At 38.7% G+C, this 144179-nt stretch overlaps 1 protein-coding gene across 1 annotated transcript; it reads left to right on the top strand.

The window, feature by feature from the left end:
* The first annotated feature begins 30923 nt into the window (after positions 1-30923).
* LOC136866941 (uncharacterized) lies at positions 30924-97697 on the top strand. Its single transcript, XM_068226776.1, has 6 exons — positions 30924-30996; positions 47469-47598; positions 61168-61290; positions 72750-72826; positions 96508-96577; positions 97680-97697. Exons 2-6 carry the CDS (start codon positions 47533-47535, stop codon positions 97695-97697), a joined length of 354 nt encoding a protein of 117 aa, XP_068082877.1. The 5' UTR covers positions 30924-30996; positions 47469-47532.
* Positions 97698-144179: the final 46482 nt, after the last annotated feature.

Below are 144179 nucleotides of genomic sequence, written 5' to 3'. Positions count from 1 at the left end.
TCGGTAGAGTCACTAACAGGGTGATGGACAGAATTTCTAAGCCATATTCTCAGCAGATCTTCTGGTAGAGATGACTCAACTAACGGAAACAAGAATGCTGCGTACTTGTCAGCAGTCATGCCCAGAGATTCAAGGGATCGAAGGTGGGATTCTAAGCGATCATAGAGCTTTAGGAGAGTTAGTCTTTGTGTTGAAGAAATATTTTGAATCACAAGTCCAAGTAGTTCACGAACATAAAATTCTACGAGTAATTCTTCTTTTCCAAATCTACTTTTAAGGCACTGAACTGCACTATCATAATTTTTAGCTGTTGGAGGGAAACTAGTTACCACCTCCCTAGCTCTACTTCCTTCAACAGTACATTGGATCAAATATTGAAATTTATCTTCCTTTTCTATGTCTGAGTCGTCATGAATTCGACGAAACTGACTCCAAAACACTAACCAGTCCCTAACCTCTCCGGAAAATTTTCGAAGTTCGATTTTCGGCAGTTTGAGCTTTTCTGTGAGAAACCTACGAAACCATCACTCGATATTTGATTTCCTTCATTTGTACGTTGTGTTAATACAACACACTCCATTCTCTGACGAGCTTCATCTACTTTATCACGATATTCATTCACTTTGTCGTATTCATTTGTCACTGCCGTCGAGAAGCACTTCTAATATTTTCTCATCGGCATCCTTGAGTTCATTTTCTAGTCGTTCTAGTTTAGTAAAATGCAATCTTAACTTGTTGGGATCTGTTTCCGCCATCACCGCATCGTATGTTTTTGCGAACATCGCACGTATTGATTTTCACGATTTAGTCAACTTATCCATTTCAAATTACTGCTTTGTTCACGTCCAGTCACGGTCGCCACTAATGTTACGTCGAACCCGAAAATCTACCCGATAAAACGGAATTCGTCTGATAGTCACACAGGTGATGACTTTTATTATTTTCCACAAACTTAAAACTTTATTTACATCGTTATTTCTCGTACAAAAACAAAAAACTGTTCTCAAAACCAAAGAGTACAAAATCTGGTGGGTGCATTCCATTTAGTCTCTGGATGTAACAGGCATGGAGCCGCACACAAACATCAGTACTACTATTACACATTTCCTGTTACTTTTCTTGCTTGTTTTGAAAGAAAATTCTCTTTCTTTGGGAGATTTTCTATTATAAGTCAAAGACTTGGGTGGATTAGGGACGTTGAAAATTGCTGGGATGGAATAACACTTGAGTAGTTTTCGTCCATCTGCCGTCTTTAGTTCAAATTGCGATTCTTCAAAATGATGCTAGAAGAAAATACATAATGAGACCTATAAATATAAAACATCGTTCAAATAAACATATTATTATTCAGGAATAATACGAATGTATAACTTCATTAACCGCGCACAAGACGGAATTATCTGTAGCTTGCCATTTATCACGCCTACAGCTTTGTACCCACTGATCTTTTCTCTGCTTATTTCTCGGGAAACGAAACACTCCAATTCCATCAGTTGTCTTATTTTGACAATTTGGTGCGGCACAGTATCGCATTTTCCTTCTAAAATACAAGTAATAACTCACATCATTACATCGGGCACGCCCACATAACGATATTTAAGACCCAATATGGCCGCCACCGCAAAGGATTGTGGTAGCGTGACCAGACCTTCCTAGACAGACCTTGGACAGCTGGAGCGACACTAGCACCTCTAGTGGCGATGTAAAGGCAACTTGCTAGCTGACAACAGGGAACGAATTACCACTACAGTCTAAAATGTCATAACTTCTGAACCATCCATGCAAATAATGAAGTGACAGACCGACCGACATCGAATCTGCCAAGTTGGGCCAAGAAGGCCAGCGCTCTACCGTGGTCGGTCACTTGCTTTCTTGGCTTACGCTGCCTGAACTGTCAACGATAGACCCCAAGTATAAGTGTAGGAATTGTAGAGCATAAAAACCTCTACAAAAATGTCCGCGATGGTATATACCTATTTCGAACCAGCTACCCACTAGAAGCGATTTTATGTTATAGTCCGCGGTAAAAAATAACTCCTTAAGATTAAATACATATTTCGATATTATCCTCTAACTTCTCATCGAAATAAATTGTTTCACCTCCTCCACTATTTCATAAGGATTACAATAACCTTGTCAGGACATTATTTGCATGGATGGTTCAGAAGTTTTGACCTTTTGAGACTCTAGTGGTAATTCGTTCCCTGTTGTCAGCTAGCAAGTTGCCTCTACCTCGCCGCTTGGAGCGCTGTAGTCGCCTCGGATGAAAAAAATCATCAGAGCTTCGCGACTATATATATTAGACTGTGGTGTAGTGTTGCGTGCGAGTGAATGAATGGGACTTCGCAACACAGCTGTAAGGAGACATGCTTGAATCCGTGACCAGGCTGTGACCAATAAAAAGTGAGTAAGGTTGGACGTTATTTTTAACTGTTACTTCTCACAGTTCATTTATTTTAGCAGTGTCAGGTGTAGCAATTACACAAAAATAACCGTTTGTCACAGCTCTACCCTGCAGTATCTTATGGATTAGAACTCATCTGGGAACGTCTTAAGCTTAGTACCTTTGAAAAATAGAAGGTGTCAATGCACGCTTCTTTAAGAATGCACTGAGAGTGGGTAAATCAGCGCCAACGAGAATGATTTATGTACTAACCAAGGAGACCTCCTATGTTGAGGACAGTACCTGCTATCTACTTCTTCTTCTTCTTCTTGGTTAGTTTTTGGACATCGTCGTAAGACGCTACGTCCAGTCACTGGTTTGCGGGATAATTAATGTCTGGGAGAGGTACCAACATTAGAAGAAATTAGTACACTACGAGATAGTAGGGTTAGCTATGTAATGAAGCTAATTACAGCCGGTAATAATGAAACTGAGGAAAATACCAAGAATATGGATGCTAAACTATCAAGGCATAACACAAAAACACTGGGACACAGGGTTCTAATGCTTCACGTCTGTGTGGTCTGCCACGACGTCTTACTGCAAACAAACTAGACCGGACCACAAATAGGGGTTGGGATGCGAAAGTTCGTACCTATAGGGAAGGAAAAGGTTACAATTGGATGTTACAGGTAACTAAAAAAGTAAGTATTAAGTCTACAACGCGAAAAGTCGGTTGAAACACTAAACACGAAACATTTAACGGCAGTTGGTAACCCGCATGAAGAAGCTTAGCTATGAATTCGCGACGTTGAGGTTCATATGTCTGACACTGAAAAAAGATATGATTGACAGTACCTACTGCCCGACCGCATGGACATAAGTTACATTCGAGAAGATTAAGGCGATAGAGATGAGCAGGCGTACACACATGATTTAAGCGGAGCCGTATGATTGTAGCAATATGACGCCGAGTGTAGTTACCAAAGGCGAACCACGGTTTATTAGGAATATCATGCATAAGCGTGAATAAGTGCTTACCTTTCAACTGGGAAGTTCGGCGCCATTCTGCACACCACTGATCGTGGATGAAGTGACGACAGTGTTCCCATAAGTCTGTGTGTGGAACTGCGATATAGTAGTCCTATCCAGTACCCTGGGCGGCCTCTTTAGGTAGGATATCTGCTGTGACGTTACCGTGTATTCCAGAATGGCCCAGAATCCATGCGAATAATACTTTAACATTACGGAGGGACAAGTCATAACTTAATTTGCGTAAATTTTGAATGTACCAATTATTGGTATGTTCGGGATTGTCTAAAGCCATCAAGGTGCTTAAGGAGTCAGTACAAATGAGAGCTTTTAATATTCCAGAATATTTTATGTACAATAAAGCCTGGCGTATGGCGAAAATTTCGGCCGTGAAAGAAGAAGCGAGGTGTGGGAGAGTGAATTATTTGTTCACATCCAGTTGGGGGGAGTAAAATGCAGCACCTACACCAGGTGGGGATAGATTCTTTGAACCATCAGTGTAAAAAGTAATATATTGCTCTTGGTTATGCCTACTGAACGCAAATTGAAATAGACTGTTCGTGACATGACTATTTGTTCGTAGTATTGGAGGACGAGTTTCGAAGATAATGTGAAGAATGTCGGGCTTAAATGTACTAGCTCGAAAAGTTATAGAGTATTTCGGGTGGTTTAATGTTTGTACCATGCTAGTACGAAAGTGACCGAATTGGTTAAATGCCCATAATAGAGCCGGTTGATGTTCTTCATTAACATTCCGGTTTTGATAATATTCGTGTAACAGCTGTAGTTTCGGGAGGATTGGGTGGCGATATTTATTTAATTTGTTAAGAAGATATTTGCTAGCGAGTAGTCGTCGTCGAAATTTTAATGGCGGTTCCGATGCTTCAGCTAAAAGTGCGTTCGTTGGGGAGGAGGACATAGCCCCCATGATTAAGCGGAGTATTTTAAACTGAAAGGTATCAAGTTTGCGTAGTTGGCTATGAGATGCTATATCAAGAAAATGACAGCCATATTCGAATACTGACCGGATGATATTTTTATATACCGTAAGAAGGACATATGGATCCGATCCCCAGGTGCGTTTAGTGAGAGATTTAATGATAAGGTATTTAGTTTCTAATTTGGAAAGAATATATTCGATATGTTCTTTCCAGAGTAATTTGTTATCAATTTTAATGCCTAAATATTTGATCGAAGTTTTGATACGAATCTCATAGGAACCAAAGGTAATTGGCGTACGATCATAATTCTGTTTCTTCGTAAAGATCATTGCAGAGGATTTTTGAAATTCGATTTCTAAATTATGCTGTAGGAGCCATCTATGGAGGATCGTTAGTGTACGTTCAATGGTAGTACGGGATTCAAGTGCCGATTCGTTAATGGAATAAATAACTATATCGTCAGCATATTGTAGGATTCTAGCCTGTTGAGAAATCACCCGCTCTAAGTCAAAGGTATATAACAGATATAAGATAGGGCTCAAAATATCACCTTGTGGGAGACCTTTGGAAGTGTATCTAGAATCGAGCCTCTGGCCATTGGTCTTTAGAAAAATGTGACGATTGGTGAATAATTGCCGTATGATATTAATAAACGGAAGAGGAAATTGCCACTGATATAATTTGGCAAGAAGTACTCCAATGTCCACATTATCATATGCTCCTTTTATATCGAGAAATATAGCCGTCAAAACGTCACCTCGACTGCGAGCGAGTAATAAATCTGTAAAAAATATATTAAGAGCGTCTGCCGTACTTCGGCCTTTCAAAAACCCAAACTGATACACTGGAAGTATATTATAATATTCTAAACACCAGAGAAGACGGTGCAAGAGGATTCGTTGAAAAGTTTTACGAAGGCAGGAACCCAAAGCGATCCCTCTATACCCGTTTGGGTCTTGAGGATGTTTACCTTGTTTTAATAGGGGTATAATTTGAAAATCGTTCCAATCTACAGGAATGGCATGGCTGTCGAGTATGGCGTTAAATGTATGTAGCAGCGTTTGCTTAGCGTGGAACGGTAGATATTTCAACATTTTATAGGTGATAGAATCTCTGCCCGGACTAGTATCTTTTCGATGTTCGAGTGCCATATCTAGCTCATGGAGGGAGATATTCTGTAATAGACTAGAAAATTTGTCGGAGGAAGGTATTAAACTATATTCATAAGAAGGTTCCACGTAATCTGGTGTTAGTTGGTGGTAAAATTGGGCAATTCCGTGAGGGTGCGATTGAGAAACAGAATTTGTATGAGTATTACTTAAATGTTGGATGGCTGCCCATATATCTTTGAGGGGGTTTTGTCGATTGAGAGATGTGACAAATACTTTCCACGCTGTTCGTCGTTTTTATTTAAAAATAGTCTGTATAGAAGCGACTATTTTTTTATATTGGACATAGTGATCATAGGAGCCAGATGTTCTATAAGCTTTTAAGGCAGCTTGTCTGCGACGAACTAAAGACGCACATTCGGAATCCCACCAACGAATAGCATTTCTCTGCATTTTAAAAAACCGCTTGTGTTCAAGAGGATGATAAGTATCTAAATAAGAATGAATAAAGGATAATAGTAGATCATAGTCAAGAATATGGGGAGCGGGAAGTGTAGAGCGGATTTTATCTGCAAGAAAGGTCGTGAATAGCGTAGAATCAAAAGAGCGGAGATTACGGGATGCAGTAAAGTGAGAGACATTCCTGATAACCTGTGGGCCTATATCTATTAGAATGAGAAAATGGTCGCTTTGATGGGTATCATAAATTACCTTCCAATTTGTTTTATGTGCCAAATCTACTGTGCAAATTGTGAGATCTACTGCACTTTTATTAATGTTAGGAGCTGTTAACCGAGTAGGAGAACCGTCCTTGAGGATAACCAGTTCCTGTTTTACGGTGATTCGTCCAATATTCCGCCCTTTGCGGCAACTAGATATGCTCCCCCAAAGAGGATTGTGGGCATTAAAATCACCACCGATTAGGGTGTTGATTTGTGAGAATTGTGAAAAAAATTTGTCCCATTGGACATAGTTACCTTTTATCCACGGCGGGCAGTATATTGAAACCACGGTCCAATCTTGAATTTTTACTACAAGGGCTTGAGTGCCCGGTATGATATAGTTTAATGGAGCTTCCTGAAAGTAGATGTCTTGTTTGAGTAAAATGCATGTACCTCCAGAGATGGGTGCATCATGCCGTATGACCGTAAAACCTTTCATACGAAAATGAAAATGAGATTTCAACCAAGTTTCGCTCAAGAAAATTACCGCAGGATCAAAAGAATGTATCAAACTCACTAATTCATGTTTCTTATTTAATATGCTCCGACAATTCCATTGCAGTATCCGCATGTTTTACTTGGCAGTAGGGGAAGGTCCCACGTATAGAAGAATCTCATCATATACCGATTTTAACTTATGCTTCCATGGGTCGTTTGGGCCCATGTCTGCGAGTATATCTGCAAATTTGTTAAAGGTGTTTCGACATTGTTCATGAGAATTAACGTGTGATTTACAATGTAAAGCCATGACAGAGGGAGATGCCGATATTGGCGCGTGGGGATCCGAAGGTTGCCCTTGAGGACTTGGCTTCCGTGATGTAGATGCAGTCTCGGTAGGAGTAGCAGGTATCAAACGCACTATTGGAGTGCCAGAATGTTCTGGAAACGTTTTCGGATTACTTATTAAATTCAGATATGATGCCCTGTAATAACCTGGTGTGACAGGTGGGCGGGGGGGTTACTAACTACCATAGTAAACTTACGCTTTCGAGGGAGAGTTTCTTCCGATTGGGAAGATCTAGTGGGTAAAGGAGGGAAATGTTGGGACATCATAAGGGGGTTAGATATGGACTCTAATGGGGCAAAATAGTTTTTTACTTCGAAATATGATTTGTTTTCAACACTCATAATGCGTTTAATTTCTTTCTGTTGTTTGTGGATTTCACAACGTTCAGCCCCCGCAGGGTGATTTTCTGCACAATTAGCGCATTTAACTAGTTGGTGAGTGCAATCTTCGGTAGAGTGATTTAGTGAACATTTTCCACATCTCGGCTCCCTGGAACGACAATTAGTGGCGGTATGTCCATACCGCTGACATCGTTTGCATAATAAAGGAGAAAATATAAAGGCCTGAACCTCTAAAATAACCTTAAAAATGGACACACTTTTCGGAAGGTGTTGACTTTCAAATATAACCTTTACAGTACCTGTAGGAATATATTCAGTTTTTCCCTCTTTGGAGGATCGACGGTTTAGACGTTGTACTTTCACGGCAGGATATGGTGAGTCTAAATAGGTGAGAATGTCGGATTCGGAAAGAGTAGTATCTACTCCCCGTACTACTCCTACGCGATGAATATTCGATGACGGAATAAAAGCTTTCAATTTCTTTTCTTTCAGAATGGGATGAAAAAGAAAGGCGTTTGCAGCCTTGCTAGACATGAAAGTAATTTGGATCCTATTGCGTCCCTTCCTATGAATGGCCTTGACTTCCCCAATTTGCTTTTCATAGAAAATCCGACCCAGAGTCATAGGATGAAGATGTCCGATTTTATTTTGAGATTCGGTCGATTCCACATAAACTATGTAGGGGCCAATATGAGTGTTAGAATATTTAGATACAGGAACGGGCTGGCGCTGATCCATGTCACGTATGGTATCTTGAGAACTATCTCGTTGGGTATCCGTGTTACTAGCGTCCATGTGTAAATCCTCACTTATGGCATCCTTGCCATTATCAGGAGGTCTGCCTAAAGGGCCACCGCCACTATCTACAGACATAGTACCCCAAAAGATGAGTACACTATACAAGCACCTATACAACTACAAGGGAAGAAATACTAGGATACAAAACACAAAGCACTCTACTTATCTACAGACGTGAAACGCCGCTGCACCAGTGACCGGAGAGAGACGTGTGCACTGCACAACAGCCGAACACCGAATGAAGTACCTGCTATCTACTGAACAATATGCAAAACATGTGGAGAGAAGAGTGGCTAAGAGGAAAGAGATAGACATAGACTTCTACGCCACAAGCGCCATGTTAGAGAGAAATTGGATGAAGGAAAACCAACAACACAGATACGTTGTAACGCGATACGCCATCCACGGCTTTCTTCACAAAATATGCGCGACCAAACCGTATCACAATCCCAGCAAAAATTGTATATGTGAGCTGTGTAATGAAGAATGTGACAGATATCAGTTAACAATATGCACAAACAGAACAATGTCATTAACACATTATAGTAAGATGAAATAAGTGTTATGTAGATTCGGCTGCAATTCATTCTTATATACTCACGGCAGATTTATACCTAACGCAGTGTTATTCGTCTGCATAAGTATATCCCCGATATAATTTTCTCACTTGAAGCTGTCCGCTGCAGTCGTCGGTGGCTCGGATTTTGTTCGCAGTATTGCCAGGAATTTGAAACTGGCTGGATGGCTGATACGTGGTTAAAAGTGGTACTGTACATACAGTTCACCTCGATTAGTAATGTGCTTGGAATGAGGAGAGGAGCATTATTTTTAAAATATTATTCTCTCCAGCTAAGTCCGTGCTTCAGAGTAAGTCCAAAATCTCGAACAATTTCGCACAACAAAGAGAGAGGTAATAAAAGTTCCAAGTAGCAATCAATCACTAGTGATCTGCATTTAGGGCAGTCACCCAGGTGGCAGATTCCACAATTGTTGTTTTCCTAGCCTTTTCTTAAAGGATTGCAAAAAAATTTGAAATTTATTGAACATCTACATCTTCCTTGCTAAGTTACTCCAATCCCTAACTCCCATTAGAATAAACAAAAATTTGCCCCAATTTGTCCTCTTGAACTCCAGCTGTACCTTCATATTGTGATCTTTCCTACTTTTAAAGACACCACTCAAATTTATACGTCTACTAATGCCATTCCACGCCGCCTCTCCACTAAAAGTTCGGAACATGCTGCTTAGCCTAGAAGCTCGTTACTTTTCTACCAAGTCTTCCCAACCCAAACTTTGCAACATTTTTGTAACGTTACACTTTTGTCGGAAATCACCCAGAAAAAATCAAGTTGCTTTTCTTTGGATTTTTCCAGTTCTCGAATCAAGTAATCCTGGTGAGGGTCCCATGCATTGGAACCATACTCTAGCTGGGCTCTTACCAGAGACTTACATGCACTCTCTTTTACAACCTTACTACAATCCCTAAACACCCTCATAACAATGTGCAGAGATCTGTACCCTTTGTCTACAATCCCATTTATGTGATTACCCCAATGAAGATCTTTCCTTATATCAAGAAATAGGTACCATACTTACAATCATTCCCATAAGGAACGTTCACTCCATTAACACAGTAATTAAAGCTGAGAGGAATTTTCCTACTTGTGAAACCCGGAATCTGACTTTTAACCCCGTTTATCATCATACCATTGCGTACTATCCACCTCGTAACATTATTGAAGTCATTTTGCAGTTGCTCACAATCTTGCACCTTATTCATTACTCTATACAGAATAACATTCTCCGCAAAAAGCCTCATCACTGATTCCACCTTTTACTCTTATCATTTATATATATAAATATATATAATAAAGGTCCACTAACACTGCCATGAGGAATTCCCCTCTTAATTATTACTGGGTCAGATAAAGCTTCGCCTACTCTAATTCTCTGAGATCTATTTTCTGGAAATATAGCTACCAATTCACTCACTCTTTTGTCAAGTCCTATTGAACTCATTTTTGCCAGTAGTCCCCCACGATCCACCCTATCAATCACTAGTGATGTGCATTTAGGTCAATCACGATACAATTCATTTGATTTCCTGAATCCAAGATATCTGCTATATCTAGCTGGAATCCTACAAGTGAGCTTCAGTGGAAAAACCTTTCCTAAACCCAAACTGCCTTCTGTCGAACCAGTTATTAATTTCACAAACATGTCTAATATAATCAGAAAGAATGCCTTCCCAAAGCTTACATACAATGCATGTCAAACTTACTGGCCTGTAATTTTCAGCTTTATGTCTATCACCCTTTCCTTTATACACAGGGGCAACTATAGCAACTCTCAATTCATTTGGTATAGCTCCTTCATGCAAGCAATAATCAAGTATGTACTTCAGATATGGTACTACATCCCAACCGATTATCTTTAGTATATCCCCCGAAATCTTGTACGCTCCAGCCTCTTTTCTAGTTTTCAAAGTTTGTATCTTACTGTAAATGTCGTTTTTATCATAGATAAATTTTAAAACTTATTTAGCATTAGCCACCTCCTCTCACTGGACATTTGTTTAATCTCCAAAGTGCTGTGAACCCTATTTTACCATAAGTTATGTTAGGGTTGCAGATTATACAAAATATACAATATCTATGACAAACGTCAATACATAAACTGTAAAATACACATGAACAGAAATGGAAAGATAAAAGTATGATACGTACGATCCTAATCCTACAGTACTAATATTTAAAACACCAGATCATAATATATACAATACGAATGTTAAACAGCTAACAAATAGACAATATCACATTGTATGTGTTTAAATACTTAACCAATAAGTGCTAAAATTGAAAAGAGCAGCATTTTTTATAAAATATGAAATTAAGTTCTTTTTCGAAATAGCAACTGCAAGTTAACAAATGCATCTTAGGTTCAAAACGTGCTCTCTCAAATGCAGGACAGTTGAACAGAATGTCTTCTACAGTTTGAATGGCTTCATTGCAGAAGCACTTTGAGCCATTTTGTATTGGAAGTTTGAATCACTCGAAGTAAGCATTGAATTTCCACGATCTGATAGCACTTGAGTTAAATGAAAGTTGCACATTTGTAAAAACAAGTCTTTGGTTACTAAGTCATTTATGCTTGCTAACCACAGTTCATTCCAACGAGAGAACATTTCATCCTTTATGGTTCTTGTGACAAAAGAAATTGGGCATTTAGTATAATTCTCTGACATGTTAGAATTACAAGCTTCTTTGGTCAGTTCTTTCGTTCCCTTTTATGCGGGAATCACCTCGCACCCAACCGAAACATATATGATTATTATACTTTGAAATATTCTCTCTCACATGAATTGCCAAATCGGGGAAATTATATTTATCCTTTATGGAGTTCAGAGCCGCTTGTGAGTATTCAGTATAATCGCACACGTATTTTTGTTTATGCACCCATCGACTGCTTTCAATAATGCAAACAGCTCGGCTTGAAACACAGAACGGCATTCCTTTAGTTCTGTTTTCTCAGAATGAACTTCGTCTTCACCCTCATATGCCACAAAGGCGCAGCCCACTAGTGTTTCGCTGCTGGTAATGCGAGAACCATCTGTGTATACTGAAAGGCTGTGATCCCTGGTACATGGGTGGTAAAATGCAGAGCTCATATAATTTGCTGGATGTCGGGCGGCAGTTCAAGTTCCACTCCTTCAAAATGCTGGGGATGTATTCTGTTCTTCTATATATATATAAAGTTGACTGAAGTTGACATGCTGAGTCCTGTGAGATGCAGAGGTTCTATACCAGAAATAATCAGGGCAGCGTCAGTCGATATTGTACGTTAAGCGAGCGTGATGCGCAATACGAAACCCCTTTGAATTTGAAATATTTCCTGTTGCGCCAATCTTTTATGCAGAACATGTTCGAAAGCAGTGACACAATAAAGCACCATTGGTTCAACAGCTCCACGATATATAAACTTCAAAATTTCCGAGTCTAGTTCACAGGTGTGTCGTGCAGCCATTGTCAGGCTCCTACACAATTTTGTTCCTTTGGCTTCCAAATGTTGAAAGTGCGATCTAAATAAAAGTTTGCCGCCTAAAATTATTCCTAGATATGTCATGCTGTCTACAATATCTAATTCTTGGCCACCTACTTTAACCAGCGGTGTCTCAAATTTCCTTTTCTTGGTGACTAGCACAGCAACAGTGTTAGACAGGTAGAATTTCAATTTGTTCTTCTGTCCCCACCTTAGCAGTATGTCAAGTGCTTCATTCGCTGCAGCTGTTAATGTATTTGTTGTTCTACCCCTAACTAGTACTAATGCATCATCTGCATAAGTAATTAGCGTACAAATGCCGGGAGACTGCTGTAAAAGAAAGTCATCATAGAATACGAATGTTCCAGAGACCCGGGCTACAAGCAGAGCCTTGTGGGAATCCTCGATCTACGTTTCTTGTCACAGTTGTGCCACAAATGATCAGGTGTACTCTTAGCACGGGTGGAGTATAAGGAAGCGGAGATTGTTATCAGTGGAATGCTGTGTAGGCGGGATACTGACTGGAGGGGGATTGGGGATTTAAATGAGACTATGGAGTGGATATGTGGTAAGTTGGGAGTGAAATTTCTAGAGCCTATTGGGTGGGTAGGAGATAGGGATCTGCGCTCAGATGGCCTTCACTTAAACCGCAGTGGTACGTATAATTTAGGAAATGTCTTTGGAAGGGTAATAGGGAGGTACATTCAGGGAAATGGGGTTATCTAGGGAACGGTGATAAGGGTACAGAGATTTGGAAGTCAAGTAGGGATGACATAAAAATGATAGTGTTGAACTCTAGGAGTGTTGTAAGGAAAGGAATAGAATTAAGTAATTTAATCGATATATATTTACCAGATATTGTAACAGGAGTTGAATCATGGCTGAGAAACGAAATACTTGATGCAGAAATTTTCTCACGGAACTGGAGAGTATATCGTAGAGATAGAATAGGAATGGTAGGAGGGGGAGTATTCATTATGATGAAAGAAGAATTTGTAAGCTACGAAAAAGTTAAAGATGAGAAACATAAAATTCTAGGTGTAAGGTTCATTTCTACAGATAATAGGCAACTTGATATCTTTGGAGTGTACAGACCGGGAAAGGGTAGTTCTGAAACGGATTCAGAATTATTTTCTAAGATATTCAGCTATGTGGGAAACGACATGGAAAGGAGTATTATAGTAGCGGGGATCTGAATTTACCAAATGTCAATTGGGGAGGTAATGCGAAGGACAGGAGGCACGATCAAAGAATGGCAAATAAGTAAATATGGGAAGGACAGCTTATTCAGAAAGTGATGGAACCAACTAGAGGGAAAAATGTCCTGGATGTGGTGCTGGTGAAACCAGATGAGCTCTATAGAGAAACCGATGTAATAGATGCAATGAAGCTGTTTTTGTCGTAGTTAAAAAAATGTGATAGAAAGGGAGGTCTTAAAAGTACAACTATTAGGCAGTACCATATATCTGATAAAGCAGGTATGAGGCAGTTTCTAATAAGTAACTATGATCGGTGGAAAACGATAAATAAAAATCTAAACAGACTCTGGGATGAGTTTAACGCAATTGTTGAGGAGTGTGAAAACAGGCTTGCACCTTTAAAGGTGGTAAAGAATGGTAAAGGCCCACCTTATTATAATAGAGAAATAAAGCGACTAAGAAGGAGGTGCAGATTGGAAAGAAATGGAGTTAGAAATGGCTGTGGAAGTAAGGATAAATTAAAGGAACTTACCAGGAAATTGAACCTAGCAAAGAAGGCAGCTAAAGATAGCATGATGGCAAGCATAATTGGCAGTCATACAAATATTAGCGAAAAATGAATGGGTATGTATAGGTATTTTAAGGCAGAAACAGGTTCCAAGAAGGACATTCCAGGAATAATTATAGAACAAGGGGGTATGTATTTGAGGATGTTCAAAAGGCAGAAGTATTCATTCAGCAGTATGTAAACATTGTTGGTTACGAGAATAATGTCCAGATAGAGGAGGAGATTAATGCTAAAGAAGTATTAATATTTACATATGATAACAATGGCATTTACAATAAGGTACACAAGTTGAAAACTAGAAACGCGGCTGGAAATAAGATTTTTGGGGATATACTAAAGACAATGGGTTCGGATATAGTACCATATCTGAAGTACTGATTTGATTATTGTTTGGTTGAAGGAGCTATATCAAATGAATGGAGAGTTGCTATAGTAGCTCCCATGTGCTAAGGAAAGGGTGATAGACATAAAGCTAAAAATTACAGGCCAGTCAGTTTGACATGCATTGCATGTAAGTTTTAGGAAAACATTATTTCTGATTATATTAGACATGTTTGCAAAATTAATAAGTGGTTCGACAGAAGGCAGTGTGGGTTTAGAAAAAGTTTTTCCACTGAAGATCATCGTGTAGGATTCCAGCAAGATATAGCAGGTACCTTGGATTCAGGAGGTCAAATGGACTGTATCGCGATTGACCTGTCTAAAGCATTTGGACCATGGGATATTACTGGCAAAATGAGTTGACCTGTCTAAAGCATTTGATAGGGTGGATCATGGGAGATTACTGGCAAAAATTAGTGCAATTGGACTAGACAAAAGAGTGACTGAATGGGTTGCTATATTTTTAGAAAATTGATCTCAGAGAATTAGAGTAGGCGAAGTTTTATCTGACCCTGTAATAATTAAGAGGGGAATCCCTCAATGCAATATTATTGGAACATTATTTTTCTCATAAATATAAATGAAATGAGAAAATGAGTAATAAATAAGTTACAAGATTGTATGCAACTGTAACGTGACCTCGATAATGTTGTGAGATGGACAGCAGGCAATTGTATGTTGATAAACGGGGTTAAAAGTCAGGTTGTGAGTTTCACAAATAGTCCTCTCAGTTTTGATAAGTGCGTTAATGGGGTGAAAGTTCCTTTTGGGGATTATTGTAAGTATCTAGGTGTTAATATAAGGAAATATCTTCATGAGGGTAATCACATAAATGGGATTGTAAATAAGGGGTACAGGTCTAGGCACGTGGTTATGTGGATGTTTAGGGGTTGTAGTAAGGATGTAAAGGAGAGGGCATATAAGTCTCTCGTAAGACCCCAACTAGATATGGTTCCAGTGTATGGGACCCTCACCAGGATTACCTGATTCAAGAACTGGAAAATATCCAAAGAATAGCAGCTGGATTTGTTCTCTCTGATTCCGACAAAGGAGTAGCGTTACAAAAATGTCGCAAAGTTTGGGCTGGGAAGAATTGGGAGAAAGGAGACGAGCTGCTCGACTAAGTGGTATGTTCCGTGCTGTCAGCGGTGGTATGGCGTGGAATGACATTAGTAGATGAATAAGTTTGGGTGGCTTCTTTAAAAGTAGGAATGATTACAATATGAAGATAAAGTTGGAATTCAAGAGGACAAATTGGGACAAATATTCATTTATAGGAAGTGGAGTTAGGGATTGGAATAACTTACCAAGGGAGATGTTCAATTAATTTCCAATTTCTTTGAAATCATTTAAGAAAAGGCTAGGAAAACAACAGATAGGTAATCTGCCAACTGGGCGACTGCCCTAAATGCAGATCAGTATTGATTGATTGATTGATTGATTGAATCTATTTGAGAAGTAATTTTGCATTAGTTTCTAAATATTTTTGGACAACCCTTCACTTCCAACTGATGAAACGCTTTTGGCCAGCATGGAAAGTTGAATGCACTGGAGATATCTAATGATTCAAGTAGTCCGAATTCTTTGCAATGGTGATAGGTTTCATCCATTGTCACCTTATGTACTGCAGCTTTTGTGATTTTGATGGCATAAACCCAAATTGCTTCTCATGTAATCTGTTCTTGATCGCGAAGTTAAACATCACTCTATTAATTATACATTTCTCTAAGACTTTTCGTAACACGGGGAGTAAGCTTATTGGGTATAAACAATTGGCTGTATATTTATTTTGTTTTCCGTGTTTAGAGATCACTTTTATCGTGGCCTCTTTGCAACAGTCTGGAAAAGCACAGAGTTCTAAACAATTATTGAACAGTTTCATGAACAACTTAGGATAGGCATTATGAATATACTTCACAATATTTGCTGATATGGCGTCAATTCCTGGGGCTCTCTTATCATCTAACTTCGAGATCACATGATTAACTTATTTCATGCTAAAAGGCTTTTCATCTTCTGTTTCTGGTGCAAGCGTTGTTTCCTTTCGAAGGGCAGTCTGCCTTTCATTATCAGCTTCGTCTCTAAGAAATAAATTATCTACTGGAGTATTTGCAGTTTCTAATGGTGTTGTTGTGAATACAATGCCAGCGTCAATAGTTTGCAGAGCAGTGTTGAGGTTATCTGGCTTTCGGCATAATTTATAAATTTTCCCTCAGAGATTTCTGGTTGATTCTGAGGAGCAGAGCTTTCTCCAGCTACTTAATTTAGTTTGCATAATTGTCTTTCTATATAGTTCTCTGTTACGTTTATACGATGCTTTATATGCGAGCTTGAGAGTATCACATGTACATCTTTTTCATCTTCTTTGAGCTGCTAAAAAGCGATTTCGGAGTGCTGTAAGTTGAGGTGTCCACCAGTAGTTCTTTGGGTGATTGTGTGACGTCTTGCGTAAAGTTGTTCAACTCTTGTTCAACTTAAAATCAAATATAAACAAACATTAAACAGGCTCAATTGTTCAAATACCAGACGCCATCGAGATTCAATTGCATCGAAGACTAGAAATATATTACCGGTATGTTACCTTAGAAGCATGTTGCAAAAAAAAAAAAAAAAAAAAAAGAAACCACCGCGCACACAAAACAAACTGGGTGCTGAAAGAGCTACGCCTTAACATCTACGCCTTGAAGCTTATAAATATAATAGCCCGTGAAGGTTACATGGCAGATTAGAAACACCATCTTGCTGGTCGGTCACATAACAACACTCGTCCAAATAATACAAAAATCACGCCGGGAAAATAAAATATATCGCCAATTTGGAAATTTGTACCCTCTGTTACTATCTACCGGATGATATGCAAATTAGTTGAACGGAACAAGAGAATGGAGTGCAGGTGAGAAATTAACATGACATTAAGCTGTTTGAGTCCAAGACATTTAGAAATAGTAAAACGCAGGGTGTAGATTGCCTCAATATTAAGAAGGTTTGTGCAGGGTTCTGCTATTAGCCAGCAGCAAATATGAAAAAGTGATGAAAGTGCTGTACAGGGAAATAAATAAACGTAAGGCTAAATTAACAGTACAAAAAATTAAGAATACTGGAGGAAAATACAACCTGGAAACCTTCTTGATGTTTCAGGGGTGACGGTGCTTGGTGAAGTTGGTGGAGTGTCCGATGTGGTTTCTTGAGATTTGTTTACTATGTGTGTAGATGAACGCAAGCGGTTTTTAACCTGTCGATGCCGGCTGTACCTTAACCAAAGCAACGGTGGCTTCCTTCCCGCACCTTGCCCTTGCCTATCCCACAAGACATATCTCTGTCGGTGTGACGCAAAGCAAATGGCAATTAAACAGGCTATCTGAAAATACTCGCAGTGAAGGTTGCTTACAACCCATTTATATTCCTGCAAGTAAAAGCCCGGTCCTCAGCTTCATGCGGGTTCAATATCGGGGAGGGCTGAGGTACCCTAAAACATAATTTGTGGCGTTCCAACAGCAAGTTATGCAATTCATATCCCGAGCCTCAGAGCATCTGCCTCAGAAGAACTTGCTCACAAACTCTAAAACTGTATTAAAAGACAAGTTCTTTCAAACAATGAAGTGTGATAAATGCAGCAACACTGAACTTCTGATTATGCCTCTGCAAATTAAAGAAACCACATTTTCTTTTGCGAAAATCAAATGATCATTAATATGTCTCCCGGTCATCCATTAATTTCAGATGGCAACCAGCTGTGGTTACACTTCCATCACACATTTTGTAGCATCACGTTACACAAATACTCTCATGACCCCCGCCATAAGACATCATGTCAAAATAAAAAGACGGGCTCAACGGAAACATTATTCCCGGAGATGCGGAGGGCGAATTCAACAACAGCGGAAGAATCTGATACATCTACATTCTTAACCAGTGTTCTAAGTACTCGAACTAACCTTCCTTCGACTATAATAATCTGAGTGTTTATTGTGATATCCATAAAATAGGGTACTGCTTCACTTAATTTATTTTTTAATACAACATGCAAACACAAGGCAAAGAATGCAAAGAAAAGAATTTAATATACAGAAACATTTAAGGATTGTTTTAGCTACAAGCTAATACAAAAATATCACTGGTATCCATCAACCATACCATCTGCAGTAACGTCCATGTACTTTCGAGGGAAGCTGACACATCCACCTCATCTACTAAGTTAATTCAATCTGTCTTTACTTCCACAACAATTCTCGACTGTAATTTCTTTGTAGCCTGCAACCTTGATCTTAATTCCTTATTCCTCTGTTAATATAGTGGGTCTTTGTTATTCCTTACTGCTTCCAAATGTACAAACCTACTTTCACACTCCCCAAGAATCGCTTTAAACACATCCGATAGGTTGTTCACAGTTTTAATGACCATTTTCCACCGATCAAAATTATATTCTTAAAATTTTTCATGGCTGCCTAGCATACCAATTTTTACAACCTTGAACTTCTGAACTATTATGTACAAAGTCCCATGATCACTTATACCACCAATCAGTTCACTTTCTCTACAGATCTCATCTGGTTTTATCTGGATGACATGTAGAGAGTCATGCTCTCTGTCATTCGCATTACCTTCCCATTTCACATTTAGTAGATTGAGGTCATCTGCTACAACTGTGTTCATTTCTGCGTTGTACTACGCATATCAGATCATCTTATCAATAATTCCCTGTCGGGGTCAACTCTTCCAGGTCTGCATACCCCAAACACACCAAGATGTCTATTATCTTTAGAGATGAGTGTAACACCTAGAATTTCATGTTAAATCAAGTCAGAATTATAAAGAGGGAGAGGAACATGGGGAAGACTCATAAGAGTATAAAGACAATGGAAGTTCTGTGTAAGAAGAAGAAGAGCAAGGACAAATGTGAAAAAATAACAAGGATCATCTCCATGCCCTCACAAACCACCATCCCTTATCTCTTCTTTCTCTTGTTCTCTCTTCTTACACCGAGATGTCGTCGTGTTTATTCTATAATTTGTTTTTTCCTGTTCCCCTCTTGTTATCTATGAGTTGATTATTTTCACTTCTTTGTTTCTTTACATTGCTTGTGTTTCCAGAGGACAAATTGCACAGTAGCACTCATCCAGAACAAGCTTTCAAGGTGGATCGCTTGCTTACAATTTGTATGTTCAGTCTGCAATGGTTAGTTATCGGGATTTTCTTTGACTCTAGAGCTCTTCAAGACTCTATGAATTTGACTGAGGAAGTACACATTATTTTTATTTAAATTCTAAAGGACTCTGTCCATATGACGTCAGCAGATCTGCGTGCAGTAACTTGATGAAATGGATCAACCATCTTAAGTATGAGCACATCAACAGATAATGACGTGTATTGTTCAGATTTATGACACGGTATCTCGTGGCTTGAAGAAGGAGATAAACTTGTGTTGGAACGTTGCAACATAACATCCATGGTGCAGGGAAGGTAGGACCGGGAAGGTAGCTGCTGTGGCCTTATCAAGGTACAACCCTAACAATTACTCATGTGAAAACTGTAAACAATGGAAAACAATATTCAAGGCTGCCAATGGCTGGATTCAATCTCACCATCTCCCAACTGTGAGTTCACAACTACTAGGTCTGGAGGGAAATTTTATGTTTCAGGAAAACTTTGCTCTGCTTCCTGAAAAGTGAGCCAAGGCTATACTTAAAAATGTGAATGTTTTGAATGTAATTAAATGTCACGTATTTCATTTCATGAGCAAAGGCCGGGTGAATTCATCAACTTAGATCTCACGAAGGAAAGCTGAAGAAACGCAACTTTTTGTATATTTTGATGCTAATGCATAAATATGTAAGGAAATACAGTACAAGTCAGAAAACAAGCCGTACTAAAATTATTTATTATCTCCTCTCAACGTTTTAGAAGCTAAAATTACGTATTTAATGTACCGGTACATAATTGTTTATGCCTTTGCTGGCAAGACCTAGTGTTTACACTGCACTATGTCTTCTGGTATGGAGAAGACTGTTACTTTCACTGACCTGACAGTGACTGAGGTATGAGCGATGCTCGTAATGCCATTCCTTATGCAGCTAGTCTCTGTGATGAATAGTGTGAAAACGTCGCTCATAGGGTTGGCAGACTGATATGTAATGGTGACTTCCGGCACAGTGAGGAAAACAACGGAAAACTACCTCCCTCCTCATTTTCCCAGTTAGCCTATTCAGCAATGTGTGGGTCATCGATGACAGCTGATGGCGAAGCTGTTTAGGATTCAACCAGCGTTCGGGCTGAATACTCAATATTCATAATAGTTTGACATATTGTAAATTCAGAGAGCCTCCATGGCTCAGGCGGCAGCGCTCCGACCTCTCACCACTGGGTTCTGTGGTTCAAATCCCGGTCATTCCATTTGAGATTTGTGCTGGACGAAGCGGAGGCAGGGCAGGTTTTTCTCCTGGTACTCCGATTTTCCCTCCCATCTTTCAATCCAGCACACTCTCCAGTATCATTTCATTTCATCCGTCATTCTTTAACCATTGGCCAGAAGAGTGCGACAGGCTTCGGCAGCCGGTATAATTCCTATCCTCATCGCTAGATGGGGCTTTCGTTCATTCCATTCATGACCCGGTCGAATGACTGGATACAGGCTGTGGATTTTCATTGTAAATTCAGTATTGTGTTTATTTCTGCAATTAATGTTCTCACAAAAGGTTAGGTGTTTCTAATGTAGTGGGGCATTCTTCACGTTCGAGATCAGCATGAGGAGGCAACACATAACAGAACAAGGTCAGCTGTTGTTTGTAAAATTCCATCGGCGCCTAAGAAACCTCACCAATAATGAGAATCAGGTGCAACTTCTCCAGCAGCTGTTACAGTTCCCCACTGTGGGGGACTCACTTACCCTTCCGGTGCGAAACTTTGGAGATCACCTAGTTTATCATACCTGTCCTGCTCCCTGGACCTGAAGGCGCCAGATGTCTACATATGCGTTATGTTGAGAGAATCAGTTCGCAAGACAGATGACATACCTACAAATAGTACTGAATTATACTTGAGGACATCATTTATTGTGGCCTAACAGCAACCTTTCTTCATCGACATATTCAGTAACCCTCAGATACGTTATGAAAAACAAAATTTTCCACAAATAGGTACCCAGCTATCCCTATAATTTGTTTGGTATTTTCCAAAATATTCACACTCTGCTCGAGAGTAAAGTGAGTAACCCACAGATTTGACAGTAGGTACTGATGAATTCATAGGCTAAGATATTTCTAAACAAGAACAGCATGCACAATCAATGACTCCACATGCTTGCCTTAATGACAAAATACAGTTCATGACACACAAGCTTACCACTAAAACAAGAAAAACTTGAAACACACCAACTAAAAACTGGCACGATAATTAACTTATGAATTAATGAAATCCAGTACATGGCATACACATCAATGTAGAAGTTCTTACCAATTATTGACAGTTGCATACAGCATTAACAGACACATATCAAATAATTTAAATTCACAACCTACTTGTCTGCTTTTAAGTTTAGTAACAGTTCTTACACTAAAATCAGTCTGCACTCCATTTAAAAAATGATTGCCATAATCTGCATTAAACACTACAATTCACTGCATTAGTTTTCTTCTTTTACGCTGGGCAAGAGTTTTAGATTTGTATCATCATTGAAGTCCTTTACAAAATTATTAATCAATATATTGCTATCTGTATGAAGAATGTTCCGTTCAATGAGATCTGTCGTAAGACTGGCGCACTTGTGGCCCATAAAAATGTCAGAGGGTGAACATTTCACTGTTACTTGTAACAACACATTCAACTGACTGGAATGATGTAAAAACTGTGTTTTCAAATCCTTTTGTAACAGCTTATTCATAATTATGAAACAGTGTGATGTGCAAAGTACAGTATCCCTGTGTGGATGACACAATCCTCCCCTGTCATTTGTATTTACTAAGTTTGAATGGGCAGCAGCAATTTTACCTGTTTCAATGCAGATAAAAACTTCACAGTAATCACAGCTGTATTGTTTCATTTTACCATAAGAACAGTATCCACTGATGTAATGTAATAGAGGCCAATAATCTTCTTCAATCCCATCCGCATCATTTTCATCTGCTGTAGGTACATTCCACAAATACACCAACATCACACTCCTAGTCTTCTGCACAATGAGCAATAGATGGATCCAGTTCCATAACAGACTGAAGTCGCAATTTATTTTCAACTTCATATATTTGCATGAGAGATATATTGTACTGACTACCAGAAAGTTATCAATATTTACCAAACCGAGCTTCCATGTTATCTGTCTGCACTCTTCCAGGCAAGAAAAAGCTGTGACCTTTATCAATCGGAAAATAATTTGCCATTTCTGATAAAGCCTCTGTAGAGAGGGACAATGAAGTATGTGTCTCTTTACTGAGTCTTCCATAAGAATCACTAGACTTCCAATTATCTAACCATTGCAGTAACTTCTCCATGTACTCAATATGACATGAGATTAAGTTTATAGGCTCCTGGAAAGGATTCCTGAGAAGTTTACCTTTTCATACTGTTTTGACATTTACTATGTCCCACCACGTACAGATTATTTCTATATTATTTGCTGTACATTCTCTGCATTCTACATTGTTCTTAGGTTCTATTTCATTCAGGGCAATAGCTAGTGAATGATTAAAAATGTTCATTCTCATTCATTCTATTTTCTTCATTAGTTTTCTTCATTCTCTCAGGAATAATTCCTCACCCACTCCTTACGTAGCCACAGTAATTGCTCTTTTAAGAAATTCAACATATTTTTCTTCTCAGGAAGCCTATTGTCTAAGTGTTGCAATAAACACAAGAAATATGAGGATTAGGTTCCTCTTTCATTAAAATCAAATATATACCTGATTCTTTCTTGAGCAAGTCCCATTCAGTATTAAATGCATTGTCATTCACTGTCAGCTTAATTCCTGGAAGTCTTTAATGTTATTGCCTCAGAATGTTCACTATATGTACATAAACTGCCAGTAATAGCATTTTCTAAACACTGATTTTCCCCTCTACGACACCTGTTTTTCTAGATCTTCATGGGAGAAAGTAGTGGGTTGAGATAGATATTGAGGGCAGTTTGGAAACTGTGATGGAAATCTATCTAAAATGCTTAAAATTAGTTGTTACAAAGTTGCACTGAAATTGGCATTCTATTGAGAAACAAAGAATAGACCTTTAACATCATTGTGCTCGGTCTAGGAATGATGAACTAACTTTTCACCAACCTGGGCTTTGACAAAGGAATATGAGTAACCTCCCATTCTTCTCATCTAACATGCTCATGTATTATTCAGTCTCATCATCTTTAAAATGAAGATTGCATAACTAAAGGACAATGAATGACATTGAAAAGTAAATGCACATGTTCATAATTTCTTTAAGTGATTTTCATGCCAAAGGATTTTGTAAATCAAAACTATACATACTCCAGAGTGTTTCATAGGAATAAAATCCTCCCGAAGAATACCTCTTATCCATTTTAAACTCAGTTCTTCATTAGCAGGGAGTCCATTTAAATAATTGCCTTTAAAGTTTGGCACACTGCACTTATGAGCATTAGGCCCTATGCCTTTCGCTGTGATAGGTAGACCTACCACTAGACGCGCAAAACTATCGATAGTTATCAATAGCGACCACTATCGTCTGACATCGATAGTCAGTTGCCTTCTATCGATAGTCAGTTGCCCACTATCGATAGTCAACGATAGTTTTTTTTCGTTTTTTCCTAAATGATTTCAAAGAAATTGGAAATTTATTGAACATCTCCCTTGGTAAGTTATTCCAATCCATAACTCCCCTTCCTATAAATGAATATTTGCCCCAGTTCGTCCTCTTGAATTCCAACTTTATATTGTGATCTTTCCTACTTTTATAAACGCCACTCAAACTTATTCGTCTCCTAATGTCATTCCACGCAATCTCTCCGCTGACAGCTCGGAACATACCACTTAGTCGAGAAGCTCTTCTTCTTTCTCTCGATTCTTCTCAGCCCAAACTTTGCAACATTTTTGTAACGCTACTCTTTTGTCGGAAATAACCCAGAAAAAATTCGAGCTGCTATTCTTTGGAATATTTCCAGTTCTTGAATCAGGTAATCCTGGTGAGGGTCCCATACACTGGAACCATACTCTAGTTGGGGTCTTAGCAGAGACTTATATACCCTCTCCTGTACATCCTTACTACAACCTCTAAACACCCTCATAACCATGTGCAGAAATCTGTACCCTTTATTTACAATCCCACTTATGTGATTACCCCAATGAAGATCTTTCCTTATATTAACCCCTAGATACCTACAATGATCCCCAAAAGGAACTTTCACCCCATCAATGCAGTAATTAAAACTGAGAGGACTTTCCCTATTTGTGAAACTCACAACCTGACTTTTAACCCCGTTTATCAACATACCATTGCCTGCTGTCCATCTCACAACATTTTCGAGGTCACGTTGCAGTTGCTCACTGTCTTGTAACTTATTTATTACTCTATACAGAATAACATCATCCGCAAAAAGCCTTACCTCTGATTCCACTCCTTTACTCATATCATTTATATATATATATATATGAAAAGATAAAGGCCTTGAGGAATTCCCATCTTAATTATTACAGGGTCAGATAAAGCTTCACCTCTCGTCGCCATAAGACCTATCTGTGTCGGTGCGACGTAAAGCCCCTAGCAAAAAAAAAAAAGCTTCACCTACGCTAATTCTCTGAGATCTATTTTCTAGAAATATAGCAACCCATTCAGTCACTCTTTTGTATAGTCTAATTGCACTCATTTTTGCCAGTAGTCTCCTATGATCCACCCTATCAAATGCTTTGGACAGGTCAATCGCGATACAGACCATGTGACCTGAATCCAAGATATCTGCTATATCTGCCAGCTGTTAACTTTTCGGATAGAACGTAGCAGTACGACGACACACGAGGATCGTATTTGTATTGCTAGGCCTTCTCTATAGGTGGTGTTGACCAGACTAAGATATATCGAAGAGATCATGCAAATGGTCATACAAATAACCCATACTGGTTCTTGTACACTTCAGATGAAATCACTGTTAGTGGCCGCAGAGGTCCCTTGAATATCAGCTATTAAAAGGAAGCGGCACATCATTATTGCCATTGAAAATCAATTTAGTTTTATGTAACCCAGAAATTCAAATATGGAATTTGAGACATCTACAAACCACATCAATATTAATGACTAGAGAGCGAACGTCGTCAGCATTTAATCCAGTATCAGCCCATACTTATTATAATTAGGAATGAAAAGGAAGACTCATCTAAGGACACTGAATAAAGTGACCCTTAGGGGGAATATGTCACAGACAACCACTAAAATAAGAATATTGCAGGTGTAGAAATTCAGTAACTAACTTAAAAAGAAAACTCAAACATGACTACTACTCAAACCTTTTCAAATCTCATATCAATCAATCAATACTGATCTGCATTTAGGGCAGTCGCCCAGGTGGCAGATTCCCTATCTGTTGCTTTCCTAGCATTTTCCTAAATGATTTCAAAGAAATTGGAAATTTATTGAACATCTCCCTTGGTAATTTATTCCAATCCCTAACTCCCCTTCCTATAAATGAATATTTGCCCCAGTTTGTCCTCTTGAATTCCAACTTTATCTTCATATTGTGATCTTTCCTACTTTTGTAAACGCCATTCAAACTTATTCGTCTACTCTTTTGTCGGAAATCACCCAGAACAAATCGAGCTGCTTTTCTTTGGATTTTTTTTCAGTTCTTGAATCAGGTAATCCTGGTGAGGGTCCCATACATTGGAACCATACTCTAGTTTGGATCTTACCAGAGACTTATATGCCCTCTCCTTTACATCCTTACTACAACCCCTAAACACCCTCATAACCATGTGCAGAGATCGGTACCCTTTATTTACAATCCCATTTATGTGATTACCCCAATGAAGATCTTTCCTTATATTAACACCTAGATACTTACAGTGATCCCCAAAAGGAACTTTCACCCCATCAACGCAGTAATTAAAACTGAGAGGACTTTTCCTATTTGTGAAACTCACAACCTGACTTTTAACCCCGCTTATCAACATAACATTCCCTGCTGTCCATCTCACAACATTTTCGAGGTCACGTTGCAGTTGCTCACAATCTTGTAACTTATTTATCACTCTATAGAGAATAACATCATCCGCAAAAAGCCTTACCTCCGATTCCACTCCTTTACTCATATCATTTATATATATAAGAAAACATAAAGGTCCGATAATACTGCCTTGAGGAACGTACAATCCAAAACAGACATGGAAATTAATGAACGAAATAATTCATAATAAAAAAGTAACGAATGTCTCGTGTACCACACTTGAAATTGAAGGCAAAGTAATCACTGATAAACAGGTTCTGTGTGACACATTCAACTCCTTTTTTTATAGACACTGCCAAAAACCTAGCTCTAAGTATTTCTGAACATAATACTGTGGCTTTCAGTGAATTTACTAGTCTTGAATAACTTCACATATACCCAACGGATGTAGCAGAAGTAAAGTCAATCATATCTAACCTTAAAAGTATGAATAGTTGCGGGATAGATGACATTACTACCTCACTATTAAAAAAAAGCAAAGGACCCTATAATAGGATTACTCGTAGAGATCATTAACAAGTCCCTGACTACCGGTATAATACCCAATAAACTAAAGATAGCTAAAGTGATCCCTGTATTTAAGGGAGGGAATAGACTAAGTCCAATCTTGATTTTATCAACTGTTTCCAAAATTATGGAAACTGTTGTGAAGAAAATACTTTTGGCTTTTCTAAACAAAAGAATTTCTTCTATAAGGGGCAATATGGGTTCAGGGAGAGGTCTAGTACCGAAGTAGCTATTGTTGATCTTATTACAATGTTACAATCCACCGTAGATAACAACAACATTGCAGCAGGCTTATTTATTGATCTTACCAAAGCTTTTGATACTGTTGATCATAGTATTCTTTTAAGAAAATTAGAAAAGGCTGGAATTCGTGGCCTTGCGCTGAATTGGTTTCGAAATTACTTAACAGGACGAAAGCAACTTGTTACCGTGAATAATTACTCGAGCTCTGCCAAGTATGTAACCTATGGTGTCCCACAAGGTTCCATACCAGGTCCTATTGTATTTCTCATTTATATAAATGATATTTCTTCATGTAATCTAAATGGCTATATCACATTATACGCTGATGACACCAATATCTTCTATACGGGCAAAAGTAAGGAAACAGTTTTGGAAAACATGCAGCAGGACACACTCACTCCCTTACACTGGTACCGGTGTAACAAATTGACAGTGAATCTGCAGAAAACTAAATACATACTTATTTCAAAACTAAAAGTCCTTCACTGGAATAGTGATAAATTACTCATAAATGATACGAAAATAGAAAAAGTAAATAAAGTGAAATATCTTGGATTAATTATTGATGAGAACCTGACCTGGAATGACCATGTTGAATACATAACTAAGAAAATCGTCCCAGTTGCTGGGTTACTAAAAAGACTTAGATATTTAATCCCTAAACACCTCTTCCTACAAATTTATTATGCACTAGTACATAGCCACTTGCAGTACTTATGTGTAATTTGGTCACATTGTATAAAGTCTTCCCTGAATGAACTACCGTAAAATGGGGTGAATAGGAACATGGGGGTGAAAGGGAACACACAGTAGGGAATTTATTTTATGGAAGCTTTGTATGTAAAGCAGTTCAGTGGAATTTTTTCACCCAAAATATTTCCTATCCTTATTTCCCGCCATTTCTGTGTGCTCTGAAAGGATGACAATAACTATTAGCAACAATAGTGTGCAATAAGGAAACCTTGAATTTTTTATAGCTATTAAAGACCATAAAATCTTCTTCTGGATTAGAAAATCACGTGGAGGTAAGTGCTTTTAATGTCTAAAATAAGTAACTATGCCATGTTTTGATACAATTAAACATAATTTTACCATGACATACAAGCACACTTATCTACGTTAACACTATGCACAATTAGTGAACAAAATCATTGAAAAATGGGGTGAATGGGAACACATAGATGATGTGTAAAATGAGATTAAATGTGAATACAGTCTTCAAATAAATACTGTTCGGTAATTCTATCCCTTATTTTATCTGTATTTCAGTTGATGAAGAAAGATGCCAAGGTAATATAAACCAGATCAGAGGGGCAAAATCCACAGGAAAGACCCACCGGAAACACTTTCTGCTGCATTAGAGGATATTAAAAGAGGATTATCATACAGAAAATGTTCAGAGAAGTATGCCATTCCTACAACAGTGTTAAACAGACGTATGAAATACAATAAAAGTGAAGGAGGAATAGAAATGTAGCCAAAATGTGGACAGACATTGTTTAGATACTGAAAAACATTTGGTTGATCAGCTGGTGATGTGTTCTCCTCTGGTTACACATTTGATGCATAACGACCTCCGCTGTATTGTTAAGGCTTACCTTGATAGAATGGGAGTCACTGTGAAGAGGTTCAGAAACAATATGCCAGGTTATGACTTTGCCCTCAGTTTCCTTAATCGTCACGGAAATGTTTTATCTCAACGAATATGTCTAAACAGAACAGAGACCGTATTCTAAGTCGCTTGCCCCGTTCATCAGCAGAAGAAACGGTGGACGATGTTGAAGGAAACAATGGTATCACTGATGACTGCATTGTTTCTGTACTCAATGATATGAGGTTCAGTCCTGGGACAGTAAAAATTAGAAAGAGAAAGCCAAACATTCCTCCTGGTCAGAGTGTGAAAGCTGACGACTTGGAAAATGATAGCCAAGAAGGACATCTGTCAGATGATTAGCAGCAGCAGAAGGAGATCTTAAAATAAAATGAAGTTTCTACTGATAAACATGCTAGTAAACGAAAGTTGCCAATCCCAACCAAAGGACGCCAGAATCAGAAACCTAAATCACACCTAAGGCAGGACTGCAACTGATAACTACATCCGGTTGAAAAAATAATGAGAGGTGTGTACAAGAAAGCACGAATTAAAGAAGGTGTCTGGGTTATGGTAGATTTTTCTTCTCCATCCACATCGTTAATCAAATCACCCAAATTCCTCAGAGTAATCCTATTTCATTGAAACAGTCATCAGTGTTGGACTATGAATACTTCACAGTAACGTTTCTGAAGTAGGCCCACTGTATGTGCCAACTAAAGTTCAGAGCAGACAAATTTTTAAGTGATCCGAACATGAAAATGTCTGTGAAATTGATAAGGTAAGCGTTGTAGGTGTGGTACACCACCCTAATCTTTTTAGAAGGGGACTCCTGAAAGTCGATGTAAATTTCCACGTATGGTAATATTTTGGAGCATGTTTTGGGTTCACAATTACCTTATTGTATTATTTCTTACTGTTTATGCATTTTTCAGATCTTAGATAACATTTTTAATGGTTTTCAGAATTCCTTTTCACCCCAGTATGGGGTGAATAGGTTTAGACGGGACACTTAAGTATCTGTTCCTATTGACCCCATATTTGGGGTGAATGGGAACACTAATTTTTCAGTCAATATCACATAACTTTTTGTACCAATCTGTTCATTTCATGTACCATAACTAGCTATCTGACCTTATCAACACTGCTACACGCAGAAATTTATTAAATTATCTAAATCAAGAAAACAGCGACAGAAAATACTATAAAACTGTTCCCATTCACCCCATTTTACGGTACCGGTAATGGTGATACAGAACGGGGCAATAAGGAACATATTTAACTTACGGTACCATTATACACCCGAGTAAAAGACCTATACACTCAGACCAAAATTCCACCTCTCAGCACAATTACAGAGCTTAATTCTGTCTTCCTAATGTATAAAATAAAAAGAAACATAATATATCACAACTCTACTTTAATAACCAATTCAGACAACCACAGGTATCAAACAAGACATGCAGATGACTTGGACTTGTATCACATCTACTCTTCAAAATATGGGAATAACAGTCGTAAATTCTCAGCAATTCAAGCATACAACAAACTTCCTGCTGACGTAAAAATTGCCCCTACTTTAATAACTTTCAAACGAAAGGCAAAGGAAAATCTATGGATTAGATACTTCATAGGTGAAATATAAATGTAATGTTTAAAACAAACACTCGCGCCGCTTTGTCAATCCTGTTGCATTGTTACTCACTCGTAGTACTAAGTAGTTTAAGTATCTTAGTATAATTAAGGAACTATTGAATGGTATTTTATTTTTATTTTTTACACTTCCTGTATTGATGTCTCGACTTTTATTGTTTAAGTCACCTGATTATATCATTGTAAGTATTCAGAGTTTGTAGATCCGCCATTGAATATATTATTCATTGTACAATTCCTCTGTATGAGCCTTTGGCTCGTTGGAATTACTTATTGAAATAAATATCTATCTATCTAAAACGCGAACACTATACACGGTTTGATTTCGAAGTGGCGTCGTTGTTGTTCTGAAGTCGTAATTATTATTGCGGCATAATTGTACTTTTTATTGCATTAATTGTATTTCATTACGGAGTCCTGATTTCTTTCATTTAACGCCTTCTCTACAACGTCCATATTGCTGATAAAGTTTCAGTCTCACTTTCTGTCGCCAATTAGCTCATCGTACGGTACCTAGTAGGCTAATAAAGTACGGTAAGCTTAATTTTTCAGTGTTCTTCTTGCGTAATAAGGAAGTCAAATGTTTCTATTTTTCAGCCCACAATCGGCAAACTTCATTAAATTTTATCCAAGGACTGTTCTTAATGTTGTTTTAATTTAGTTTCATTTACCCTGAATTCCCAAACGGTTTGGGCTGCCGGGACATAGTGTTGAATGGTATTGAATTCGACTTGACAAAAGAGTGATTGAATGAGTGGCTATTTTTTCTAGAAAATAGATCTCAGAGAATTTGAGTAGGCGAAGCTTTATAGGACCTTAATGTTTTCTTATATATATCAGTGATATGTGTAAAGAAGTGGAATCGGAGCTAAGGCTTTTTGCAGATAATGTTATTCTGTACACAGTAATAAATAAGTTACAAGACAGTGAGCAACTGCAACGTGACCTCGAAAATGTTGTGAGATGGACAGCAGGCAATGGTATGATGATAAACGGGGTTAAAAGTCAGGTTGTGAGTTTCACAAATAGGAAAAGTCCTCTCAGTTTTAATTATTGCATTCATGGGGTGAAAGTTCGTTTTGGGGATGATTGTAGGTATTTAGGTGTTAATATAAGGAAAGATCGTTATTGGGGTAATCACATAAATATGATTGTAAATAAAGGGTACTGTACAGATCTCTGCGCATGGTTATGACGGTATTTAGGGAATGTAGTAAGGATGTAAAGGAGAGGGCATATACTGGTAAGTCTGGTAAGACCCCAACTAGAGTATGGTTTCACTGTATGGGCTCTCTCCAGGATTTAAAAAAAAAAAAAAAAATAAAAAAAAAAATAAAAAAATAAAAAAAAAAATCCAAGGAAAGCAGATGTATTTGTTTTGGGTGTTGCAAAGTTTGGGCTGTGAATACTTGGGAGAAAGGAGGACTAAGTGGTATCTAATACCAATAAAGTTGATCTGTTATTCGACATCATACATTTTTTCAAGCCAACTCATTCCTGGATGCCAGTGTTTTGCCCCAGTGTGCTAGGTTCCCCACAGTATGCACTAACTATGCATTTTGGTAGGTGTGCTATTTACTAACTGACCTGTATAAATGGATTCAGATTGTGGACAGAGGTAGTTTTACGGCACACCTTCAACTGTACAGTCAATTAATAGTGACTCCTTGTTTATTTTTACATAACATAAGACAAAACAGCCCACCCCGTCAACATCCACGCGTACCAACCACCGTTTATTTTACGTGGGCCCTCCCTATTGCATTGCCACAGGCTTCCGGAGTACCTCTGGCTCAGCCTCAAAGACATTACTGACCTACCGTCGTGCAAGTTGTACTTGCGCCCTGCAATACGTACCCATGGCCAATAGGCAGTAATGCTCGGTCTTTGAATGTTAAAAGCTTAGCGTGAAATAGTGAAAAATCAAATATATACCCTGTTATGACAATCCACATCACATACGTGCGTTAAGCTATTAGCCCCAGGTAAGAATTGCTGGTAAATCTAAAACACGGAACGTAGGTTGAACATTGAAGGTAGAAATTTTCTTCACCAAAAGAAAACGAAAAATAATTCATGTAGTTAAGCGTAAATCCTGCATAACTTCAAGTATTTAATCATAGGAATGCCAGTCTGTTTCAATTAATCAATCATTCACTATTTATAATCCAATTTATGTGGTTGCCCCATTGAAAGTCTTTAACATCCAGGTATTTACAATGATCCCCAAAAGTAACTTTCAACCCATCAATGCAGTAATTAAAACTGAGAGGACTTTACTATCTGTTAAACCCACAACCTGACTTTTAACCTTGGTTAATATCATACCATTGCCTGGTGTCCATCTCACAACATTGTCAAGATCTTTTTGCACTTGCTTACAGTCTTGGAACTTATTTATTACTCTATACAGAATAACATCATCTGCAAAAATCCTTATCTCTGATTCCACTTTTTTACTTGTATCCTTTATATATATAAGAAAACATAAAGGTCCAAGAATACTGCCTTGAGTAATTGCCCTCTTAATTATTACAGGGTCAGGTAAAGCTTTGCCTTCTCTAATTTTCTGAGTTCTATTTTCTAGAAATGTAGCCACCCATTCAGTCACTCTTTTTTTCTAGTCCAATTGGACTCATTTTTGCCAGTAGTCTCCAGTGATCTACCCTGTCAAATATCTTAGATAGTTCAATCACAATACAGTCCATTTGACCTCCTGAATCCAAGTTATCTGGTATATGTTACTTGAATCCTACAAGTTGTGCTTCAGTGGAATAACCTCTCCTAAACCCAAACTGCCTTCTATCGAGCCAGTTATTAATTCTGCAAATATGTCTAATATAATCAAAAAGAATGCTTTCAAAAGCTTACATGCAATGCATATCAAAATGACTGGCCTGTATTTTCAGCTTTATGTCTATCACCCTATCCTTTATATGCATGGGCTACTATAGCAACTCTCCATCATTTGGTATACCTTATTCATGCAAACAATAATCAGATAAGTACTTCAGATATGGTACTATATCACAACCCATTGTCCTTAGTATATCCCCCAAAACCTTATCAATTCCAGCTGCTTTTCTAGTTTTCTAGTATCTTACTGTAAATGTCATTGTTTTCATATGTAAATTTTAATACTTCTTTAGTATTAGTCACCTCCTCTATCCAGACATTATCCTTATAACCAACAATCTTTACATACTGCTGACTGAATACTTCTGACTTCTGAAGATCCTTGCATACACACTCCCCTTGTTCATTAATGATTCCTGGAATGTCCTCCTTGGTACCTGTTTCTGCCATAAAATAGCTATTACTAGTCTTGTATTTTTCACTAAAATTTGTATGACTCCCAATTATGCTTGCTATAATGTTATCCTTAGCTGACTTCTTTGCTAGAATCAATTTCCTAGTAAGTTCCTTCAATTTCACCTTACTTCCACAGCCATTTCTCAATTTCTTTCTAACCCGCACCTCCTTCTTAGCCTCTTTATTTCTTAGTTATAATGTAGTGGATCTTACCATTCCTTAGTTCTTTCAAAGGTACAAACCTATTTTCACATTCCTCAACAATTGCTTTAAACCCATCCCACAGTCTGTTTACAAATTTATTTACCATTTTCCACCAATCATAGTTACTTTTTAAGAACTCCTTCATGCCAGTTTCATCACGCAAATGTTACTGCCTAATAATCCTAATTTTAATAGTTTCCCTTCTTTCACATTTATTTTTAACTACTACAAAACAACTTTGTGATCAATAATACCATCTGTTACATCGGTTTCTCTATAAACTCATCTGCTTTAACCAGCACCACATTCTGAATATTCTTCCCTCTATTTGGTTCCATCACTTTCTGAATCAGATGCCCTTCCCATATTAACTTATTTACCATTTGTTGGCCATGCTTCCTGTCGTTCACATTACCTTCCCAATTGACATTTGGTAAATTGAGATCAGCCACTACAATCACTTCCTTTCCTTATCATTTCCCACATAGCTTATCAAATAATTCTGAATCAGCATCAGCGCTACTCTTTCCTGGTCTGTACACTCCTAAGATATCAAGTTGCTTATTACCTTTAGAGGTGAGCCTTAGACCTAGAATTTCATGTGTGTAATCCTTAATTTTTTTTTTTGTAGCTTGCAAATTCTTCTTTTACCAGGATGAATACTCCCCCTCCCAATATTCCTATCCTATCTTTACAATACACATTCCAGTTCCATGAGAAAATTTCTGCATCCATTATACCATTTCTCAGCCATGATTCAACTCCTGTTACAATATCTGTTAAGTATATATCTGTTAAATTACTTAATTCTATTCCTTTCTTAACAATACCTCTACAGTTCCAGTTCCCTTATCAACGCTCCCTAGGCCATACTGTTTCCCTGAATGTACCTTCCTATAACCCTTCTCAACAAATTTCCTAACTTTTATATGTACCACTGCAGTTTAATTGAAGGCCATCTGAGCGCAGATCCCTATCTCCTGCCCACCCATTAGAATCTAGAAATTTCACTCCCAGTTTCCAACATACCCACTCCATAGTCTTATTTAAATCCCCAATCAACTTCCAATCAGTATCCCTCCTACACAGTATTCCACTGATAACAATCTCTGCTTCCTTAAATTTCACCCGTGCTGCATTTACCAGGTCCCACACATCCCCAACTATTTTGATACTTGTTCCAGGGTTTTCCGTGGAACACAAAGGTGAAAGAAGGTGCCGGGGTGCATGGGTCTAACTACAATGCCAAGAATTGAATTAAAACTTAATCTGAAGGTTATATTTTCAGAACTTCAAACTTAACAATTTTTCATATCAGTATTACAGGTACACATAGCAATTCTTAAAGAAGATTAGGAAAAAATCCAAGATTCAGAACCTTAACACTTTGGGCTTTAAGCCCATAGTTTTACAATTTCCTGAGCTACAAGCTCAAAATTACAAAAGAGCACAAATTATTCAGGGGCAGATATCCCCTTATTCAATAGCACTTGCTCTCCAAAATCTGAATATCCAGCCTTCCAGGGGCACTCTTTATAATTACAAAATTTTGGAAAAGAGCTAACAGGCTCTAAGTTTCTTCTAGCCTATTCCAGGCAATATCAGAAAATTACAATCACTTGCCCATCAAGGCACAACTAACAAATTGAAAGGTAATGTTATACAGGGGTATCTAGTACCCAAACTACAGGGCCTTTGCAGAAAAGAAAAGGTTAAGTAAATGGTCCGAAACACAAACTGAGTGGAGGTGTATGCTTGCACTCCTAGATATGAACACTAAAACAACCTAAAGGGCTCTAGGCCGATGAAACAGGGGCTATTCCCAAACCACTGAGGTGACTCGTATAGAAATTACTTTACCATATTACAGAATGAAAACCAGTTATAAAAACGTAGTCACCTCAAACCAAGATGAAGGGGAGCTCGAGAGGGGAATTCACTCTCTATCCCCGCTGTACAGTTAAAGAGTTTATGAAGTTTTTACATTAGCCGAAAGAAGATTTACATTTTAGAAAACTTGGTTACATAGTTAAAGATTCGGACCTTTCCCTCGGGTTAAACTGCGGAGGTAGCAAGAGAGAAAAGTTATGTGGCCATTACCTTGTAGAAGTTCTAGCAGCTGACGAAAGTGGCCGCCCGCCTCTTGCTTTGACACACACACTCAGTAAGATGACGATCAGTTGGCCAAGAGACGTGAAAAGCCGCAGTTTATAAACCCTCAGGGAAGGTTCGAGATCTTTCACGACTAAACCAGCCATGCCCTCGCAATTTTATTGGTCCATTTCAAAGTTACACTCAGAATTGAAGAAGAAGCCTGTGATAGGTTGAAAATTAATTACAGAAATATTTGTTTGGATAGATTCAAAATTGGCAGAAATAAAAGGGAAATATTGCCAACCCAACAAAAAATAAATACCAGTCAGTTACAAAAACTTAGAAATACAAAACTTCTTTAAATTATAAGTTCGTGCACTTTGCACCAGGGTGCATTATCATAGTTTCTTGGTAGTGTCATCTGTGGAGGCATGTCCAAACTTCTTGATGAATGTCAAACAAAACAAGTAGAAATTCACTCAGGTTAGGCAAGTGCAAAATAACAAAATTACATCATATTTCTGGAGTGACATCTTCTGATTAAAGTTCTAATTTAGTGTAGTTTCAGTTTCACTGTTTTGCCACTAGAGGTGTTCGTTTAGGCGCTGAATTAGAATGTGCGGCGATGGGGTGTACCTCCCGGTACAGTACTTATACCTGCTTGTCTTATGTTGTTAGTACCAATGTGAAACACTACCACCTTCTCCTTTCCCTCCTCCTCTTCTACTTTCCTCAACATCTGCCTCAACCTAATTCCTGGATAACAGTCTATCCTGGTTCCATTTCCTCCACACACTTTCCCCACATGTCTAACAATGGAACCTCCATGACCAGAGCCTCAACTGTACACACCATATTTGTTCCCCTCCCCTCCTGGTCAGTCCTGTCTTTTCTGACAGCTGCAGAAGCTACTTCCACCTCTCTTTTCTCCATCATGTGAACCTGTTCCACCTGTCTTTTCCTATCTACTACACCACATTTCCCTTTCCCCTCCCTCCTACTTCCACACTTCTCAACAACAGTTCCCTGTTCATCGTCTGCCCGCTGTTATTCTACCTGCAGTGACTCGTACCAATTTCTCACAGACACCTGTCTTGAATCCTGATCTTGAATGGAGCCCTTAGCCTGCAATCTCCTTCCACTTAAAGCATAAGGCCACCTGTCTTCTACAATTCTCCCTTTTCTTACCACCCCTCTTTTACACTTACTGTATCTTGTGCATAGTTTCAATGAGGCCTACTTTCCTTCCTGTCCTCCGAGAGAATCCTAATTTTCTCACTCAAACTCTCCAACTCCTCCCTCATACTTCTTCATGCCTGGCCACACCCAGAGTTCCTACACTTGCACTCCTTAGTCATTCCTTATTGAACAATGAGAAGAAAAGGAAAAATAAGATACCTTATTCTGTGAAAATAATGATGAAAGGAAAGACATATTGTCTAGGATAGTTCACAATGATCACATGATAGGCTACTACTACACAACAATACTACTTAGTTGTACAATTTCTTTTCTTACAGCACACTAACAGAATGAAAATTGCTGTTAATTACTGAAGACAGAAAATAATAGACAAGAATTACACAATTCTAAACTGCAGTTAAAACTACCCTAATTAGTACTAGAGAATTCTAGTAAGAGAGTTACCACACATACTACAGATACTATAATACAAAATATTTCACATTAATAGAATAAACACACCAAATTTGAATAAGATACTATAATACACTACAATCATTTTAAACTACAGTCAGGCTACGTTCAGATACTACAATACACTACAGGAATTTTAAACTACGTTCAGGCGTATCCTAATTACAACAGGTTATTACTAAGCACAATCAGAAATGGAAATTACAATTAAAGTTTGAAATTCACAAGATAAGAGAATAAGCAATCTAATTTCTAATAAGTTACTACAATACACTACAATAATTTTTAAACTACGTTTAGATGTATCTTAATTACAAAAGGTTATTACTAAGCACAAATAGAAATTAAAATTTCAATTAGTCCTAAAGTTAGAAATTCGCAAGAACTACTCATGCATTACCAACAAAGTTAAACGCATAGATGGATGAATATTAGTACTACTTTATTCTACTATGCTGTAATAGAAATGAATCTTGCCGTTTGGTAAATGCATGTCTTACTCTATTGGTGAAAAATATCCAATTCCCTGCATGGGAACTCAGAATTTCCATTTGGAATTGCTAGGCGGGCAATAATTCCATTGTGGAGATATATCTCCTGTGTGCAGTTATCAGACTGTGCCTCTTCTGATAAGTTCACCTGCATACACCCCAGCGTCAGTGGGTGGGGTCTGACACATCCCACTCTGATGAGTCTAGTGTCAGACCTAAGACGAAACGCTGGTTGATAGAGCAAACGCCTGAAAAGCCTTACATCTGAAATGCTGAAGTATCGAAAGGGTTATGTCCAATAAACTACACACGAATATTACAGGCAAGATACTACGTAATATACTGTACCTACACTACAATTCTCAACTGAAATATGGTTACGTGATTATTGCAGATGGTGGATTACTATTACTTTCTCTACTCCACAGGATGGAGTATAAAAGTGTCCTTAAATGCTGAAAAATATGAGGTTGTCTACAGTAATTTCTCGAAAATACTTCTGTCAGAACTATACCACAGACTTGAACTGCAATTATTGGGATATAGGAACGTGATTATTATTAGCTAACCGCTCATAAATACTGAAAAATTGAGGGTGTGAAATATAAATTACGTATACTTTAACTGCCTACTCGGAACTACAAATTATCAGAATACAAGAATCATCTGATTTTTATTTATATTTTCTTGATACACGGCACCCTTTGTTCACGACTGTATTACTTGTGCTTATTGTCCTAATGTTTTTTCAGCTTAGTTTTTTTTTTATACAGCTGAAGATGACCACTAAGTTGTCGAAACATGTTCTCTAAGTGTTAATATATATTCAATTTTGCCTGAGGCAAAACATAAAGTATCGATTAAGTGGTTCTTTATATTAACTACTTGATTGTAGCCAAGAATGCAAAATTTGAATACGAAGAGCGACAATACGACGACTGTTAACTATTTCACCAGTGAACTACTGTATATTCTGTTGAAATCCTTTCTCTAAACAAAATTGACAACAGTATCGCGTTATTTAAAGAATTTATTACCATCGTGATAGGTGGAACCGTTGAACTGCTATTCGAAATAACAGTTGAACTTTATTATAAGTTCCAGCTTGTTTGACTTATGATACATTTACTTCAAGTTCTTTATGCCATTTTAAGTTTTTGTGCAAAATACCTACTGTATGTTTCAAGATAATAACTCGAATATGATAAACATGCTCAAGCATCACTCCCACATATCGTGACCCAATAAATTTATTGTGGGGAAAACGAATATTTCCCAGGAAAAACACATGAAAATACTGGGAAAAAATATTTAGGTTACATTTAGGTTATATTTATGTTTTGTAAATCTAAAGAATGCCTATGAGGCATATGACGGAGTACTGAGGGAAGATAAGTTAGCTATAACGAGGAATTGTGGGCTGAATGGTAGATTATTAAAAGATCATAGTTATTTATGTTGACAACTGGAATACAGTGAGAATTGATGGTACAATGAGATATTTGTTTAAGGCAGTTGCAGTGGCTAGATAAGGCTGGATCTTTTCTTCTTTTTTATTGATAGTTTACATCAATCATCTACTGAAATATATTAAGTGGTAGAGAGGGGTTCATTTAGTTTGAAATGTAAGAAGGTGTTTGGCCAATGCTATGACTTGTTCTTAATGACAGACTGTGCTGAATGCCTGTAGTCTAATATGTTGGAACTTGAAAATACATGGAATGAGTATGATATAAAACTTAGTCTTTCCAAGTCATAATAGTAGGGGAGAATACTAAGATAATTGAATATCAGTTTGATCTTTTTGAGTATTTAGGATGTGTAATCTCCCAGGCTGGTGGTTTAGTACTTGAGTAAGATTGACTGAAGGTGCTACAAAGCTTATCGAGTTTGCAGTGCGATTAGCTGAGAGAAGTCAGCTCTCAGAAGAAACTCTTCATCAGTCTGTTTCCAGACTAACCCCAGGATTTCATATTTATAATTTAGGAGAAATTAGAAGTTAGGAATTAACTCAATTGATGAAGCAGCTTAGGTGGAGAGGTCAGGGGACGAATGTACGTTGGGGATAGGTTACATCAATTATGGAGGGTAAGAGATTCAGAAACGATGAAGGAGTCAGTTTTTAAAAGGTGTATGAAACTAAACGAGTCCATGGAGCTGGTTACAAATAAAGGATTGTGGGTGCATATGCTAAATTCACAGAGGATTTTCCGGCTCCATGGCTCTATGGACCGGAATAAACTGCGCCACGATGCATATAACTTGCCTTGGGACAGTATACGTAATTTTCAGAACATAAACTCTAAAGTAAACAAATTCAATTCAATGGTACTGGAAATATTTGATAAGCACGCACCAAAGAAACAGGTAAGAATCACTCGTCATTCATCCGGGTGGCTAACGGCCGAGATAGGATCTGCTATGGCCAGTCGTGACAAACTGTACAGACAATACAAACTGACGCATGACACAGAAGATTTTGAGCGGTACAGGATTATGAGAAACAGAACAAAGCAACTAATTAGGAACTCTAAATATAAATACTTTCAGGAACTGATGAACACTAACAGCCCGAGGCAAAAATGGAGTAAATTACATACGTTAGGTATAGGTAAAACTGTAGAACAATATGTACCAAGCATAACACTAGAGGCTTTAAATGATTATTTCGCACGGCCAAGAAGAGCCTCTACCTCCTTCCCTAAAAGTTCTCTACCCTTGTTTCAACAGCATTCTGTGCATGAGCAATTCTCTTCTAGAAATGTCACTTCGAATGAAGTTAAAGGTGTGATATACTCTATTACATCTAATGCCACAGGTAATGATGACATTCCTATATCGCTGATTAAAGATATCTTGAGAGCTGTTCTGCCAATACTAACACGTATATTTAACTACTGCCTGACAAACAGAGTGTTCCCAGATGTTTGGAAATATGCACTAATTAGACCCATCCCGAAGAGCTCCAAGTTAGATTCTCCTTCAGATTATCATCCAGTATCCATCCTACCACCCCTATCCAAGGTACTTGAACGCCTAGTTCACACACAAGTTACTGAATACCTTACCAAGCATTCCCTCCTCAATCCCTTCCAATCCTGCTTCAGGAAAGGACATAGCACTGCGACAGCTTTACTACGAGTGACAGATGATATTAGACGTGCAATGGACCAACGGGACGTGACTGTACTGACATTATTAGACCTCAGCAGTGCCTTTGACACTGTCAACCCTCAGTTACTACTGCGCAAACTTCGAGAACTAAATTTTAATAGTGTGTCGCTTTGGTTCTTTTCCTCTTACCTTGAAAATCGCCGGCAACGTGTGACAGTGGGAAATATGACTTCAGGGTGGCAAAGTAAGACCCTTGGTGTCCCTCAGGCGTCGGTCCTGGGGCCACTGTTATTTATCATCCAAATTAATGATATATCGAAAGCTCTTAAATTCTGCAACGTGCAAGTGTACGCAGATGATGTACAAATTTACTGTCATTCAAAACCGAGTGATATTGATACTGCAATTACTAAAATAAATTCCGATTTAAAACATCTTAGTGACTATGCAAATGAAGACAGTTTATTAATAAACCCGAATAAAACTCAAGTTATTAATATTGGTACCAGTAAAAACCTATATTTCTTTAAGCAACGGAACATCTCTCCAATAATTTTAAACAATAAAATCATACCCTACTCTACTTCAGTGACTAACTTAGGAATTATTATGACTGAGACCCTAAATTGGACTCAACAGGTGATAAGCACATGTAATACAGTACACAAATGCTTATATCCTCTGAAGCGATTCTGCAATGCATTCTCGGTTCGACTTAAAGTACAACTAATTCACTCTCTTTTACTACCTATACTTTACTATTGTGACACTGTGTTGACCGAAATTACCTGCGACAGTAACAAGAAACTCGACCGGAGCCTTAACAGCTGCGTAAGATATATATATAATCTGCAATATGATGCTCACATATCACCATATTATAAGGAATTGTCGTGGCTTCGAGTGCACCAGCGCCGTGAATTTCACATGTTATCACTTCTGCACAAAATACTTTCCACTAATACTCCCAACTATCTTTCTTCACCTTTTTCTTACCTCTCTTCATATCATGACCATAATACGAGATCTGGCTCCTCTCTTACCATACCTGTAAACCGCACTGCTGCTTACAACCGCTCCGTTATAATCTCTGCATCCAGGGCATGGAATTTGCTACCTGCAAACATTAGGGATAATCCCTCTCATCGCAAGTTTAAAGTGGGGTGCCGCGAGTATTTGTTGAGTAGATCCTGCTGACTTGCTGGATAATTGTTGAGTGAATGAAAGAATGAATGGGATGAATGAACGGATTATTGCAGTGTATTTTACTTTGTGTATTTTAAAATTAAGGATTCTTTTGTTGTCATTTTAAATATTATTACTATTGTTTTTGCTATTAATATTATTTGTTTTATTTGTATTTGTAAGTACTGTATAAGTTATATACATGTATACTCGTCTAGTGGTTAAGTGTAAGAGAGGGCCTTGAGCCCTAACTTCGCCATCAATAAAGGCATTATCTATCTATCTATCTATCTATCTATCTATCTATCTATCTATCTATCTATCTATCTAAATGGTTACCATGCTGGCTTTTGGTGAGATGGGTCTTGGGTTCGATTCCCAGCAGGGTCGGGAATCTTAACCATTGTTGGTTAACTTTGCTGGCACGGGGGCTGGGTGTATGTGTCGTCTTCATCATCATTTCATCCCCATCACGATATGTAGGTCGCCTATGGACGTCAAATCAAAAGACCTGCACCTGGCGAGCCGAACATGTCCTCGGATAATCCCGGCACTAAAAGCCATATGCCATTTCATTTCACAGAGGCTTGCTGAGTGATTGCTGTGAGGTATAACAGTCTATCATGAAGATGAATGTATTAGGAATATTTCTAGGGGCAGATTGGTCTCTGGTAAGCACAAGGGAGGGATCTTTCCTGTCTGTTACTTCATGTATCATTTCAGAAAATTATTGCATATTTTCTTCATTGCTTAATACTGTACCCTTTCACAGCATGATGTAGCGGTGATCCTCTCGTAGACTCTGCCTTGGCTGCTGTAAAATACTGCACACGTAGAAACATACCTCAGGGGTGGTACATCCATCATTCTCTTTCTCATGGTCCAAGGGGTTGCTACGAGTCAAGCTAATCTACAATAACGTTGTCCAGGCTGGATTATAACCAAATAGATTTATTGACTTATATAAAAGAGTGAAGTTAAATGAAAATGAAATTTAATTGAAACTGTAGAAAAATGAAATTGAATTGAAATAAGCTGTAAAAGAGTAAATACAGCTTTTTAACGATGACTGTTAATAGTGTAGAAAATAACCTCAACTTAATAAAATATCAAAATTATAACCTAACTATACGCATTATGATAACGACAAAATCAAATCAAGTACTTAATTACAAACAAATTAAAAAGTTTAAAAAGTTGTGTCAAGATTCTAAACAAAAATTGTTCCTCAACCATTACTTTCAAATTAGATAGTCATTCGCAGTTGTATTGAAACTCACTGAAAGTTGTTAGATAACCTAGCATTGCAGACTGTTAGTTTTTCAAAATCATTTCACTTATGAACACACATATTCTTGCTTCTTTATCATAAATGGTGTTATTTTTACACCTTATTAGTACACTGTTATAGACAGAAGGCTTTGTATTGCCTTTCATGGCCACCTTTTAAATATAGAAACAAACTACAGATTAACATTATTTATCAGCCATGAAAATTGACTTTAGTTACACCACTGTGAGTCATTAGACACTTTGGAATTAAATTTACATTTGTTCTGACGTTTATCAATTGAAGTTGCCTTTGTTTATGTTTTGAAGTAACACTGCTGACCTCTCCTAAACCATCATTCTAATTACACAGCAGTCGGATATACAATGAATCGCTGAGAACCATTGACTTTAAAGACTATGCTGTCAATTCCCTGCAAAGTGCTGTTTAAGAAGAGTCCTTACACCTCTTCATGTACATTGAATTCCTTCTTTCTCAGTTCATCGGCAACGAAGGATCTGATCTGGTGGTGCCTCGTGTTTCTTAGGAGCTCCCCGCATCTGCAGAATCTGAGAACATGACCAAGAGTTTATTTCTGTCTGTGGCAATGCCGACTAAGTTTGTTGTCCAGGGATATGCCTGGCACCAAGAGCACCACAGAAACATTAGCAGTCATCTTTATAGCCTTACGTTGTTTGTATTTCAGGTATGATTCTGTTATATGTTCTCCTTTATAGACAGATAGTAAACGTATTTATTCATAAATAAGATTCAACAGATTCAAGAACTTAACAGTTATTTAAGAAGATCTTGAGAATTGTCATGAAGTACTTTCAGAGATAACTGACAGGTAAGCCTTGTTTCGGACGATCTTTGGCAGCATGTTTCAAGGCAGTCTACTCAAGCTTCACGTCTCAGACACACTGGCTAGAACGTGCTGGAAAGTGGTGGTTCTCTGGAGTTTCTGGGTGGCATTATGTGGGGCCACCGCATGCCATTCCTAGTCATGCAGGGCAATGTCTCAGTTGCAAGATGAGGAGATGACATTGCCTAGCCCATAGTGACACTGTATTAGCTGCATTTCAGGGAAGATTAATGGATGATCATGCGCAGATCCATCATGCGGTTCTTGTTAATCTATTGCATTGTGATCACGATATCACTTGACATATTGTGGCCGCCATGCTGGCCGGACATGAACCCAAACGAACATGCCTGGGATAAATTAATGAAGGCTGTGTATGGACGTTGTGACTGACCTACTACTCTGCGAAGTATTCTCTGAATCATCATTGACAAGTGGGTCGATTTTGACCATTACCTTGATGAACTTACGGAGATTTTGCCAGCACAAATTTGGCTCTGCAAGCAGACAAGTTACCTGGTATTAAGGTTTCTGGGGTGTTTTCATCTTTCATCTCAGATGATTCAAGACATCTTTTGATATGTGTAATGTATTATTATTCATATTTTGTTATTATATAAGTTGTAACATTCTCTTAAAAACTTATTACAATAATTTGTTGTTTATTTTGAAGAATAGAGAATGATAATTTTAATAAGGAATTCCATGATTCAATTTCAAGCTTATAATGTTGGTCATAATAATGACGTGCTATTAATTCTTGTGTGTGATTTAAAAGCTATGATCTCAGTGCTTATTTGTGTTTTACTTCCTTGGCTACAAAAGTGTTTTCATAGTAATATTTCAGGTTTTCAAATCTTGCAAGATATTTTGTTTAGGTTATCTGTAAGATTGTCGGTATCTCTGCACAATTTCTTGGTGTATGAGTGTGATTCTGGATTTTCTTTTGTGACATACCATTACCTCACTGCTGTTTTATCCAGTTGACAGCCTATAATATTCTGTTTATGTGTGACATCATACAAATTGGTTGGCATGAATTTCCACTCAAGAGACACTCTGCTTTTTAAAAGTATCTTCTCACTTCAGGCATGTTTCTGTATTACATTCTTTAAAAATAATTTGTTTGGTTCTTCTTAAGATGGAAGCTACACTTTTTAGTGTGGGCTTGCACAGAACATTTTTATATCTGCCAAATACAAGATACAAATTTATAAAATAGTGGGACAGATCCAGCATTATACAAGATGGGCAAAGTGAAGCACTGATATGGGATTGATCATTGTGAATGAACATCAGAGAAGACGCAGCACTGTGCTCAATTTATCAAACTGTGAGACGTGCAGCTCTGCCTGAGGGATAGCAGCATTAGCATTTTTAGTGTTCTGCTGTAGCTCTTCCAGTGTGTGAGGATTATTGGAGTGCACCTGACCCTTCAATTTGCCATACAGATAAAAATCACAGGGAGAGAGATCAGACGATCTGCTGATTGTCCTCTCCTCACCGAACACCTCATGCACTCGTGACAAGGTTGTCGAGGCGAGTGTGCTGTTGCTCCATCTTCTGTGAGTTGATCCACATAAACTGTGTCAGGACATACCGGTGAAGTAATCATGTTAATAAATACATCTGTTCCTCTCGCTCACTCACACATATTGACACAGCGACATTCTCAGGACAGAACATGCAGACATGTGACAACTGATTGGTGCATCAAAATCACAGTTCCCAGCATTTCCTTTGATGGACAGTTCTCCTGTTCATTAACAAGTGTCAAATACTCGTCAGTCTGGTAGCTAGTCTCTGTGCCAGTTTTATTTTGCCCGCCCAGTATAATGATGTGCTCTAAATAGTCGACAACCCCACAGCCTATTGGTCTCCTGACTGCCTCAGTTCCCACACAGATGTGGGCATTGCAAATGTTCTATCTGCATGTGCAAAGATAAAATGAGCTGGTAGCCCTGTTTTATAAATTTTTACCTTGTAAGAGATTCAAGAACTTAAAGGTTATTTTTACACTGAGTGTGGAGCATGGCACTGTATAGCTCAGAAGGATACATCAGGTAGCAAGAAAGGAGATAGTGTGTGAAGTTGTTGAGTGGAGAATGACTTGGGAAAATGTGATCCTATGAAGAAAAATTTGATAGGATACATTCTAAGATATTCTGTATTTCTTTGGGTGGTTTTATAGAAAATGTAGAGGATAAGGAAATTGAACAATAATGCAGGCAAAATATATGTAGGATGTTTTGGTTATGTGGAAATGTTGATGTTATTACAGGATGTCAAGGAGAGCTGGTATAGAGACTCAGGTGCTGGTGAGACAAACATGTGATTTAGTGACTGGAATTTCATTAAGTTGGTTGCACTTCAAATCTGACGAATGTATGTGGGGTTTCTGAAAGTTAATGCCATATCCCTCTGGTTAGTGTTCCATATAAACTGTATCTCCTTTTGCCATGATCACAGTATTAGCAGTTTAGTAATACTGGAAGTTCTATATCTAGGATGATGATAGTGGAGGTCCAGTGGATCCAGAGCTGCACAACCTTTTTGTGTACTGGGCCACTGGTGCAGGTACTGGTTTCTGATAATAATAATAATAATAACTAAATAATAACTAATAACTAATAATAACTAATTTTTATTATTATTATTATTATTATTATTATTATTATTATTATTATTATTATTATTATTATTATTATTATTATTATTATTATTTAGAAACACATAGAAGAGTCATGTAAAACTGTAAGTCCTAGCCTGTAGTGACATGAACTACACAATAATATTTTTCTGGCTTGTGTTTCAGTGCAAGGTCAGTGGAGGTAATTTACAAATATAGCACCTTCTAAATATTTTATTTGCTGTGTGGAATGGACCTGGAAGTAGTGGTCAAGAAGGAAATTGTCTGGCCTGAGGAAATACCAAACACTCCACTAGTAAGTATCATTCCAGATGACTTCATAGTAATTAGAATGTAATCCATGGAAGTTGAATTAGTGTTGCTGGTTACTCTTAGTATACCTCATCCCAACGGAAACACTGCAATGAGGACCGAGTTTCAGAGACAAAGTTTGCACAAGAAGCGAGTTTCTCAGCACTTTTATTTGAATTTAGTCATACTACATTATACACCAGAGCTGTCCAACCTTCTGAGCCACTGGTGCAGGCACTGGTTTGTGATGATGATGATGATAATAATAATAATAATAATAATAATAATAATACCAGTAATAATAATAATATACAAACATGTAAGTCAATATGGACTACACATTTAACCCCTCAGCGCCGACCTCTATACGTGGTATAGACCCTCTTTTCTTCCGTAGCCGCCGACCTCTATACGTCGTATAGACCCATACATGGTTTCACATTTACGACTATAGGGCGAAGAGTTTTGTAGTTATTGATATGCAAATTGTTTTGTTTCCAAGAAGACATTTTCAGGTTTATCAGTGTTGTAAATAAGAATTTAAAATCGTTATAATGTAGTTGTTTTTGCAAGGTTAATTATTTGTCAAGTAAGTCTGAGCACTAATTTCTGCTTTTTTAAAAAGTCTGTTTGTTTCATTCTTTCCCACAGAAGAAAATAAAGAAATGATGATCTGAGAAGTTTGTCTTTTCGCGTGATATTCTTTGCTCTACTTGTACATTGGGAGTGCGGTTTATTTATTATATTCGTCTTTATTTCTCAGCTCGTAATATTTTCGTAACTCTCCACGAGCGCTCTGTGTAGGCAACAGCAAGTGCTGCTTTCTGTCATACAATACGAGAGCCAGTTGTTCATGGTACATATCTCGCTTGAAAGACTATGTCTCGACTTTTCATATGAAATATGTATCGAGTTGATTTGTTTCGCATACACTAAGTGTTATTCCCCTCATTCAGTTTCGTCCTGCTGCTTTCAGTCTCGCTGCAGCTTTATCAGTCCGTGTGGCGCGCCACGCTCAGCCGTGGTTTGACTGACAGTAACGTGCTTGGAATATTGTATAATTCAGATGAACGTTTAGTCGGAAGTAGTAATGACAGTATTAGCAGCACTGATAATGAAATAGATGATGTAGCAGTGGTAAATTATGAGAGTGACGATGAGGAGGAAACAGTACTTGGAAATTTCGTGTAGGAGACTACTGATAATTATACATGTCAAAGGGAAGTTTTCAACAGTGAATTATGATTCCTAACTTCTCTAATAATATTCACACATGTCACAGAGACAAATATTGAGCAATTAGGGGTACCTTATTGGAGCAGCTGGTGAAAGGTTTGTTTACAAAATACGCTCGCTCGGGCGGGAAAAGAAATATTCAGGGCCGGCGCGCATCAAATAATACAGTTCCAAGGTTGCAGAAAAGACATTTTATCAGGAAATTAGCACCGAAGAGTGAGAAATCCAAACCTCAGAGACGTTGTATCGTGTGTTAAAAACACGATGAAAAGAAGACATCAGTGTACTGCTGCCAGGAGTGTGACTTGGGTCCCTGTCTCGAAGAGTGCTTCGAACTCTATCACTCGGAACTAAATTACTAAGGAAATGTGAAACAGTTATGTAATTATCTGCACGTACTTAGTTCTGTCATAAGGAATTCCAAGTTTCGTAAATATCGGGCTACTCTTATAATTGTAGTAACGTTGTAAGTGAATCAAAGTATTTCAGTCGCGCGTAGTTGAAATCTCATCCGGCCGCGGGGTAGGAAGCTCTTTAAATGGCTGCGACGCTGAGGGGTTAAAACATATCGTTCATAAGTAATTAGTGTGAAATCTGGCACTGCATGTTTGCTGCAAGTACAGAAATATTTGCTGTACCTTCTAAAGATATGTGCTTACCTTCCATCACCTGCAACCAATATTTCTTCTGAGAGTCCATTTCTCACTCTCCCTCTGACTATCTATATGTTTAAATTTGACTTCCACCCATATCTAAATAACTGACTCATTACTTCTACCATCACATTCCTGCCAGTTTGTTCTTCTTTCCCCTCTCCCCTGTCTATACTTTTACGCTGAATGGCTTGTCTCTTCTTCATAATCAGATATATATTGCTTCTCTTCTACCTTCTGGATCCATAGTATTATGCCAAGCCTGAGGAGAGAAGTGCTAATACCAAGCAAGTTGCTGTGCAGTTTGGGTCTCGTAGCTATCAGCTTTCATTCAGGTTGATAGTGGGTTCAAACCCCACTGCCGGCAGCCCTGAAGATAGTTGTTCATGGTTTCCCATTTTCACACCAGCCAAATGTTGGGGCTATACCTCAGTTTAGGCAATGGGCACTTTGTTTTACACTCCTAGCCATTTCCTATCCGTCATCGCCGTAAGACCTATCTGTGTTGGTGTAACGAAAATCAGAAGTGCTAATCTACCACGAAGTTTGTGATCTTCACTGTGTTTTTGGATTCTGCCTCCATGTTCTGTTGTTTCAACTTTGCCTATTGCCTTACTTCAGTAAGGAGGGAAGAAAGATTATCTTTCTAAAGATTATTTTCCTCTTTTATTGAAGCTGTTTCTCCATAATGTTCCCATTATTTTGGAATGCATTCTGATTCATTGAAATTCATGGTGAGGCCTTCCATAATCTCTGCTTTATTACTTTGAAGATAATGGTTTTTGTGATGTATTGAATTAAATTATCTGATATTTCACACAATAAGTCCTTTTTATTCTTCACTCAAAACTTAAATTATTCTTATGGGTGTGGCTCAAGTTATACTTGTCATGTCAGATCCAGTGGTGTGTGTCTTTATATATGAGCATTTTTTTTCATATTCTATACACCCTTACAAGTAATAATAGCAACATTCACAAATTTACACTTTTCTGTCTGTTTTTTTTTTTTTTTTTGCTAGTTGCTTTACGTCGCACCGACACAGATACGTCTTATGGCGATGATGGGGCAGGAAAGGGCTAGGAGTGGGAAGGAAGTGACCGTGCCCTCAATTAAGTTCAGCCCCAGCATTTGCCTGGTGTGAAAATGGGAAACCACACACGGAAAACCATTTTTAGGGCTGCCGACAGTGGGGTTCAAACCTACTATCTCCTGAATACTGGATACTGGCCGCACTTAAGCGACTGCTGCTATCAAGATTCGGTTTTTCTGTGTGTAATGTGTCAACTTGTTGCCTGTGAACTGACTTAAACATGATTTTGGTATCCACTATTTAAGGTGATGATGTTTCATATATGTGCTGTGTTAGCAACACTTCATGAGTTAATGCATTGTTTACTGTACACTCATTTCACTAGTTTGCTTAACTTTCTCTTTATATCTTTGTTTCGGTTATTTTATATTTTCTTCTTGTTAAATTATCAAAGTGGGAGAAGTCTAGTTTTAGGATAACTATTTGGGAACTTATTTATGTCCACAAACAATCACATAAATAGGATTCTTTTGAGGTTTTTTGTATCTACTTTTTAAAATTCATATCTGAATATATGTTATATTAAATGCAAATTATTATTCAATGTATATTTTTGACATTTTGCATGGTTCCTTTTAAATTATTTTAATTTTTTAATATTGATTAGTCTATAAATATAGCCTGCAAAGTATATGAATCTCTTGACATTATTGTATTATTGCAACTTATAATTAGATTCCTAAGGTCTGCTAAAGATTGTGAATTTACCTGCCTGGATTCAGCTAGGCACATTGTTTTAATCTTTGCTGTAATTCACATCTGAAGCCAAGACTTCTGTTTAGGTATTCATATTCCATGCCATTTGAATAGATTAAGTAATTCCCATAACAAATCCTGTCTCCTTGGGGAAGCTGCATACCTTGAATGGTTTCTTCTGATGTTGCTACGTAACTTAAAAAGTATTCAATGATTGTTATGCTATATTCATCTTCATATTTAAATACACGCTCTTCCTGGCCATAAATTTGTACTATCCATGCAACCCTTCCTCACCGGGCCCCATGCTTTAAACTGTTATTCATGCATGTATCCTTAAACTTTCTCTGCAAGCTCACTCTGTGTTTTGTTTTATATAACCGTTAACTTTCTGTGATCTGTCTCAGATCTGTTTCCATCAGTTGCTATGAACTTGGTCCTCATTGTTTTTATTGACGTGCCATTTAGATTCACTATTCAAGTTCTGCTAGTTAAATTTGGTCCTGTGAAGGATTGATACTGCAAATTTGTTCTTTGAAGGTCGTGTGTGATATTTGCCTTAGTTCACAATTATCTGTTTACTCTAAGGTACGATGTTTGATTCACTATTAATTGTTACTATATTCCTTGAGTAAACACCAAGCAGAACCATTGCAAGCTGGATCAGGCTGCTTATAATGCAGCATCCAGTTGTGAGTCTGTCTGACAGGATCATATTTTATTTTTGAAGATGTATCTTGAGGAGTCTTTGCACAGATATGTGGAACTAAAGCACAAATATATATTCTTAGAGACCCACTATGAATGTTAGATCCTATTTTAGGGGCCATTAAAGCACAGAAATTACTACATGCATAAAGGTGTATTACAATATAGTGGGTAGTTATTGACTTTGCAATATTGATGTCATGCCATTTTCACTGTTCCTTCTCCTGAGTTCACCGTTGTCTGGCCACCATGCTGTCTAACAATGTAAGAAATGGATAGTTGTCTAACCATGATGTGGGCAAACATTACTAGTCATTATCACTCTTCCAGGGGGACTATAGACCCCCTAGTGAGCTTTGATGGTTGCTACTGCTGTCACAGTTTAGGTAACATTGTACTTATAACTGCAACTGAAGAGTTATTGAGCCAGTTCTTAGGTCTACATGTAGACAGCCCTTATCTTACTTACAGGCTCTGGTCTTGACTCCCAGTCAGTTCAAATATCTTCAACCTGTATGTGAGAGCTGGTTTGAGATTTATTCAGTCTACATGAGAACAGATGAGCTGTCTGGTAGGAATATAGCTGGCTTGATGTAAACTGAAGGCCATCAGGCTGGACAGCCTTCATTTGATAAGCCAGAGCCTGTAATTGCTGTAGCACCATGTAGTTTGTTCTTTCTGTTTGCTGAAAATTATGATAGTGATATTTAGATTATTTTTATGACAAAATTATGGATGGTGACTGATTAGGTTGTGTCCACTTAAAACACTGTGTGTGACTGAAATTACAAAATGCACATCGTGTCCACCATTGCAGTATCCTTCTATCTAATCTTTTTCGTCACCATACAACCTATCTGTGTCAGTGCGATGTAAAGCCACTTGTAAAAATAAATCTAATCTTAAACTTCTTTGGCACCAAACTGCTTGATGTTTCTTAGTTCGTTGTTATGGGTAGTATTGGCACATGTTTGGGTGATGGTTTAGTCTCTCTTAGTCTGGTGCTTGGCTGGACAGTGTGACATTGATGTTTAATTTTGATTATTGTGTTTTCTAAACCAGTAATCGTTTTATGGATCTGTGCGGTATTGAATGGAAATTATGCCCGACAAGGCAAGTTGAGGCTGCTCATTCTGTCACATTACCTAGTGGTAATATATAAATGGTGTATTTAATATGTCCCCTTATGTGGAAAAATCACAAGCAGTATTGCAGGGTGCCTTAGGAGGAGATTGACAGTGCTGCATCCAATCCACCATGAGAATTCCCTGTCTGGGTAACAACGTACTTCTGTATACTAGTAAGGAGATCCATCTTTATAGAATATGAAATTCCCAGAACCCTCTTTCAGTTCATAGGTTACGAATTTCATTATGGTCCATATTGACAATTGATCACTATCAAAGGGTAGAGAAAGGTCCACCTATTCAATACCATTATCTTATCCCTTTCCACTCACTGGTTGAGAAATTTTATTTTCAGCCCACTCGCTTTCATTTGTGTCAAAAATATGTGAAACTTATTTATTGCTTATGAACTCATAGAACAGTATAAATAATTTATTAATACACTTATGCTTAAGACTTACTGAGTTTTATAGTTTTTCAGTGTGTGGAACCTTTTGAAACAAACACCGGGATGCAGAGCTGGATTATTTGAGACCCACATGCAACATCCAAAAAATCTGCATAAATCTTTCTTGTGTAAAAACATCGCAAAAAAATGGCTCATATGTGACCCATTGCTAGGAGAATATTCTTATAAGTAGGTAAACTGACAAGTCCCATGTTGAGAATAACACCAATAAACACTAAAATTTCAGTAAATGTCACCTTTGTCCATTTCCTCCATGTAGACCAAGGCTTCTTTGTAGGCGTCAGTTTATGAATTTTCTCCTCAGCGTAATTATTAGTTTCATTGGCTATACCCTGAATAACATTTTTTTTTTAAACAAGCTAAAATATTCCAGTGATCTTGCATCAACTGGTAGATTGACGTCCTTTAATCCTGTTTGTCTGGAGAAAAGGTGTTCAATTGGCCCGCCATTGTCATCCGAAACATTCTGCCATAGCATAGCACTTGCATCAATGTTTGCATCCATATCACTTTCATCACCTGAGGATTGCTCAACCACTGATTCACCAGCACTAAAGTCAGAAATGTCTGATAAATCACTGTCACTATTCAGTACTGTATTCTCAATGTTTCTGCCGGAAATACACATACTTTTATCCTTCTGTAACTGACGCAATCTACTTGTTGATGCCATGACAGCTGGACTGGCACGCAGCGAGAGTTGGGCTACATACGCTGCATGGAATATCTAGCTCTACTGAAAGAAAGATTACTTGTAGATGTACTGAAGTTCGACAAGAAAGTTCAGGACACATGCAGCTACCATTTTGCATAGGCATTTGTCGAAATGGCTCAACATTAATGTTTTCAAGCAGTCAGATATTCTGTGTTGAGCTGTGCTGGACATCTGATTTTTGAAGTGGAGAGCGAGTGTCGAACAGACCTCGACATTCAACTGGAAGGGATTAAGATAGTATCTAAGCTAATGGTATTGAATAGGTGGACCTTTCTCTACTCTTTCAGTTGTCAAAATAACTCCAACATATTTTAAAGGGATGTCTGTCATCTTATTTTTGTATCTTTTGGTGGGGGTTAATAGTTCTGGACCTGCATTAGAGAAGTTGACGTTACTGCAGAAGTATTTCCTCCAGCCTCAATCTGCATGGCTAACATTCAGGTGGATGATTCAGGACAGCTACATCCAGAATATTCAGATTGAGAGTGTTCAAATTACATCCACATTATAGAATAGTCTCAAGCTTCTAGGCTGGCCTATATAAGACCAGCAGTTAGTCAGTCAGGTGCTTGGGGTTTTTTAAGTTGTTTTGTTTCATTTGAGGTTTGCTGTGAAATTGTGTTTGGTTCCATTATGAGTTCACTCTCTATGTGAATTTTTGAGTGCCCTGCCCATGATATACATGGCACAGTGATCTCAAATAATAGGAAGGGTCAGTACACCTTTGCTTTAGAAATCACATAAAAGTTAAGCTTGAGGGAGTCTCATTCTTATTTCATTTTAGCGTGAGGATTTCCTTTTCCCAGTATATAGAGAGTGTGAAGGTTAAGTATGTAATTTATGTGGAATGACGCCTTTTCTCCGCAAGCTAGGTGGACGGGAAAATTGTTGACATCCATTATTTCCATTACAGTACTACTACACTTGTATTGCAAGAAGTGATTATCTGGTTTTAAATGTAAACTGCTGTGTTGACACTTCTTAAAATTGTTAATTAAAGAAAAGATGTTAAAACAGTAAACGTGTTATTACTTTATTAGATTGAGAAGTTGTATCATGAGACTCAGCAGAGCTCTGCAGTTGTTTTCTGAATGAGATCTGGAGCAAAACATAGGCTATGAAGGACAGGGAATGAATTCTTTAATAGGTAAGCCAACAACTGCATATGATAAGCAGATGAGTGTAAGTGTAATGTACAATAGCTACCTCGAAAAGAGAGGATAGGGCAGGATATGCTGGCATGAAAATTTGCATCAGTCAGTAGGCTGATGATTCCAACACAATATGAGTGGCAGTGTTATTATTATTGTTGTTATTATTCATCATCATCATCATCATCATCATCATTTCCCTTTATCCAGCTGTAGCCGGGTAGGGGCAAATATGGTTCCTCTCCACTTTCTTCGGTTTTTCCACCACTCCTCCTCCAACACTCTGTCCCAGTCCAGGTTTCTTTCGATAATGCTGCGTTGGATGGTATCCTTCCATCTCAATCGTGGTCGACCACGGCCTCTCCTTCCTTGGATTTGCATTTCCATCACCTTTTTTTGCATTCTTTCGTCGCTCATTCGCTTTATGTGCCCAAACCATCTTAGTCGGCTCTTCTCTATTCTATCATTCATTTTTTCCACTCCAATTTCTTCCCGGATTTTCTCATTCCTTATTTTGTCTCTTTTACTCTTCTGTATCATACTCCTCAAGAACTTCATTTCGGCTGCCTGTATTCGACTCTCAGCCTTCTTTGTCATTGTCCAAGTTTCTGCTCCGTCAGTTGTTATAGGTACGTAATACATCTTGTACATAGTATCCTTTGCTTCCGTTGGCACATCTTTATCCCATAACATGTTTCTTACACTATGATAGAAACAATTTCCAGCTTGAATCCTTTTACTAATCTCAGCATCCAGTCAAGCATTCTCCATTAATTCACTCCCCAGGTATTTAAACATTTTCACTACTTCCAGGGGCTTGTCTGCAAGACTAATCTGACCTTTCCCTCCTTTCTCCCCTCTAGTCATAACAAGAGTTTTACTCTTTTCTACACTTATTTTCAACCCACTTTCTTCAATCTTCCCATTCACCACATTCAATTGTTCTTGAACCTTCCTGTCGTCTTCTCCCCAAATCACAATATCATCTGCAAATAACATCATGTTCATTTCTCTTCCTCCATATTCTGCTTTTGCTGTTCTCATGATGTCATCCATTACTATTGTAAACAGGATTGGGGGTAGAACACTTCCCTGTCTCAGCCCACTAGTTATTTCGAACCAACTTGTCCTGCCAACTTGCGTTTACGTGCAGCTACAACATTCCTTATACAATGCCATGATCATTTTTATTAATCCCTGTCCAATTCCTTTTTGCACCAGACTGTCCCAAACTTTCGTCCTGGGGATACTGTCATATGCCTTTTCAATATCAATGAATGTCATCACCATATCATTCCCGTACTCCCAATGCTTTTCCATTAGTTGTCTCATAATGAAAATGGGCTCTATTGTTGACCTTCCACTTCTGAAACCAAACTGATTTTCCTGTATCTGATTCTCAACCCTCAACCTTATTCTACTTTCCAGTATCCTTTCCATTATCTTAGCAACATGGGATATTAGAGTAATTCTCCTGTAGTTCTTCAAAACTTTCTTATCACCTTTCTTGAAAATTGGTATGATTATTCCTTTTTGCCAATCCTCAGGGACCTCCTTATTCTCCCAGACATTCCTGAGAACCCGATATGTCCACTGCAGGCCTACAGCTCCAGCTGCCTTTATCATCTCCACTGAAATTTCATCTATTCCAGCAGTTTTTCCATTCTTCATCTTTCTTACTGCCATTTCAATTTCATTCATTGTAATTTCTTTATCCATTTCTTCATCAACTAATTGCCTTTCCTGGTCGTCCATTGAATGACTGTCATCCGTTCTTATATTCAGCAGCTTCTGAAAATACTCTCTCCATCTATTTCTTATTTCTTCTGGCTTTGTTAAAATTATGCCACCTTCATCCTTCACAAATCTTGTGTTTACTTGATCTCTCTTTTTGTTTCTTAAGATACCATACAGTAATTTCTTGCTGCCCTGCGTATCATCTCTCAGTTTCTGTGTGAATAAGGCCCAGCTTTTCCCTTTTCTTCCTCCACTACTTTCTTGGCCAAATTCTTTGCCTCCACATATTTTCTTCTACTTTCTTCAGTCTTAGATGTTTTCCATGCTTTCCATGCCATTTTATTTTCCTTCACTTTAATCTTTACCCTATCATTCCACCAGTGTGTTTCTTTGTCTTTCCCATTTCCTGATGTTCTACCACACACCTTTTCTGCACATCCAACCAGTGCTTCCTTAAATCTTTTCCATTCCTCTTCAACATTCCCCACCTCTGTCCTGGGTTCCAAGGGTATTATTTCCCTTTGAAATTCTTCTTGTATGCTTTTCTCCTTCAACTTCCATACTTTAATTCTTTTCTCTCTTCTTAATTGGGGTTTTTCAGTCTTTCCAACTTTCAGTTTTCCTATCACAACTCTATGATCTCCACCAAAGGCTTCTTCAGGCATGGCTGTTACATCTACAAGGTTCTTCCGGTGTTCTTTCTCTATTATTATATAATCAATCATGGTCTTTGTTCGTCTGTCTCCCCAGCCATACCTTGTAATGTTCTGACTGTTCTTCTTCCTAAACCAGGTGTTTCCAACAATCATTTGATTCCTCATGCAAAAATCCACCAACAACTCACCTTCTGGATTTACATTTCCATATCCAAAGGGCCCTACAACATCTTCCTTTCCTTGTCTTTCCATTCCAACTTGTGCATTTAGATCTCCCATCAATAGCACTTCCTTATCTTCTATCTGTCTCTCCACTTCCTCTAAGAAGTCCTCTAGATGTTCATCTATGCAACCAGTTTGTGGGGCAAACAACTGAAATAGATCTTTCACGCCATTTTCAGACTGGAGTCTCATCATCATCATCATCCTATCGCTAACGTACTTTGTATACTCCTCATATTCTTGAATTTCTCCTCTAAGTATGATGGCCACTCCATTTTTTGCTTCAGGTCCTCCGCTGTAATACAGCCTGTATCCTTCTCTCAGAGGGATCTCCCCTGTACCCCTCTTCTTGGTCTCGCACAGTCCAAGTATGGCTATATCTTTTTCTATCATGAAGTCAACCAGTTCTTCTGTCTTTCCCATCAGTGTCAGTACATTTACTGTTGCAATTTTGATGTAGTTTGGTGCTGGTTGCCCATTTTTCACAGTTCCCCCAGCACCTGAAGAACTGCGCGTCACTTTTAGCAGGGGACGCCCTAAACTTTTCCGAGGCACCATATCTGCTTTGTCCTTATAGGCTATTGTTACGATGGGCTCGCCACACCCAAAGGCATTTTATACCTACTGCCAGGTTCAAAATTAGGCCGCCCCTAACATGGAGACAGATCCCTTTCGTAGCCGCTCCTCTGGAGTACAGACGCTACGGGTATGCCCCTTCCACCATCTCCGCCATTATTATTATTATTGGTGAATAATTTAAATCAGTTACTGGGAATTTGTTACTTCAAACTGCAACGTACGATTGTTCGTGACCATGGCATATAACTGTGATGTTTATCTTCTTAACCTGTCATCGGCATCATACATATGTGGAATATCTGTGAGCCTATTACTTGTTGCCTTCAAATGCTTCTTGTGTTGAACACTGAAGGTTTTGAGATGCTGTTAGTGTAGGAGAGTTGTAAAATAGCAGCCAACCCTCGCGGACACATGACATGCGATACCTCTTCAGACACTTTTATCAGGGACATTGGCAAAGAGTTAAATAATGTCTGGTTATTAGCCGTTACATTTTTGGGAAGATAGTTCTCATCCCTGTCCTTAACTGTTTCTATTTTGTTTCAGTTTCAAAATTTGTTTTCTCCTCTCTACTAGATAATTCACTCACTCTGTCATATACTGTATATTATTTATTTACTCTATGTGCAACCATTAATTATTTATCTGTTCTCATCTTTCCAACCATGTCTTATTAAACTTATTTCTTTCTTTCTCTTCTTTACTCCTTCCTCCCAGTTACGCCCCATTTTGATGACATTCTTTCTTCATCATTGTCTTGATTCTTTCCTTTCTGCATTTTGCTTCACGTCATTTCTGTTTCTATTACTTTTAATTTGTATTTCTTTCACTGTCCTTGATTAGTGTGATGCCCTTGTTATTGCCTACTAGGTGACCTGTGGATGTGAAAACATAAAATGTCTGATATGAAGCTAAAACTGCTACATACGTGAGTAGTACATCTGGGGTGAACTGCAATGGTGGATTGACTTCAAACCTTTCACCATTACTAGGGCAGTCAAAGTTCACTTCTTAGGAAGCAGAACAGTGCTTCTGTGCAATTTGTGTCACTTGATGTGGCATAAGCTGAAGAGCTTATCATGTCTACAACATGACGTACAGTGCAATAGTAAATGGCTAAGGTTGTATCACTGTCCTACTCATATGATTTCAGTAGATTACAATATCTAGAACATGGCATATTATGTGAGGGTAAAAAATGAAATGGCGTATGGCTTTTAGTGCCGGGAGTGTCCGAGGACAAGTTCGGCTCGCCAGATGCAGGTCTTTTTTTATTTGACACTCATAGGCGACCTGTGCATCATGATGAGGATGAAATGATGATGAAGACGACACATACACCCAGCCCCCGTGCCAGCGAAATTAAGCAATTACGGTTAAAATTCCCGACCCTGCCGGGAATCGAACCCGGGACTCCTGTGGCCAAAGGCCAGCACGCTAACCATTTAGCCATGGAGCCGGACGATGTGAGGGTAAACAGCAGTAATGCATTGCCTCTTCGAATCATCTGATTTTGAGACCTATAGTTTTAATTAGTAGCTAATCATCACTCAGAGTTAACTGACCAATAATACAATGTTATTTAAAAAGTCAAGTTAAATTTCTTTAATATATTAAAGAAATATACAGATCATAAATAAACTACAGCATGCAGCCATCATTTAGATAAAAAAAATGCTGAATATTTCATTACTCTTCTCAAATGACTATGATCACTTTCATTCCAAGCTCATTAATTACAGTTAATTTATTTATAATTTCCACAGGGTACATCACTTTCTTTTAGTGTGCATAGTTGTCCTTAGTTCATAATATGTACTTCGTACTTTATGGCCATTTAATAAGTAAGTTGTGTTTCTCATTGTAGAGGTAGATGTTGAACCATTGTTTAGTTCCTCTACCTAGAAAGCAGGAATGCGTAATCACTGTGCCAAAGAACAATTAACACTTCCAAACCTGCTGTAGCAGTGCATCTAAACAATTGTCTTAAATCAGGATGTTAAATCCAGACAGTATGTCTCAAGGAAGATCTGTTACACGGATGGGAAATTCTGAATTTTCCTTTACAGCAAATTGCTGTTTATAAAGCTATAAATACTACAAAATTTTTACCCTAACCAAGAATAAAATTTGTTACTTATGATTAAGATCTGGCAGAATTTCCTTCTAGACAGACAGTAAATATTTAAGTGTGTGCAGTGACCACATGAGACCAGCATCCTGGACTGACAACTCTGTCACTTGACAGTGCGATCTTTTACTAAGTTCCACCAACCTGTCATGTTCTTCCTTATAAATGAAAGTCCATAATATTTGTGTTTTTTCATTTGATCACTTTTTTACAGAAACTGGTAATTGAATTGAAAAGTATCAATATTCTGGTTCTGTAACAAGCTTTAATTAATTTTTATTTTGATAATTCATTTTAATAATTTATATGTCACAGCTGGGACTTGCTGTGAGTTTCATTTCAGCATTTCAGAATGTAATTCAGCTGAAATTCTCTAACAAGTTTTCTATTTCTTTTCTAGGATTCACACAGAAATAATGCTGCTGAAAATGGGAATATCATAAAGATTGAGTCTCAGACTTCAGTCACCCCAAAAGTGGAGAATGATGCAATAGACCCTATCACTGAAGATCAGATAATGTTGGTAAGTTCAGTCATGAGGAAGAAAATTCCACCACCTTCTTCCATATTTCTGAAATGGAATTTAATTTCATGCATAATTTTAAAAATTTAATTTTCCATTTAAAAAATATAATTCTCCTTTTTCACGTTTTAATTTTCAACTGGAATGAGTGATTTGTATATTTCTTTTTAGTAGAGGTTCGGGATAGTTTGAACAAAATTTTATTCGGGTTCTTAAAGTTTGATACCTTTGGGGTGGGGGAGGGAAGGAATTCTGTTTTAACTTGCAGAGGTAATAGGAACACATACATGCAGGCTCTTGTCACAACACGTTAAAAGAAAAATGGAAAATATTAAGTGAAATTGCAGTAACATTCCTTACCTAACTGAAAATTATTTGTCACCGTCAATGTAAAAGTGAAGTGATAATTAAGCAGTAGTGAATGACTATGGCATCTAGCTAATATTTGGAGTTGTATTGCATACAATTGCTTAGGTTGAAAAAGTCAGTGGGTGTGTTTTGACATTATTGGTAAAGCATGCTAGAAGAATTAAGATACAATTGGGATACTTTTTAGCTTTATGCACTTACAGTAGCTGTAGTTTTTAGGATTATTATAATCACACAGCCTAGAAATATACTAGTGCTACCTGCGAACACAGATCACCATACCGTTGTCTGCTGTTCATTTCACTACAGTTTCTCTGTCTATCTGGAGTTGCTGACAATTCCCTATCTTATAACATCATCCACAAAATGCCTTATCTGTAATTCACGTTCTTCAGTCAAGTTTTATATATATTAAACCCGTAACACGGATCTAAGTTAAAGTCCCTAATGTGTGTGGAGTTATGTTATCCGCCGAGCACGCTTTCCCTGCGAGCATGTCAGCTGAGAGCAGCGGGTAAGTGAGACGTCACAAACTGGGGAACATGGTCAAGGCTATATTATGTCAGACGATGGAATGTTCGATTCTTTTCCTTCATTAATTTCTTCTAAACGAATTAAGATATGAAGAAATAAACTACATCACCATGTAGCTTATTTTTTTATAATCATGACTCCCAAGTTTCAAAGAGATCTGTTGAAAATTATGGAAGATATTAGCCATTACAATTTCTTGGGGATATCAAATAAAAAGGCAAGCATTTCGCTTGTCAAGCCAGTTCACTTTGTACCTCAGCCGAGAATGGATGGCCGGCTGTTGGGTATTCTGCAGTCATAATATAAGTCGTCAATTCAACCCTACGTGTACTACAACGCATTATAAGACTTGGAATATTTTCAGTGTTGTGCGTGTGGTGATAGAAACTGTGCCTAAGTTGAAATGCGAGGAGTTTTACCATTTACAAGAACAGTGTGATTGAAACTTACATTTTCTCACCAATACGATGTTACGCTAATATAATTTGATGTTTGTATTTGAACAGCAGTGATGAACTTCACAGAGTTATTTGACACTGAATACTGAAAGTGTTGAAATGTGATCGTCAGTGAACTGTCAAAATTGTCAATGATCTTATATTTAATTTTGAAAAATGATAAACTGGTGCTAGTAGTGAAACATAATCTAATATTTTCAGACTATTCAGGTTATTGAATTTATGGTAGTGAAGCATCACAGTGCATAATTGTTCTACCAAAGGTGTTGGAACATTTTCAAACTGTACATCTGTGTTAAAAACGACTGATATAATTAATCGTACTTAACAGTGTCAGTTTAAGATATTACCAAAATATATTAGGATCAACCTATTCAATACAATTGAATTTCCAAAGTTAGGACTTACATCCTATTAAACTAAAATTTGAAGGGACATGTTTTGCCCTTTAAAAGGGCATCATCAGCCTTTTTACACTCATACTCAAAGATAAAATCAGGATCTTGATTGCCATGGTAAAAAAAATAAAAATGAGAATATAAGATTGGATTGAGTATTATACAATGTGAGAAATTGTTATGAGTTCTTAAATAATAATTTACAACTGAAATTTCATTTAAAATGTTTGCGAAGAAAAGGTTGAAGTTGGTATGATATTACACTAGTAATTTTAAAATAATTTTATAAAATAGATAAACTAGGCCTTAACCATATAATAACAAGAAGGTCTATGGCTAAAGTTGCCGTATCAAAGTTCGAGTGAAATTCGGCTGGAAGCAACTTGATTTACATATTGAAGAGAAGGTTAAAGGACCTTAGTAGCCACTTAAGATGACACTGAAACTTTCTTGTTGAAAACTTGTAATATTAAACTGTAGTATGGCGGTATGTAGATTATAAAGTTGGAGCCACTAATCCATTAATCTCGTTATTTACGAAGTGGGTTCGCGGTCTCCGTAATATTGTTGAAAGAGTGATAAAGAGTTCATAATTGAATGTTGCCATATAGATCTTTGCTAACTCGTATACTGATAGTTAAATGGGAACATTTGTGTTGTTGGCTGTAGTTTTGAATATAGATTAACTATTGAAGGATATATTGTGAAGAATCTGTAAGAGACTTTACCCAATTTATTACAATCTTTAAATCCAAATTTAAATAAAATCCTTAAAAATCTTAAACTAACTTCCAATAAAGATCCCAACTTCCCCTTGAAGGTAATTCCCTCCGCCCCCGCCCCTGCTAATCTTCCACAGCCAACAGCGCGTAACCTCAACCCTCCGCCCACCTCCTCTTCTCCATTACACCCCTCTCCCTCAATTCCACATCTTCAGCAGCCAATAGCACGCAAGCTTAATGCTCCACCCATTTCCTTTCCTCCATCACACCCCCGTCCCTCAGTTCCACACAGATACAACACACGACATTCAAATCTTACTCGTTCCGAGACCATACAGACAACCAGTTCATACCACAAAAATCGAGAACGTAAGTAATTGAATACATATCATTTCGCCTAATTTAACCGTTTTTTCCCTCTAAACTTCAAATCTTTTTATTCTCTTTTCATTACAGATTCTCCACCATATATCCTTCAATAGTTAATCTATATTCAAAACTACAGCCAACAACAAGTAAGAATGTTCCCATTTAACTATCAGTATACGAATTAGCAAAGATCTATATGGCACATTCAATTATGAACTCTTTATCACTCTTTCAACAACATTACGGAGACCGTGAACCCACTTCGTAAATAACGAGATTAATGGATTAGTGGATCCAACTTTATAATCTACATACCGCCATACTACAGTTTAATATTACAAGTTTTCAACAAGAAAGTTTCAGTGTCATCTTAAGTGGCTACTAAGGTCCTTTAACCTTCTCTTCAACATGTAAATCAAGTTGCTTCCAACCGAATTTCACTCAAACTTTGATACGGCAACTTTAGCCATAGACCTTCTTGTTATTATGTGGTTAAGGCCTAGTTTGTCTATTTTATAAAATATTTTAAATTACTAGTGTAATATCATACCAACTTCAACCTTTTCTTCGCGAACATTTTAAATGAAATTTCAGTTGTAAATTATTATTTTAGAACTCATAACAATTTCTCACATTGCATAATACTCTATCCAATCTTATATTCTCATTTTTAGTTTTTTACCATGACAATCAGGATCCTGATTTTTATCTTTGAGTATGAGTGTAAAAAGGCTGATGATGCCCTTTTAAAGGGCGAAACATGTCCCTTCAAATTTTAGTTTAATAGGATGTAAGTCCTAACTTTGGAAATTCAATTGTATTGAATAGGTTGATCCTAATAAATTTTGGTAATATCTTAAACTGATGTACATTTCAATACAGACCAAATATGAAATTTGTAACATGTAATTTAACAGTGTCGTCGAACTTTGATTCTATTTTACAAGTGACCAGATTCTTAAGTGAGCATAAACTCAGTACAGTATTTAAACGATCTGGTGCATTTAACATTCCTTAATTATCCCAATAAAACTTTTGTCGAACCCAGGACTGTTCCAGGATGGACAGTGTTTTCTTTTGCCATTTTCGATAGTAAACGGGGCTAAATTCACTAAACTTATTCTATTTCCTTTGATGTTATGTGAAGTGTTAAAAAGGGATACGTCGTTTTCTACATCGTTATTCGGACAATGTTCTCACACTTAACTTTAATAAAGTGACTTTTATTTTACGTGTTTAATACATCACAAGTTTAATTTTGAGTTCAATTTAATCCATCAGTAATGACTGTGTTCTTCTTATTAATTAGTGAAATCCCACTGTGAAGACAATTGAGTGCAGCTTATGACTCGTTAAAGATCGCTTCTAACATTAATCTCATTTGTGCAGATCAATTACTTTGAATCCATTTCATACCCCAGTGCCATGTTACAACCAAGACCACGAGTGCTCCTAGACCATCCAGACTTCCGAGATATTCGAGGCCTTCTAGATATTCGAGACCGGCTCGGAAGATGGTGGCACCATGAGCAAACATTGCAACCCCACAATGTATCAGGACCAGTTCAACCCCAGGAGAAGTACTCATTGTAACTGCTGTGCTGAGGTGATGTTAAATTCTGACTTTATTTTATGAATAAACTTTTTTTTTTAAATTAGCATTCCATTGTACTTAACTTACTTCCCTCTCCTCTGTAACAAGTCAGATAAGGGCCGGTCACCCCTGTGCTGAGTCTTGTGCTCAGCTAGCCATCGAAATAAACTTTTATGGTTACAATATATATACAAAAAAGTAATGGTGCAAGAGTACTACCTTGCAGAACCCCACTCTTTACCATTACAGGATCAGGTAATGATTCACCTATTCTAATTCTCTGAGTTTTATGTCATAGTAATATAGCACCCAGTGGTCCAGTAGCTCTCATTTTTGTTAACAATCTCCTATCTCCTAGCCTGTCACTGTCAAATGCCTTAGATATGTCTGTTGTGACACACTCCATTTAACCTTCTGCATCTAAAATATTTACTTTACCTTGATAGCTTCCTGCATGTTGAGCTTCATTGGAATAACCTTTTCTAAACCAGAACTGCCTTTGATAAAACCAGGTGGTAATTTCACAAACATTTGTGATGTACTTAGAATATTTACATGCAGCATGTTAGGCTGACTGACCTTTAATTATCTACTTTATATTTATCACCCATTCTCATGTACTGTAGCAACTCCCTATTCATTTTTGGCAGCCCCTTCATGCAAACAGTTGTTAAATAAATAATTCAGATATGGCTCTATATTTCAGCCCCTAGTATATCCCCTGAAATTTGATCAGTCCCTACTTCTTTTATAGTTTTCAACTTTTGTATCGTTTTGTAAAAGTCTTTGTCATCGTAGGTAAATGTCAGTATTTTGCCAGGTTTGGTAACCTCCTCTACCTGGACATAGTCCTTACATCCAACTCCCTTTACATACTGCTGTCTAAATACTTCTGCCTTCTGTAAATCCTTGGGTACACACTCTCCTAGTTCACTAATAATTTCTGTAATGTCCTTCATTGAACCTCCTTCTGCCTTAACCCGGCAACGCCGTGCGGTACCGTATAGTACCAGTGCGCCTTACTTCTGATTTTCTCATACTGATCCTTACTCGCGCCATAAATCTGGCAACTTTGCTTTACATCGTCAAGGAGATACTCTCTACAATGCCTAAAATCAACAAAAAGTTTTATTTGAGTATTTGTTTGCTGCAAACAACTGCTTGTAATTTGAGATCATGTCGAGAGGAATAAAAATGACTGCCCGTCTAAAGTAAGTTGCTTTACTTTGTTTATAAATATTGACAATGTGATTTTGTATGATGTGGTTTATTGTCTTGAAATATAAGTCCATGAATTGAAATAATAAGCAATTGGTCAGCATTCCTGTGTTAGCTGTTATGACATAAATTATTCCGTTGGTACCGTATGGTACTGCACGGCGCTTACCATGCCTCTCTGTTTACTTTCTCCTCCTTACTTCTAAGGGTAACAATTCATACTGTAGTTGCAAATAATGATTTATGTGTGTCATAAAACTCTATAATTGTAGATTTTACTTTTAAAAATTAAACGGCATGACATACTGAACCACTGGAATCTAAGGTATTATCTGAGGAAGATGAAGGGGGGCTCGCAGATAACCTTACGGGAGGTCAATCACGGGCACCAGCAGAAATAGTGCTAAAGCAACAAATTCCGCACAGGAGTAGATAATCCATGTCCGATAATGATTCATGGCCCGGGAAGAGAGCGAAATCATCACCCCATCCACCAGGTACCTGGATGGCGTATGGCCCACTTTCACTCCAATTCCATAGTGCGAAATTTTCCACTTTTCGATATATGATGCCTACCGAAATATTTGAGGGTTTTCTTTACGATGAAGTTATGAATTTCTTGTGCTCAGAAGTCAACAACTACCGGTATATGCTTTTTACAAACGAAAAATAACCCCGAAGAAATGAAAATATTCATCGGCATTTTCCTTCTAAGTGGCCATGTGTAAGTACCACGATCAGAAAAGGGTAGGTGCAAAATATTTATTACAACATATATATTTGGGTGGTATTTTAAGGTAAATAAATGCAGTTGTTTACACTTCTTAGTGTATCTGACACCTTGAGATTCAATGGCGTACATCAATATATCGCTCCGACAAACCAAAGCCGGAGCTGTGCGGCGAACGAATGCGAATTCCGCGGCCGCACAGAATGCGTCACGTGTAGTGTGGGCGTTTGTGTAAACAATATTTTGCCATTCTAAACTAGTGAAGAGTGGAAATAGGTGACTAAATAAGAAAAGCTGAAGTAATATTACTCGTATTTCCTAAAGATATGTCACGTCTGAGCTAATGTAATATTTCGGAATTCCCAAAGGGATATCGCAAATAAACCTATAAACACGTTTCTTCTTTTGTTTATTGTTTATTGTTTTATTTGTAAGTGATATTCTGTAACAATATTAAGCATTCAGTTTCATGGTATTCTAAAGAGGTAACAATTTTTATGTTCCAACCAAAAGCTATGTCAAGCGCCGTGCGGTACCGTACGGTACCAGGCCCTCATTTAAAAACCAACGCTTCAATTTTTAGAAAAATGACTTTTAAATGTTCTCTGATATGTGAATGCTGGGAATATTAAATAAAAATTTAAAAAACGAAAATTGAAAACTCGGCGTTCCCGGATTAAGGTACCTATACGTATCCTTCCATATTTTGCTAAAAGTCATTTGATGGTGGTATGCTTTCCATCAATTAAATTGCTAGATGTGTCTGGAGAGTGTGCCTTATATATATGAACTTTTCCACAGAAAAATTTTGATGTTGCATCAGGAATTAGACATATGAAAGAAGAAAATAAATCAGAGTTGATGGTGCCAGAACCAGCACAGCAAAACACATTGCAGGTAATCTACGTGCATGTGGTGTAGCTAAGGAAGCCCTGACATATATTTCTATAAGAATTTTTCTGGTCTTCTGCTGTGTTCCATTATAGATCCTTGGGTTGACAAATTTAGGAATGGCAGGAGCAGTAAGCTTGGTGGAGTTTTCAAGATGTATATAAAGGATGACATGAAATATGAGGCAATAATTAAATCTCCTAATGATTTCTCCCATAGCCTTGCATTCTTGCTCATTGAGCTCATAGTTCATGGTACAAAATGCTTACTTGGTGTTGTGTATTGTCCGCTGAAGACTTGTAACATCACAAATCTGGAGGAAGTCATACAGGACCTATCACCCAGGTATGAGCATATTATTTTAATGGGGAACTTGTATACTGACTTGACAAAAAATCTATGAAAACAAAATGATCTATTGAGATGTTTACATTCATTAATATGGCAATCCTACCTCTAAACCCTACCCATTATGATGCCACCTCACATGCCCTCCTCAATCCGATAATTTCTTGTAATACCAACTAAATCCTAACTCATGATTAGATGTCCGCTTGCAGCCTTTCGTGTCATGATGTGATTTATACTGCATATTCCTTAAATTGCCCCAAATTAAAGCTGAAATTAATCACATACAGAGATTTCTCTTATATAAAGAAGTATATATTAAAGACCCTCTTACATGCCATGGCATAACATTCAGTACATGAATGATATTCACAAAAAGGTAAACCATTTTAACTAACTTCTTCTGCACCACTACATATTGCTAGAGTAAAGCAACCTTTGAAATATGTGGCAAGATGAAACTCAGAGATGCAGTTTATAAATTATTATGTGAAATTCCCTACATCAGACATTTTTGAAAACTGTAAAATAAAGTCGAATAATGCTAAAATGCACCACTCTTGTGACGTTTTGAATGCTCGAAATTCTACTCAGATTTGGGAATCTCTTCAGGGATTAAGCAAAAACAAGACAATTGACAACAATTGTAATGTACCACTTGATACCTAAATTCATAATTAAGCTCATGATCCAGTCAGATGGACAAACAGACCAAAGCAGCAGTAGTAATGGAATATCTTCAAAAGTAGAACATAATGGTGAGCAGTTCTACTTTTCCGATGTGACCCCAAGTAATGTTAGCAGTGTCTTCAGTGAAAAATGTCAAGGTTCTACTGGTGATAGTAGAATGGAATCCCAGATGTTATACTTCCAACAATCACACATATCATTAATAACTTACACATGACTGGAGTCTTTCCTTCGAATTGGAAATATGCAACCATCTGACCATTACCTAAAAATAACAACCCTTACAGTCCCAAAGATTATCATCCTGTTAGCATCCTTACTATATTATGAAAAATATTGGAGAAGATAGTATAGAAGCAAATGATTAAATATTTTATACATTCAAACTTACTTGATGGGGTTCAGACCAAATTATAACACTTTCATGGCACTAATGACATGCAAGTAGCAATGGATAAAAGACTAATGACTATATTTGTTTTCTTGGACTTAAGTAAATCCTTTGACTGTGTAGACAGACACATATCACTCGCTAAATTCAAGACAGCATTTTTTTATGGTCGTCCATCCTGGATCCTGGTGATCATCAGCAGTGTGTATCGGTGGAAAATGATCCATCTTCATGCCAAACCACTGTGATGGGCATAGGACATTGTGGAGTTTTATTGCTGCTTCTGTTTCCATTATACATGAATTAATGATTTGAAATGTTACCAAATTATAAATATCACCTATGCCTACGATATTCAATTAATCATTCATACAAAGGCTAATGGCTCAAGCAACACAATCACAAAGTTAAGAGAAGATGTAGGAAATAAAGACTGGACTTGCAGAAACTTCCTGAAAGTGAACCCATCAAAATCACAGGCTATAGAAATTGGACATAGGAATCACATACTAAAAAACAAAGCACATGTATATCCATTGTTGTTCAGTAGAATACCAATAATACTTAGTAATCATGTAAAGAACCTTGGAGTGACCTCCAGTAAATATTTATGTTTGTGAGGACATGTCACAAATATTTGTCTAAAGGTATTTTTTCATTACATTTCTAAAAAGTCTGAGGGACTTCCTTCAAGTAAACATAAGAAAAATATTAGTTCAGTGTCTGAGCAAAACACTTTCATGTCAACTACAGCAAGTGTACAATGTATGTGCTCGATTTATATTAAATATTCCAACTGAAAATCATATCAGCCCTTTCCTCTCTCAGCTATCATGGCTAAAAATGACTGAACAACGTAAATACCACCCTATATTCCTCCTCCACAGTGTTCTGGAAATAAACTAAGGAGACTATCTTAAAACAGACTTTGAATTCTTTACTCTCTCAAGGCTCTCCATGCAATACTTCTTGTCCATTCCCATTCATCATAGTAATGCATATACCTGCTACATTATGTTCTTGGAACTCAATTGCAGCTGAAATTAGAGCCATAGGAAATCTGATGATATATAAAAGGAAGTGTTTAATGTGTTACTCAAACCTGGAGAAAGTAGATCTTATTAAAATAACAAAAATAATATTCTTAATTATCATAAAGGATACAAAATTATAGATGCTATGTAGATTAATTTGAGTGATATTTAGAGTTATGATCAGTTATTATAGGCTGTGTATACTATTCATGTTAATCTGTAAATTTGTAACTGTGTTGTAAAATATAGTTTGGCATAATAGTAGGCTTCATAGCCTGAGCCCCCCCTAGGAACGGCAATAAAGTAAACTAAACTACTTGTAACTTTTGGTGTATTAGCATCCTGTTCTAACAGTACCATGAAGTTATAATAATATTTATATTTCTGAACTGACAGGATTGCATTTCCTGTATAAAATCTCATATACTGTTGTATCTGCTAGGGGATGTCCATATCCTATAGAGACTCGTCTGAGAGAAATTGTGTCCCGAGTTGTTCAGGGTGAACAAGGCTGCAGTTTTGCCCAGACCTGTTTGAACCTCATTACTTATCCTTTGTGTATTTACATTCGCTGCTGGGCTGAGTGCCTTAGATGGTTGAGGCACTGTCCTTCTGACCCCAAATTGGCAGGTTTGATCCTGGCTCAGTCTGGTGGTATTTGAAGGTGCTCAAATACGTCAGTCCCATGTCCATAGATTTAGTGGCACGTAAAAATCTCCTGTGGGACTAAATTCTGGCACCTCAGCATGTCCGAAAACCATGTAAGTAGTTATTGGGACGTAAGGCCAATAACATTATTATTATTATTATTATTATTATTATTATTATTTACATTTGCCATTCAAGCCACTAGTATTTCCCTACAATTTGTTCGGTATTAGCTTCAAAATGTGCAACAAAACTTATGTTCTTTTACTTTCCTTAGTGAGCTTTAGATCGATCACTTCTGGCCATTGTTATATATATGAAATGCTTGATAGTTAATTAATAATATGTATTCCTACCTTTCACCATTAGAGAACAGTTGAGGTCTTACTCCCACAGTAATTTCGCCAGATAGTAGGTCATGTGGTATGTGTACCAAATTTGATTGAAATCAGTCCAATGGTTTAGGAGGAGATAAGGAACAATCATGCCCAGATATAATAACATTTATTCTTGTTACCTCATTATCGAGCAGAGTGATCAAGCTCGGCACATGGGAGACAAGTGGTTTCAAACCCCATCATCGGCTGTCTGTGAATGGTTTTGTATGGTTTAACTGCCATGCTCCAGGGTGGGTGTTTAATGCCATGCACTAGCTATTTTTGCCAATTTAATATTTGTTTACAACTCTACTTCATTTAGAAACTAGTGGTTAAAAATAAGTGACACTTTCGGGAACTTTAGAAATATCCCAAGTATGTTTGTGCAAAATTTGTCTGAGACATACTTAATTGGATGTTTGTACTCTCTCAACTCACACATTTGTAGGCCACAGATGATTTCAACCTCGTCTGTAACCAGTTTTATTCTCATTCATTTCATCCTCATTAGCACCTTGACTGAGGTTGGCAGCAGGACGTTCATTTGGCCGTAAGAACATGCCTTATAAATATCATCTCACCTTGTCTCTGATTTCATATAAGGAAACAGAACTAAGTGGTGCACATATGTTCTTGTTATGTCATTACTTTACTTTCTTAATTTACTTTCTATTTTTTTTACTTGCAGCCTTCCACAGATATTAAGTATGAAATATTCATAGAAGAACAACCAGTTCCTGCCCCATGTCTTAAAGAAGAAAACAAGTAAGTAATGTTCACCTTAATTTGATTTTACACTACTAACCCTAAACAATATGGAATGTGTTGTTTATCTATTCACTGCCATGTTCCAGGGTGGGTGTTTGATGCCATGCACTAGCTATTTTTACCAATTTAATATTTGTTTACAACTCTACTTCATTTAGAAACTAGTGGTTAAAAATAAGTGACACTTTCAGGAACTTTAGAAATAGCCAAAATATGTTTGTGCAAAATTTGTTTGAGGTGGATCAAAACATTTTTGAAGTGGGTTTGTTTATAGGTACTCTGTTGTGGCAGAGGTGGTAAATAAAAGCTCAGCTTGAAGAGTTACACTCTTTTGACTAAGATTTATTGGCTAGTAATTCGTATGTACGACAGACATACTCTCTCAACTCACACAGCCAATCACACCTGTCCAATATCACTTACAAACTGGCACAATCACACAGTTTCCAGTACTGCATGTCATTCACTGTCTGCCACACTACACATCACTGGTCAAACACTTCAGCAGTCTTCATAGACTCCACATCGACATGACACAATGGCATGTGGACTTCTGACCTTGTTGAAGACAGACTCAACTCCATGACAGAACAGAACTCAGTCCACCAACTCAAGTTGAACTGCACTCAACTGTCCGCCTGACCTTGTCCAGTCTGCCTTAAGTAATGAGGCTTGCTCTTCATGGTACTTGCTGAAAGAAGAAGTTTCCACAGTTCTTATGATTCGGAACTATCTAGGTTTATCTCCCAAGTCTTTCCAGTACTGTTAAAGGCCTCCAGGGAGAAGCCAGAGTGATGTCAGAGAGGGGTTGGCCTTGTGCTCCTGATTGGCCTCACAGGACTCAACGTCTAAGTTGTGATGTCAATGGTTCCTAGGTGGGGTCATGGGTCATCCCCCCCCCCGTTACACAAAGTGGTGCACATATCAACATTGTCCCATCCTTAAGGCTGCTGGTCCCAACATTCCAGAAAGACAATCTTCATGTTCCCTCGTGAGGTAGGGTGCTGCTGGACCTTATGGACTGTATTGTTGATCCTGGTGATGACACTGTATGGGCCTTCCGATGGTGACTGAAGCTTTGGTATTTTCCTTTCAGTCACACAGGCAGGTGCAGCCAAGGACGATCACCTTCCTCTTAAATCTCAGAGATAACCAGCAGGTTGGATTGGGCACTCACTCTGTTGCTGGCTCCTCTCAGATATTATCAGGCATAATTTTGGATGTCTTCTAGGGTCCACCATCTCTGAGACAATATTCATCCTGGCTGCTTCTGATCTGGTGCCAATCCGAACATCAGGTCGCATGGTAGGTGTAGCTCCATAGCAAAAGGTCCAGGTTGGCAGGTTTCATGCTCATCCTCTTGTGGAAGGACAGTCTATTGGCCATGAGGAAAGATAGGACCTTTTCATCCTAGTCCATCTGTTACCCTGAAATCACTTTTCTGTGGTGCTCCTCGACTGTATATATAAAGCATTCTACCATGCCATCCTACTGAATGTGGAGATACAGCATATTGGTCTTCTGAACTCCCACATGTTTTAGAACCTCTTTTATCAGCCTTGACTCGGAGATTTCGACCATGCTCACTGTGCAGTTCTTTGGGTGTACCAAAGGTTTAGAAGATGTTCTTCACCAAAGCAACAGATAGCATAGACCTCTGGCCACTTTGAGGAGTATTCTGTGGTCATGAGCAGGTAATGATTAAACACGTGGGATCCGGAGAAGTGTCCATCAATAATGATGGCAATTTTTTTGAATTAGGCTGCAACTTTGTACTGCATTCCATGATCCCTACTCCTGGTACATGGTCCTCGACTTCCAGTTCAGCTGTTACACATCTGACTCATCCTCTGAATGTTGTTGCTCAGGTGAACCCTGCCGTGTATTATCTTAAGTCCTTTTGGCTCCCAGATGGCCGCCTGTGGTGCCTGCATGGAACGTGGTCATCCACTTTCTTTCTCATGCTCCTGGGGATTATTAGATGCAAAATCCTTTTCTTGTCATTGGGCAACTCCTGCATGTGGGTTAGCACCCAGTCGCTGACTTTCGGAGATGTCCACTGGGCCCTGTAATTCTTGTAGTTGGGCTGAGTTCTGCGATATCCTTCGATTCTGGTCACTGTCCTGGCTTGAAATCCCATAGAACTTGCCCGATGTCATTGTCGTTCAGCTGCTCACTCTTCAGAGAGGCTTGAACCCGGCCTTCAGCAGTTGTGGCCCTTACAGCGCAGACATCCATGGCACCTCCCTGCTCCCTCACAGTGTGGCAGTGTGCACAGTTCTTAAGTCATGGCCTAGAGCAGTTACGACCCTCACAGCCCAGACATCCATGGCACCTCCCTGCTCCTTCATAGTGTGGCAGTGTGCACAGTTGTCAGGTCATGGCCTTCAGAGTAGAGCGTCATTCTTGTACTGTGTCGTTCCTTAAAAGTGTTTGGTGGCAAAGTTATACTCTTCAGAAGCCCTGTCAGGGTTACGTGATCAATGTGCAGATGTAATGGCTGCCCATACAGATACTCGTGGAAATTCTCCAATGTTTTCAGTTTGACGTGTAGTTTCCAGCATGTCACAATATAGTTGTGCTCGGCTTTGGAGAGTGGCAATACGGCAGCTATCCTCGCAATGTACAGAGACCGATTCAATTTACATATAGTACCCATTGTGTCTGATGACCATTTGAACAGTCTTCTCTCCTTGGTGAGCTGTATGAATGGCTCGAGACGTTAGTATAACCAGAAATGAACCGATGATAATAGGTGCAGTGAGCGAGGAAGCTCCTGGATCTCCACTGGCCAATTGCTAACTCTCATGATCCATGGCTATTCCTTCCAATGACATGATGTGGCTCAAGTAGTGTACCTCCATCTGGACCAGCAGACATTTTCCTGGTTTCAGTCTCAGGTGAACCCCTCAAATTCTATGGAACACTCCCAAGGTTTTCAATGTTTATTCTGATTGTGCACCCCACTGAGATGATGTCATCCAGATACACAAAGCTGGCATCATGCGTAATCCCTTGCCTACCTGATGGAGTGCCACTTGCCATTACCTAGATTTCAGGTTCACAGTTAAGAACTGGTGGGCTCCTGAAACCATGTCCGGGGCCTACACGTCCCAATCTCGGTCCGTCTCTGTATCCAGTGATCCGGTGATATCAAATTCAGTGTTTGTACCAGCACAATCTTTTGTGCAGGGACGAGCATCCTGGTGAGGTAGAGTCCTTATTCGGTGATCAACAGTCTGGGTTCCACTAGCAGGATGTCTGTGTGAGTTCCTCCATCTGTGCCATCATCATGACCACATTGTAGGCACGTATCACCTCCTCTTGTTATTTGAGAATGCATTCTGTGCCATCAGAGCATTATGTCTTGCCTACCAAGCCACAGCACATGTCATCACGTGATGTCACCTTGTACGCACATTGCACATGCAATTTGTAAGGCATTCCTTATTCTCATGGAGAAACTGAGGATAAGTTCTTGATGAGGCTACATTACAGGCTTCTCATTGTTTTCAAAGTAGCCTGATCTTTATTTGTGTGCAGCCTTTACAAGCTCTCACAGTCATGATCTCTTTTCTACCTTTCACATGAATTGCAACTTGGTCTGTCTGATATCAGCCAACATCAGGGTTCGTTGACTGTCAGGATATCTGGTGTATCAACTTATTTTGAATAATTAGAAATAGGAAAGGATTTCCACCTATCAGTACTTGTTTATTGCACTTATTATGCTACAAGACCGGTTTCGACTCCTTACATAAGGTCATCTTCAGCTGAACCATGAGTACTTATCTATATGTTGAAGCTATGATTAAGATTGTATTATTTTGAATGACCATGGATATTGTACGCTTTTGTACAACATATGCAGTTCAGTTATATTCTTACAGTTGGTGGTGCACTCATGAACTGTATGAGGTCTTGTTACATCTTGACATACTCATTCCTTCTACAGGTGGGCATTGAACTAGTCTACAAGAATCTTGACGCTGTGATCAGGAATCTTTCTGATCTCATCTTCGAGCATCTGCTAGATGATATGTTTTACCTCAGGGTTCTTATTGTCACCTCTGATAGGAGCATTAATGTTCAGGATCTAAGGATAACACTGAGGGACATTTTTCAGGGTATGTGACCCGTATGTTGGAATTCCTTAAGTCTCGTATTATGAAGCCTGTTCCAATGATGCTTGATTCATGCTTTTTCTTGGACGCAGGATTATTGAACTGTTGTGAATGAAAATTTTGCATTTATATGCATGCACTTGCTTTAGCTTACCAGTCTAACAGAGTGTTTGTGTACTTATTGTCTGAATATTTGAAATGTGTTTACATTAAAAAAATTTATAATATACAGGGTGAAGCGAAATTCACGCACTTGGGTGTCACAGCGCGATTCCTCACATGCCAGCAATAAAAAAGTGTCCCTGACAAAAGTTCGTCCTGCGAGTATATCCGGCAGAAAAAGGACGTTGACGAGTGGCAGTCTGGTAACACTGTAAACACATGTATAGTAACTACTTGTGTCAGCACATCTTAGGCTGAAAACATAGTGGAGCAGGGAGCAAAGCAGAGAGCAGAGCAGCGAGCAAAGCAGCGAAATCAAACACATGTTTGCAAGTGGGAGCTTGCATAGTGCAGCGGAGAGCAGAGCGTCACTTTTATCACGAGGAGAGAGCAAAGCGGAGCGTTCAAAATAATTTGATTTCGCTGCTTTGCTCGCTGCTCTTACCTTGGATCCAACATGGATATTGATCAATTAATTGGTGTTGTTTATATTCGTAATCCTCTGTGGGGCCAAAAGGACGCACAACACGACAGTCGCTTTGTTTTAGATAAGCTTTGGGATGAAGTTGCTGCAGAAATGAAAACAAGTATGTAGATATACTAAATTACTGTAGTAGTTTTTAGATGATTTTACACGTGCCATAAATTTAAGGAATCTGGACAAACTTGACTAATTCCAATATAACAAGCTTTTATTACTTGCTCTACTAGTATGTTAGTTAAAAATTCGTAACATCTCAAATCGTGCGGTAATAACTGGTAGTTTTCTTTTTTTTTTTTCATCCGAGAGCGAGGTTGTGGAATCTTTGTTCCCATTACAGAATGTGTACTGTATTACCGTAATTGCTTTTTGAGATATCAGTGTAAAGTGTATTGACATTTTGCGCCTATAGGAGATGAGGTGAGTTTTGTTAGGGTAGGTCCCTAACTACGCTAATGTTTAAAGTATCACGTTGTGGAGCGGCATTTCTACAGGACTTCTCGTAAGCCGGTTGACCATAGCAGTAGCTGGCTTTCCAGACAGGGAAAATACCGAGTTCCGGCGGTTGAAACATTTTTAGGCCTAGAGATTGCTGCTTGTTGTTTAAAGGGGCTTAACATCTTGGTCACTGCTGTAGTTAAATCATTCGTTGTCCTCATTCCGAGGTTGTGCAGCTCTCATCAGGTACACCGTCAAAGGAGGTAAGATGCATGTACTGTTTTAAAACACATACCGTCCCTCTTGCTATCTTACATTTTTGGCTTATGAGAATAATCCGGGCCTTCGAGGGCAGCAGCTACGGACGTGGCCTGTAGTAAAGGCTTAAAAATATATTTTAGAATAACATTTAAATGGTATTTAGCCTACGTTAGCCTTTTTCGGTACCGGTAATCGTTTTATATTGAGATGCTGCGTGTGTGGAGACACATTCAAGCTTCCCGGATAATATTTCTCATCAGAATGTTTCGTTACTGACTTATATATGCACGAGGAAACGTAGGAATGTATTTTGTAATTTAATACTCTGACTTGCCCTAAACAACTTAAGACTAAAATCAACTCATTCCGAGAATATCTAGAACAGCTAATCTAATATTTCTTACCAGGCTCTTTCGTCACTGGGTTATTGGGTGCACATTGCAACTTCTACTGGTGTCTGCGTTTTGTAGCACATGCCAGATATTAATGTAGAATTTTCAGCATAAACAACCCGTCCATCATTCACTACCTGACTGCGAAGTGTGTTGGCGCGCACTGCTCGCTGCTTTGCCCTCCGCTTCACTATGACCACCAACCTCCTTCATCGGCGCGTTGATAATAAAATGCTTTGCTCGCTGCTCTGCTCTCTGCTTTGCTCCCCGCTTCACTATGTTTTCAGCCTTAGCCGTGCTGTACAGTTGGTGCAGTAGATAGAGTTTTGGGTTAGCAAGCAGGAGGTCGAGGGTTCGATCCTGGGTTAAGGCACATTTTTTATTTGCTAATTTCCATCGGACATTACATACTGTAATACAGTAAGACACCATATCTTAGATTACATGTATCCTACATTTACAACATTCTGTTATGCTGAACACAAGAAATACGTGGTTAGACACATAAGAAATAGACAGTTGAAACAAATGACCTGTCATAGGACAGAATAACTACACAAATAATATCACTTTTGAGATCCTAAATATGATATCACAGTACAATAACACAACTACTTGTCATTTACATACTACATGTAATTTTTATGAGTGCTCAGATGTAGCACATTAGCAATAATACTATCCATATTAATGACCGCATGACCTTCACAACAGAATACGTTGTCCTGAGAACAACAGATGACCGAGCTCGATAGCTGCAGTTGCTTAAGTGCGGCCAGTATCCAGTAATCGGAAGATAGTGGGTTCGAGCCCCACTGTCGGCAGCCCTGAAGATGGTTTTCTGTGGTTTCCCATTTTCACACCAGGCAAATGCTGGGGCTGTACCTTAATTAAGGCCACGGCTGCTTTCTTCCAATTCCTAGGTCTTTCCTATCCCACCATCGCCAAAAGACATATCTGTGTCGGTGCGACGTAAAGCAAATAGCAAAAAAAAAAAGAACAACAGATGCTCAGAGTGACCTCCCTGCACGTCCCAACATTGCGCAACCTGCCGGACCATACAGCTCTGGACCCTTCGCAGCATAGCTGCGTCCACCACAGTAACAAGAGCAGCACGAACACGCGCTACCAATTCTTCCACATTTGTCGGCGGTGTAGAGTACACGTGCTCCTTCACGTGTCCCCACAGGAAGAAATCCAGTGGAATTAGGTCAGGTGGATGCGGTGGCCATACAACTGGTCTTCCACATCCGAGCCATTTCCCTGGAAATGTTCTGTCCAAATACTGTTGCACATTAATTCCAGAGTGTGGAGGTGCACCATCATGTTGGAGCCATATCCTCTGCTGAACATGTAGTGGAACATCTTCCAGCGCATCAGGCAGATTGTTTGAGAGGAATGCACGATACCTTCGTGCAGTCAACCGGTGAGGCAACATGTAGGGGCCCAAACACCTGTCACCCAATTTCCGGCCGTGACGTTGATACCAAAGCAAACTTGATATCCTCGGTCGCGGGTGACGTGCGGGTTAACCTCACACCAATGGTGGGCATTGTGCGTATTAAAGACACTCTCACGAGTGAATGCTGCTTCATCCGACCATAGTATGGTGTTCAGGAAGTCACTTTGGCTTCCTAGTTTTAGTTGGACAATTCACAGAATTGTATCCGCTGATCCGGTCTGCAGGATGCAGGTATTGCATGAAAGAATAATGATAGGGGTGCAGCCCATGCTCATGCAGCACGTTAATGACCGTGCATTGTGAGACGCAGCTGCCTTGCTACGTTACGTGTACTTGGCTGAGATTCTTGGTATATGACCCCCAGAATAGCTTCCTCAGTATCTGGTGTATGGTGAGTCCGTGGACGACCTCTGTCACGCGATGGTGGAAGGAGAGAAACTGACTCCTGAAGGCGCAGCTCCAGACGATGAAACACACTTTTATCTGGATGGCGTCGATGAGGATATCTAGCAGCATATTCACAAGCGGCAACACCAGCCCGGTTATCAGATGCACCAAGGACCAGAAGCGTATCCACATATTCATCATTTGTGTATGCCATACGTCTGCCACACTGGTTTAGAAGTTTACAAGAAGGACATTCGATACCTGTATGCATGTATGTTGGACTCTGGGCGCGTTACTCTGCTCGCCAATAGTCCCTGTCTGGTGGACAGCGCATACACTATGTAATAAACACGCCGTCAGTCCTGCCCGCTGTTCCACCTAACGCGCATTATCCCTCTGACAGATATTGTTCTGCATGATTCATCCCAACACCGCTACTTGTGGAATGGTCGGTTTCAAATTACACTGTATCCCTAAAAGTAATAGACGTGATGATTCCACAGTCCCATCGATAGAATAATAATAATAATAATAATAATTATGCATTTAGATACGTATTAAACAGCATGCAGTTACCAGACGCAATGTTGAAAGGCATAATTAGTGGGACCATGGTGATAACACATACAAATTGTAACCGAGTTTGGACCTGAACGAGGCAAGAATAATACTTCGTACTAATCTATGGGACCATTGGAGGAGGGTACAAAGAAAACAGGTTTCGCATCTAGTAGATGAAGTGGTGCGAATATTCACGCCCACGACGTGGAAAGGGCGTCTTTCAAAGCTGACCAATAAAAACAATTGTTTTTCCATTTCATTGAAAGTAGTATGTAAGTACAAATGGTTTCTAGAGGACCCGCTGCAATCACTGTTGACGATTAAGATGCCAGATACCATACCACCTGGACTACATTTACGAAATAAAAAACATACGCCTCAACCCAGGATCAACCCCTCGACCTCCTGCATGCTAATCCAAAACTCTAACCACTGCACTGAATGTACAGCACGACTAATATGTACTGACAAACGTAGTTACCCTACATGTGGTTACAGTGTTGCCAGATTGCCACTCTTCAACCTCATTTTTCTGCCAGATACACTCTCAGAATGCAAGTTTGTGAGAGACATTTTTTTATTGCTGGCATGTGAGGAGTAGCGCTGCAACACCCGAGTGTGCGAATTTTGCTTCATCCTGTGTAACAAATTTCAACTTGTAAGTTTGACAAGTTCAGCCTTTCCACCACTTTACGAATTTTCTTAGATGAAAATAACAATATTTAATTTTAAAATTAGTCGGTGCATGTTTCATTTTAAATACAAAACGTCTGCAGCCATGACCTTGATTTACAATCAAAATGTGCAAAAAAAATATGGGTTACATAAGTAAAACACAATTAACACCCGAAAGATCTAAATATCGAAAGAGTCTTTGGTTTTTTCTTCCTTATCACTATATGATATCTCTTGATGTGAAAGATGCATTATTCGTAAAATACTTTTTAAAAAGTAAGTATGATCAGTAGGAAATGGTAAATAAAAATGTGAACATACCCTGGATGGGCTTAAAGCAATTGTTGAGGAATGAGGTAAGAGGTTTGTACCTATAAATGTGGTAAGAAATGGTAAAGACCCACTATATTATAACAGACACATAAGGAGACTTAAGAAGGAGGTGAAATTTGGAAAGGAATAGAGTTAGAAATGGCTGTGGAAGTCAGGAGAAATTGAAGGAACTTACTAGCAGATTGAATCTAGCAAAGAAGTCAGCTGTGAATAACATGAAAAGGTTACAAGGCAGAAACAGGTTCCAAGAAGGACATTCCAGGAATCATTAATGAACATGGGGAGTATGTATGTGAGAAATATTTGGTCAGCAGTATGTAAAGATTGTTGGTTACAAGAATAATGTCCTGATAGAGATGGTGACTAATAATAAAGAAGTATTAAACTTTGCCAATGATAGCAATTATATTTTGAATAACATGCAAAAGTTGAAAGCTAGAAAAGCAGGTGGAATTTATAGGATTTTGGGGGATGTGCTAAAGACAGTGGGTTAGGATATAATACCATATCTGAGGTACTTATTCCATTATTGTTTGCATGAAGGAGCTCACCAAATGAATGGAGAGTTGCTATAGTAGCCCCTGTGTATAAAGGAAGGAGTGGTAGACATAAAGTTCAAAATTACAGGCCAATCAGTTTGACATGCATTATATGTAAGCTTTGGAAAATCATTCTTTCTGATTGTATTAGACATGTTTGCAAAATTAATAACTGGTTCGATGGAAGGCAGTTCAGGTTTAGGAAAGGTTATTCTACTGAAGCTCACCTTGTAGGTTCACAGCAAGATATTGTACTGGAAACACCGCTACGTGAAAACGAGTTTGAAGTATGAGAGTTAAACTTCGCACGAGACGAGGTGAAGGATAGGCAAGCCCGCCGAACTCCGCTGACGCACACAGCAATGACGTGGCCGGCTTGGACTGGCTTTACGCAGCGAGCATGACCATATATGGTGATGTTATGACCCATCTGTAAAGTTTATCTGGAGTTAAGAGACAATTATTTTTGCACCGCCAACATTGAGGCTATGATAACAGCTGCAAACTATCAAATTCTTGAACAAATCTACTGTGTGCTTTAGGAGTTATAAAGGTTTATAATATCCATGTTTTGATATGTTTCATTGCCTCCACGTATAACAGCAAGGCAGTCTAGGCTATAGACAGGCAGTAATACGCCACCGTCTCTGCGATACGGGTGATGGGTGGAGCTCTACAAATGCGGAAGACCGAACCTATGTCCAGTCGGGACTCTGAATTTTGGTGGCGCGATACTCTGAATCTCTAGTGCTCGGTTCCAGTGGAAGTGCCATATTAGGACTTGTATTTTCTTTACAAGCAGTGGTGTTTGAAAGGAACATAGAATTTGTTCCAATTGCTACAATTTCTCCAAGTGTTGTAATTCTTCCTTATGTCATATTGAATTTGTGTTGTCATAACAGATTGTAGGAACATAGAATATTTCTGAGTGTCATATTTGAACCTGTGTTTTCGTACAAACTGTGGAGACATGAAATATTAATGCCATATTTGAACTTGTGTTTTCTTCTTGTGAAGTTCCAAGAGAACATATGATTTTTTCAGTGACACATTTAACCCTTCAGTGGGCGATGCGGCGATATCCGCAGCTACTATTCGCTTGCACGGTGGGGAACGCAGATATATCCGCCAATTCAAATTATTTCTTTTTCTCATTTGCCTGCCTGCTGAGGTTTATTTCTTTTTCAGCAGCGTATTCTGGATGAGTCTGCCCTGTATGTGAATTTTTTCAACTATGTTCTTCCAATACCAATGTGTCATCCATGAGTTGCATCATAAAGAACGTAACTTACGTCCGGGCAAGAACGACCTAAAGCCCAATAGCCTCGCACTGAAGCTTTAGCTCATCGCCTAATCATCCCTTGATACAGTAATATTGCTGTAGGAGGGATTTCTAGAGATTGTGATACTGAACAGACCTCTCTGATAACATTTTAGAACTGTGACCTGATGTATTATCCCCAGTCTTGTGTTCTTCCTTCACAACTGGAGTGTGTGTTTACCGTGAGTTACACAATATTTATTATCGTATGTATCCGTAATACAGGCACAATTCATGATTTGTGTCCAAACTGCAGAGACCAGGGTTCTATTCAATCTTTTTTTTTCTGAAGTTTTTCTGCTAAAATGTCTAGAAGGAATTACCGGCCCCCACCGTTAGATGAAGATAATTTACTAGCCATGATAAACAAAATCTTGGAATTTAGTGGAGGGAATAGTGATCATAGTGCAGTAAGTTCTGCCGAAGGGGAATTCGTAAGTGACAGGAACTTGCCTGGAATAAGTACTGCATGCTTGAATGTACCGGTTTCGGATCCAGCTGATGCAAATGTTCAGCAGTCGCGAAAAAGACAACACATGTTCGATTCCAGTTCAAGTAGCGATCATGACAATGACAGTGATTACAATAATACTGATTACAATCCAACCAGTGCTAGTTCTTCATCAACTTTTACTGAAAATGGATAAAGAAGGTCCCGCATTGATCCAAAATTCCATCGTGATGTAAACGGAGAGTTTCTAGGTAAAACAAAAACAAGCAAAATATTTTAATTACTTTTTTATAATGACATATGCCAGAACACAGCTGAACAGACAAATGATGCCTAGCAAGAAATCACACGTAAAAACCAGTTTAGTAAGATGAAATGGAATCGAGATCAAGACTGGGTCAGAGCAAATAAGGACGAAATAAAGCTTCTTGTGGCCATACTGTTACTGCAGGGGATTCTACTGAAACTGACATTAGGACACTGTATTTCTTGCAATAAATTGTTTACTACACCTATTTTCTATGAGTTGATATCACAGAAGAGATTTTTCCTCGCCGGGCTGAGTGGCCCAGATGGTTGAGGCGCTGGTCGGCCTTCTGACCCCAACTTGGCAAGTTCGATTCTACGTCAGACCGGTGGTATCTGAAGGTGCTCAAATATGTCAGCCTCTTGTCAGTAGATTTACTGGCATGCAAAAGAACTCCTATGGGGCAAAATTTTGGCACTTCAGCATTTCTGAAAGCTGTAAAAGTAGTTAGTGGGATGTAAAGCCAATAACATTATTATTATTATTATTATTATTATTATTATATTTTTCTCCACAGCATTTTACATATCTCTGACAATGAGGTGAATAATGGACAAATTCCTCAGAAAATGTACAAGATAACTGCAGTATTTGTCCATCTGTTGGCAAAATTTTCCGAAGCTAATACCTCTGATTGCAAAGTGTCGGTTGTTGTGAACCATACATACCAGAAAAACCATCATGTTTCGGAAAGGAATCATACAAATTATGCAAAGCTGAGACAGTTTATATAACCTGATCTGTTTCCGTGTGTATCGTAATGAACAACTGTTAGAGGTATAACACGGTGCTGACTGTGAATACTGTAAATATTGTCCATAGTGTACAATAATATAGTCCATGTGTGTCACTTTTTTAATCAAGTAAATAAATATTTTCTTCAATCAGGATAAATACTCCCCACCAGGGAGTACCGAGCTCCCCGCTTAAGGGGTTAAGAATATAGTTTCTACTTCGTAATAATTATTCATGGACAGAGTTAAACATTCTTCAAGTGCAGTTAAACTTTAATAATTTTTTGTAGACAGTGTTGAACAGTCTTGAGTGAACATAATCACAGACAGTGTAGAACATTCTCCAACAAACATGTCATTATGACCTGAACTTGCACGAACTTTAAATATTATGTTCAATGTTGTGTTCCAATCATAAAATTGATGAAGCCAGTCAGTGAAATGTCGTATGGCTTTTAGTGCCGGGATATCCCAGGACGGGTTCGGCTCGCCAGGTGCAGGTCTTTCTATTTGACACCCGTAGGCGACCTGCGCGCCGTGATGAGGATGAAATGATGATGGAGACAACACATACACTCAGCCCCCGTGCCATTGGAATTAACCAATTAAGGTTAAAATCCCTGACCCGGCTGGGAATCGAACCTGGGACCCTCTGAACCAAAGGCCAGTATGCTCACCGTTCAGCTAATGAGTCGGACAAGCCAGTCAGTTAGGAACAGTGATAACACAAGTTAGCGATCTAACAGAATATTTCAAACTGTCGTACCAGGCTTGAATCACGAACTTGACCTTGTAAATTTGTATATAATTTTCCCAAGTATCAATTCGGCCGACATGCATTGTGTGATCGGTTACTCAGTTCAGTTGTTCTCTTTTCAAGTGTTAATTTCATGGACCTTTGTGATTCAGCGAAGTGTTTGAGTCAGAGATTCAAGTGTCAATTTCATTAACATTTGACGTATCCCACTTATAATGAATCAGTGCAGTATTTAAAACAAAAATTATTTATTCAACAATGGAAACAAGTGAGTTGAATACCATACGGGGGACTTGTGTGTTCAACATGCCTCACCTCTCAGTATTCTTGTGTGAGATCGAACCCTGCACCTTGTGCACCTAGAAATTCGAGAAATTCTAGAACGTCAGGAACTTCACATCAAGGACGGGTGTGGCCCCTGTCCAGACCAAGCCCAACATCATGATAAGTAACACTGGAATGAAATAATACATAATCGAGTTTTAAAGTGCAACAATCATGTCAAGGATGTTATTATAAAATGTATAGTAAGCTATAAGCACAACATTTTAGACAGAGCAATTCATGTTAGATGGATATTTTATGTATACTATATGTAATCATAATTTGTTAGGCATGGCAATTCATTTCCAAGTAATCAGCTTCATTTTCCGTATCAAAATTTAATCACTAAATTTTACACTCTTGAGATTCTTCCACCGTTTTGATACTTGATACTTTAAAAAATAAAGTATCAAAACGGTGGAAGAATCTCAATAGTGTAAAATTTAGTGATGGCAGTTCATGTCAGTCAGATGTTTCTATAAGATATATAGCATGTAAAAACTTTTTAGACAGAGCAATTCATGTTAGCCCAGTTATTTTAAACATTTTGTCATAAACAAAGCCTAGGATCTTACCAGTTTTGATCTTAGATTTTAGGAGTAGTTGCTGAAGGTGCTTAAAAAATAGGCAAAACATGTCTCACTTCAATCATGTTCATGATGAAACAAGATTTATGTAAATTAATAAAACATAATATATTGAAGAGATAGACCCTCAAGAAGCATTCTTTCAGAAAGTTATATGTTGCTTAATATGGACCTAATGATGAGATTTATAACTTGTAATAAGCTGTCAGTGGAGAGATGGCATGAAATGACATAACTAGATGAATAAAAGTAGCAAAGATCACTATATGAAGATAAAGTTAGAATTCAAGTGGACAAATTGGGGCAAATATGCTTTTATGGGAAAGGGAGTTAGGGATTGGAATAACATACCAAGGGAGATGTTCAATAAATTTCCAATTGCTTCTCAATCACTTAGGAATTAGCTAGGAAAACAACATATAGTAATCGCCACATAAGGCAATACCCCAGAAAGTAAATATCGCTGCCCTGTGCTCTTCATTTCTCTTTTTTTAATGGCTGATCACTGCTGCCAACCTGCCTGGTTACATATTAAAATCACCAGACATAACCATAACGAACTAACCTCAATGTAAACACCGATACCATGAATGTTCCCCTACCCTAGTAAATGATAAAAGTTAAGATGAAATAAATCAAGATATTCATAATTAAGTCGGTTTCCATGCTCAGTGAGGAATTATTAAGGAAATAAACACATTTCCTCACTCAAATTAATGTTACATATATCTGTATTTTGATATAAAGTAGGCGTACTATAACCATATTCTTGAAAAGAGGGGCATGTTAAACGATGTAATTTATTTAATAAGTCTTTGCAGTGTGATTTTCGAAAGTTACAGGCTGGTTATATCTTCAAGGTTATCCAGGAAACATATAGGAGTACTAATTACCAAGCTCCATGAACAGAAATTAGGTCAGCTTTCAAGTTCACTGCGGATTTGAAAATAATAATGTTATAAGTTCTACTGCCAAAATTTCGTCCCGCAAGAGTTATTTCATGTACCGGTAGATCTAGACATGAGACTGGCGTATTTGAGCACTTTTAAATACCGCCGGACTCGAACCCACCATATAGGAACACTAATGTGCCAAGCTACATGAACGGAAATTAGGTCAGCTTTCAAGCTCACTACAGAATTGAATATTAGTTCTACTATATACTTCTATCATTTTCATATACACCAAGGTGCCAGAATTTCGTCCTGCAAGAGTTATTTTATGTACCAGCAGATCTAGATATGAGACTGGCATATTTGAGCACTTTCAGATACCACCGGACTCGAACCCACCAAACTGAGCTAGTCATTCATTCTCTCCTTCACTCGCTTAAATTAATTTTAAACATTTCCTGCCTTTATTCTGATGTACACATTACTAAAACTGTATTTTTAAAGGGACTGGGAGGGGGGAGGGGAAAGGCAGAAAGAATCTAGATTGTATAATACATTGCATTTTCTATAAGTTCAAGGACTTAGCACATAGGTCATATCTCTCCTTCCTTTTAATAATAATGCTGATAGTTTTACATCCCTCGAAGTACTTTTACGTTTTTTGGAGGCGCCAAGGTGGCAGAATTTTGACCTGCAGGAGTTCTTTTACGTGCCAGTAAATCTATGGACATGAGACTGATGTATTTGAGTACCTTCAAATACCACCGGACCGAGCCAGGATCGAACCTGCCAAGTTGAGGTCAGAAGGCCAGTGCCTCAGCCGTCCGTGGCACTCAGCCCGGTGTCCTTTCTTTTGCTTGGATGTTGTCTTCTTTCTTCAATAAGCAGTAGGGAATGGGGGCATTTTAAACATATTTTCAGCTTGCAACTTGGTGTATCTCAAGCTTACAACATTAAGGAAACCCAGGAAAGGTAGAGGGATGCTAATGAGTCAAATAACATCACCAGATTTTTACATATATATTGGCTTAAATTACATGAAAACAGGTTGTAAGGCAAGAATGGGATAAGAAAGAGGGCTAGGACTTAAAATGAAAATAAGCGGTTGTTGCCTTTATAAAGGTACAATCACAGCATTAGCCTGAAATGAAAATTAGGGAACCACAAAAAAAAGAAAGAAAACACAAGTAGCCTACGCTTATCCCTCCAGCATAAACCTGAGGTTCTGGGAAACTCCTACAATCATGCCATGTCAAGACTAACTAAACTAGAACTGCGTTTCAGTAGGCAGACCTCACTTAAGCACGAGTACTAACTTTCTTCATGAGTGAGAGGCCATGGGGCAAATGGTTAAGGTCAGGGAATGAAGGTGGAATCTATTATCTACCCTATCATCCAGTTTTTAAGCTTAGTAGCTCACCTACAAAAACAAGGGTTGTATTTCTTACATCTGCTAAAATATCTAACAGTATTTCATTGAATGATATGGTAATGGTTGGAACGACAATACAAGAGGATCTTTACTCTGTTATTCTAAGTTTTAGAATGCATACCTTTGCCTTCACTGCAGATATTGCTGAAATGTATCGGCAAGTCGTTGTTCATGCAGATGACAGGAACATTCGGATTATAGGGAGGGAATAAGATTAAATTTATTCCTTTCAGAGTAGCATGGTACATCTTTCTTTCACCATGCAGTTAGGTGGCACGCAGGCTGACCAGGCTGATGCTAGAATAACGATGATACTCCATCATTTTTAATGTCTTTATGAAAACAAGCCCAACATTCAGCTTGCAAAACTTTGAAGAAATGTTCCCCCTCAAAATTAGTCCAATCTAATAGGAACCGCAGCCTTCAGCAAAAGTGATGAACATATATTTTTTGGCTTGTTCTCAGGTAATTGATTGACAATTGTATTGTATTTTAACAAACACTAACCTATACTTTATGTGTTACTACATACAATATTAAGATTTTTCAACTACAGTATAGTCCATTAACAACAGATCTCAATTTAACACCACAGTGTATTTTTATACATGTAAAATGTGTTATGGATGCTGTATATTTTAGTAATGGTGTTTTTTGACTAGACTCTATTGGTTTAGAGGAGGTGACTAATACTAAAGGAGTATAAAAATTTACATATGATAACAATGACATTTACAGTAAGATGCAAAAGTTGAAAACTAGAAAAGCAGCTGGAATTGATAAGGTTTTGGGAGATATACTAAAGACAAGGGGTGGGGGTATAGTAGCATATCTGAAGTACTTATTTGATCATTGTTTGCATGAAGGAGCTATACCAAATGAATGGAGAGTTGTTATAGTAGCCCCTGTGTATAAAGGTAAGGGTGATGGACATAAAGCTGAAAATTACAGGCCAGTAAGCTTGACATGTGTTGCATGTAAGCTTTGGGAAGGCATTCTTTCTGATTATCTTAGACATGTTTGCAAAATTAATAACTGGTTTGATAGAAGGCAGTTCGAGTGTAGGAAAGATTATTCCACTGAAGCTCAACTTGTAGGATTCCAGCAAGATATAGCAGATATCTTGGATTCAGGAGGTCAAATGGACTGTATTGCGATTGACCTGCCTAAAGCATTTGATTGGGTGGATCATGGGAGACTACTGGCAAAAATGAGTGCATTTGGACTAAAGATAGGGAATCTGCCACCTGGGCGACTGCCCTAAATGCAGATTCGATTCGAGAAGAGCACTGAGGTTGGTAAGGAACGAGTTAGTTACGCGGTATTGATGGTGTAGTTGTAAATTTATATATCGGGCAATCCAAACACCACCATTCTAGATGCACCGAGCTCGATAGCTGCCGTTGCTTAAGTGCGGCCAGTATCCATTAGGCCTATTTGCTTGATAGTGGGTTTGAACCCCAATGTCGGCAGCCCTGAAAGTGCCTTTCCGTGGTTTCCCATTTTCATACCAGGAAAATGCTGGGGCTGTACCTTAATTAGGGCACGGCCACTTCCTTCCCACTCCTAGCCCTTTCCTGTCACATCATACCATAAAACCTATTTATGTTGGTGTGACGTAAAGCAACTTGTACAAAAAAAACTAGACACATGCATAATAACGTGATAAATTTTGATCAGAGCACACAAACAGGACCAGATACCTAGAATATTCAGTGTCTCTCAAAGTTTAAATATATCTTGTTCACCTTCCCTACAATTTTCAAATGTAATGCTGTTATATCCGAAAGGACAGGGCAATTAGAAATGTATTATTTCCCAGCAAAGTTGGAAAACCCTTAATCTCATGCAATAGCTCTTACAGCAGTAAGACTAACTCCTCAGCTTTCTTCTTCTTCCTCCTCTGATTCATAACATGGCCTTCATTGTGCAGAATCTCATCAACAATATACCTGGTTAAAAAGAAGAGAAATATTGTTATGCATACATGAAAATAAACAACATTAGCCTACCTAAAGTTATGTTTGGATGCTACTGTACCTCTTTAAATGACTTTGATTCATATGACACATCTTTTGCAGCTCATCTTTTGTTGAGTTTTGTGGTGGAGCCACCCCAATTCTGCCTCACCATGATTATAAATTAAAGGAAAAATAAAAATAAAATTCTGTAACAACATTAAATATAATTCAGTAGTAGAAAATATTCAGTCTATTATAATTACCACTAATTGATCCTTCATTTCATTGTCGGTTAATGCTCCACAAGCTTACAATGGTATGCTACATTATCCATCACAATACACAGGGTCCTATATTTCTTAATCCTATGATTAATTGTGTTTCCACCCACATCTGAGTTTTCTCACTGTTAGCACCATGATAATCTTGACTTCTCTTCAAATCTGTGGCAAATATCAAATCAGCACCTGTAAGAATTTTGTGTTTTAGCATGAAGTTGTTTCATCTTTTCCCTAAAAATATGAAACCACCTTCTACAGGGATATTAACAGACAAAAATTGTTATTTTTGTTGAATGATTGAAAAAGATGTCTGATTTTAAGTGAAAGCAATTACAATGCAACAGTCACCTGATGATGAAGTTAATGAATTGCTACTTACACAACTCTATGCTAAAATTTATCATGTATTAGTGTATCTAGTATATTGATAGTGGTTTAACATCAATATGGTATATCTAAACTAGAAGTCCATGGTCACTTGTATTAATGATATTACTATAAACTCTAATGTTTAATACTTTAGAAGAAATGTAACTGCTACGAATACCAAACGTATATCAAGCACTAAGAAATAGGAAGCTTAGAAGGTGTGCAATAGTCAGTTATGCACTGATTCAGGAGGAGATTGTCAGTACAGAATGATCCTAATAAATAGGCCTATAAGTAATTTGCTGATACCAATATCCAGTAATATTACATGAACACATACTGGAGAAGTTATAATTGAAGTGCATCTCTAAAGTTAATCGTTGGCCTAGAGTGAATAACTACAGGTCTTTTTCATAACCAACAGACCCCTTAACAGTGGTGAAGTCAAATTCAAGAACCACTGATAGAACACAGTGAAACAACAGATGGGGAATCTGCCATTGCCCTAAATGCAGATTGAAGCTGTAAGTTAAAATGCCACTTTCTACATCCGATTTGAATCAATCAATCAATCAATCAATCATCACTGATCTGCGTTTAGGACAGTCGCCCATGGCAGATATTACCTAGTAAACAGATTAGAAATCTGAAATGGAACCACGTTGTAATAATACACATGAGCAAATATATTACATACACATATGCCGTAAGTCAATAAGAATACACGAAGGCTGGGTTTGTAAACCGTACCTACGTCGAGACAAGACATGTTTAGGTTAGGTTAGGTTCATAACGAAATATTTTCCATTTCAACTGATTCTCACTGTCAGAATCTTATCATAGAAACAAAATTTAAATTTAAATGAACACTTACCCCCAATTAATTGTGAAACTCTTGTCATAAGGTCGATATCACTATGAGTGATAACTCGTCGTCTTCCATTTCCAATACCTCGTAGCAATCTCTGAATTGATTTTTGTAAAGCACGTAGTGTTGCTTTCCTTTTCGGAGGAATTCTTGCAGATTTTTCTTCCTTCTTAAACATTCTCATTCGAATTGTGTACATAAGTATGGGATGAAATGGAAACGTAATTAATAAAATGATGTGTTCATCATTTCACACAAACTATGTTATTAAATGCATTATCCGAACATGCCACAATTCTCCTTACCTGGTATTAGCCAAATAGATTTACAATCCCACAGAAAAAGAAAATGTGCTTTAAATATTCTCGCAAATGTATCGCTAGTGATTTTAACAGTAATAGAGTGGTAATACGTAATTCACGCTAGAACTGCAACTGAACGTTGCCAACGTGCCAGATTAATGGTAAATGTAAGACGTCATATCGGCAAGTAGGGTCCCTAAACTGTATGGTTACCGACACTGAAAAGGACCCAACAGCAAGAAAAGTAACTATAAATCAATACCGGTACCTTAATATTACAGGGGAGAAAGGGTAAGGTTGCACCCTTAGGGTACGTCCTTACACGGAGGCTACTATATATGGAATCTGCCACCTGGACGACTACCCTAAATGCAGATCAGTAGTGATTGATTGACTGATTGATTGGGTGATTCATTGATACCATTTGGGAATTTACCTGAAGACAAAGAGATATTATAGTTTCATGATAAATAAGTGAAGCAACAGTGTACAACTATGTTAATTTTTGTGACAGTCGACACTTGATGTGAATGGAAAAGGGGGAATTTCTTGCCTGATGAAATGGACTGATTGTGTTCAAAATTTTCCATTCTCATCAAGTATTGAATGTAAAGAAGTCAACAGCATTACCCATGAGTTCAAACCACGCACATGGGTGATTGAAGATGAAGATGGCAACCTCATTACTGATAAGAACAAAGCAATAGAGAGGTGGAAACAATACTGTGAAATGCTGTATTGCAAAGGAAATAATTCTGCCGAACAGGAAAATTCTTTGAGGTATGAAGAAGAACCTGATATTTTATTAACTGAAATTGTGAACGCTGTCAATCATTTGAAGAACAACAAAGCCCCAGGTATGGATGGTATTTCGGGAGAAATGCTGAAAGTGATGGGGGAGGAGGGCATGCGTGTTTTACATTTGGTATGTAATATGGTGTGGAAAACTGGTGAATGGCCCAAGGACTGGACAACATCAATACTAATCCCTCTTCACAAAAAGGGGTCTATAAGGGATTGTTCCAATTATCGTACTATCGCATTAATATCCCATGCAAGCAAAGTTCTGCTCTACATAATAAATCTACGCCTAAAACCATTCCTGCAACCTCAGATATCCGCAGAACAAGCAGGCTTTGTTGCAGGTAAAGGAACACGAGAGTCTATCTTGAACATGAGACAGATAATTGAGAAATGTCGCGAGTTTTGTGTCCCTGCCTTTATTTGCTTCCTGGACTACAAAAAGGCCTTTGATTGTGTTATGTGGGACAAGTTGTGGCAGGTGCTAAAGGAATTTGGGGTTCCACTGCACTTAATATCGTTACTGAAAAGCCTGTATAAAAACCACGCAGCAACCATAAAGGTAGATGGTGATCTCTCAGGCATTTTCAATGTGACGAATGGAGTAAGGCAAGGTTGTATATTATCACCTCAACTCTACAACATCTATGCAGAGTGTGTCATCAAAAGAGCTCTCAATGGCTGGAATGGTGGAATTTCGATTGGTGGCAGAAAAATTAATAACCTACGCTTTGCAGATGACACTACCCTCATCGCTGGTAGTGAAGAGGAACTTCATGACTTGCTTGTAAGGGTGAAGAACACTAGTCTTCAGTATGGTCTAGAGATAAATATAAAAAAGACCAAACTAATGGTAGTTGATCGGCAAGGTGAAATCCAACTTACGGGATACCTAAAAGACCTGGATATAGTTAAGGAATTTGTATACTTGGGGTCTGTCATCAACGACACGGGAAACTGTGATAAAGAGGTAAAAAGACGTATTGTCTTAGGTCGTGCTGCAAGGGTTAAACTTACTAAGATCTGGCAGAACCGGGCAATATCAAAAGCCACGTAGATGCGCTTGGTAGAATCACTAGTGTTCTCCGTCTTTTTGTACGGCTGTGAGACCTGGACCGTGAATGCTAAAGACAGAAAGCGCATTGATGCCTTTGAGATGTGGTGTTGGCGGAGAATGCTACGTGTATCCTGGACAGAAAAAAGAACTAATGTTTCCATTCTGGAAGAACTCTGCATCAAGAAACGTCTATCTTCCCGTGTGAGTGAACGTTACCTCCAGTTCCTTGGCCACATTTTGAGACGAGTCGGAGAGAACTTGGAAAAGGTAATTTTACAAGGCAAAATTGAAGGCAGTAGACCACGAGGAAGAACAGCAAGCAGATGGATAGATCAGGCGAAGAAGATCACTGGGCTACCACTTCAGGTCATACTAACGAAATGTGAAAACCGCTCTGGATGGAGACATCTTGTCAAGGTTGCAACAAGGAAATGATGGAGTTATGAGGTCACGACGCTCAGTAATGAGCACAACGACTAATGATGATGACAAGTCTACTTCATTTATTTATCAAGAAACTTAGACCCCTTTGTCTTGGGATAATTTTCCAAGTGGTATTTTATGTATAACTCACATTTCATCAAGATACGTCAAGTAGTGGCAATGAATAAACACCAGACCCTTTAGATAATTAGACCTTTCATCTTGTCCAGGACAAGCTTATAATGTCTATTAATTACGTTTCACTAATGTAACGTGCATTTTTGTGCATACTTTAATTGCAAATCAAGATATGGACTGAAGATGTTTTATATGTTGGACATCATAGAAATGACACACGTACCAACTAAGTTTATAATTAATTAATGTTACTTAGATCTAAGGAAAATCATAGGATTTAAATGACATGGCAATGTAGAACTTCTCAAAATTACAAGTTGGAATTTGCTACGTGTAATAATTCCACCACGGACCAAGATGAAATTCATTACATGTAATTTAAATTTATTGTTGTTTATATTGGAGAACTTTCAATCTCTCTGTGCGGTGAGTTCAAACCCCACAGAATCCAATGACATCAATGTGCCTTAATTAAGGACTTGGTGTACTTGCTGGTGTGGAGACATCGGTGTCCTTTTGTATGGTCATACAGTAATTTTCAAGGGGTAAAGATCATGTTTTTAGGGGTGGCAAGTCTAAGTAATATTAAAGGGCATTTGAGACGTTTCCACATCGGTTATGCATGAAATAGCTTTTTTTCCATTTTTACTTTCGCTCTTAAGCGACATCACGTAAACTCATTGTAATGCCCGTCATTGAACTCACTATAGAGTTAGACTATTCAGATGTTCGAATTGTAAAAATGTTACCTTATAAAAGAGTAAAAAATATATATACACCCTATAATGAATTTACTTCTGGAATTTATTCTGAATTCTTGCACTAGTCAGAAATGGTAATATGTTTTTTAATTTCAGCATGGAGAATGCAGAACTGAGCAGAGGTCCTGTGTTATCATGCAATGGTTACTGCAAGACACCCAACACTGTATGTTCACTGAAGTGTCAATCGCGTACTGATGCTGGCAAACGGCCTTACCATTTTATTAGGTCATTTCAAACAAACGATGTGGTAGATCGACAATCTTCAGCGTACTCAGAAGAACGCCCTTTCGAATGTACTGAATGTAGCAAAGCTTTCTCGAAGAAAATCTACCTGAAAAGGCACATGTTGGTACACAATGGAATAAAGGGTTACGAATGTCTTCAATGTCCTAAGTCCTTTCTTCGTAAGCGTGATCTAAATATACATGTATTATCTCATTCTGAACTCCGGCCTTACATCTGTAATGAATGCGGTAAAGCGTTCACAAGGGATTCAACTCTAAAGGAACATTCCTTATCCCATTCTGGGATACGACCACATGTTTGCAGTGAATGTGGTAATGCGTTTTTTAAAAGCAATACACTGAAGAGACACAAGCTGAAACATACTGGCGAACGTCCATACATTTGTAATGAATGTGGGAAAACTTTTTCTCTGAAGGGAACACTTAGAATACACTCGTTAACACACACGAAAGAACGTTCGCATGAATGTAGGGAATGTAGTAAAGTGTTCTCCCATAAGGGAACACTTAGAATTCACTTATTGTCTCATACTACAGAACGGCGCAACAAATGTAATGAGTGTGGTAAGGCATTTTCTCAGAAGGGGACCCTTAAAATGCATATGCTGACACATTCTGCAGTTAGAGCTTTCGCTTGTAATGATTGTGGTAGGTCTTTTATACGGAAGTGTGACCTTAATAAACATAGATTTTCTCACACTTGACAAACGCCCCCTACTTCACTTTTGATTGTCTGTTCCCAGCTCCACGGATTGATGTACTCCATATCTAAAAAGGTATGCACATTCAATAATTCCTGGGATGGCTCACTTAAAAAGAACGCCCGTTGTTTCCCTCTTGGCATAGACAACATTTTGTAAAAATGTGTTTGTGTATTTAATCGGTTTTCTTCGTAGATCACGTGTTTTAATTACCTCGCGTCAAGGGCCATTACCGTTGTGTGAAGTACTTAGTTTGCTGGATCAGGCTGTAGAAAGGCCTGTCCCTTTACTCTGAGTTTTCAGATGTTTTTTTTTTCAGGTCTCATCATTTGCATGATGGGACGCACTGATTTCTTGTATGCAATGCCATGTCTTCTTCAGTGACGTTATCTGGAGGACGTTTAATCGTTGTAATAAATGTGGTACCGGGCTAGTTGCCTGTGCGCTTAGAGACGCGCGGCTGTGAGCTTGCATCCGGGAGATATTAGGTTCGAATCCCACTATCGGCAGCCCTGAAAATGGTTTTCCGTGGTTTTCCATGTTCACATCAGGCAAATGCTGGGGCTGTACCTTAATTAAGGCCACGGCCGCTTCCTTCCAACTCCTAGGCCTTTCCTATCCCATCGTCACCATAAGACCTATCTGTGTCGGTGCGACGTAAAGCCCCTAGCGAAAATAAAAATAAATGTGGTAGTGCATCTTTTCAAATTTCTAATTTAAAGCATACCATTCAACTCACTCTCGACGTGACGAATTCTTATAGTGGCATCGATAATTCATGCCATGGCAAGTCACCTCTTAATATGCACTGGTTATCTAACGATTCGTAGGAGTTTTGCATGTTAAATTTATCTTAAACGACACTTGTTTTCCCAGCTGAAGGACGCCAATTTTATTAAGTATGCAATGCCATATATTCTCAAGGTGTTCTCTTAAAGAAAAGCTCGTAATTCTCACGTATTTCATGGCAATCTTCATATAACACCCTACGGGAAAAGTGGCTCCTTGAATTACATCAACGCAATGTACGCATTTGAACGTTTATTCGTTAGTTAAAACATTCTTGGGGTACCGTTTCGGAGACAATTGTCGGAACAATTCCTGGAATACCTGTTTAATTTGTTATTGGGCATGAACATCTTTCCACCTGACTCTTCCCTCGTTGCCAGTGTTTCGCCTTAGTGTGGTAGTTTGGGCTCATTATTTGGTAAATAGCACACCTGCCAAGACGCATCGCTAGTGCATACCGTGGAGGCCACTGTGTAGGAAAATGACCACACTAGGTGAAATGCTGGCAACCAAGGATGGAAAATCTAAAATGTCCAATAATGGACCAACTATGTTGGTATTATAAATTCACTCATTCAGGACAAATATTTCAGGTTCTCTATGGGAATCAGCATCTGTATGGATTGTGAGTGGCGTAATTATTATTTTTTGGTTGTTCACGGCTTTGCCAAGACTTTGACTGGCATAGCAACTATGGTTTGGAAGATTGTAGTTGAAAGATAGCAAACAATTTATTAAAATTAAAATATATAAATATTAATAATGTAATTTACATCAGAAACGTGTACATATTTAGAATTACAGTTAACTTAGTATTGGAGAAGAACTAGTTTTAAATACTGTTCCATATATTCTACTTTTTGCTGTAGAATTCAATAAAATATAAACAGTTAAACACACAGCTGGAAGCCTGGATAATAGCTGTACTTACCCTGCCCAGCAATGAGTATGTGGAAGAAAGTACAATATAACCAAGGCTGAAAGGTAAAGAGATAACAACATAGATACTAATAAGAATCTACCAACTGCTGTTCTGACTGCTTCATGAAAATAACCAGGTTGATGGCAGTTCGAGGTATTTTAATTAATAGAAAATAAAGTATAATAGTGCCACTATGACTCAGAACGTCATTGGTTAATATTATATACATAAATATTAAGTGTAGACTTACAGGTTCCAACATTCACTTTGCAGGCCCATGTGAATTTAAAATTGTGAACTCCATTACCCTTAGCATATGCTTCCTGCTCCACTCCTAATTACTTTCTGCACTATGGACTGCTGCAGGAAGTGAACACTGCAAAACTATCTGTCACAAAATATAATTACGTTACATGTTATATACTTGCAGTTAGAACACAAAATACAATAATCTTTGCAGTTTTACCTTGTGTGGTACTTTTCAAAACAGTTTTATGGGTGCAGACCGGATTTTCATTGAACACATTTAGCAGTAGTAAGGTTTTTCCTTTCTACCACATTACTTGCTCCTGTTTGAACAGACATCGCCCTTTATGTTGTTTTCCAGGTAGATTGTTGATGATGTGAAGTTTATCATTCAAATCTTCTTCAACATCAGAAGTAGATGGTCTTCATAGCTTGATGTGTAGTGGTCCAAGCGATCTATGCCTTCCATCTTTGACCTGTAGCCAACAATTGCGTCTGGTTTCTCTAATTCTTCGACACAGTTTCACTTTCTGTCTTTCTGAATTGTTTCCAGATGTTGTAAGAATCAATACATCCCACTATCTGTTCTAAGCTATTCATTTCCGTGAGTGAAGATGAAGCAGAATCCATGTTTACATTGAATGTTTATTATCAGTAACTGTCATAAACATTCGACAATAACAGAAGGTACAATGTCATTGCAATTACCGCAAACTATGGTAAATAGGGAAAGTTGTTCTCTCGGAGACTGCTGGATAGCTCTACCACAGCAAATAGAAAGAGGAAGTGAGAGCACTTCAACTCACTTCCCATTACAGCAATGCAGAATTACTGCAGTGCGGAGATTTGCCACTGCAGCGCAACGATCGCTTTGTGTGATAAGATGCCATTGTCTATACTGGGTATGCACGCTTTTACTTGTAGCGGGAGTTCTTTCTGAGTCTAATAAAATATTTTTTGGAATACAGTGAGTGCGAAAATGCCGTGGTGCGTTGTGCCGGTGAGTCGATTTGCTTACAGGTCAGGTGAAGGTAAATATTTCTTCTCTCCACCTGAAAATGAGGAGCATTTCTCTGAGTGGGCTAGAACGATCCCAAGAAAAGACATGCAGCTTACGCGGGTTTGTGAGTGTCATTTTTCCGAAGATCTGATTATAAAGGTAAACTCGTTTATTATTAACGGTGAAAAAGTTCAAATTCCGAGAATAAGGTGGAGCTCAAAGCCAGGAGCTGTCCCTCACAGTCTTCCTAACGTACCGTCCTATTTAATGTGGAAAACCCCCATCAAAACGAGAGTTACTCAAATGACATGTTAACAAGGACAATATAAATAGCAGTAGCTTAGAATGTAATGAACTAAATTTTCCCTCGACAATTTAAATCTATATAAATAAAGTTGTAGGGGGTCCGCTGTCTGTAATTTCGTTTGATTTGCCAATTTTTCAGATATCCATTTTAGGTCAACTCAAGACCGAATCGGTGGTTTTTATTTTTCGTGTCTCTGTTTGTTCCACCATCACGGCGAAACGGCTGGATAGATCTCAACCAAACTTCATATTTAGATTATATTAATCCCGTGGAAGGTTTCGATATGCATATCATATTAAAATCTTTGAACGGACGCGGGGTTTATAGGAAAACCAGAACGGTTTTCCTCCATTTTCTCTTATACTATGGATTTTCTGTAATCTCCGTGGACCGTACGTGAAACGCATGTTCATTATGGACAACTTTCGTCGTGTTCATAATTTACCTTACTCTTCAAATGACGGAGAAATTTACTATTTTCTGCGGGTATCATGCTCTGCATTGAGTGACCCACAGACCGACAACGAACCTACAGGTTACCATGGCAACGTCTCTGACTGCATGCCAGCAGGAAGTAATGTATTGCCATTTTCCTCATCAGGCCTTTAAATTCGTGGTTGTTTCTTGGGTAGAAGGCAAGAGAGGCGTCAATTGACCATTGTGCGGGATATTGGCGGAATATCGTTGGAGGTTATAACCGTCCTCGAATAGCTCAAGTAATAACACCATTACTCATCTTATCTGTTTACCTAAGAATCCCTGCGCCTAAATTTCTCCTCTGTTACCGCTTTCTTATATCCATAACTCAGACCAGCATAATTTATTGAGGGGCATTTGATTTTCCAATACATTCCCTTGGTGTTTACATATTTGTCGTTATCCGGCTTTCCTCAGTTATAATCCCATTTTCCATTAATGTCAGCTTTTTTAGATGTATTATTCTGCTTCCTTAATTACTCCGTATGTATGCGAATGCTAATCCCGAAAGCTGGACACTCTTTTCTTTGAGGAAATATTCCAAGCTATGCAAATGTATAACTTTTGGCCCTGGAAAATATCAAGATATGGATGCAATTTTAACGACGGTGCAGACCTTCGTTTCGGGGGTAATTGGTGGCTAATCGGTAAGTCGTATCACAAATCAGAAAGCACAATCGCCTTTCATTTTGTAGAGATCTACATCTTAGGTCCTATAACTTTTTGTCGTATTTTTATCCATTATACGTTAAATAGAGCTGTATTCCTCGATTTCATGTTAATTTTGTACTTTTACACGTATATGGCCAACAGCCGTAGCCGTGTTGAAACACCGGATCCCGTGAGATCTCCGAAGTTAAGCAACATTGGGCGTGGTCAGGAGTTGGATGGGTTGGCACGCGCTGTTGGTGGGGGTAAGGGAATGGAGGAGCGGAAAGGAACTGGCCACCCTACCGCACGTAAACTCCGGCTCAGGAAACCTGTGTGGAGGTTCGGACCTGCCTTCAGGCAGAATAACCCTTACCTTACCTACACGTATATGTTATCATTTGGCACACTTATAAGAAAGATAGAATCATGACATTCGGCTCGCACATTAACATGACCAGTGGTAATGTTGTAGCCAAATTGTATGATTCTATCCGTCATATGAATGTCAAAAATATAAAGTAGTACAGTAGAGTCTCGCTCATCCGACCTTCGCTTATCCGACATTCCGTGTTATCCGACACTGGTAGACTTAATTTGAACTTTTGGTGGAGACTAAATTCAGGCACACCCGCTGTGGAGGGTGCGACCATGGGACAAGCACTGGCCTGACCGCTGGCGGTAGGACAGTTTTTTTTTTTCTCAAGGACAGGTGCAGTGAGTCTTCAGTCATTGCTCATTGTAGTATTGGTTGGGTGCGGATGTTGTAGTTTTCATATCCTCTGTGAGTATAGCGAGTAAATGGAAGAAAGTGATTGTTTCTATGGAAGACAAGTTGAGTGCATTAAAGAGACTGGACAAAGGGGAAATGAGGCTTCAGATTATGGATGTTGGATGTGTTACAGTGGGAGAGTGGAAAAAACAGAGGGAAGAAATTTAAAAGGGGTGCTCTACCAGAGCAGAGAAAAAATGAAAAATGTGAGTACGAAAAAGTAAGTGAAGCACTATTTCTTTGGTTATCTCAACACCGGGAGAAGGAGCTGCCAATATCTGGCCCCATTCTGCAGGAAAAGGCTGTGTATTTCCAGAAGGAGTTTAATGAAGGGGACCCTAATTTTCCTGCCAGTGCTGGGTGGCTTGATTGGTGGAAGAAACGATACGGCATTAGGCAGTTTAATACCTGTGGAGAAAAGTTTCTTTTCGTAAGACATCTGGAATGTTTTCGTTCAATACTGCATGTACTGTACAATTCAATAAACAGAGTACCGTAAAACCTTTCTGTTTGTCTCAGTTATTCTGTATTATCCGACATTTTCGGTGATCCGACGTACTCCAGGTCCCGTTTAGGTCGGATAATCGAGACTCTGCTGTATGTGAAAACTGTACAAAATTTCACCTCATTCTATGACACTTAACTCTACCAAACCACACATAAAGGAGATACTAGAAGGCGTCATGGGACCAACCATGTAGAACACTGAACGAGTCGTCTGATGGTGTAGTCCGTTTGTAGGTGCAATTTAATATAGTCTTACTCACTGCATTTACGGGGAAATCCGTATACAATGTAGAATACCGTAGCGAAGCACGGGTACATATGCTAGTACCTAATGGTGATGATAATGTAAAAATAAAAGAACCTGGTCTCAGTTTGCCCAGTAAGGTAGCTCATAGTGACGTTGGTGCTTCTAGAACTATTCTAAAATTGAGGAGACATGTTTAAAACCTTGGTAGAAATTTAATTAGAACCAAAAAGAATTCATTCCATGCAAATCTAAATTAAAGCACATTGCAATTAAAATAATGTGTCAAGTGAAGCTGAAAACAGTGTTTAGTTCCTTAGCAAGAAATAGAAAATAATTGAGGACACAGTGCTCGAAAAATGTAGCACCAGCCCGAAAGGTATGCGCTATACCAATGAAATTTTATGAGATAGAAGATTTGATTTTCAAAAGCAAACTAAGGGTTACGGACATTGTTTGAAGCATGAGTTACTTCCTTTCCCTACCGAAGCTCATTTGAGAGGACTATGCAAAGTGTTCAAATGTAATTATGGTATTAATGGAAATGCTGTGATTGCAATTAAAGATTTTTATTTAAACGAACAAGACGAAAACAAGCGACTAGGTATAGTGACTTTTAATGAAGTGAAATCGAGAGAAGACATTAGATTTAATACAACTACACTGACAGCTGACAGTTTGTTGATTTAGGAGATGAAACTCCCTACCGACAAAAAGAACGTCCTTTCCAATCACGCGTCTGTATTTAGGTTTGTCCTTTTGTTGCACAGCTGGATTCAGCCTGCAATGCAATTCCTAGAGAACTATTGTCAAAAATAATAATTCAATTGAAACAGGCTGGGGTGAAAGTAATTGGTTTTACGTGTGATGGAAGTCAGTGTAATAAAAGGGCGTGGAGGAATTTGGGAATTTCAAGGAAGAATGATGAAATGTTCCTTTGAAAACCCAGAAGATCATCAAAGGCGAGTGTGGTCAATTCCTGATTCCGTGCATATTTTGAAGTGCATACGTAATTATTTCCATGATAACGTTCTCTTGCTGTATAAAAGCAAACAGGTAAATTATAACTTTTTCTCCAATATTTCGGAAAACTAACGCTTTCGATGGTGAGTTAAAACTTTCTGTGTATGTCTTAGATAATGCGAAATTCATAACAGTTTCAACTGTATCTCAATATATTGTAATTCATTTCAGAATTACTGATGTTCAAATCTTTTCAGAGGATAACATTAAGGCATTAAATTAGTGTGTATACCAGCTTCCTCTATTCTAATATTCCTAGACTGTACACACATGGCACATGAAAGGGAATAATTCAAAGGTCATTCTGACAACTGGAAGTCTTAGAGAATTTATTTCATGTATATTTTATATAGTGCCGCGCCCGCTTATTGTATTAACGCGAGCAGTGCTGTTCACCCATAGCTACACTAGCCCAGTCTGCCGCCACCAGGAGAGAGCACTCACTTCCTCTTTCAATACGCATGGCTCTACTATACTGGAAAACAGCACAGTCATCATAGGAGAGCTGAAAGTACAAGCTATTTTCAATACAAATGGGACTCTATGTCGGAGCCCAAATCTAATATTTTAATGTCGAGCCCCACTCGACATAGGAGTGCAAAAGGTTAAATGACAAACCGCTGTTTCTAGCTGGTTTTGTGGCATCGTTTATTTCTGTATAGCTATAAATCTTTAGAAATTGAGTGCAACCAATCTCGTCGTACTCCCCCTCTACTTATTGGGGACCGAGTCTATTATACTCGTAAGTAATCTATCGTCCTCTATTCGCCACATACGATCCACCAGTGAAGCTCCGTACTGAGTACAGTTCATCAACTGCGAACTCACAGCATTAGCTTTCCTGCACGTTCATCCTGGGAGAATACACATCCTGAATGCTTGAAATTATCAACTTATTGCATGTTTATGTTCCCAACCTGTTCTCCTAGGATTTATATAAACTATGAACAACAATGGTAAAAAATTACAGAATTGTCTGACATCTGTACGTACCTTGAACCAAGAACTCATCCTGCTGTCAATTCTCATTGAGGTCCTATTGTCAAAATAAATGTATTTTATAGAATTTGATAATTTGCCCTTAATCCCATAGTCCCCCAGTGTGCTGAACATCTATTCACTGGGTACTCTGTCATATTCCTTCACCAGACCTAGGAAACATTCCTGTTGAAGGGTTTTTCAATTACCTGGGACGTACTGAAAAATCTTTTCCTGACAGCCTCTCTGTGCTCTCAAATTACAATGGTTCTCAACCACGTTATTCTCAATCACTGATCGCATCCTCCAATCCACAATTCCAGTAAGCAACATGCCTGGTATACTGATGGATGAAATATCTCCATATTTATTGCAATCCTTCCTGTTCTCTTACTTACAGACAGCTGCAATTACTGCATTCGGCCTGTTAGAAGGTTCCTTACTAATATTCTATGCTAATTTTCTTAGGGCCGGTTTCACCAACCGCTGTTAAATATACTCTAACGTTGTGTTACTTAACACCTGGTTAAAATCTGAACATGGCGTATCGCGTTTCATAGAAAATCTTAACAGGCTGGTTAACCAACGTAGTCTTAGGAGGTCTTGCCTTTAATGATCAAGTTAGCTGCGTGTAGCATTAACCTTATTTCGCTCTTCTGAACAGCGTTATTCTTTTGTTACCTTTCTGTTTACTCTTTTTTGTGCGAAATAACAAGTCCCATTTGAAAATGAACTTGCTTGCAGTTGCTTGGTTATAGGACGAGAAGAATTATAATGGAAGTTGACGGGAAGAAACGTGTTCGGGTAAGTAATTTTACTTTACTGGAGAAAGAGATAATTGTGAATTTACTTTCGAAATATGGGAGCGTAATAGAATCTAAAAGGACAGATGGAATATCGCTGAAAGAAAAGGAAAAGGCTTGGAATGAGCTGGCGGCTGAATTTAATAGCCACTTGAACGTGACCACGTGGTCAGTGAAGGAAATTAAATACTTGTACGACAATTTAAAAACGAGTGCGAAGAAAGATTATTCGACGGACAAGTTGGAGCGGTGCAAAACTGGAGGTGGCAAACTTGTTCCTGTATCCACAGAGACGTCATCCAAGATCATCGCTTTAAATAATGAATAATAAGAAGTAATGGCTCTCAAATGAATGCGTACTTGAGCACAAGCCAAGATGATATATAAAGGAAAGAAAGAAAGAAACGACGAGTCAAATGTGTTTCTGTAGCCACGGAGCTGGACACGCAGCTGTTGTCATGACTGAGAGTTTTATTACTTGAGGACTTGTAGGGTATGAGCAAGATTGCTTGTTGTTCCCAGCAGGTTAATGTTTACCGGCGAGATCCCTTTCAATCGTCAGAACAGTCTCAATTCCGTTCTAATGATACGTTATTAGTAACGCGGATATTTTTCTGATTTTGCGAAGGATAGACCCCTTCCCATGTTTATGCATTAAATTAGCTCATGATTGGAGTTTTAATTTTTTTACCTTGGAAGCTGGTGTACTTGAGTTCGACCCTTGTTGGAGCGAAGAATTTAACCAGATACTACGGCTTGATTAAGCCATATCTTCAAGATGTATTGTGTGATATATGTTTGATATTTTTCTATGTAATGTGTTTACGTGTTTTATTATTCCCTAAAGTGTTCTATGGTGATGGGTTCGATTCCAGATTTCGCTGATTTTTCTTTGAATAAAGTTTGTTAGGTAAACCCAGGATACACGTATGTGTTCAGTGTAAATATATAATTGTTGTGGTCAAATGGACCATGTGTTTGATATACGGCGATGCAATCTCGTGTTTTAAAGGAAACGTACTTATGGGAATGCATAATTTCTACAACTATGATAATTAACGAAATGACTTGACGTATGCCGAGGACCAGCTACAACTATGAATAAACTACAAGGACATTATTCTCGATTGTTTCTTGTTTATGTGTTGTAGTATGGTACCATCTCGTGTGATTTTATCAGTATAATAAAATATTTAGTAAATAATATTTTAACGAAGATTCTTTTCATTTAATAATATTAGTGTATTCCTCTCACATTATAGAATCCTACTTTCGTTATATTTTATGTAGTGCCTATTTTCCTTTCCCGAATATTCATTGGCCCGTATGCTTTATGAGTTCAGCCGGTGACGCAATGAAAGTAGGGAGGACGAGACTTCAAGCCTGGTAAGTGACTTCTAGAAGTTCTCATCCAACAACTATTCCATCTATACATCTGTTTGTGAAACCAAATTTTGTAATAGCTGCCCTAAATTACCCAGTAGGGGTACAGTACGTGTTGTTCTACGGTTTTACCTATACCTAACGTACGTAATTTACTCCATTTTGTCTCGGGCTCTTAGTGTTCATCAGTTTCTGAAAGTATTTATATTTAGAATTCCTAATTAGCTGCTTGGTTCTGTTTCTCAGAATCCTGCACCGCTCAAAATCGTCTGTGTCATGCGTCAGTTTGTATTGTACGTACAGTTTGTCACGACTGGCCATAGCAGATCTTATCTCGGCCGTTAGCCACGCGGATGAATGGCGAGTGATTCTTACCTATTTCTTTGGTGCGTGCTTATCAAATATTTCCAGTACCAATGAACTGAATTTGTTTACTTTAGAGTTTATGTTCTGAAAATTATGTGTACAGTCCCAAGGCAAGTTATATGCATTGTGGTGCAGTTTATTCCGGTCCATATGTCGTAAGTCTCGTATTGTAATGTAGCGTGGTTTGTACTTAGGTATTCGCGTAGAATAACACATGTACAATAGGTCATGTGAAGAGATGCCAGGAGCAGGGATCTGTCCGTGCTTAATTACTTTATGAGGTTGATTTGTCAGTAGAAGATCAATTAAGGTATGACTTGTGCGGTCAGAGTAATGAACGTGATTAGTAGCGTTAAGGGATAAAATAGTCATGTTTGCGGCGAGAAATAAATTCAGTAGGTTATTCGCTTCACTAGTCTGCTTTAAAAGTGTGCCGTTACACAATCAAACACCACAACTTTTACCGTAACAGCCAGCCCAAAATACGAACTAGGAGTTACACTACTGCACCAGTTCATAAAAAATAAGTGGATGCACAATCAGACACTATACAATATAACATAGAGCAATATAACATTTTAGCTTTGTTTTGCTCTTACGAGTCCCTTGCTTAATGTAAAGTGGACCCTCATAGTCAACTCCGCAGTACAAAAATGGTCTGTTGGGTTCTACCCTGTGGTGTGGGAGCTGGCCCATGAGTTGAGTTGATGTACTTGCCTTCAACTTGTAGCAAGGGAGACACTTGTGTGTTATGTGCCTAATGACAGACTTACCATTAGGTGTCCAATATCGTTGTCTAATGGTTGCAAGCAAAAGTTGGGGTCCAGCATGCAGAAGTCGCATGTGCTCACACATTACTAACAACCTGGTCACGTGATGATTAGGTGGTAGGATGATGGGATGTTTCTGGCTGTACGGAGCTTGCGATTGTTCCAATCTGCCGCCCACCCTAAGCATCTGGTTTGCATCTACAAAGGGATGAAGAGACTTCAACTTGCTGTCCTTTGCGATCGGTCTGCCAAGTCGCAGATCTTGAAGCTCCTTACCATATTCTCGTTCTTGGGCAGTACGAATGATCCTGTGCGATGCCTCTTGAAGTTCTACTACAGTCAGACTTCCCACCTGTCTCCTTGAAGCAGCAAGCCTGAGGTTGTTCATGTATCTCAGTATGAAGGCCATGACTCTCACCAGCTGTGACCAAGAAGAAAAGCGTTGGACTAAGTCTTCAAGGAAATGACTGACAACAAGTAAGTAAACAGCTGGTTCCCGTTGCTCTGGTACATCAGTGAGTTCGGAAGTTTTCTTCATGTCGCTGACAGGCCAGGTTGACGGTGGCTGGTAGAGCCAGGATGGTCCCGCCCACCATAACAGATTGTCTTGAAGAAGATGTGGTTCAATCCCTCTCGAAATGATGTCAGCTGGATTGTCCTGTGACGTCACATGGTTCCATTGTTCTACAGATGAAAGCTGTTGTATCTCAGACACTCGGTTACCAACAAACGTTTTCCAAGATGCGGGCTCTCCTGCAAGCCAAGCTAGTACTATGGTAGAATCAGTCCTATAGTAGTTTTGTTCAATTTTGAGGTTAAGTGCGGTTTTAACCTTATCCATTAATTTTACAAGGAGTAATGCACCACATAGTTCAAGTCTAGGGAGGGAAATCTGTTTCAGTGGTGCTACTCTGGATTTGGAGCTTAACAGCACTACTGTTACATTATCCTTGACATCTATACTCCGTAGGTAAACAGATGCTCCAAAGGCCCTTTCTGAAGCATCAGAGAATCCGTGTAACTCATATTGTTTAATCTCTCCGTCTCCCGTCACTCTTCGAGGGATGCGAATGTCGTTGAGTGATGGCAAATATGCATGAAACTGTTCCCAAGTAGTTAATAGCTCAGGAGGCAAACTCTGATCCCAGTCCACTTTCGCCTGCCATAAATGTTGCAAGAAAATTTTACATTTTATTATTACTGGACCTAAGAGGCCCAAAGGATCAAAAATGGATGAAATGCAGGATAACACACTACGTTTTGTCCAGGTTGGTCTTCTGGGTGTGACTGGTAGCTACAAACTGGAAGATGTCCTTTAGAGGATGCCACAGTAGTCCCAAGGCCTTAATGGTACCCTCTTCCTTGTCATCCAGACTCCAGGGCAATTGTGATTCTTGGTGCTCAAGAGGTATGTGCTCTAAAAGAGTAGTATGGTTAGCACACCATTTACGAAGAGGAAAGCCTGCGCTACTGAGTAGTTCGATCAGCTCTTGTTGCAGACTGAGTGCATCTCCAATGGTATCTGCTCCACTCAGAACATCATCAACATAGAAGTCTCTTCGTAATGTCTCCGACGCTCTTGGTTATTGCAGTGCACCATCGTTGGCAAGTTGTACCAGGCATCTCGTGGCTGAAAAGGCGCTGCTAAGGTACCATAAGTTACAGTGGAAAGTCGATAAATCTGGATAGGTTAATTCGGAGATGAACGCCATACAATGCGTTGCAGATCTTGGTCATCAGGTTGAACTAGAATTTGCCTGCACATTTTCGTAACATCTGCAGTGAAGGCATACTTATGTGTTCTAAATCTCAAGATGATAGAATACAAGTCTTCTTGCACCGTAGGTCCAACCATCAAGATATCGTTCAGTGAGTAGTTACTAGTAGTTTTAGCAGAGGCGTTGAAGACGACTCTGACCTTAGTGGTAGTGCTGGACTGCTTAATTACAGCATGATGCGGCAGGTAATATGTTGGCTTATTGGTTTGCGTTGTCACAAGTTCCATGTGATGAAGATCAGCATATTCTGTCATGAACTCAACATAGTCCTTCTTCAAGTCTGGTTGGCGATGTAACCGCTGTTCAATTTGACTGAGGCAACGAGTGGCGTATTTAAATGAATCCCCAAGTTCCTCATGGTGTGGTTTAATAGGCAGTCTTACAACATATCTTCCGGTGCTGTCCCTAGTAGTGTTGTTCACAAAGTGTTCTTCGCACTGACTTTCTTCCTTAGAACGCGGGGGAGACATCTTTACTTCCTCTTGTTGCCAAAATCGTTCGACCTGTACGTGCAGTTCATTGCCGCGCACAATACAAGACATTACTTTCTTGCTGGTAGACTTGAGAGAGTGTGGTGGTATCTTGCCTGATAAGATCCAACCAAATTCAGTGTCCTGTAGTACAGGATGATTTTCTCTCGTTAGTTGACCACGACGCAGTATGTCAAAAAACACAGAAGCCCCCAGTAGTAAATCAACTTCACCTGGTGTACTAGATTGAGGATCCTCCAAGGGAATGTCCTGTGGTAGATGCCAGTCAGACGTGTCAAGCTGTACTGAATGGAGCTGACCAGTTATGCGAGGAAGTACAGCACAAAAAATAGGGGTAGTGTAGTCTGTGACCCTAGATGTAACTTGGATTTGACAAATATGTGATGATTCAGTTGCCTTAGTATCACTAATTCCCCTTATAGGCATTGAGTGCCGACTCAATTCAATCCCTAAGCGATCTGCCAAACGCCTGGACATGAAATGCATTTGAGACGCACTATCAAGTAGAGCTCGGCACTGATGTGCATTCCCACGTTTGTCTGTGGCCACTACGAGAGCTGTTGACAATAGAACTTCTACATGAGTATAGTTGCTCTTCACAGCACAGTAGGTTTGCTGCTGAGTCTGGTTGGTTTCTGGTATAGTAGAAGCATTGTAGGATGTACTCTGCTCCTTGTGCAACAGAGTATGATGACTATTATTGCAGATTCGACAATTTCCTGAACTACACTCCTTTAAAGTATGATTAGCACCCAGACAGTTAAAGCAAAGTTTACACTTCTTGGTGAAATCTATTCTATTTCACGAAACTTAGGGCATTTTGTTAGGGTGTGAGAAGCCTTACAAAACTCACAATGAGTTGCTGTTGTGACAAAGGACTTCTTACTGCTCTTATCACCACCATGTTTGGATACGACCTGTTGCTGGTCGCTTTGGTGTTTTTCGGGGTTGATTAGCTTCAGAGTTTGACAACTATTTTCCAAGAAATCTACTAAATCCTTCAAGCGAGGGAACTTCTTATCTGAAGATTTAACTTCCCACTGTTTTCTTAGACCGAGGCTGATTCGATCTAGCACTAAGCGAGATAACAACATTTCATGCAGAGGCACATCTATTTCCATTACTTCAATAGCGCTCAGGTTGCTCAGCAGTTGATTTAGCAACAATCTTAAGTCCTTAGCTGACTCTGTTTTAACTGACGGAAGATCTAGCAGTTGCTTAACGTGTAGGTCTACAATCAATTTGGGGTTATTATATCTCTGAAAGATTAATTCCCAAGCTACCTTGAAATTGCTTTCAGTGACAGGCAAGCTTTCAATTAATTTATGAGGTTCTCCCGATAAGCATGATAGTAGGTAATAGTACCTCTGTATGTCTGTTAAGGCATGATTATTAATTACTGGGCTCTGGAAGGTATCTCGAAAATGAATAAATTCAGGAATAATTCCTGTAAATTTTGGCAGTGAAATTGTAGGGAGTCTTATTTCATGTATGCTACTGGTATTTGAAGAACTAGATGTTGCGGGGGAAGTTGCATTCGAATTTGCATTTAACAGAGTTTCCATCTTAGATTCTATTTCTAGGATGAGTTCTTCAGTGGATTCCCTATCTGCATCATGAATTTCTTCGGTATCGCTAATTTCTAACTGGGTTTGAACATCGTTGTATTCCTCCTTACTTGAACATAGCAGCCTTTGCCTAACTCGAATATCATTCAGATTTGAGCCTTTATTAAATGTACCGGTACTGACAAAACTAGCTATACGCTTTATACGAAACTTAATAACTGCTCTCTTTTTATGAGACCTTTTCGCTGGACAGGATCCATGGTGAAGGATAACAAGAAATAATGGATATATTATAAAGGACTGGGAATGCCAGACTACTTACAGATCAGGAGAATGTATCCTTCCACAGCAGGGCTGAAAACCAAAGAGCGCTGCGCGGCTGGGCTGCACTCTGGTGGACACTTCTGGAACTACTGCTACGGATCTGGATTACTACTCCTTGGAATCTCCACCAATTGCGTTGGCAAGACTGTATTCGTCCGCGCAAGATGGCGGCAACACACGCTTCAATGTCGCAGTTTAAAATGAATGAGAAATGTATTAGAACTCAGTTAATCACATCACAAGTCACAGTGTTTCATGTAGAAAATGGTTGTGAATCACATATACGGCACGTTAGTTGAAGTCACTCATTTGTACCTTACTGCGCAGTACTTAGCACGTGGGTGGTTGTAAGTTTGGCGGTGAAACGAACACATTCGTACTTTACAAAGGTAAACACTTGTAAATTAACTGTTATCACTAATAGGCCTAAATGCGCAGCTTGTGAGATGTAATATCGTCACTGAATCACATCCGGCCCGGAGGACCAAAATGTTCGGTCTCGTTTTAGAGTTGCTTACTCATGTTGAACGAGGCCTAGCTCTTCGCACAGTCCACGAAATGTACTTCATTAAGTGCAAAGGGAAGGCCAACATAATGTACATTACATACTTCATTTATTTACAAAACTATTTACACTGTACAAAATATACATTAGGACGCCGTGGTCCATGTTGTAGCGCACAAACACAATACTGTTACCCACGCTCGTCCAAGTCTCGGAACTCACTGACACCGGTGAGGCGCGTGACTCTGTCCCCCTTCCACTGGGGCTGTAGCAGTCTGATTGTGCTGACCTCTGACGAAAGAAAACACATGGCGTTCAACAAGCACTTCCACTTCAAAAACAGGAAACGAAGTAGTGGAGAATATGGAACGCATCTATTCAAAATGTAAATACTATCCAAAAATCTTCAAACTGACAGGGGAAAAGAATTTTATAATAAGAGTTTTCAACAGTGGATTACAAAAAGAAAAATTAAACATTATTCGACAGGGAGCAGCTTGAAGGCAAGCGTAGTTGAACGCTTCAATCGAACACTGAAGCAGTGGATGTGGAGGAAATTCTCAGCATGTGGATCATATCACTGGCTTCGTATGCTACCAAAACTATTAGATGAATATAATAATCGAAAACGTCGTACTATTGGTATGAAACCTATAGACGTTACAAATAATCCACATCAACTTGCAACTGTGTACAAATTATGTAAAATGAAGAAAAAGAAGTCTCCTTATCCACCAAAACTTAAAGTAGGCGACACAGTACGAATAAGTAAAATTAAACGATATTTTACAAAGGGCTATACTCCTAATTGGAGTAATGAATTATTTACTGTAAGAAAAGTAAAAGAAACATTACCGAGAACTTACTTGCTTCACGACTATCAAAATAAACCAATATATGTAGCGTTCTATAAGCAAGAACTGCAGAAGACAAAACATCCTAAAATATACCTCATTGATAAAATTTTACGCAGAAAGAACGACAAGGTTTTCGTATCATGGCTAGGTTTCGACGCTACGCATAATTCATGGATTCCAAGGGAATATGTGTTCTAAAAAAATAAATAGTAAGTACGCTAGTATAATATATATAATTTTTAATTTTTTACTCTAATGTCTAATAGATTTACTATCTTATAGTGACCTCTCTCTATTGTTGCAGACTTCCCTTGCTCAAGGAACGGTGCTGTTTGTTTTGATGATGTCAACGTTGGACATTACCTCAACAAGAAGATATTTTCACCTCAACTCTGCATAATTAATTCGAAACATTTATGTAACATGTATCTTAATAAATTATATTAAACAAAATGTAACTAAAGATAACCTCTTATTTTTCTTCTTCCTAAAAAATTAGACTCCCTTCTTTCTTCCTATATATATACATATAGCTACGGTTCATCTTTTCTTCCTACTCCTTTACGTATCTGTGTTAGTGTGACGTAAAAACAATCTCTTTAAATAGTTTGTCTTCCTAAGAGCTGAAAAAAAAGAAAGCAAGAAAAAAAAGATATTTTTTACACTAACCTATAACAGTTCAAATAAATTAAATTCTCCTCCTCTAGGCTCTCCCACTTCTTATTCTTCTACTATATCAAAAGAAAACGTTAATGTAAAATTAAAAATCTTTCGCGATCCTACACGAGACGATTTCTTAAAATTAAAAGAACGTTGAAACTCAGCAATGACATCTTCCTCACTTTCGTGTATTAACTCCCTCATGTCTAATAATAGTGCACAGCAGGCAAAGTAATTGAATTTGTGAATTAATAATAGATGGAAGTGCGGGCCGTAAAATAATGCGAGAGTAAAGAGTAATAAAGAGCTCAAACTCTTCATTAGTCAGCTCTCTCATTCGATTTACAACAGCGCGCTCGAATGCGCCCTCTACTTCCACAATATTATTTAATTCACTCACTTCTTGCAGCCTGACGAGTTCCCGTAAAGCTACTAGTTTTTCGAAAAGACTGCGTTGCACTGCAGACATGTTTGCTTTTCGAAAACTTTGACGTACTTACAGCAAGCGATTCGCACTATATATACCCGTTTTAACGGAGACACGTAATTTGAAAAAAAAATAGTTTCAAAAACCTGCTTGGATACAACATCTGCCAGTATCCTACGTGGCGTCCCGGACTTCAGTTTACGCATCCTTTTTAGTAGCCAGAGGGGATGAAACCGTGGTCCATGCACGGCCATGACCAGCAAAGACCGCGAAAAAGTTTAGGCGTTAACCGGTTTAGCGAAAGTTGCTTGCAGGAAACACCCGGGATGGACATTCACTACAAAGCAACGTTCTGCTTCAAACACATGTCTATAAAATAATAATTTTACACACAATAAAATCGTGTCTGATAATATAATGTGAGATTATCTTACACCTAGCATTAAAATTTTTCATAGAACAAGTGAATTCGCTCACATCTTTAGTTAGCTAGCTAGAAGAGTACAAGTTCGATCCTCCTCGTTGGCAATCATAAAATAATTCTCTCTAGTTCGCTATTTTCACACTAGGCAACTGCTAAGGGAAGTGTACATTAAAGTTAACTGGACTATACGCCATGTCAGTGTGACGTAATATAAACTGTAGCACACTATTTAAAAAGTGAGTGAATAAATACTAAGGTATTGACATCGTTGACAACAGTTTCTGTGTGTGTGTCATCAATCATGGAGCGACAAGTAAAGAATGAGTTTGGTGAGAAGAAAAACCGTAACAGTAACATCCAGTGTAAACGTGACACAACATCTAATTCACTATTTACCATCTGGGTTTCTCTCAACATATGCTGCTAAAGATTTAGATGAAGCATGGGAGAAACTTCCCTTCTATACGAGAACGAAACTAGAAATAGCAGTCTGCAGACGATGTCAAAAACATTATTGCTACAGAGGAGAAAATGAAGTCGATGATTTTGACAGCCCTAATCCAATGATTAAGGACTGTGAGGCATGCAAGAAAGAATTTAATCATGTATTTTGAACTAACACGTAAATAAAACAGTGTGATGTTCCACTTATTATTCGAGTTGCTTTAATAATTCTTCCTAACCTATATATGCACACACATATTTTTTTGTTTCACACCAACCAAATGCTATAACCTTGAATGTTTTACCAGAATTTATTTTTCTATCATCAAATCACCAACCTGTGTAGGTGTGACAAATTATAGCTTTCACTCACACACTGTCTCAATTCAGAGGTTGATTAAGAAATAATTCGTAATATTTTATTTTAAAGAAACCATGCTTTGCAGTTTATTCAACCAGTATTTCGCCTACGTAGCAGCACGTTCTTTTGTTTTATTAAAACACTGTCGTGTTTGATGTCTTTGTTCACCGAAGTTCTTTGCTGTTGTTTTATCACGCGGTCAATTCACGTGACCCTAACTGATTCATTAGACGATTTATTATTTCATCTTCCGTACTAAACATATATATTCGATATAATTTTTTGATGAGATAGCACATCATGTGTTAGCATAAATAATTTATTAGTTCAGAGATCATAATGCATTTACTTTTAAACAAAAATATTTGTGTTAACCATCTTGGACAAAGATAATAAGAAATCACAGACATGACACTCTCATGTATGGGCTGTTTGACCTCGAAGAGTACAAACAGTTGACGACGTATCCAACAAAAATGGCGAGCTGTTTTTTTATTCCGCATGTAAATATTCATACTATCACGTTCGTAACGACGGAATTTCTTAATCAACCTCTGATTTCAGACTTTATCTGAGTTTTTTTATTTGTTTTTAACTAGTACAGTGATATTTCATAGATGACATTTATTGATGTAAGGTTAGTAAACAATGCGTGTATCTAACGTCAAGATTTACTGCTAGATGTGCTTCCTGTCACTAACATGAACGACTTGAGAGAGCTAATCAAGGACGAAAAATAATTAAAGGTAAGTAGGCGAGAAAAAATATTATTTGATTAAACTAAGCACTTTTGTCTCCACCTTCACTCATCACCAGTTGGCTAGAGTCGTTAGTGGTTTACCTTCACTTAAAATTACAACAAATTACATCGTGTTCACCTTTCATGATAGAGATAACCTTGAACAGACAGCAAAGCAAATCTTGCGTAGTAACAACCAGCACTGAAACACTCCTTAGTGTTTTTTTCATTTACTCACAATAGGGGGGAGGAGAGGGGCGATTCATTTTTACAAAAACTCACATCCTGTTCACCTTTCGCCAGCAAGTAACATTGTAAAGCAAATCTAGTTGCTGCAATTAATTTCACGTGTAGCTGGCCTTCTTGAGCAGTGAGAGGCACTCCAGCAAGTAACTTTTAGAAGCAAATCTACTCACAGCACCTTGCCCCACACCTTTCAAGAAATATTTACCTCTTACATAATGACCTCCGGGTAAGTGTAGTTAACATTTCCTACATGTCCCCTAGCAAGTGAGAGGTCTCTGCAAAAAATTATATAAATTTAGTAAACAATGTGATTATATCTAACATGATGATTTATGTCTAAATGTCTTTCCTGTCACCAACATAAACAATTTAAGAGCTAATCGCATGGGCAAGTAGGGTAGAAACTTTTTTTGGTAATTGAACTAAGCAGTTACTTACACTCAATAGAGGTTCTTTTAATCTCTACTAGGAGAGTAAGGTTAATAGTTAACTTGTTTTGCTCTTACAATACCTTTCAGTAAAAAGATACTCAATTACGCACCATAACAAGTGATGTTACCTATCACGCCCACCCACCTAGGCATAGCAGTAGAAAGCTACCGCAAAGAGCGACATTCCACACTTGTGTGTAGCCTTAACAGTGAGAGGCCCGCGCAGGGAGGGAAGCCCACGCGCACGCGCAGTAGCTGCGGCTGGTCCAGTCCCCTTCTATTTACTCTACTTGCAGTTGACGAAGTCCTTCAATACGACGTAGTGATAACTCGCACATTCAGTCTGTCTGTCGCGCAGTCTCACGCTCAATATACTCTCCTTCTTCCTTCCGGAATTGTTTCTGTATGTAGAGTAGTTTCATTCCTTCTGATTGGTTGACAGCTATTCTGCAACGTGATTCGTCGTTCCATATTTAGTATAGATGTTTCTGGAATTCTCACTCCCTTCGTCTCCGGCTCTTGCTGTATGACGTTAATCTATGTCCCTGGCCGCCTGACCTAGTTCAGCTCGCTCGCAACGGAACGGCCTGGTGACCAGCTGATGCTTGTCCGTGCGAATTCCTGTATAATATTACGGGAAATGAACCAAACCTCCTTTTTACTTATAAAATACCATTTGGATGGGTACAATACCAAACGAAGGAACATTTAAAGTTTCCAGAAGGTCGAAAGTCCTGCTGTTTGTCGTTATCTGCACCACACGTTCCCTGACAAGTGGATAAGAACAGGAGGGCTCGTTGTGTGGCCAGCTGATACTCCTGATCTCAGTCCAATTGATATTTACTCGTGGTGTAATTTGAAGCGTGTTATATACGTGACTCTTGCATGGACTGAAGAAGAGCTCCTCTCTGCCTTTAACGACGTCAGTGTTGGTAGACCAGTTACTGCAACGTTGTGATCGACGCTGAGGAACTGTAGCGTGAGTATCTAGTGCGGACGAACAAAGTCGTTACACCAACACACAAATATTCTTAAGGTGCTTGGTATTCCAATACATGGCGACTGAGCGTTGTATCCTCACAGTTTGTGTCATCACGGAAACAACCTGTCTTAGTGAGAAACACTCAGGCAACTTAAATCAGTCAGACAATAAGTCATATCTGTTAATAATTTGTCCATCAGGTGTCTCCCTTTAATTCCGTATGAATATTGTTATCATTATAGAATTTAGTATATTAATAAACAAATTGTACAATTATTTTCTGTAGGAAGATAAAATCATTGATCATGTTTCTGTTCAAATCACAAATGAATTCCATTCGTTCACACATTTCCTAATATTTCCTTTCTGCTTTCTACTCGTGACATAAAAAGGTATTTATGCTAACAGAATGATACGTTGTGATGTGTAGGACAGAATTAAAGACTAGCCGAGTATGTGAGTGGGCATTCATGAATATGCGTCAAGAGTTCAAGGGACATTGTCAAGTTTCTAAAAGAGTACGGAATTGAAGACAGGGATTCAGGGTATGGTAGGCAGAAGAGAGGGAGTAGAGGGACGGTTAAAAGTTATGGAATAAAAGTGGCTAATGTTTTAAGGTGAAGGAGATTAGGCCTGAATAATCAAATAACAGGGAGATTTCAGCAGAGGAATCGATCAAAAAGGGTAAGAAGATAAGTAAATCTAGAGTAGGGGATAGGGAGGTGGAAATGGAGGAAGGAAATTTGGTGGTGTACATTCTGCAAACCATTGGGGATTATAAAAGGGACCATAATGGCAGTGAATCAAATGAGGAGGGAGGGTGGCAGGAATAGAGAGGATGGGTGTGCTCTCGTTCAGGCAACGCCGGGATGTTTAAAGGAATTGAGGTTATCAATTGATTGGGTTTACGTCTCACTAACTACTTTTACGCTTTTCGGAGACGCCGATGTGCTGGAGTTTAGGCCCCAAAGGTTTATTTTACGTGCCAGTAAATCTACCGACACCAATCAGTCGTATTTGAGCACCTTCAAATACCACCGGACTGAGCCAGGATCTAACCTGCCAATTTGCGTCAGAAGGCCAGCGCCATTCAGCCCGGCGAGATTACCAATAGGATACTGAGTGGAGAACGATCGGGGAGTGGGCATGTGGGAAACTTTGAATGCGGTTTCTTATTCCTAATGAGTATATAGGAAAATTGTTAGGCTTCCCTTGAACAGCATTAGGAGGTTGTTTAGAAGGGTTATGAGGAGATACAGTATGAGAAATGGGGTGGACTAGGGAGCGTTGATAGCTGTACAGTGAGTTGTTCACAAAGTTCTGAGTATTAATCTTCTAAGAAAAGGAATAGTGTTGAGTAATTTTTACCAGATATTGTAATGGAAGGTGAATCGTGGCTGATTTTAAGTATAATTTGCTCGCGGGGCATGTTAGTCATACTGACAAAATACAATTGAAAAGTGTGGGATTATTCAAACTGGTGATAGAAGAATTTATAATCTATTATAAGTTAATGTTGAGAAACTCGAAGTTCTAGGTGTAAGCCCGATCTCTGAAGATAGTAGACAACTTGACATTTTTGTGTTTGTGAGATCTGGAACGCTGACGTCGAATTATTTGATATGGAGATCAGTTATATCGGGAACGACAGAGATTGAAGAAGTTGAACTCAATTAACCATTGATTCGCTCTCACCCAGTAGTTTACATAGTATCTTCTTAATTTCTTGGAAGTTGGAAATTCATCGAAGATCTCCCTTGCTAAATTTTTAACGCCTAATTCCCCTTTTCATAAACGAATGTTTGCCGCAATGTATCCCTTTGATACCTACTTCATCCCCATAAAGTGATCTTACCTATTGTTGAGAACTTCACTGAAGCTAATTCGCCTACTGATATCATTCCACGCCCCTCCACATTAACAGCTCAAGACATACCGCTTAATTGAGGAGCTCCGATCCTTGCCTCCAATTCTCTCCAGCCGAAAACTGAAAAATTTCCACAACAGTACTCTTTTCTTCGATCATCACGTGGAACAAATTGCTGTGCCCTCCCCTGGAACTTTTCCAGTTCTATAATCACGTATTATTGGAGAGGGTCACAGTTTAGGTGTATCTGATAATAGGGCGTTATTTCGGCAATAAAGAGGCTGTGGTATTGTTAGCCCAGTTCATATAAGTCTTACTCTGCGGCAAGTCGCGTTTTGTACATCTCGTGGTAAGAGGGGTAATGAAAGGAGACGGTAGTATTTGCTCTGGTGGGTAGCAAGTAGTGAAGTGTCACTAAAGCAACTGGTGACGCAATCGAATAGAGATGAGTTATGACAGCGTAGCGAGACGCGTCAACCTGCAGGCTAACGAGGAGGGTACAAGGAACTAGTACTACTAGGACCATAGAGTCACGCAGGCTTGAACTTCATGAAGGAGCATGGCTAGTAATAGTGGATAACATGCTCTCCTTTTACACTTGTCATAAGGAAGAACGGAATGCAGACCGCATCTGTAAATACTATAATCTGTAGTTGGTGTTCAGTTCATCCTAAGACCTTCAAAAAAGGAAAGGGGGAAAAGCATAACCCAAAAGTATGCAAGTTAATTTAATATTAGGCAAAAATAACCAAGCCTTCAACAACGGTGAAAATGTTGTTTCCAATACAAAGAGGAAGCGACTCGGTACACAACACTTCAATTTGATATAAGATTACTGGACAACAAATGAATGCGTGATAACAAACAAGTTCACTAGATTAACAACAAAATTATTAATAAATTCCCCGACCATAGGAGAGTAGAATTCAACTAGTTTCTACGAAGGGCAATCGTTAATAATAATTTAAATGACCTAGCGAGAAAGTTCTGATTAGAAAATGAAAAACGGAGATGTATAAATTAACAACAACTTTGACTAAACTACAAGTAAATTTGCAGTAGAACGTTGTCTCAAAATGCGACTTGGTGGGTGAAGGAGTGAACATTTGTATCACAGTATTTGAGTGTATACTCTTATTCGACAAGGTATATTAACTTGAATATATATGTGATTTCGGAGTTCGAAGTTTCGTATACACGCCCAAGAAAATTAAAAAAATCGATGCCACTCAATACCCGTTGCCAAGAAGGAAAATTAAAGTTTGAAGTCTCTCAGACAAGTTCAGAAGTTAAGGTTTTCATGACCCGAGAATTTTGAGAGAATTGAAATTTAAAGATCAAATCATGATGTTCATACCTAACGGTCGGCAAATGAAGTTCACGTGCTGGCATGAATGAGAAATATGCCAGGCTCGGGCTTCATTCGCTCCAGGTTTGGAAAATAGCCGAGTTCTTGAGAGCAGAAGGGGAGAACCGATGAACAGTTCATAGGACATACGGGCAGTGAATAGCAGGCTGAGACGAGGCCTAGAGATCTCTCGAAATTTCTAGAGACTAGCGCAGGCAGGCAGAGATCTCGAGAGCGTTGTCCGCGCATTGTGTGGCGAGCAGCGTGTCGTAGGCCTACAGATAGACGGCGCTGAACTCTTTTGTGCCAAGTATGCGAATACCCGACCTCGGGCCTCGTCCATTCCGTACATACGCGTCAACTAGCGACTAGGGCGTTCATTTCTTTCACGTCTACCGAGATCTATTTTGATGCAGTATAGCCTATATTATACTTATAAAGGATAGGAATTCTAGCTTTGTATGCAGCGGTAAGTACACGTATGTGTAGGCTAAGTACAGAAACTAACGGTTACTGGAGGTACCTGGATACTAGGGGCGTGCGTTATTCGAACTCGAGCTGGGGCAAAATGCGCCTTCCTGCTTATGCAACCAGCATTATTCTAGATCCTCCAGCCGCAATTTACAATTTGAATTTGTTTTTTTACACAGGGGTATCTAGTACCTAAACTACAAGGGCCTTTGCAAAAAAAGGTTAAATGAACTGCCCGAACACAAATTGAATGGAGGAGGATTAAACTGGGCTCCGAGATAATAAAAATTTAGAATCCTTCAGAGCTCTCGGCCAATGAAACAGGGGCTATTCCCAAACTACTGAGGTGGCTCGTATGGAAAATACTTTACACGTTACAGAAGAACACAGTTACAAAACGTAGTCACCTCAATCCAAGATGAAGAGAGAGTAACTCACCCTCTATCCCCGATTTACAGTTACAGATTTGATGAAGTTTTTAGATTAGTCGAATGAAAAGTTACATTTCAGAAAGGTGTGGTTACATAATTAAAGATTTTGATCTTCCCCTCGAATAAAACTGCAGAGGTAGCAAGAAATAATTTAAGTGGCCATTACCTTATAGATGTTCTGCTGACCGAAGAAAGAGGCGGCTCCGCCTCCTGCCTTAAAACACACCCAGAAGGACGATGATCGATTGACAAGGAAACCCGAAAAGCCGCAACCTCTATACCCTCAGGGAAGGTTCGAGAGACTTCAAGTATAAACCGGCCACACCCTCTCAATTTTATTGATTAACTTCAAAGTTACACTCAAAATCGAAGAAGAAGCCTGCGATAGGTTGAAAATTAATTACAGAAATATTTGATTGGCTAGATTCAAAAACTGGCGGAAAGAAAAGGAAGTGTTGCCAACCCAAAAATAAATGAATGTAGCTTCAGTCATGAAAACCGAAGAATACAAACTTTCTTTAAGTCATAAGTTCTTTCTACATCCACCAGAGTGCATGATCAGAGTTTTTAGTAGTGTCATCTATGGAAACATGTCCAAACTTCTTGATGAAACAAAACAAATAGAAATTCAATCAGTTTAGGAAACTTAACAACAACACTATTCCTTAATTTTTCAGTGATGACATCTTCCGATTAAAGTTCCAACTTGTTGTGTTATCAGTTTCACCTTTTGATCAATAGAGGAGTTAATAAAGCGCTTATTTTAAATGCGCGGCGTTGAGGTTTACCTCCCGGTACACAAACTATAAGCGATTACATTCTCCGAACCTTTGATATGTTTAACCTGAAACCTTAAACCTGAAATCCGAAGTACCCATCTGGTAATTCTGTCAAATCTTTAGGGTCGATTCAATACCTATGAGAGAGCCTGATTATCAATTTCAAGGTCGAAATTTACATGCTCGATGAAGGGTATAAATATCTCAAGTGCAAACAGCACGGCCAGATATTCCAGCTCGTAGATAGAGTATTTACTCTCCAGGTAGGTGAGGATCCTAGATACATAGGCTACAGGTCTATGACCGTCCTCATGTTCCTGTAAGAGCACACCAGCAATAGCTTTCCCACAAGCATCCGTCTGCACGATGAAACGCTCATTGAAATCAGGTATGGCCAACAAAGGGGCATTCAATAGAGCAGGTTTCAGGGTTTCAAAGGCTTCTTGCTGGGAGGGGCCCAGGAGAACTTGACGTTCTTACGTCTCAGATAATTACGGGGAGTAGCTACCTCGGCAAAAATTTTGAATACATTTCCAGAAGAATTTTACCATGCCCACAAAGCGTGCAATATCTTTTACATCTTTAGGTGGTTGAAATTCTCTGACAGCCTGGGGCCTAGAATGATCAAAAGGGACTCCATCGGACGACACGACATGCCCAAGAAGAGACATACTTGGTTTGGCAAAAGCTACTTTGGATAGTTTCACAGTAAGACCAGCCTTTTTCAAGCGCTCCAGGACTTCCCTGACATGATTCATGTGTTCTTCGAAGGTGTTTGAGAAGATAAATTGGTCATCAAGGTAGTTGAAAATGAACTTAAATTGATGTCACCTAGAATCGAATTCAATAACCTGGTAAGGAGTGTAGCTCCACACGAAAGTTCGAAGGGCAATTTTAGGAATTCATAAAGGTTCCAATCTGTGATGTAGCTGTCAGGGGAATAGATGACTTAGGCAACGGTTGAGATTTAATACATTAAAGAACTTGGCTCCGGAGAACTAACCAAAACAAGTATGTAAGTCTGGCAAAGGGAGGGATTGCAGTATGATCTTACGGTTCAAAGCCCTACAATCTATAACAGTTCTGAATTCTCCAGAGTGTTTAGGTACCAGGAAAATCGGAGATGCATAGGGAGAAGTGGATGGTCTGATGACTCCCTCGACAGCATTTGGTCGATAATCTTTTTGAGTTCTGGCATGCGGAAAAGTGAAAGACTGTAAGGAGGCGATCTAACAGGTTCGTTGTCGGACAACTCTATCTCGTAATCCAGTACATCAGTTAGACCTAACTTGCTGGTGAACACCTCTGGAAATTAATGACAGAGATCACGAACTGGATTAGAATCTTCAGCACTCAAAAGATTAAGATCCAATAGATAAAAATCATTGATTTTTTCTGGTAGAGACCCAGATACACGAGAAATTCTAAAGGCACCCAATGGAGCATCAATCAGATTAAAATTGGAAGTTGGGGAAAACTTAAAGGAGAATACCCTACCTTGAAGATCCGAGACCAACCCAATCTTTGACAAGAACCCAGTTCCCAAAATTACATTGCAGGAGACTTTGAATGCTACTAGGAAGGTGCTTTTCCAAGTGAAATTTCCTATTTTAGCTCTACTCTCACAGACCCCAAAATATCCAGCTTATTACCACTAACCGCGACACATTTTACGCCAATGGGTTGTAATTCAGGTAATTAACAAGCACTCTTCAGTTTATTATACCATGCAAAATTGATCAAATCCACTACATCACCCGAATCCATCAACGCAAGTAACGGTTCATTATTTACTTCAACCCCAGTGAAAGAAGCATGAGAAGAAACATTACCATATAAATTATTACATTCAAGAGGGTAAATTACTTCACCCAAATCAACTGAATTTTCAGAATTTCGACATTTAGAAGTTTTATCATCAAGTTCCAGTTATTTGTCACGTCTAAGGAAGGAATTAGGGGAGAAATTTTTAGTATGTTGCCTAGATCCACATATTTAACAACAAATATCAGGCTTGCGGGTCCTTGATGGGCAAAAGTTTCTAAGGTGCTCAAGAGAATCGCACCCATAACATTTTTTAAATTCACACCATAGGCAGTTTTAGAAGAAACATGACAATTAGCATTAGTAGGGGGAGGGGTTAGGTGTACAGATTCTGGACTGGTCTCCGTGCTTCACATCATCTGCGAGAAAACACGCAGTCTCCAACTCTGTGAAATTAGTGGGATCGGTAGGAAGGGGATATCCCTTTCAGGATACGAGCTACCATTTCTTCTTCAGGAACTGAAATCCTGAGTACTTTGCAAAAGAATTTTAACAAGTTTTCATATAGGAACTGCGTCCTGAAACAGTGATGTGGTACCAAACTCTGGAGGACTAAAGAGGACATAAACTTTTCAAGAATCAATTCATGAGATTCGTTAATTTTACGTTTCTGAGATATTGCCTCCGAGATCTCTCTTTTTAGAGTACCCTCACAATGAGAGAACAGGGCTCTATAAATCTCTAAATTATCAACTGAATATATACTTGCAGATTCTTTAATTCATACTAGGAATTTCGGGAACCGAAGGCATTCGTTAATAGAATTCACTGAGAAATTCTTAACACCACAGAACAGTTCCTTAAGGGAATTATGGGAGAGAGAAGTATTTGACCTATAAATGAGGCCTTCTAACACAGAATTGGCCGCGCAACCAGACCCTAGTTCTCATGAATCGGAAAAAACTTGGTTAGGAATGTTATTATAATCAGGATAAGAGCAATTTCTTTTATCAGCCACAGATAAATTTTCCATATCTGTGCATACTAACATCAGGTCTATCTCTGCAGAGATACTCGATGCGAGACATAATAATCGTGTCAATTCACTAGTATATTCAGCTGCAGGATTAATTTTAAAAAAGTCTTGAATCTGGTCACAATAATGAAACGATCTAGCCTAGAGCCTGTCTACTTGGGTCTTAGTAGGCAAAAATTCAATTCTGAAAGTTTGAATTTGCTCTAAATTAGTACTCATCGGGATTGTTTAGCTCTACCATAGATAGATCAATAGGGACCTGGAGGTGAGATGATAAGAGAGCAGCGCATTCGGTCACGGTACCGGCTGACTCCAGCCCTCGAATCCCGAGCTCGTACAAGAACTCAGATTTCCTCAAATGCTGAGGGTTCAACACGATACGGGACATAATGGATGAACATGACACGAAAAGGTCAAATAATTAGGATACTTCTTGCACTTCTTTTCATAAACTTCACATACAGTGAATATACTTAACTCTTCTTTCACATCTCAGCAGTTCAACGCTATTACCAGAATGATTAACGAGGAAAACGGGAAGAAATGTGACGGAACATTGTTAGCACAATGTCCCACAAAATTTTCGAGAGCTCCTGCTACCACTGACTCACCCGCCAACCGCGTAACTCACCACAGAACTGGCGGAAAGCAATAAATACACTGACTGGTACTACCTTTAAGCCGATGATCAGAAGGAGAAGAAAAGGAAAAAAGAAAATCAACAACAAAGATTAAAGTGGGAAGCAAAACGAGTACTTACGAATCAAAAGGCCCCAATCAACCCAAAGGACATGGAGGAAATATACCCCCTTTACAGCGATGAATTGCTTAAGACCATGAAAGGAAACTCAACTTTCAGAAAACAAGGTTTTAATTCATGAAAAGAAACAGTAACACATAACACTATGCAACAGGGAAAAAACTTTTTTCACAAATGTAGGTGTACTTCACGTGTTTCTGCCTCCTGAATTTAAAAATGACACTGAAAATATCGTATCATCCACAGTTTTGGCACAAAACGTATACTTTGTTAATAATAATATCACATATTGAAGTAGTACATACATATAATACAACTTTCAACCAACAACATATTGAAATATACACACAGTGAACAGATGCATACAGAGAACGTGGTAAAGCATGTACTAACGTAATTCATTTCGTGCTTTCTTAGTTGTCATGGCGTGGCCCCTGCTTTCCCTCTTATGGGGCACTTCTGTGTGCTCACGGTGAAGCATCCAGCAGTAGTCGCCCATCATCCGAACATCCCAAGTTTCCTGGTATCGTCGTTCCATGTCCTTTATATCCTGATGGACCATTTCACCCTGTTCCTCACTTACAGCTCCCAAGTTTGGAGGAAAAAAGTCAAGGTGAGAATTTAAAAAATGTAACTTCAAACTCATTGAGCTTCCCAGCATTTTCAACTTCGTCAGCATGTTATTCACTATGTCGACATACTCTGGGCTGCGATTGTTTCCCAGGAAGTTTTGAATCACACACTTAAAGACAGTCCAGGCTTGTGGCTCCGCGGCATTCATTGAATAAGTGAAATCTTCATCTAGCATTACTTTCCGAATATCGCGACCATTCAACACACCCTCCTTCATCTTAGGATCTGACAGTTTGGGGAACTAGTTACATAGATATTTGAAACAGTTGCCACACTTAGGTAATGCTTTCACAAACTGCTTCATTATGCCCAGTTTGAGGTGCAGAGGTGGCAAGAGTATTCTGTCTCTTTCCACTAGAGTGTCACACTTGCTATTTTTGTCCCCTGGAACCAATTCCAACCTTCGGGGCCACTACTATTGCTCCCAATGTGTGTCACGAGCACGACTGCCACATTCACAGATGAAACAAGGAAACCTGGTATATCCGGTCTGTTGTCCTAGAAGCATACCCAACACTTTCAAATCGCCACACACCATCCAATTGTGATTCTCATAACGAATGGTAGTAAGAAGCACCTTCATGTTGTCGTATGTTTCCATCAGGTGCACAGAAAGGCCGAGAGGTATTGAGGCATGCATGTTACCATTGTGCAGCAGAACTGCCTTGCGTCTATTTTTGGATGAATCAATGAACAGTCTCCAGTCGTCGGGTGCGTACGGAATATTGAACTGACCCATCAAGCCTTCTACATCACTGCACTGCATTAACACGTCATTTGGAGAAAATATTGCGTGAATGTCAAGTCCCTTTTTCTATAAAATGTAACGGACGTTCCGGGTAGTAGGAAATGTCTTCCACGCAGTCCTGACCCTAGGAGCTCTGCTTTTTCCTTTGACAGACCCATATCACGGACTAAATCATTTATATCTGGCTGAGTGATCTGTGCCTACTTCAAAGTCAGTATCATCCGTCTCCTCCACGGCATACATGTCATCACCGTCATCCGTATCTAAAGTCTGCGGAGGCTGTGGAATTGGTAAATCTGGGCCATGTGGAATAGGACGAATAGCTGAGCGAATGTTGTTCGGATACTCAATAGACTTCTTGTTTTTCTTGTTGAAACCAGTTACCTTACAAGAGCGGAAGTAGCAGTCGTCGGTATGATTCTGTTGCTCTCGCCAGACCATAGGGATGCCAAATCGTAATGACTTCTTCTTTCCTGCCACCCACCGTCGTAAATCTTCTACATACAATGCACACCTCTGGAGCCCATGGTTTATCGATGTCGCCGAGTTTCACTCCGAAATAGGCATGGTAGACCTCTTTTCACGAAAGCAGTAATATGTCCTCGGTCCTTTTTCACCACATGTTCACCACATATATAACAAAAACGGTTTGGAGAGTTTACACAACCTCGGGCAGACATTCTGCACTAAGACTAGCACGTACTTCCTTCCACAAACACAACAGAGTGACGGAAAGGCAGCGTATTTTGTAACGTGACAGTTCGCTACGTGCCACTAGGAGAGCAAGTGTTGAACAGTTGAAAGCGATGTACCTCTTCTGAGCTACATATGGTGTTTTCATGTCTTTTATAATGAACACTAAAACCCCGTATGAAGCTCAGAATATCAATCAGAATATTATTATAATACCATTAAATTGCATTATATTAATTAAACATTTATGCGATTTGTGTTAAAACTGTGGGTGATACGATGTTTTAAGTATCATTTTCGAATTCAGGTGGTCGAAATACATAAAGAACGACTACATTTTCGAAAAAAGTTTCTGTGACCTTAAAATACCGTATGTTGCATAGTGTAATTAATCAAAATGGTCACCGTCCAATAAATGAAACTTAAATTAATTAATTGAAAATTGTAATGAATAAATTAAATCCAATTTATACTTGAACTCACGGGCCCGTCTTGCATAACTAAAAAATGGTAGCCTTGGAACCAATAATTACGAAAGAACAGCTCAGTGAGGTTTATCTAAGTGAGCCTACACAAGGGCACAATATTCCAGATCAACAACCTTATCTTCAGGAACTTGAATAGCTTTAAGTTAAGGAAACTTACAAGAAAGTAGAAAATAAATATTAACTTGAAAGAGGAAAATTATTGGCAAAGCTTCACAAGAGTAAAATATTTATATTCAGTACGTAGCTACACGATCAACTCGTAAAAATCAACCGCGCAACGCCAACATAAAAAAAAACATTTGTAATGGCAACCCAACAAAACATCACAAAACATGCTAAACGACCAATCATGCAATTAGATAACAACAAAGGTCAAAGAAGCACAAATAAACAAAAGAAAATCAAACCCGCCCAAGCATAAGTTTCAAGATAAAATGAAATATAGAGTGGCATAAAAATTTAAAATGTTAATGAGTACCAGAACCTTCATGCACTTGTGGAACCTCACATAGCTTTGAGTTACCATAGACGAATTTTTTTAGTTTTAAATTCCATAATCAAGGCAAACCAATTCACTTTGAATAATGGTAATTAGATAATTATCCTACTTTCATTTACCAATAACTGTGCATTTGGCAAGTTTCTTTTAAGCAAATTTCACGACGTTTCACTTCATTTTATAAAATTATTAAACGTTCAAAAGCCGGCACTAGGAGAAGTTTATACTCGAAACTACAGCACTCAGTTTTCTTGAGGTAATTTTTAAGAAGTATTTTAGCTCATAATCACTGAAGATAAAATTTTTCATAGTCTTGTAGACTTACTTGTATACATCCAATCGTCAAGACGGGCAAGTTATATGTACGGTAGCATACTCACAGTTTCATTTTCTTTTACGTCACCAAGCAAATCAAAAATAATCTAAAAACGACGATAACCAATCTAACTAGTGAAGAAAACAACAGGTTTAAGAACTTGCGACCCAGACCTTTAACCAGGGTCAATTTTTCCAATCAGACAATGGAATTCTTGGAGACCACTTCTTCGCGTCTGTACACAATGGCTTCTTCAGTCCAAGACAACTCACATCATGGCCGGACTGGCTCTCAAGCGATGTGGCCGCGCTCTGATAGGTCGAAGAGCGGTAGGAGGGGCGAGCCGTTTAGATATCTAGCACAAGATGGCAGCACTCTGCAGAAGGCTTAGCAACCAGCTAGTTTAGTTATTACAAACATGTAAGAAGCCATAGAGGAGTTTGCTTTCAGTCCACAATCAGAAATAAAATTAACGTGCGATGAGTACCTTGCAGTACCAGGTTCATTGAATGACAATATTTTCTACGGTGAGATTGCCAGGTTGCAATTGATTTCTGGGGAAGGATTTAAGGGCGTTACTCCGTAACAGGTTGGGAATGGTCAAGTGAAAAGTGTCAGAATGCTCATAATAAGTCTTATTCTTCAGGACTGGATTTGTTGTGGAATCAAGAAAGTGATGAACTCAAAGTTAACAATGAGTTGGATTAGAGATTTCCATTATGACACGATTACCGAGAGAACATTCCTGTCGATCTCTCACAAAGTGTTTGACCCTATAGGTGTTAGTTGCCCTGTCATGTTGTGTCCTAAATTGCTCCTGCAGAAAATGTGGAAGATGGAACTTGATTGGGATACAGAAGTTGACGATACTATCAGGAAATAATAGAAACGGAAAACTAAGATGAAAGTGCTAATTGCTTTGAGGCACTCGGAAGTTTTTTCCTGGTCTACAGAGAAGTTGTGAAATGGCAGTGTCAGTTTGCTCTTTTTCATGTTCGAAATACAAAAAGGCATACAGCAATACATATTCGAATATTTCCAAACACAGTTAAAGAAAAGAAAAACATTACACCATTAAAGAAAAGGAATTTGCGCATACATTAAAAGTCTTGTTATGATATTAACTTTACAAAATAGTGATCATAAAATATGCTGTTAGGACATGACATGTACAACACATGCTAAAATTATTGTAAACTAATTTTAAATCTTGTCTAAAAGAAAATTTGTGTCAGTACAAAGTTCTAAAAACGGCACATGTCTGATACTGAAGTGGAACCTCTTCGTTATAAAAGTCAGCATATATTTGCTGGGGCAGTTGTTAACGTAAGTTTTCAATGTGCCGGGCTGAGTGGCTCAGCTGGTTAAGGCGCTGGCCTTCTAACCCCAAGTTGGCGGGTTCGATCCTGGCTCAGTCCGGTGGTATTTGAAGGTGCTCAAATACGACAGCCTCGTGTCGGTAGATTTACTGGCACGTAAAAGAACTCCTGCGGGACTAAATTCCGGCACCTCGGTGTCTCCGAAGACCGTAAAAGTAGTTAGTGGTACGTAAAGCAAATAACATTATTATTATTATTATTATTAATATAGTTTTCAATGTACTAAAATGGTTGAAAACTTGATGGTGAATCTTGTTTGTATTCCGACATTAAAAGATTGGCTAAGAGAAAAGGCGAATATTATGATGTTATTCTCATTAAGTTGATTGGTCTAAAATGTTATCTGATATAACCGTTGCAAACAGACGTTAGTTTGCTGGTTGAAGCTGCTTTGAGACGAGTTTTTTTCAAGTATTAGACAGGTTGTATTTGATTTTCACGTGAAAATGAAGTCCTTCTAGAAGATTTGGAACATCGATGAATAGAATGCGGTTATACTGCAAAGGAACAAAAAGACGTGTTTGACGTGTGTGTTTAAATCATGTGTTAGTGTCCGAGAATTGTGTATTATGTAAAGTGTGTACTTACTCATATGCCGTATGTATATCTATCTTACTGTATTAGCAGCGTTGGTCTGTCTGGAGTTCCTACTTCGCATGTTGTACCGATGTGATAGAGGAAGAGGGGCATGCTGAGGGGAAGCGGAGATGGGCGGAGCATTACATGTCGATGTTGATGTGGGAGGGGGATTGTTTGGAGGGGCAAGTGCAGGCTTAGTATTCGGTGGAATAAGGGGAGTTTTTGATTTAAAGAATTTATTCGTGGGATTTTATTTTGTTTTGGATTGACTGTTTTAATAGATTAGGCGTTAACGTATAAACGGGACTCTTGACTACCGTATCATCGTTAAGGCTGCGATCCATATTAAGTGTTTTGTCCCAAAATATATATTCTCTAAATCATTTAGGAGTTTACCTTTATTTGTATTCCTGATTATTGTGAGATAATTTTCAATTGAAGTTAAGCGGTGACCTGTTTTCTTCATGTGCGTGCTCATTGCCGAATATTTATTGTGCTTTTCCGCATTGAAGTGTTCCATGTATCTTATAAAGAAGCTTCGTCCAATCTGTCCAACACATGAAATTCCACACTGGGAACATGTTAAACTGTAGACTCCTGAGCGTGAATATTTATTGTCATTATTATTGATTTTATTATAATTGATAAATATAATCTTGTGTAGTGTTGATTGTTCTGAAGGCTATGTTCATATTATATTGTTGAAAGTGTTAGCAATTTGGTGGACAACTGGGTTACTATATGTAAAAGTGGCATATTCAAGATTTGTCTGGTATAAGGTTTGTGGATAACTTGTTTTTAATCTTATGAAGTAAGCGGTTAACCATTTCGATCATATAACCATTAATTTTGACAATATTCCTTGTGTAATTTAATTCTGTTTTTAAGCTTGTAGGGGATAATGGTGTTCTTAAAGCTCTATAGATCAAACTATAAAATGATGCCTGTTTCTGAGAACCGGAGTTTGGTGAGGAATTATTTATGGTTACGGACGAGTGTGTAGGCTTTCCGCGAATCTAAAACTCAACCGTTTTATCAGTTCGCGTGACCTTTATGTCTAGGAAATTTAAGGAGCCTTTGTCTTCATCTTCTTTAGTGAAATTTACGTTAGGGTTGATATTATTTAAGCTTTCTAATACTTCACTGCTATTAGTAACATTCTTATCAATTATTACGAATGTGTCATCCACGTACCTCAACCATAAACAAATCCCTTTAATATTTTTTTCAGATTTTTGTCTGTTCAACCTCACTAGACCGTTCTGTTTATAGTTTTTCTTATTAAAAGAAACAATTTTTGTCTAAAACAAAATTTAATAGTGTCATGAATTCGTCGATCTCCATTTTACTGAAGCCACGTCAAAGGAGCATATTGTATGATAAGGTTGTAGATCGAACTTATTTAGGATCTCACAAAAATCAATGGAATTCATTAAAGGTTGCTTGTGATTAAATGTGTAATATATCTTAAGGAAGCCATGAATATACTTAGAAACTTTATAGGTTGGACTGTTTGGGTAGTTGATGATAGGACGTGTTGGGACGTCATTCTTATGTATTTTAGGAAGGGCTCTTGCTATAGGGATGTTAGGATTCATGTTTGTGAGCCTTTGCTGATCTTGTTCGTTAAAAAGAAATGTAGATTTTGTAACATACCACTTAATCGAACAGCTCGTCTCCTTGCTCCCTAGTCATCCCTGCCCAAACATTGCAACATTTTTGTAACGCTACTCTTTTATCGGACCGGGCGAGTTGGCCGTGCGCGTAGAGGCGCGCGGCTGTGAGCTTGCATCCGGGAGATAGTAGGTTCGAATCCCACTATCGGCAGCCCTGAAGATGGTTTTCCGTGGTTTCCCATTTTCACACCAGGCAAATGCTGGGGCTGTACCTTAATTAAGGCCACGGCCGCTTCCTTCCAACTCCTAGGCCTTTCCTATCCCATCGTCGCCATAAGACCTATCTGTGTCGGTGCGACGTAAAGCCCCTAGCAAAAAAAATCTTTTATCAGAAATCACCCAAAACACATCGAGCTGCTTTTGGTTGGATTTTTTCCAGTTCTTGAATCAAGTAATCCAGGTGAGGGTCCCATACACTGGAGCCATACTCTAGTTGGGGTCTTACCAGAGACTTATACGCCCTCTCCTTTACGTCCTTACTACAACCCCTAAATACTCTCATAACCATGTGCAGAGATCTGTACCCTTTATTAACAATCATATTTATGTGATTACCCCAATGAAGGTCTTTTCTTATACTAACACCTAGATACTTCTAATGATCCCCAAAAAGAACTTTCACCCCATCAACGCAGTAATTAAAACTGAGAGGACTTTTCTTATTTGTGAAACTCACAACCTGACTTTTAACCCCGTTTATCATCATACCATTGCCCACCGTCCATCTCACAACAGTATCAAGGTCATCCTGCAGCCGCTCACAATCTTGTAACTTATTTATTACTCTGTACAGAATAACATCATCTGCAAAGAGCCTTATCTCTGATTTCACTTCTTTACACATATCATTGATGTATATAAAACATAAAGGTCCAATAATACTGCCTTGAGGAATTCCGCTCCTAATTATTACAGGGTCCGATAAAGTTTCGCCTACTCTAATTCTCTGAGTTATATTTTCTAGAAATATAGCCACCCATTCAGTCACTCTTTTTTCTACTGCAATAGCACTCATTTTTGCCAGTAGTCTTCCATGATCTACCCTATCAAATGCCTTAGATAGGTCAATCGCAATGCACTCCATTTGGCCTCCTGAATCCAGGATATCTGCTTTATCTTGCTGAAATCCTACAAGCTGAGCTTCAGTGGAATAACCTCTCCAAAACCCAAACTGCCTTCTGTCAAACCAGTTATTAATTTTGCATACATGTCTAATATAATCAGAAAGAATGCTTTCCCAAAGCATGCATGCAATGCATGCCAAACTGACTGGTCTCTATTTTCAGCTTTATGTCTATCACCCTTTCCTTCATACACTGGGGCTACTATATCAACTCTCCGTTCATTTTGTATAGCTCCTTCAACCAAACAATAAACAAATAAGTATTTACGGTACTATATCCCAACCCATTGCATTTTGTATATCCCCAGAAATCTTAACAATTCCAGCTGTTTTTCTAGTTTTCCACTTTTGTATCTTACTGTAAATGGTATTGTTATCATAGGTAAATTTTAATACTTCCTTAGTATTACTCACCTCCCCTCTCTGGACATTATCCTTGTAACCAACAATCTTTATATACTGCTGACTGAATACTTCTGCCTTTTGAAGATCCTCGCATACACACTTCCCTTGTTCATTAATGATTCCTGGAATGTCCTTCTTTGAACCTGTTTCTGCTTTAAAGTACCTATACATACCCTTCCATTTTTCACTAAAATTTGTATGAACACCAATTTTGCTTGCAATCATATTATCCTTAGCTGACTTCTTTGCTAGATTCAATTTCCTACTAAGTTCCTTCAATTTCTCCTCACTTCCATGATCATTTCTAACTCTATTTCATTCCAACCTGCACCTCCTTCATAGTCTCTTTACTTCTCTGTTATAATATAGTGGATCTTCACCATTCCATACTACCTTTAAAGGTACAAACCCATTTTCGCATTCCTCAACAATTTCTTTAAACCCATCCCAGAGTCTGTTTACATTTTAATTTACAATTTTCCAGTGATCATAGTTAATTTTCAAAAACTCCCTCATGCCTGTTTTATCAGCCATATGGTACTGCCTAATAGTCATAATTTTAATACCTTCCTTTCTTGCACATTTATTTTTAACTACGGCAAAAACAGCTTCGTGATCACTAATACCATCTATTACTTCGTTTTCTCTATAGAGCTCATCTGGTTTTATCAGCACCACATCCAAAATATTCTTCCCTCTAGTTGGTTCCATCACTTTCTGAATCAGCTGCCCTTCCCATATTAACTTATTTGCCAATTGTTGTTCATGCTTCCTGTCGTCCGCATTACCTGCCCAATTGACATTTGGTAATTTGAGATCACCTGCTACTATCACGTTCCTTTTCACTCATAGCACAGTATAGTGCCTTTTTTACAAACTAAATTTGAAGATGCTAGTCTAGTAAGGAACCCAAGGTTCGATAAATATATTAAGTTGATCGAAAGAGTGCAAAAACGTTTTGTAAGACTCCTCCATCACCAAACACATGGCTTGTACCCATTTATTGTGGCATACAAAAATCTACTACCCGGTGTCGAAATGACCAGTATTGAAAATGAGAAAAAAATAATTGATGCCATGTACCTGCAAAAATTATTAAACAATAAAATAGATAATATGAATTTACTGTTTTTATTGAATTTTCGCGTACCTTGCTTGCACTCAAGAGAATGCAGCAGGTTTAGGACTGAAACAGCTCTGATGACAGCCCACAACCATTTACCACTCTATAGGTTATGTAAAACTATAATGAAGCTGTTAGCATAGACAACAACTTGGACATGTCAATATCAAAAGTCATAAAACCTTTTTCAGCTCCACTGCCATGACGCTAAGCATTAAAATCACTGAAAGCTGTCAGTACGTTGAATAATTTAGTTTGTATTAAGAAGTTTATTTTTATTTATTAAGAAATTTTATTTTTAGTTATTAAAATCTAAGACTTGTATCAGTGTGATTTAATTCATAATTAATAATTGTATTTTTAGTTACTGAGACCAAACATTTGTGTCAATGTAATTTAATATATACCGTACTTCAAGGATTTTTATGTTTACTGTAATTCGGGTTTACTACCCTGTTGTAAACCGGCTATTAAATAAATAGAATAAATGCTTTGTACCAAACTTAACTGTTGCACTCAGGTACAAATAAACATGTATTCTCCCTTATTACAGGTAAGATTTTTCAATTTTTTATCAAGCTGAAATGTTGTTGTCATTCACATCACTCATCTGCACGAGGAGAGTTGGCTGTGCAATTAGCGGCGTGCAGTTGTGGGTTTGCATCTGGGAGGTAGTGGACTCGAATAGCCCAGGAGATTGTTTTCTGTGTTATTCCATTTTGACACCAGGCAAATTATTGGAATTGTACCTTAATTAAGGCCATGGCTGCTTCTTTCCCACTGCTTTGCCTTTCCTATCCTATCGTCGTCATAAGACCTATCTGTGTTTGTGTACATAAAGCAAATTAAAAAAGAATACTCACTTTTACCATTTGTGATTGTCCTTGCTGATGAATTACAGTTCCATTATTAGAAGATAACGTTGAGCATCCTAGACATTTTATTTTCATCCCACTCCGTATGGATGAATCCTGAAAAATCTAAGCTTCATATTAAAGCTCGAGGAGCGTGCCGGTTTTTAGCACAATACTACATCATCTGCACATCAGTAGCTCCAGAAAGAGACAGACATGGCCTTAGCATAGATCAGACTTACACGATGATGGACAGGAATCACCAGCAGTGGTCAGTGCTAGATGTCGTAATTGCCGCAGGAGTGTTTACTGCCTACAAGTGCCCCACTTATATCATAGGTGACTGTAATGTAGAATTACACACATTTTGCTTAGTATTGTCCAAAAGATAAATGTTCGTCATAATTGTAATTCTTGAAATATTGGACTAGCAATGGGCAACGCTCTCGCTCGAGACTCTCGAGACTGACTTCCCAGATCTCGAGACCGATCCTCCTCTAGTGTAAGCTGTGCGACCAATAACTACGGCTGTGAACCTGGTGGAATTTCATTGGCAGTTATTGCGTGAAATAACGTTCTCATATGAAAACGTGTGAGCCAATACATTTTGTCAAAAGCCTGGAGAAGTACTGCATGTTCAACTATGAACCCCTTAATACCATTAACGAAAGTGAAAACAGAATGTCAGTGTCTTAAACTGGCCACGACTTATTTGTGGTGGGCATCTTAGCTGAATAACTGTGCATAATTTGTGAATAACTGTAGATAGGATGTCCACCTACTTGGATACTAGAGGCTTGCATTATACGAACCTAAGACGGGGAAGATGTGCTTTGCTACATATGCAACCCCCATTACACATGAGTGGAACGTGTAATCTAAAATGCCCGACTTAGCTCCAATTTTTTCATCAGGGGTGATGGACAACGCTCTCGAGACCGATTCTCCTGTGCTGCGAGCTGTATGACGTCCCGGTAACTACGAGTGTAAGCTTGATAGTTATCATCAGCAATTCTGATATGGAAGCGCGTGTGACGATAATTTTTGTCAAAAGCCTAGATAAGTACTGCATGTTGAACTATGAGCTCCTTAATACCATTAACGAAAGTGAAGACAGAATGCCAGTATCTTAAACGTTTCACGAGGTATTTCAGGTGGAATTCTTAGCTGAATTTGTTAATAACTGTTACTAGGATATAAACCTATCTGGATGCCTCACAATCGTTGCCGGCAGCGAAGCTTCTTGTGATTCAGACCGGGTCGGAGGTGTTCTGTGACGATTCCTCTTCATTGATATTATGCGTTTGTAAGTGCCGGATCATCCCAGAAGTATTTCTGCCGACATATTTTACTCCTTTTGAACAAGCAACACAGCGGGCTGTGCTTTGTGACATCTCTTCAAAATAACTGGCATCCACGACTTACGTTGCGTTTCGGGCATCGTCGTCACGTTGACGAGTACAACTAGACACAATTTCACATTGCACCGTCATATATCGATTTACCTAATTATGACGCGAACACTCCATAACATTTAAGGAATTATTTCCTTCGTCACCAAAATATCGGTAAACACAAGCAGTGGTCATATGTTATTGAATGCGGGGTTGATAACGATGTAACATACACCTACTTGTCGAACGAACTGGAGCAAACTGAAATATTTTAGATTACACATTCCACTCATGTGTAATGGCGGTTGCATATGCAGCAAGGCGCATCTTGCCTCGTCTCGAGTTCGAATAATGCACGCCTCTAGTATCCAGCTACGTGTACCTACAGTAGCCGTCAGTTTCTGTACTTAAACTACTCATTCTTGTACCTACCAGTGCATACAGTTCCAGAAATCGTATCCTTTAAAATGACGTTATACTGCGTCAAAATAAACCTCGGTAGAAATGAACGCCCTAGTCGCTTGTTCACACGTATTTACGAAATGGAGAATGTCCTTGGTTGGCTATTCGCATTCTCGGCACAAACAACATTCAGCCTCGACTGCCTGTATGCCTACGACACGCTGCTCGCCGCACAATGCGGGGACAACGCTCTCGAGATCTCTCGAAATTTCTCGCGAGAAATACTGCCTGCGCTAGTCTCAAGAAATCCCGAGAAATCTCGATAACTGGTCTCAGACTACCCATCACTACAATTCAGTCCATTTGATCTGAACGTATCATGCTGCAATCCTGCAAGTCGAGCCCAACTGGTATAACATTTCTTAAAACCGAACTGACTTGAATCGTTCATGCATAACTATTATTCGTCGCATGTCTCGTTTATGTCAACATTGAAATGAATATCTGCTTCACTTTCATAGTACGTATAAAAAATTAACAATTGCAAATTCATATGACTTAATATCAATTAAATTTAGCATTTAATCTTGTTGCCGTATGACACTCCTCATTTTATCGTAAGTCTTTATTCAATTCTTAGGACAAATACCTCTATTATCTATTCAATGTTTCGTAGGACTGGCGGAAAGGATAAGATTAGTTTCGTATATCAATAATAGTTATATGCTATAATTCATCCAAAACAATACAAAGGGAACTAGGAAAGTTTTCCAATGTGAGTGAACGCTTTAGACTTTATCAAAATAATTTCCACCACACTCAATACACTTCTCTATACATCGAAACCAGTCGCTGAACCAACTCTGCCACTTTTCTTCGGCTACATTTTAACACTCTTGATCCCATGTTGCCAGAAACTCCCCGTCGGATGCAAAACGCCGTCTTTTCAGCTTCATCTTCACTTATGGGAAAAGTGCGAAGTCACATGGGACAAGATCAGGTCTGTATGGATTATGATCAAGCACAGTCAACGCTGATCTGGCAAGAAAATCCATTGTGACATTAGTACGATGTGCTGGAGCATTGTCGTAATGCAAAAGCCAAGTGTTGAGCCGTGACCTTCAACGGAGGTGCTTGAGTGCCTGGATGTCCTGAGGCAGACAAGTCTCGCTGTACCACTTTGCAGTAACTGTCCTTCCTGTTTCTAGCACAACCTGAGTCAGGATGTCCCATTTAGTGTAGAATACTGCAATCATCCTTTTCTTCACTGACCTTGACTTTCGCACAGTCACAGGAGTACCCTCAACTTCAAACAGCTACACCCTGTTCTGGGATTTTGTTGGGACATCGTGATAATAAATCCAAGTTTCGTCACCTGTAACGATGCTATTGACGTTACGAGAAGTCCCATTTTCAAAATGTTTTAGCATTTTTCGGCACCATTTCGCTCATGTGCTCTTTGTTCCTCTGAAAGTGAATGGAGAACCCGAATGGAACAAACCCTTCTAACGTGGAGATGGTCGTGTAGAATTGAATGAACAGCTGGTGCACCGCCTCTCTTGCTGCAACATTTTCTTCACAGCTTCAATGTTTTCCTCACTCACTGATTCAGACGGTCGCCCAGAACGAGGATCGTCTCCAGCCCAAAATTTTCCCTCTGGAAATCTTTGTACCAACGGAAAATTGTTGTCCGATATGCACAGTCTTTTCCTAGCACAGGAGTCATTTCCTCCAAGCACTGGTTAACAGTTAATCCATGAGCAAAATTGTAGCCGATAACAGCGCGATATTTCCCTTTTGACAATACTGACATGTTAACTTGCTTTCAATCCCACTGCTTGGTAACAACTGGTGTGAAGGTCGCGCCTTGCTGTCTTCTAGACCGGTTTTCATATCACTTTTCATTCCTCGCCATAACAGGGGTGTCCAGCCAACCGTTTTTGCGTATTGCAAAACTTTCCTAGTGCCCTTTGTAACATTAATTGATTATCCTTGCAGTATTCATCAACTTAGTTTCCAACTTAAATTAAATGTATCATAAACAACTAAGTAAACTCTCTACTGAATCAAAATTTCAATGCATTACAAATGCAGCTGGCATCACGAAATTATGGAGAGAATACTGCCTCAAGCTGTTCACTGATGACCCACAACTAAGGCCAGGTCATCAGTACCCAACAGACATTGAACCAACGATCCTTAGAGAAGAAGTGGTACGTGCAATAAAAAGCTCCGGAACCAGAAAATAGCGGGCCAAGATGGAATCACTGCTGAAATCCTGAAGAAAATGGATGACCTGAGTGTCGACATCCTCCACAACTTGTCAGAAGATATGGATATCTGGAAATTGGCCAGACCAGCGGTGCAACTCCATCTTCGTACCACTGTTCAATAAATGTTCTCCACTTGAGTGTGCAAAGTATCGAACGATAGCCCTCATCTGCCATGCAAGTAAAATCATGCTCGCGGTGATAAACGAGAGGCTGAAGACCTTCTTACTTCCACAAATATCAGAGGAACAAACCGAGTTTGTTCCAGGGAAAGTAACTCGTGAGCAGATCCTAAACAACCGGCAGCTCATATAGAAGACCAGGGAGTACAATATCGAGATGTTCTTGTACTTCGTGGACTACAAGAAAGCCGTCGACAAGGTGAAATGGTCAAAGTTCTGGGCTATACTCATTGAGACGGGGACGCCGAGACATTCAGTGTACCTGATTCAATAATTGTACTCTTCGAACACTGCGGCAGTGGGAGTTAAGAGGAACTCCTTAGACATATTTTCTGCTACTTCTGGAGTGCGACAAGGTTGCATTCTCTCCCCCTCATATTCAATATATTCAGTGAGTACATTAAAAGAGATGTTTCCGAAAATTGGAGTAATGGCATCTCAGTTGTGGCAGAAAATTAACAATCTCAGATGTGCGGGTGACACTGTGATAATTGCAAGATGAGTTCAAGAACTACAAACAATCATGCGGAGGTTATACGAGCGAAGCGGAGAATATGTCTTGAAACCAACAATAAAAGAACCAAAGTGATGATTGTAGATCGTTTTAATAACAACAGACCTGCCATAACAAGAATGGCTGATTATGAGTGTGTCAGTCGCTTCGAGTATCTACGATCTCTTGTCACAAATACCGGAGACTGTGAAACTGAGATCCGTAAGCGCATTGTGATTGCGAGACTCACTCGCATCTGGAGGACACCTCCATCACTTCACCCTCATTCGAACTCTGATCTTCCCTACCGCGACCAAAGCAGCAGAAACTTGAACGATGAAGGATTGGTGCTCTAGGAATATAGTGCTATAGGAGATGACTGCGAATATCATGGACAGCACACCGTACTAATGAATCGATCCTGCAACAGCTCGGCATCAGAACAAGACTGTCGACCCTTATCAACCCAAAACAACTCGAATATTTTGGTCATATTGCCAGAGGACAGGAGGCAATGGAAATACGTATCATACAGATCAAGGTGAGCTTACAGCAAGCAAGTCCTGGAAGCAGATCACAAAAGGCTTGTCATGTGATGCCACTACATCCTTACGAAGGTTTGACTCAAAGCGAGAGAGTTTCTGACTCGGAGAATGCTAGATGTTTAAAAAGCCTGTTATTTCGTAAATTCCGTTTTGATTTATCTAATGCTCATATAAATACAATTCTACATTATCGCACCGCTTAATATTCTGAATGTGTCAGTCGGAATCGTAAAGCTGCTCTGATCGCATATCATCATTTTAATCGACGCTGGTGAGATCCGCAAAATGTGGAAGCAAGCTAGGGAAGCCTTAAGAGTTTCATATTACAAAGTTGAAAAACAATATAATAAAATACGATGAGCCACCAAACTTTCTGTTGGTGATAAGGCTTATGTCAAAACTAAAAATGTTACTGCTAAACTGCCTCCGCGTTACAGAGGTCCATGTACATTTTTAGAGTTTCTCTCACCCGTTTATGTTTTGGTGAGGAATGATGAGATTATTAGCAATATTAGCAGGTTTCATCTTTCCCAAATTAAAAAAAATATTGTAAATGGCATGATTTCTTAAATTCCTTGGTATTCTTAATTGTGAATTGTACATTTATACATTCTTCAGACTATGATGTGATTCTTCGTGATGTGATTTGAATTTATTTGCTTGGCTCTTGTTGTGGTCTTTTCCATTTTCTGCGTTCCCCTATTATTAACTTTTTGACCGCCAACGTCCGATTGATCGGACGTTCATGTAAAAAATATTTTCTAAGTTATTTATTCGTGTTAACAATAAATAATACATGTTTTGGACTATTATAGGTTTAAATAAGACTATATACAACAAGTTTTTAAGTAATTTCTGCACCTCTAGTGGTAACTACTTCCCTATTGCCGCCACTAATTCCCATTCCGATGGTGGACTACCCAGTTCCTTCATCCTCAGGAGCTGGTGCACGAAGTATTCACAGAATCGTGTCTGTCCCGTGGCCGAATATCGTCGAGAATACAATTCCAATCGTAGATTTTGTTGAGTTCCAATCGACCAATATTTCTCAAGGAATCGGCACCTGAATTCCTCCTAACTTCCGAAACA

This window comes from Anabrus simplex, chromosome 3 (assembly GCF_040414725.1).
Source record: "Anabrus simplex isolate iqAnaSimp1 chromosome 3, ASM4041472v1, whole genome shotgun sequence".
Classification (NCBI taxonomy): domain Eukaryota; kingdom Metazoa; phylum Arthropoda; class Insecta; order Orthoptera; family Tettigoniidae; genus Anabrus; species Anabrus simplex.
This window is presented reverse-complemented; position numbering and strand designations above follow the sequence as displayed.

Excerpts from the sequence above, each read along its gene's own strand:
- LOC136866941 (XM_068226776.1), top strand. The coding sequence starts at position 47,533 with ATGGACCTGGAAGTAGTGGTCAAGAAGGAAATTGTCTGGCCTGAGGAA. Across the intron at positions 61,291-72,749 it reads CTGAAGATCAGATAATGTTG|CCTTCCACAGATATTAAGTA; the intron begins GTAAGTTCAGTC and ends TTTTACTTGCAG. Across the intron at positions 72,827-96,507 it reads TGTCTTAAAGAAGAAAACAA|CATGGAGAATGCAGAACTGA; the intron begins GTAAGTAATGTT and ends TTTTAATTTCAG.